Below are 140,410 nucleotides of genomic sequence, written 5' to 3'. Positions count from 1 at the left end.
TCAACTTTCATTAGGGTTTTCCTTTTCCTGAATTTTTTCCTTTTTCGTAATCATATAACTGGTAGAAACAATAAAGATAAAAGTCTCCTTGTATATGTCCTTATTTTATTATTATTTTTTCATTAATGTTATGGAATGTTTTGTTATTAGCTTTCAACTTACTGGGTTGCCATTTTTGGTTCACTTCCATGCTAAAAAACAATGGCAATTTTTTTATCTTTGTTTTAAAAATAGTATCATATTTTTATTGATTAGCTTCAAGCAAGAGTTGGGTCATGCTTTATGACCATATTGTATCTAGTTGTAGATTCACATACTATTAAAATTATGTATCATGTGTGCCTTTATTTGCAAGCTTCAAAGCATGCATGCATGCATTTGTAGTTTCACATGATGTTACTGGTATTATTTATGTTCTACGTTGCATGGTGCACATACACATGTCAGAATCTGAACTGGTAAGAGCATGAGAACTTGGAAGCAATTAGCATTAAAAGACAGTGCAGTATATTTAGTGATCATTATAAAACAACTTTAATTCATAGCATCTTTTAGATTTAGCAACCTTGTGTGTTATGATTCAGATTACATGTAAAATAAGGGTTTAATATTAGCTGTCAATAACTATGATACACGGTAATATGCCTACAATAGAATACATTCTCCATGTTAAGCAATAAGAAGTATCACTCATCCAATGTGTACCCACTAGATTATTTTTAATGGTTGTTGAAAAGAAATTACATTTTATCCTTTTCTTCAGAAAAGTCTGTTATATTATTGTTCAAAGATACTTCAAGGTTAAATATAGGTGACAAAAAGTAGAGAGAGAGAGAGAGAGAGAGAGAGAGAGAGAGAGAGAGCGAGACTTGAGTGATTCTATGTGGAACGGTACACATGCGTTCTTTGAAGGTAGGCACGAAATATTTAGTCTAAGTGTAATTATTGTTTCAAAAAATATGGGGAGGTGTTATTTGAATGAAACATATATCATTTTTATGGTTTTGAAGGCTGATTTTGAGGATAACGATCGATGAAGAATGAAAACTATTTCTTACTACATCAATTTTTCTTATTTTTTTTCTCTTTTTCCCCTCTAGAGGAGATGATGATAGACATGGAACGTTAGAACTCTAAACATGGCACCTAAAAAGACATATGTCAATACTCCATACAAGTATATGGTTATGCTTGTGTGTATGATAATAGCCTTTTTTTGGTGCTGATCTAATTAGGGAATTGCAGCAACTTGGCACTTTTTGGCATAATAGTATTTATTTAGCAGGCCAGTTGGAAGTTGGAACTTGAAATTATGGCTAGAAGTATGGAAAGTCAATTATTGGATTATCATGGATGTATGCATTGAAACATCATACTTTTGTCTAGATGATTTCTTTGAAACTATCCAATGTTTGTATATCAGGATACCAAAGAATAAGTATATTTACCTCATTTAACCTTTAGCATCTTTCATAAAATTGACTGTATATTATCGTATACTTCATTCTTGCTTTACAACTATGCTTTATGCATGTGCACATATTTTTCTTATTTGTTGCTCAATGTGTAAAACAGAAACTCGTGATGCACAATTCAATATGGAACATGGTAATGCAAGAAAACAATACATTGCATGGCATGATATGGAAAAATTGGAAATGATACATGGTGCGATTTACAGGTTTACAATTAATGAGTTTCATGATGTAATATTATTCATTTGGACTGGACTCTTCATATACTTAAGAATATTTTCCACAACTGTGAAAATTAAGGTAAAAAATTATGAAGTTTCAGAAGTGATGGAGTGTTGGCATCCAGCATGTCTGATGTGTAGTTCATGTTCCTGCATTGAGATTTGCACTGTTTATATATATATTGATAGGTTTCAGTGCTCTGTTTATATTGAGCCACATCTCATTGAGGTTTTTCTGATATATATATATATATTTTTCGTTGTAGGATCATCGAAGAAGTCCTCAAAATATGTTCAGGCCACTCTTATCTAGTGTTCCTAGTACCACCTTCTATGCAGGAAAAACAAATTCTGCACATCGTACTTTGATATCAAGGAACTCCTCAGTTACAACTAGCAGTAATGCAAGTTCTGATCAAGGAACGAGCGTTGCACTTGATACAGAAGAGAGTGAGCAAAACCAGGATGATGTGGCAAGTGAAGGGGAGAAGGCGCCATATCCTGATGTTCAGGATGAAGTATTTATTCTAGATAAGGTAGATGTGGTAAATGAAGGCATTGGGCATAAAATCAGTGTTGAATCACATCAAAGCGAGCATACCAACTTTGATCAAGGCCTTGCAGTCGAATCTGACCATGGTGACGCCTATAATCTCAGCTTTCATGACACTGCTATGGCAACCAGTGCAACTTCTGAAGCTTTGCATGTCAAGGGTGTTGTGTTGGAATTTGATAATCTTGAGAATATATTAGTTTGTTCTCAATGCGGCGGCAGATATCATGCCATTGAACCAGTTGAAAGGGAAATTAAACTTTGTCCAGATTGCAGAATGAAAGATGATCTTTTAATTGTTTCTACCCCCGTGACTAAAACGATAGTTTCTGATAACTCCCCTGCACCTTCTACGAAGATTTTGGAAGAATATAAACCATTTGATCAAATGGAGCTCCAAATGGCTGTTTCTGAATTACCAGAAACTACTGATATGGGTGAAACACAGATTTTCCCATGTGAAGAGAATGTTAGGCAAGGGCAAACTAGCCATGGTGTGCAAAGCCAGAGTCACGTGCCAGAAAATTCTCCTGCTAGGTCTCTGGAGGAGGAAGGTGAGCAGAGACTTGGAAACCAGCAAGTGATGGCCCAACCAGATGTTGGTTACTACACGCCAGATGGCAACACTAGCAATCAGCAATTGCGACACTTAAATGACTATCCAAATTTGAAAGTTGATATTTCAGAAGGTGCAGGCATTTCTGTACTGCTGCTGAAGAGGTCAAGCAGTAGCAAGGGGCCTGTTCTTCAAGGAAGGACCTTCACTGCCACGACCATATCTTATGATGATCCGTCTTATGCAAGAGACATCACTAACAGCATGAGAAGTTCTATTGGACATGGCAGTGCTTCTGCATCGTCTTCTGTTGATTTGGGCTCAGCCAAACACATGGAGACTCGTGTGCAACGGCAATTAAGTGGCAGGAAATCTGACATGGAGAATTATAAGTATGATCCAAATACAAAGCCTCAAATCACCAGTTCACCTTTCTCTGCAGTTTCAAGCCATGCTTCCCAAGCTTCAGGCCTTGCAATGAGCACACATGAAGACAATTTTGAAGTGTCTGCTGGCAATAGACAATATGCTGTTGTAGTGGAAAGACCTGTAGCTTCTCAAGGACAAGTTCTAGCTTCAGAAAATGCAGAAGTTAATGATTGGAATTCATCCTTTTCGGGGACATCAGTTCTTGAGGAGGATAATTTTGATTGCAACGAGAGTTGTAGGACAGCGGATGCTTCTACCTCAGAATTATTGAGCCATGCATTAAGCAATCAGGTACAAGACAGTTCAGCAGCATCATTTCCAAGTTGTGAAAATTGTCTCTCGTATGAGAATAGTGAAGACTTTCCAAACAACTCTAGGAGCACCCCAGACATTGAAGAATCAGTTGGGACTACAGAGTCTTGTTTTGGAGAGGAACACACCATATCTAATACTGGTGTTGATGGAGGGCCTCAAGAGGTTCCTACTCACAGCTCTTTGGTTACAGTATCAGAAATAGAAATTGAGAATGGTCATCAAAGTACCCCAGATTCACAAATTGATGCTGTTTATTCAAAGGGCGCCGTGGATGACTTTCAGGAGCCTTCAGTTTCCGCCTCTTTGGATAAAGATTTAACAGCTTTGGTTCCAGAGCCCAACACCTCAGATCATGCACATGGCATGCTAGGTATATATTGTCTTGGGTTTTGATTTGCATTGACCTGTTGTGTCCTCCCCTACCGCTCTCTCTCTCTCACACACATACACACACACACACATTTGATTTACGTCTCCATTCTGAGATTCAACACTGTTTTTATTCATATGATGTGGGATGCTGGACCCTGGTGGGAATATTTACACTAAACCTCTCTAGAAATATTCCCAGTTTTTCCTGAGTTGCTCCAGGAAAAGGGTAAAATGTTCAATATCTACTAAAATAGCATGCTTTCTCATAGTTTTATGTTGCTGTATGGTTTCACTATACACAGAAATATGCAATTGTCCCAATATTTTCAGCCTATTGGGACATTCATCAATGTTTCAGAATCCGTTATAGTAGATTATTTTTTTCTTATTAATAATCACATACTACTTGTAAAGCAAGTTTGAAAACATTTCTGGGAATCATCTTAAGAGAGTTTTCTGCCTACTATTTGTAATTTCTCTGCAACCTTGTTTCTTTTTATGAAACGGATGGGAAACTCTGGTGCATCTTCACATGCTGTAGGCCTGCTCAGCTGGCATCTATTCCATACATGTGACATGCATAGATACATGATAGAAAAGTACATATGTTTATTTCACATCATTGTGAAAATTGCATTAATGATGGAATGAATCTTCTGATTTGTGATTTTCTTCATCTCCTTCTCTAGTCTTTAATCTTATTGACTATAATTCTGCCTTCCATACGTCAGGATGTTGTTCTTTTTTTCTTTTTTTCTTTTTTTTGTTTTATTTTATTTTTTGTGATCATGTGGCTGAACCTGAGGAAGGCTGAGGTTTTCTGAATGGTGAATTAGCATTGATGAGGCCTTTGTAGTCTCCTTTGCTGGCTTTTATTTTTCTCTTTTAATTTTATAAACATTGGCCACTTTTGGTGTGATAATTCACTTCCAGTATGTCTACCTTTTGAACAAGTCCATTGCCTAAACTTATAGTTAATTTAAGTTTGTTTCATTTGAATACTCTTGACAAATTCTCTTTGCCTTCTGATAGAGGAATCGACCATAGTGGTGGAGGGCCATGGAAGAAATAGATCACGAAGCCTAACTCTAGATGAGGCCACGGATACAATACTCTTTTGCAGCTCTATTGTTCACAATTTGGCCTACCAGGCTGCAACCATTGCAATGGAGAAGGAAAATGTTGTACCACTGGAAGGTTCTCGGCCAACAGTCACCTTATTGGGGAAATCCAATTCAGACAGGAAGGAAGCACATGGCAGAAGTGCTGGGAAACGCAGTTCAAAATCCCAAAAATCAAGGCAAAGGCGGGTGGAAACAGACGCAAAACCCCCTTTGACCAACACTGAGAGTGATGAGAAAAATGATGAGTCCCTTCCACGAATTGTTGGGCTTCCAGACAAGGTTGACAGCACAAAACCTCCAAAGCTGGAATCCAAGTGCAATTGCGCAATAATGTGAAAGTTCTCCAGTGAGACAAATCTCCATGCTCCCTCCTCCAATCCTATTTGGAGGAGATGGTGTTGAGTGTTTTGTATGTTAGGGGTTTTATGTTTGATTTCCAATTGATTTGTAAGAAACAGGTGAGGGTGGGGTGTTGGTGACTACATAAAAATCCTTTGTAAAGTTTTAATTTGTGATTAGGGCTGATATTAGTGAGAGGGGGAGAAAGAAAGGCATTGGAGGGGGCTGCGTCTGCTCCAAGGGGCTGTATTCTTGTTAGTTATTGGTATTTGGTGGTTTAAGTCCTCCATTGGAGACAAAAAAAGGTGTGAATGAAAACCCAAAACCCAGTCATTCATGATTCATTTGATGATTGTTACAAAATATACCCTCGTATTTCATTTGCTTCCATACTAGATCCATCATCCATCCCACCATTTTGCTTGTGTTATTGTTTAAAAATGCCAATAAGATCCAACTGGGCTTTTGCTTCCTTTTGTATTTTTGTATGTGAACTTTCTTATCCAAGTTTACTCCTTTTGTTGCTTGTAATTGTAGGCTTGCAGCTGAGGCGAAGGTTAATATATTCAATGTCCAAGGAAAGTTAAAATGCATAGGTATGATCTATCTACATCATGAGAATACTGAGACGGTTTTACTTGCAATATCACTCTTCCTCCCTGCACAGGACCGAGCTTGAGCCCTGATACCAATTATGTTGGATTGTTGTTTAAGCCATGGTAACTAATGAGATTTTGGGAATGAGAAACCTGGGGAAAGATGGAGACTTCAAAGAAGATCCTTTCTTGTATTCATCGACATAGCTTTATCCAAAGTCAACACCATATACTTGTTACTTTTTTCTTGTATTCATCAACATAACTTTATCCAAAGTCAACACCATATACTTCTTACTTTTTGGTTTCTATATAAAGAAGAACTCTTTCAAATTTATCATAGATAATGATTTTAAAAACCGTTTAAAAAAAATTGAGATATTAAAATATTTTTACTACATACGGTATTAAAAACATAGATATTTTAAAGCTTTTTGTTTGTTTCAAAATTTTATTACTTATTGAAAGATAATTTTGTTTTTCTAATGAATACTTTCTTTCATTTATCTTAGGAAAAAAAAAAACCTAGTTTTTTTTCTCTTTAATCTTTTCAACCAGCAAAACTTGGCTTCTAACACAAAATCAAATCAAATTCACTTTTAAAATTGTTTAATAATCTTTTACTGAGAAAGAAATCAAATTACCTAGGGATGACAATGGATTAGTTTGGATGGGTCATTCTCATCTCAACCCTATTCTGTTTAATAATATATATTTTTATCCAGGTATTAAAAGAAAAAAAAAACCAAATTTAAATGGAGTGGAGCCAAACGCATGTAAAAAATTCTCATACCTGCTCCACCCTGCCTCATTTAACCTTTTTATTTTTTTTTTCATTTTTTATTTATAAAATATTAAAATTTATTAAAATAAAATAAAATTTATAAATTAATAAGTATTATAAATATTTATAATTTATTTTTATAAAAATTAATATTTTACATATGTCAAAATTTTGAAAAGTGAAAAAAAAAAAATCATTTTTCATTTAATATTATATATCATGGAGAAAGTTGGTATGAGATAAAATCAAATCCAAATCTGTCCTCTTAGGAGTAGGACAGGGTAGGTGCCCAAAAAAATCGGTTTTCATTCATCCTAATTTTGTATAACAAGTAAATCAATTTACTATAAATTAGTAAATTTGTCATCAAGAAAATTTGAATATACTTAATATAGGTTCTCTTTTTCGCCATTCTCTCTTAAACAAATTTAGATTTAAAATTTTTTGAAGAGTCTTTACACACAAAGAAACCAACAACATAAGTATTAGTTAATTCGGATAGTTTAAAATAAATTCATTATTTTTTATTTTTACTTTTTAAGTTGAAGCTCAAAGACATTGTTATATACACTAATAATGTTCAAAAGCATTGAAAGTCTATAGTTTGAATTCTACCCCATTAGATTTTAAGAATGGGAATGTCAGAATTTGGGTTTAAATTTGGAAATAAATTTAGCTATCAAATTTGATTTGGAAAGTTAAATACGAATATATTCTTAATAATTACTTTATTGTTATTGGGTAATTGTTGACTTAATTTAGTAAGATAAATTGGGTTCATTGGTATTATATTATATTTTTTAAGAGACTGAGTTTTTAAAATTTTAATAAATCAAATTTAATTTTTACAATTAGGCTTGAATTTTCTGAAATTACAAAGTTTGAAACCTGAGTTGAATTTAAATTAAATTAAGATTAAATTTATGTTACACAAATTTAGGAATTTATGCAAAAAGATGAATCGATGAAATGTAAAAATTTTAGAAGTTGATTTAATTGAGATATAATTCATCAATGAAGTAGATTAAATGAATGTGATTAGGAAGGATTAAGAATTTAATGTTTATAAGTTGAATAATTAAATAATATATGATTGATTGATTATTGGGTAAAGTCGAGATATTTAAAAAATAAAGGATTAAACTAGGAATATGATAGAAAATATATTTTTTTGTCATAGGAGATTTAATTAGATTAATAAAAGTGTAGACATATAATATGCTATATATATAAAGAAAAGGAAAGGCAAAAAAAGTCAATGAGGAAAAAAAATAAAAAATAAAAAGTCATGACTACTTAAGGAAGACCAAAAGAAAGGGGGAGAAAGTATTTGTTGTGCATGAAATTTTGAAAGGTTGTTCAATTTTTTGAGGTTGATGCAAGTGCACGATCTGATTTTGAATTCAATGGTTGGATTTATTTTTAGATTTTGATAAATGATATGTGAAGATTTTTAAATGTGGAATTTATTGGGTGTAAGATATTTGTGTTAAATTATTGAGTGTTAGTTATGAGACTATCTGCACTCGTAATTGTATAGAAAAAAAATGATTGTGTGAAATGGAAATGAAAAAAGAAAAGATATTGAACGGGCAATTTTTTTTATGGAAAAGAAAATGAGAAATGAAATAATCGAAGGAGGAAGTAAGATTCTTGGTTTGAAAAATATAAAATTTTGTTAAAAAAAACTTCAAATTGAGAGTGTATTCAAATATAGATACGAATTGATGAAAACTTAACCATAACAACACATTACTTGATTGTGTGTAAGTACGAACATCATATTGACATTTGAATGGATGGTGTATTGTACATGTTTGAATGTATTATTAGATGATGAATCGAGGACTTCATTTTGGCTAAGAAAAGCGAGAATATACAATATGATATCTAATTGTGATAGAAAATTTGGTAATCCAAATTGTTTTCATTTTGTAGGGTTAAGGGCATGCTTAAACGTATTTATTTTTTTGGGTGTAGGCATTATTCCTGAAAGTCACTAATGGAAGAGGGTATGCTCTTAAGTTTTTCTTTTTATAGGTACCTTCACAACCACTCATCTTTAAGTCTGGAAGAACATTTACAATGTCCACTTGCAGCACAAGTCACTCACAGGAATGGCAACGGGGCGGGTTCGGGACGGGTTGCCCCCATCCCAACTCCGCCCCGTTTATTTAAAATAAATCTCATCCCCGTCCCATTTAAAAACTTAAACGGGGCGGGGCAGGTACAATAAATTCCTATACCCGCCCCGCCCGCCCCGTTTAACTTTTTTTTTTTTTGAATTCACCATTGAAATCGGCGAGACAGGGCTTACTGCCGCAGTGCCGCCGCGATAAGGTCTCTGTGGGTAAAGCCAACCACCACCCCTCCTTCGTGTACTGCCGCAGCACCGCCACAATCAAATCTCTATGGGTAACGTTGCCGCCCCTCCTTCGCTTACTGTTGCATTGCCGCCGCGATCAGATCTCCATGGGTAACGCCAGTCACCGCCCCTCCTTCGCGTACTGTCGTAGTGCCGCTGCGATCAGATCTCCGTGGGTAACTCCAGCCGCCGCCCCTCCTTCGCGTACTGCTGCAGTGCCACCGCGATCAGATCTATGATTGTTGAATCTGACGACATCACAACCTGGACTGGCCAGCTTCCCCTTCCGGTTCTTCTCTTCGTGTCCTCTCCGATGAGTCTTGGAAGTGGAGAAGAAGCTCTTTGGTTTCCGGCGACAGGAAGCTGCCATACCCAGAACGGTGGAAGAGTTCAAGGGCAAAAGTGTGATGGAGGATCGGGGCGGGGCGGGGCGGGGTGGGGCAATACCCGCCCCCGCCCCGGGTTTTTTAAACCATTCCCAAACCCGTCCCAAACCCATTTAATAAAATTTAATCTTGTCCCATTAGGGGCGGGGCGGGGCGGGTACCCGAAAAAACCCGCCCCATTGCCATCCCTAGGACTCACTCATGCCCTAAAACAGCCTATTAGAAAAGGTTTGGAAAGGCTAGAGGCAAGAAGATATATCTCTATCTACCAAGAAGAACATGCACATAACAAAGCATTACTAAAGCTTGCCAAGTTAGATTTTAACCTAGCGCAGTCATGGCATAAGGAAGAATTAAGCAATATTTCTAGGTAATTATATTTTATCATTGGCACATGCTTTAAGTCATCAATGGCCTTACAATGCTAATCATATCAATATGCATTCATATTTTAGGTGGTGGAAAGAAAGAACTTGCTTTTGCTATGAAGCTACCCTTTGCTTCAACTATAATTGGTAGGCTCATTGATGATATTATTTCACATAAGGTATGATGAGTATAGTACTTCTCAATTAATAACATGATACTCTTGCATATATATATATATATATATCTTGAAGTTGTGCCGATAGTAAAAACTCAAGGCCCTATTTAGAAACAAAATTATGTTTTTGAGAATAGTTTTTAAAAATAGTTTTTAATTGTTTTGATAAACAAAACTATGTTTTAAACTCAAATTTGAAAAGAGTTTTCCCGATCTATTTTTTCATGAAGGCATTCTACACTTAGGTACAACGCAAAACTTTCCAACCCATTTTTCATGTTTTCATTTACTTTTTAGACCACTCTACAAAAAACACCTAAGAACACATCTAGTTTGTTCTAAAAAATCATCATGTTTTTTAAACAATTTAAAAAAAAAACTATTTTCAATTCAAAATTTGTGGAATGTGATAATTTCCATATACAATCGAATATACCTATTTTTCTAACATTTAATGTTACTACATATGGCAATTTAAGCAAAAGAGAGGTCATGTTGCCTCAAGTGTTGAATGTTACATGAAGCAATATGGTGTCTCTTAACAAGATGTATGTGATAGGTTTATGAAGCTAGTTGCAAACACATGGAAGGATATTAATCAAGAGTTTCTAAGACCTGCAACTACTCCAATGCCCCTCCTAACTTGTGCGCTTAATCTTTCTCGAGTGATAGATGTGGTTTACAAAGGGCAAGATGGATATATTCATGTTGGAAAAACAACGAAGGATTGACCTTGTGCAACTAAGAGAAACGAATTGATTCTATGGTCATTCTATATCAGGTTTGAATGGACTAATAATGAAATTGTTGTGATAATGTGAAATATATGCTAAATATATTATATTGTCTAGTTTATTTCTCGAGGTGGTTTACATTGCAAAGATATGATGTATTTTTATTTAGCTAAATGTAACATTGCATCCATGAAGAATAAATATGAATCAAATAAGAAGCTATATTGATGATGCAATACAACAAGAAAAATGTGAAAAGATGACATTTCGAAGTGTCAAGAAAGATTTAAGATTTTGCACATATTGATGCTTTTAGCAAATGTCATCTTCTTGGAATCTCAACCTTGATGTTCAAAATAAGTGTTATCATTTATTCAAAAGCACCTAAACCGAACCGAACAATAAAGAATAACAATCAATTAGATCATGAAAAAAAAATTAAAGATAAAAAACCCTAATCCTAGATCGAAAATGAAAGATGAGAGGGAGAAGGTCATCATCTAAAGGACAAGATAGAGAGAGTGAGAATTTGGACCCAAATCCATCAAAACCTATAATCGATGCAAACATACAACCATAGGAGAGAGCTATGAAATTGAAGGAATAATGGTTGTGGTGGATCATTGGAACCCATCAGTGGTGGCCATTGGTGCCACCAATGGTCTTTCAAATTTGTTCCTTGTTGATGGTTGATAGAGGAGTTTCCGGTGGTTGCTCATTGGAACCTTCTTTGTTCTTTCTTTGTTCGATTTTTCAATGTGCGTAGGCTTCAAAAAGCAAGTGTTGTGAAGCTTCTTGAGATTGACCATCTAAAAACGATACTAGTGAGAGCTACATGATATGCCATTCACCTCTATTCTCATCCTATTTCTATTCTTTTTCTCCATGTAGTAGACTGGTGGCATTTTTTCATGCTTTATAATCCCTTTTATTAAATAAAAGACAAAGATAAACACCTATAACAACCAAGCACATGGCTTCCCACATGGGACTCAAGAGACGGCCTTATGGTAGTTCGAAGCAATCGTATCTCGTATCAAATCCTAGCCTTGAAATTGCCTTTAGTTTCCATGGATGCTGAATTCGAATATAGAATGTCTTCAAAAGCTTAAGTTGACATCCAACCTTTAATAAAACTTACAATTCAAATAATCATAAAATTGTAGATTCAAAGTATACATTCGCAATCATTGACCTCTATGCTCCATTGTCTATTTTTTTATTAGTCGTTTTTTGGGTGACCAAGAGGCATCAGATACCATCAATTTTGAACAACTCTCGCTAGTGCTTACATACTTCCGCTCAAAACCATTCTACCCACTGGATTAAGAATGCATTTGGGAGTTGACTCTTGAAAGATTAAGAAACGCTTTCTGATATTCCACAGTGAAAAACATTCTATCTCTAGTTGCTACAGATCAATAGACTACCTAATTGTCAAATTCAGATTATTTCACTGCTTTTTCCTGGGCTAATTCTATCTCTAGGCAAACAGTTTTTTCTGTACTTGAATATCCTGTATTTGCTTGAAGATTTTGCATTTAAGAGTCTTTAATTGAGAGAAACCGTAGCAATTTCAATGTTTGATCATATACAAAATTGCAAGTGTTTAAATTAGTGTACTAGTACCAAGTTACTTAGTGAAAAATACATGCATCTCTTCTCTAGTAAGACAGCCAATCTGTCCAATATTACTAAATTGCAAGGAAAGAGAAACAGGTTAGCCAAATAATGGTCAGGTATGCTACAAAATTTGCTTCCCAATTTTGGGAAATACCACTAATGTTCTTGTGATACTCAAAACAAATTACAAAAAAATAAAAGAAGCGAACAACCAAATGCTTATTTGGATACACTTCATGTTTTCTATTTTCAAGGTAAGTTTCAAAAAGTATTTGCATCTTGTATAGGAGTTACTATCATTTTCTGTTTTTAAAAATAAAAAACAAGGAGTGTACCCAAACGAGCACTAAATGGTACCTTTTGACATCAAAAAGTGGGCTTCTATGTTTCTCGCAAAATGCCTTCCAAGGTTGGTTTTAAGTGGCACTCACAACTGCCTTAGCCATGCTGAAAATGTCCAATTTGGCCAGCTCAAACAGTCACTGCATTTCATGTACAAGTGTTCTTCTCATTCTGCTTTGAAGCTTTCTGACAAAACCTGGTAGAAGTGTTTTTGCTGCTTGCCAGAAAACAAGTTAAACAGGAGAGATTATTTGAATTTTTAACCATTCATCATCTCATACCCATGTATGTTTGAATATAGAGTTGAGTAGAGCAACACACACCTTGTTTGAGACAGATGGAGAGATTTTCCCAAGTGCTTGGTCAAAATGTTTTGCATTTATAGTCCATGAAATTGCACCTGAACTGCAATCTGCGAGTTTCTCTTCCAGAGCAGCCATGGCTGCTTCATTCATCTGACAATCATTTTAACAGATTAGATAAAACCCAACCACATCCACACCAACAACAAAGAAGAATCCCCCAATTGCCACAAGCATCTAAACATATAAACATAGAAAAAGGGCCAGTTCAAGCCCAAGGCAAGAGATCTAGGGAGAAGTGGACAAACCAGTGCAGAAAGATCAGCCCCACTTAGATTGTTACAAGCCTCTTTCTGTCCTATGGCAATCAAATCCACACTGGCATCTATAGGCTTCTTCCTAGCAAGAGCTTTTAGGATCAACCCACGCTCATCCGGACTAGGCAAAGGTACATAAAGAAGTTTCCCAAACCTACCAGGCCGTAACACGGCACGGTCCATCACCTCAGGTCTGCCAATAGAAATGCTCAACTTGATGAAAAGAAGAAAATGGTCATCATATATATAAATTGAAGAAAATGAACTAATTGCACCTATTTGTGGCACCAATAACAAAAACACCCCGCCGCTGATCTGCACCATCTAACTCTATCAATAGCTGCAATTAATTCAAAAGATGTACATGAGATCCACATCGAATATAAATTATTAATTCAAAAGATAATATGAATAGGTATGCATAAGTGTATTCATGTATTTCCTTCCTGTATTATTTGACCTGGTTTAGAAGCCGCTCAACAACCCATCCCCCTTCCTTCCCACGCTTTGTTGTCAAAGCATCCACCTACAGATAATGAATAAACAAATCCAAAAGTTACAAAGGACATTAACATTAATAACAACCACATCATAGATCCTTCTAACGAAAATGGGTAGAAATATCTCTACAAATTACAGTATTTGTATCAATTGACACCCACCTATTTTTTGTACAAGTTTTATAGTTCATCTAATCCTTTCGCATTCAAGCAATCTCCTTATACCATCCCACTCCTACTAGTCAACTTGTAACAATGAAAATCAGTGGTTGATGTAAGCCAAAAATATCTAATTATTCAACTAGAAATGGTACTTGATTTAAAACTGTTATTTTCCTCTTGACCAGAGGCTGAGAAAGGACAAATCCATATTTTTAGGAATCCATGACTAAACACTTTTCAGGAACATTTTATTCCTGTTTAAGTAAAATTTTCAACTAAAATCTTCAAACCCCACGTTTAACTACTCTTGCAATAAGGAAGATACATGATTTTATTTCATTTTTCCTTTTTCTTTTTGTTAGGACCTAGAAGTAGAGTTTGGAATAAAAGATCTGAAGCTTTAGAGTGGAGCTATCCATTCCAACATGTAAGTGGACCATGTAATTAAATCAGCCAGCCCATTTCACATAAAGACATTCCCTGAAGTTATAGGAAGATTTGTGAGGGAATTCTAAATTGGAACTGTAGATGGTTCAACATCTACTTTTGAACTCAAGGGACCACTGAGACATCCTGAAAATGAGACAATTGCAATAGTATAAAAGCTAGAATCACCCCAGACTGATATGAAAGTTAGTCTGAAGTGGAGAACAGAATACTCCAATTGCTTATGCAGCACCCTTCTGATGGACCACATGCAGCTGATATGACAGGTGCTGATGTGGTAAGCGTGCATGTGCCAGCTGTGGCAAGTGAGATCTGATTTTCAGTGGCCACCACATCAATATCTGTGCTGATCCAATTGATAATCAGTCGCTAGTGCACAACTCTGCTCTCAAGCTAAGTCAAGAGCTGTGTTCTAGTTCAAGTTATGTTGGGAAATGAACCCTGGAGTTTTGACATTATCATTTTCAATTGGATGCAGTACTTCTATGAGTTAAGTTTCCAAATTGCAAAATGGTAACCATCCAAGTGGTTTGATTTATCTCAAACACATGGATATAGTATGTAACATGTATTCCACCCTTTACATTATTGGGTCACATCTTTAGTGGTTGATTAGTCAATTATTGGGACAGGAGGTAAACAGTAAAATCATGTCTCCTTTCAAGGTTGTCTACCCAAGGGAAGGTCTCTAACAAAATTATGACTCAGCAGAGGTTAATCTCTTTATTCAAATGTGAGGAAAGGTACCTAAAACTTTCACCAAACTAAGTTCCAAAGTACATTTTCTATAAATATTAAATCCAAATGTTTCAACCAGAGGCTGTACACAATTTTTTTAGAAATCCCAATCTGTGTGAAAATCACCAAAATATATATATATATATATATATATATATATATATATATATATATATATCAGAATGCAATCCAATACATCAGAGGCCAAAAGGTCTAGGAATTCAACTGTCCACATTTGTCATCATAACATTTTGTTACATCAAATTGAATAATAACAATTATAACACAATAATAATAGAATCAACAACTGTCAAGTAGTAAGAACCTCATACCTCATCAAAAAATAGTATGCATGGAGAACATGTCCTTGCTCGACTAAATAGCGTCCTAACTGCCAGCTCACTTTCTCCAACATATTTATTCAGAAGTTCAGGGCCCTAACCAGTCAGCAAAATTCATGAACTTAAAGATTTTTAAACTTCAAAATAAGGAAAACATGCACAAGACAAACTTCTTCTATCAAAGAAGGCAAAACCTTAATATGTATGAAATTGGCCCCTGCTTCATTTGCAACAGCCTTGGCAATTAGTGTTTTACCACAGCCAGGAGGCCCATAAAGCAAAAATCCTGTCTCTAAATCCACACCAAATTCCTGAAGACACAAATCAAGTTTCAGAATGTAGAAATTGAAACCCATAGTCAGCCATATAGATTCCATAGCAAAGCATGAAGGAAGAAATCTAACAGAATTTATAAATGATGAAAACATTCATATCTTGAGAGTAAACAAAAGGAAAGGAAGATAAAATTAACGCTAAAGCAGCTAAAATCAACCATGAAGCACAACAAAGAGAAAGCTTTGAGTTATTACAACACACATGAATATCAGAAATGTGGTTTCCTTGTGGTTGAGAAGTATCATACATAAACAATCAGGCACTTAAAATTCATGGTATGGAACCTGTTCCAAATTGTAATTCAAATAAATGAAAACACTGTAGGAGACAAACCATTGACTAAAATCACTTTTATCCAGAGGCAGGACACTACTTGAATCAGGATGAACTTGTTCTATCTATTGTGGGCCAAGGTCTAGGAGGCTTCGGGCTTTCTGAATATGGGAATGAATAGTCAGGTTTTAGCATAAGCTGTTAAGATTTTAAGCCTTCAGGTGTTTGGGTAAAATAGCTTGAAGGAAGATATAGGGGGGTTTGGGGGTGCAGTTGTGAGACATTCAATGCCCGGATGGGACCAAAAAAGAAAAAAGGGCAACCTGTGTGCACAACATGTGGATTGTTAGAAGAAGAAAAATATAGTCCAATGTGCCTTCATTCTTTTTTTACTTCAATAATCAAAGCAAAACACTCAAATTACATCTCAAAACTTTAATCCTATTTGGGCACATGGGACCTTATTATGAACTCTTGAAAACAGACTTCAATAATAAAGGAAAATGAAAGAAGAAACAACTAACCAATATAGAGGGAAAACTGGACTTTAATGTGGTCTCTATAGCCATAATAACAGAATATGCAAGTGTGAGCAAAATTGGGGTCCATTGAACCAAATAGAGATATTCCTGCTATATTTTAAGTATGCAAATCCACTCATCACCTCATAACATAAAAAGTCTCACCTGAAAACCTTAACTGCATTAAAGAAATAGGGCCACTTTAATATTATTACAATAAGAAACAAAATCTGATGGCTGCAATTCATTTATGGAAGTCCACATCATTGGATATTTATGGAGTTAAACTATAAAAAAGGAAAAAAGAAAGAAAAAAAAAACTATGACACTAATTAAGAAGAGTGGAGTTACTTTTATTTAACCTCATTTGCATCTACTTGCTTTCTTTTAGGTCCCAAGAACGAACAACTCTTTGGGACTCAATGCTTCTTCAAATGATTTCCAAATAGCTTGATTAAGTGGCAAAGATTTTTCAAGTTGAAAGCGTACCCTAAGGAATAAATCTACCATGTTTGTTTAGGACTCACTATTATCAGCTCATTCTCATTAGTAACCTTAGCAGAAAACACGTTTCAAACCCTCTACAGCATTTTTTCCACTTCTTTGTTTCATTCCATTTTTAATCTTGTATTGCTTATCCCAAAAGCAACTTTTCCCCTTATAACAGATGTCATTTTGTGCACAAAGACACACAAACAAAGTTTTTAGAAAAATGAAAAAATTACCTCATAATCCTCAGGGTATTTAATACGCCTAACTATGTAACGGTCAAATTCCTGCCTTAAAAAATCAAGCCCTCCAACATCTTCCCACCTTACATTTGGAATGGTAGAGAATCCTTCTCTTCTAGAAGAGGGCTGAACCATTTTAGCTGCTTCCTGCACATAAGGAACAACTTGCATGATCATCGTATTTAAAAAAAGTGTATAATCAATTTTCTAGAACAGAAATCTTCCTGTTGTTGCAAATATTAGACTTTATTCCAACACACAAAAAAAAAGTATATTAAGAGCCCATCTGCTGCAGCTGAAACTTCTAATGAAGTGTTTTTCTGAAAGATCTATGTAAAGAAGTGATTTCAATTTAACAAGGTACAAAAGTTTAAATTTTGAAACTTCTTTCTGATAGATGTTCTACAAAAACATCTCACTCCTAACTTTGCTAGTGAGAACTTTTAGGTCTCATTTTATCAGATTTAGAATACTTCAGTCTACAACAAAACAACCTACAAAGCTCTTTTAAACATTCAAAACAGCTTTCAGACAGACGAAATGTTGCACCTAAAGGTTAAGAAATCATTAAAGAACCACCACATGTGCCTCAACAGCCAATGGTGCAAGTTTAAATCCATGCACAGTTACTTTGAGAGTGAAGAGTCAAAATACCAAAACAAGAACCACATGGTAACCAAACTGGAACTTCAGTTATACAAGGTAAATGGCAGCAACAATGAATATACAAACTTTTCCCTAATTACTGACAAAGATACCAACAGTCAACTATCAAAAAACATCAAAAGTCATCAATTATGGCACTGTACATCATATAAAAATATATGCATGTTTATATGGCAGCCTGTAGATTGGTTAGTGAAGAAAATACCCTACATGAAACCCCAAATTAGACTTGTGGACCTCTCCATGAGATAAGCCAGGTTGGTCTTGATAGAATCAGAGAAGCAACACAGGTATAGCATTTGGCTCATTGGTAACTTAGTTTGAGCATTACCTTTGTTAGTTCATTAAATTAAACTAAGAAAATATCCATGTCATTGTAGCAGGTTATTATATGCTTACAGCATAACAGTACATGTTATTGTAGCAAGTAATTATTGGTAAAGAGCACTCTCTCTAGCCTTCCAATTTACTTTATGTCCTTATTTATCATTCCTCGCAAGGTGAGCCTAAGGTTGGAAAAGATTCAAAGAGATTTCCTCTGGGGGGGAGGAGCTTCTCAAAGTAAGCCGCATTTGGTAAATTGGTCCATTGTTTGCATGGAGAAAAAGGATGGGGGCTTAGGTATCAGAAACCTTTCTAAGTTGAATAAGGCTCTTCTTGGAAAATGGTGTTGGAGATTTGCTTCGGAACAAGACTCTTTATGGAAACAAGTGATTGTAAGGAAATTTGGGGAGGAAGATGGTGGTTGGTGCTCAGGCGATTCAAGGGAGAGTCATGGAGTGGGGCTTTGGAAGGCGATTAGGAAAGGGTGGATGGAGTTTAGCAAAAGGGTGGCTTTTGAGGTGGGGGATGGTAGAAGAGTGCGTTTTTGGAAGGATAGGTGGTGTGGAGAAGATTCTTTGGATGAGGCTTTTCCAAGGTTGTACTATCTTGCCTCCTCCAAGGATGCTTGGGTAGCTCAGTTATGGGATCAGTCCAGGAATTTGGGTTATTGGAACCCTGTTTTCACAAGACTTAACAATGATTGGGAGATGGAAGAGGTGGAAACTTTTTTCAGTAGGTTACATGGTCATGCGCTTAGAAGGGGGATTGAGGATGTCATGTCTTGGAGGGTTTCAAAGAAATATATCTTTACAGTTAAGTCTTTCTTCTCTTCCCTAGCCCCTTGCATTGGTAGAGAGTTCCCTTCAAGCTTAGTTTGGAATCCTTGGGTTCCAAAAAGAGTCAACTTTTTTGCTTAGGAGGCTATCTGGGGAAGAATTCTAACTATGGATCAACTAAAAATGAGGGGTTGGGCCTTACCAAGTAGGTGCTATTTGTGTAAAGCGGATGAAGAATCAACTAATCATGTGCTTATTCATTGTCCTAAGGCAGCTATGATTTGGCACCTTATTTTTGCTCTTTTTGATGTTCATTGGGTTTTGCCCAATTCTATCAAGGATACCATTCTTGGTTGGAACGACACCTTTGTTGGAAAGAAAAGAAAAAAGGTATGGAATGCAACCCCTTTATGCTTATTTTGGACTTTATGGAAGGAAAGAAATAGAAGAATCTTTGAAGATACTGAATTAGCGAATCAAGCTATTTTACAGTCTTTTTTGTACATGTTTTCGGATTGGGTTAGGGTGCATGTAAATTGTGCTTCATGGTCCATTTTCGATTTCATTGATTGGTTGGGTTGTAAGTAAGGGTTTTTTTGTTTTCTCTTTTCATTTGGCCTAGTTGCCTTGTATACTTCGTGTATACTTTCAGGTGTACTTCAGGCTTTCTTTATACAATTGCTTTTACTTATCAAAAAAAAAAAGTAATTATATGCTTAGAGCCTTCATGCACACTACCATAGCAATCAACTACTAAGAATGCTTTAGCTAGTAAGTGTTTTGGTTATGTTCTCATTGCTGTATGTTATTGGGAGCTGCTCTTTCTTCAAGGGCTGGGACTAAGAGAGAAATCGAAGAGAGCCTTTGATGATTCTGAATTGGCGAAGCAAGCTTATGTACATGTTTTTGAATTGGGTCAGGGTGCATGTAAGTCTTAACTCGTAGTCATTATTTGATTTCATTGATTGATCGGGTGGAAGAAGGGTGCGGGTGTTGTTTTTTATATATCCCTATCCCTCTTCTTTTTTGGCCTAGGTGCCTTGTACAAATAGTGTATGCATTTGGGTGCCCTCCTTTAGGCGCTCTTAATACAATTGATTTTACATATCAAAAAAAAGTTGTGAGTAGTTCATTAGTTTATAAAAGCTTAAAAAGGGTTGTGATCATCTCTTTCAAAGTTAGCATTGCATTAAGCATTGGTCTTTAAATCATTGCTTAGAGAGTGTGTATTCAAAGAACTCTTTGCCCTCTTTCTTATCCATTTTATCTTCCTCGAGCCTATACCTATTTGCTATTTGGACAAATAAAGCCCATCAGGGCGGACCAGTTGGTTAAGGTCAAATGTTGGGATGTGTGATCAGCACCCCAAGGTTTGGGTCCCCATGGAGAGTAAGGGCTTGGCCATGAGAGGTTCCTCAGTTATCCAAAAAAAAAGGAAAAAATAAACATATTAAACCATCAAAACAGCCTCCAAACTTTAATCATATTCCAAAAACCCTCTTCCACCGCTGCTTAATCAATCACCCTTCAACCAATCTAAAATGAGACCTAACCTTACTACCAATCAATTAAAACGATGACACATTGATGTCGACAAACAAGACAAAGAATTAAAAATTGGGGCTAAAGGCAATTAGAGACAAAAAGAATCATAAAGCAAACATAAAGTATAAAAGCTATAATATAATTTGAATATATTAGTTCTTTCAAGGTTACCTCAAAATCTGCCATTGTAATGCTAAGTTTTTCCATCTCTTCAGGCAACCATGGCTGCCTCCACCAATCTTCAATATGTTCTTCATCTGTTAGTTCTCTAGACAGCTCAAACTTTCTTCTGTCTATAATTCTCTTCATGGCAAGGTTACCAGCCTTGTTGGCCAGTGCTGCCAAATCAGCTCCAACAAACCCTGGTGTGGACCTAGCTAATTTTGCAAGATCGAAAGAACCCTCAAGTCTAAGATTGCGTGTAATTACTGAAAGAATATCAGCCCTAGCACTTTCATCCGGAACACCTAAAGCAATCTCACGATCAAAACGCCCTGGCCTCCTTAGTGCAGGGTCAACAGCATCAGGCCTATTAGTGGCTCCTATAACAAGTACATAACCAGGTTTGTGATGAGAGATTTCTGATTCTTTATCTCCATCAGCAGGTTGTACAAGTCTGTTGGATTCATCCATGCAAGTCATCAACTGTGTCACAATCCGTCGCTCCATCTCCCTATTTAGGTTTTCTCTTTTTGAGGCAATTGCATCAATTTCATCAATGAAAACAATTGATGGTGCGGTCCTGTATGCTTTTGAGAAAAGCTCCCTAATATTCTCTTCTGATGCACCTGAAATTTTCATCCCATCAAAAACAAATAATATTAGAACTTTTTAGAAGCTTCTCTATCTTAGAGTTGAGCACATGGATGAAGAACAAAATAATAATTCATTTCAAAAAGGTAAAGCACCTAGCAACAATCAACATTTTAGAAGGGGAAAATATCAAAAGAAACAAAATTCAAAATTAAGTTGTGATTGAAGGCAATTTCCTTCGAACAAAGTGCTCTGAAATAAGATTTTGAAGAATGCCAGCTTTAGGTCCCCTACCTCCAAACAATCCCCACCCACACACAGAATGCTTGGCTTTACAATTGAAAAATTAACAGTAAAACAAAAATCACACCCAACAAAAATCAGAGATAACATATACATAGGTGTGTGTAGCTGACAGCCTGACACAAAATGCAGCCACCTTTGTTTTCCTCTTCCCTCTGCTTTCTTTCTATTATCTATTTCTTTCTATAAAAAGAACCAAGATAGTCACTATAATTTTCAAAACAGAACTCAACCAACAACTAAGCACGTAACTTTGCCAAAAATGCAACAGCAATTTTCAGTGTGACGCAAAACAGAGCTCATCAGTGCTTAAAAAAAAAACCAACAAAAAAACCACCAATTGAAAAGAGAAATTAAAACCTGATACACCAGAGACCACCTCAGTCGCTGATATCTTGTAAAATGGAACTTTAGTCTCATTAGCAATGGCATGAGCCAACTTGGTCTTTCCACAACCAGGCGGCCCGTGCAACAAAATTCCCGCCATTGGGCGTACTCCCAACCAACGAGGCAATTCTGGATAATACAGCGGAACAATCACTTCCATCTTCAAGTCCTCCACCACGCTTTTCATCCCTCCAAGGTCACTAAACATCGGTCCATCCTTTCCACTCACCTCAACACCGGTCGAAACAGAACCCTTCACTTCTTTCTTCGAGCCCTTCCCCAATCCCTTCCCAACTCCACCTCCTTCTACCATACCAATCTTACTCTTCTGCTTATCACCGACCTCCAATTCGATATTCTTGTCTTCAATCAGTCTCGGATTTTCATTTTTGGACTCCACATTTTTCGAAGCCGACTTGGCGTACGTCGCTCGCATCATCTCCTTCATCAAATCACACTCCGGCTCCACCTTCTCCTCATAGATGGCATCTGCATTTTCGGACGTCGACACCGCGCCATCTTCGCTATCACAACTGGAACTCGAACTCGAATTCGAATCCGAATCCGAGTCCGAATCCGAAGACGTGGATGGACGTTCCTGATCCCTCTGCATCCTCCGGTAGTGCTCCAATTCCCGACGGACCAATCTCTCTTCGCTCTCATTAATCTTCTTGGGCCTCTTACGAGTGCGGGCGCTGTCACTGAACTCTTGGTTGTCATCATCGAGATTTGAGGTCAAGGGTTCGTTCTTCTTTTTCTTGGTGCTGCGGTGGGGTTGCTGCAATGACTCTAGGGCTTGTTGGACGAGTCTGGTGAAAGGCTGGCGCTTCTTGCGACTGTACTCCGGGTATTTCCTGCAGAGATGGTTGATGATGGCGTCTAGGGTTTGGTAGTTGTCTTTGCAAGACTGGAGACGATGGACAAGGACCCGATCGAATCCTATCATCTTTGGCTATTCGGAGACCAAAATCAGTAATGCTATAGAATCAGAAATGGCCAAAGCTAGGGCTTCTTGCTGGAAACCAAAGGTGTGAATCGTGTGATTGTGTTTCTTATTTCATGTAGGGAAAAGAAAAACGTATTTAAGTTGGGCCGTCTGTCTCTGCTTCGGCGCCCACGGACTTAAGTGTAGAGCCAAGTTAAACCGGGTTCACAGCAGATTGATCAGCATGCCCTCAACAGGGGTAGCGATGCAGCTTGGGCCGCCGTTTCGGGCTATAGAAGGGTAACTGGATCGATACCCTCAAATTCGACCCACTCCAAAGACGACGAAAAAAAATTATGGCTGCAACTTGGACGAATCCAACACTCCACTCCAACTAGGGATGGCAATGGGCGGGTCTACCAGTCCCTAATGGGACGGGGTTTAATTTTAATAAACGGGTTTGAGACGAGTTTGAGATTTTTTTTTTAAAACCTAGAGCAGGGTTCGGGTATTACCCCACCCACCCAGATTATATATAAAATTAAATTTTAAATTAAATTTAATTTAAGATTTAAAATCAATTTAATTTAATTTTATATTTTATTATTTTTAATATATATATATATATATATATAATAATAAAATATTTTTAATAAAATAAGTTATAAAAAATATAATAATTTAATTATTTATAAAATATATTTATTTTAATATAATTAAAAATTTTAAAAGTAATTTAAAAAAAAAAAAAGTTAAACAGGGCGACGGGTATGGGAATTTGTCATACCCGCCCGCCCCGTCCCGTTTAATTTTTTAAATGGGATGGGGATGAGAATTATTTCAAATAAACGGGGCAGGGTTGGGATGGGAGCGACCCGTCCCGAATCCGCCCCGTTGTCATCCCTAACTCCAACCCATGCCTAACTCAAAGTTGAGGTTGAGGTTGAGGTTGATTTGGGCAATGAGCCAACATATGAAGGTGAGGTTTGTGTTAAAAAAATATCAATTACCACTAAACTATTTTCGAAACATAATTTAAATTACAATTTTTGAAAACCAAAATGTTTTTAACATATTTTTAATGATTTAAAATATATTTTTAAAATAGTTTTTAATTTTTATATATAATGTTCTATTTTTAATCATTCTCCACATATATATATATAATTATTTTTTAAAATAATCCTAATAAAAAAGTAAAAATAATTAAAAGTTGTTCTATGAAAATATTTTGTTTTTTATTTTTAAAAACTATAATAAAAAATACTTTTTAGATTATCAAATATTTTTTTCTATTTTTTAACTTTGAATAAATAAAAAATTGTTATTGAAAACCGTTATCAAACAAAACCTAAATTTGCATTGTTTATTTATTTTTATTATTTTATTTAAAATATAAAAATACAAAAATGATAATGAAGGGATTTATTTTACGCAGTTGTCTTCAAATGGTCATATCTTTATCTATCATTTTAATTTTAATTTATACATGGTTTGAAACATTTGACTCCTACCTTCTTAAGCTTCAAAATATATATATATATATATATCTTAGCCCTAAAAGCTTTAAAGAAGTGGTGTAGAATTCAATTCAAAGTCAAGTATATTGTAATTGCTTCCATTTGCATTGAATCTTCATTTGAGCTTGGAAACGTGACATCATATTTTTTTTTTTTTATGGTTTCTTGTTTTTTGACTCTCTTAACAACATTCATTGCTATTGGTTAATGGTCATGACTGCTCATTTCGTCCTTACTTGAACTTTTCATGATTTACAAGTCTCAAGTCTCAAGTCTCTTATTTATACATGCGTGACTTCACTTCTTTCATTTCTGTTGATAATAACTTTTGCACTTAATATAATTTTCATCTTTTAAATTTGAAATTAAACTCAAAATATCATTTATATTCATAATTAGGGTCTTAGCATCTTGTTGAATTAATTAAATGATTTAAACTCTTTATATTTCATAAATCATAGTTCATATGCATCATTGGAGCATGTATTTGAGCTTTAATCAATTACCCTATTGAAACTAAGGCTATGTTTGGTTTCCGGAAAATTTGAGGGAAAATGCTAGGGAAAGAAAATACAAAGGAAAAGTAGAAGGAAAGAAAAAGTGAAGGAAAATAAAAAAATAAATTAAAAGTTGATAAATTATTTTTTTTGTTACTTCAAACTCATTTTATTTATTTTAACTTATCAATATAAAGATTAAATAATTTAAAAATACATAATTTTTTAATTAATTTTAATTATATTTTATTTTCTTTAATATTTTTCATAAGACAACCAAACATGAGAAAATCATTTTCCTTATCATTTTTTTTCTTTCCTTTGTACTTTCCGGGAACCAAACATAGCCTAAATGTATATTTGATGAGCATTTGTTGCCTCTTTATACTTCTCATTGTCAATTTTTATTTTTTTCCTCATACCTCTTCATATATATCTCATATATGATGTACAAATGTATCACCATCTTGGCCGATGCAAAAAAAAACATGGTTTTAAAAATTGGACCAGGCCAATCAGTCTGACCGTCGACTAGTCATAGTTTCGGTCTAATCCGATCAGTTAGACAGAAAATAGGTTGAACCGGGATCGGATTGGTTGAATAAGATGATTTAATTATTATTTTTTTATTTCTTTTACAACATCAAAATGATGTCGTTTTGGAGGCTATAAAAACATCTTCCGAAGGTGTCGCGCCGTTGTAAGCCCTCCTGCCGTTGTAAACCCCCCCAACCCCCTTTCCCCCGTGGCACGCCCTTGAGCAATTGCAAAATTCCCCCATTCCCCCATTCCCCCATTCCCCTCTTCATCTCTCTCAAAATCCCCATCGCCGGAAAGCCTTGTCGTCGGCCACCCCCCTAACCCCTCTTCCCTCGCAGCGTGCCCCCGAGCAGTTGCAAAATTCCCTTATCCCCCTCCTCCCCTCTCCCAAAATCCCCATCGCCAAAAAGCTCTGTCGCCGGCCACCCCCCCTCCGTAGGTTTTGGTTTTATGGCTCGCATATGAATCTCATATGATCAGACAAGCTCCATGGCTAGTTGCAAAATTCCCCCATCCCCCTCTTTTCCTCTCCCAAAATCCCCTAGTTCCTACCGCCTTCCATTTTTTGTTTTTTAAAATTTAATTTTTATGTTTTATATTTAATATCTTAATTTTTTTGTTGATTATAATTGGAATGATATATTTACTATTTAAAATTTTCATTTTTATTTTATTATTGCACATTGAAATTTTAATTTATTGAAATTATTGGGTTAATTGACATCTACAGGTAAAAATGTTGTGAAAAAACTCAATAAATAAAGTAGATATTGTCAAAATTTAGATATAATTTATCATTTTTATTTATTAATTTTAAAAATTTTAATAATATATAAAAATATATATTTATGATGTCACTGGTTCAACCGCAATTCAACCGTTGGTCTGACCAGTGAACCATGAACTAGTAAGTTTTTCGATTCAATGATCGATCCGATTATGAAAATATTTAAAAAAAGTAGGCGATTGTAAAAATCAATAGGTTGTTTAGGCTTCAACCCATCATTTCAAAGGTTGAATACCCAATAGTGCAATTAATAGAGTTGTTGAAAACAAACTCAACTTTTGACAAGGCATTACTCTAATTTCTCAACTAATATTTCACAATGCATCTCAAAAGATTACCAATACTTTAATCAAACAACTTCCGCTTGCCCATCAATTCAATTATAAAAATAATTTGAAATTTTCAAGTTGGTACCTAACTTAACTCATAAGGTTTTCTAAAAACATCTCATAAACTTGACAACATGATAATTAATATTTTATATTGTACCACAGTACTTAAGCCTACTTACACAAACTCTAATCAAGAAAAAATAAACAAAAAATAAACGAAAAATGAAAAAAAAAACAAAAAAGGATGCTTCAACTTTTGTAGTATTCTAGGCATCATTGTCGATGACCGACTTATGAAAATTGTTAATAAATATATAAATTATTTTTTATGAAATATAGTTAAATAAAAGAAATTAAATTGATAATGGTATCAATATTGACTTTTAATTCAAATGATTTAGGTCTAAGGCTGTCCACCATGTAACTTTAGGAATAGAAGCTAAAAAGAATAAAAGGATAGTTTGTGGAATTATTGTTTTTTTTTTGTACATTTGGGGGAAATAAGATGAAATAATTTTATGTTTATAAATTTAATCCTTCATATTTTTTAATCTAAAAAATGATTATTTTTAATTAAAATACACTTTTTTTTTTATTTTGTAAAAATAACATCAATTTTTTTTTTATAAATTTTACATGTAAATAATATTCTTTCTGTAAAGATAATATTTTCTTAGATTAAATTTTGGATCATTCCATCCATTTTCTTGGGATAAGTCTTCGGTAGGCGGATCAAAACGCCTAAAAGCAGTCCCAAATGTTAAAATGTCTTCAAAATTTGAGTTAAAAAACACCATTCTTAAAAAAGGAAAAAAAGAAAAAGAAAAAGAAAATATAAAATATTAGAAAAAACAATTTGGCGGGAAAATGGGAGCATAACGGGTGAAGAGGCGGATCCTGAGTGCGGCCACCCATCTCCATCCATGGAAACCGATTCCGATTCTGACTCCGACGCCTCTCACGTTTCCGCCACTCCACCAAGAGACCGCAGTCCACCACCTCCACAGCAAGCGCCACAGCCACCGCCACCGCCGCCGCCGCCGCCGCCGCCACTCTCCATTCTTCTCTCTTCAATCAAATCCAGAACTAAGGCTAGACCCTCCTCCACTGCAAAACCCAAACCATCTTCCAAGTCTACAAAACCCTGCTTAAACTCTAATTCTAATCCTAACCATAACCATAACCCTAACCCTGACTCCATCCCCCCTCATCACCATCCTTTTTCCTTACCTAACCTTCGTTTTTCCGGTCAAAACCATCCCATTTATGCAGTCAATTCGTTTGAAACCCTTCCCGCCGGCTACTTCTCCAAGGTCGCGTCCTTTTCTAAACTCCAAAAACCTTGCCCCAAACCAGATCCGGTGGAAAATGAGCCGTCTTTAGCTTCTGGGTTGACTCCGAAACAACCCCACGCTTGTGAGGCTGTTAGTACCGGGAGTGCAGTGAAATTTGTGAAGAAACATTGTAATTTGATCGGTTCTGATGTTAATCCCAAACCGGTGAAGCGGCCTAAGTGCGGTAGTGAAGGAAATTTTGTGAGGCTGAACATCAATGGCTATGGGCGAAAGTTTACAAACAAGGGCAAGAGAAAGAGTTACAATGCATCGAGTGGGGCTCGGCGAACATTTAGGAGAACTAAAAGAAAATCGAAAGCAGAAGGTGGAGCTGAAGAGGATGAAGATGGCTTGGTTTTGGAGACCCCCACAATGGAGAAGCAAGGGAGAGTAAAATTTGACGGTGAGTTGATTGAGGCGGCTGCGTTGGAGGTTCAGAATGAGGCGTCTGATGAGAAATTGGTGAAGTTGCTGGGGCTGACACATGGTTATGATTCGTTCCGGGATGGACAGTTGGAGGCAATTAGGATGGTGCTCGAGGGGAAATCAACAATGCTGGTTTTGCCAACGGGTGCTGGAAAATCACTGTGTTATCAGTTACCAGCACTGGTGTTACCAGGGATCACGCTGGTTGTGAGTCCGCTGGTAGCTTTGATGATTGATCAACTTAAACAGCTGCCTCCAATGATTCCGGGTGGTCTTTTGTCTAGCAGTCAGGTATTGATGTTCTCTCTGTGCTTCTATATCCTTATTTGTTTGATGGGTGGTGCGCGTTCAAACATTCTTCTTGTTTTAGTCAGCTGAAGAGACTTCTGAAACACTACGACAGCTTCGAGAAGGAACTATCAAGGTAATAGATCACCAATTTGAATGAAATTTTGGCTCCTTCATTTGTTTTCTTTTTATTTTTGTGCAAGTATACATTTGCAGCACAGTGGTTTTATTCTGATCTTCATGTGATTACTTCCCGTCCTTTTGTTATATAGATAATTTTGATGTATTAATAGAATATTGGTTTTGTCCTTTCCACTTGTGCCAAAGGCTAAGTTGTGCAGTTGATCTTTCAGGTTCTTTTTGTTTCACCTGAGAGGTTTCTAAATGCAGAGTTTTTGTCGATAGTTTCAGCCGGTCCACCTATATCACTTGTAGTGGTGGATGAAGCTCACTGTGTGTCTGAGTGGTGAGTGGTTGGAGTCCTTTTTCCTCCCTACATTTTGTTTTTTAATGACATTTTCCATGTGAAATCCATTCTCCTCCTCCCATCTTCTTCTACTAAAAACTTAAGCAGATTTTAAATATTTTTAACAGGTCACATAATTTTCGGCCTTCATATATGAGGCTGAGGGCATCCTTACTTCATGCTGTGCTTAATGCTAAATGCATTCTTGCAATGACTGCAACTGCAACGAGCAGAACCCTGCATGCTGTTATGCATGCTCTGGAAATTCCAGCAGCCAATCTCATCCAGAAAGCCCAATTAAGGGACAATTTACAGCTATCGGTATCTCTAAGTAAAAATAGGCAAGTTTGGATATGTTTTCTTTCCTATAATATTACTTGAATGTTTAGTCATCTGCTGAAATGATGTGCAATATCTTTGATTTAATAGGATGAAAGATTTGATGATGCTAATCAAGTCTCCTCCCTTTATTGAGGTTCAGAGTATCATTATTTACTGCAAATTTCAGGTATGTGTATACAGTTGTGTTCCATACATACATGTTCCATACACACACACACATATATATTGCTATGGCTTTTATTGTTTCTTTTTTTGATAGACAAAGAGAACCATTAGATTAAAAAAACGCCAGAAAACAGGGGGCGCTCCCTAAGTACACAGGCTGTATACAAAGAAGGCCCAAAACAAGGCAACAAGAGAAAAATAAAGACTAAAAAGGATTAGCTAAACAACAACCCTATCACGCAACAAATTCCGAAAACATTAGATTAAAAAAACGCCAGAAAACAGGGGGCGCTCCCTAAGTACACAGGCTTTTATTGTTTCTTTCTATGGCTTTTAGTGTTTCTTCAAGATTATTCTCTGCATAATTAGACATTTGTATTTAGTTTCCAGTTATGTCATTTGTGCACAGACTCGCTTGTCTTGATCATATATCATGTACCTTTATCTTGTGTGCCATCCCCCTGTTTTAGATCAGTAGACTTTGCACCTTTTGCGGACAGGAACATATATAATTGACCTCCTTGCATGTTGATTTTGCAGTCTGAGACTGATTCAATAAGCAAATACTTATGTGATAACAATATCTCTGCAAAGGTTTGTTTCATACATTTCCCAGTTGCATTGCGTACAATTTCCTGCATGCAACTTGATTCTATTAATTAACATGGGACAATGTCATTTTAAATGGCTCTTTTAGAGTTACCACAGTGGCATACCAGCAAAGGACCGAAGTCGTACACAGGAGTTGTTTTGTTCCAACAAGATAAGAGTGGTGAGTCTTTCATGGATATGTTTTATCTTTTCCACTTTGGTATCACAGTAGAACCTAGCAAATACAACTATTATTTATTTTTTTCTCTTTAGGTTTCACAATGGATCATGTCAGATATAATTTTTGCTTTCAGAATAATTGACTTGCACTCTTTCTTGGTGGAAGGTTGTTGCAACTGTGGCATTTGGCATGGGCCTCAATAAGAGTGATGTTGGAGCTGTAAGAAGAGAAACCATACTCACAATTCTAGTGCTGTTTCTTTATGTCATTTTCACATGCACTATGAACTGATGCCTGATCATTAATTTAAGTAATATATTGGCATTCTTATGATCTGAGTTACACTGAACAGGCACCCTAAATTTATTGATATCATTCTTTATGAATATTTATTTATTGGACTGTATAGTGTCAGGTTCTGATATGTATACATTCCTTGGCATTCTTTTAATTTGTCATGTAGAAAATTAGTACTGAAGCTTCCTAAATGCTTCAATGTCAGGTTATACATTTCAGCTTACCAGAAAGCTTGGAGGAGTATGTTCAGGTGAATCTCTATTTTCCAATTACCAGTGAAATTGTTCTATGTCAGAGTTTGATAAAAGGAATGAGCAACATATTTGCAGGAGATTGGACGGGCTGGACGAGATGGGAATTTGTCTTATTGTCATCTTCTCTTTGATGATATTACATATTTCAAGCTTCGCAGTCTGATGCACAGGTGTTTATATATATATATATATATATAAATACATTTCTCTCTATCTTATTTTATGGATTAGAAAGATGTCTGATTTGACCACAATATTTTTTCTCAGTGATGGAGTGGATGAATATGCGGTAAATAGATTTCTATCCCAGGTTTTCAGCAATGGCATGGGCTCACCTGGGAAAGTTCATTCGATAGTCAAAGAAGCTGCATCTCGTAAATTTGATATGAAAGAAGAGGTCCTTGTCTTGTACTTTTCTTGCATCAATCCAGCAGTTCTGACTTGTTAGAAAGCATTAATCTGGCTAAAATAGCTGGAGTTAGCAACATAAATTTCCTCTCTTCTTTTGAAAAATTTCTGTTGGTTGCATCATAGCGCATATTCAGCAAAAAAATATTTTCTGATGATCAAATTATTGACAATCCTAATAAAATATGTAAATTAATCAATGGCCTGTTCAAATAGAACACATCATGTATTCTCCAGACAACAGGATCATCTCATTGTGCTGGGATTCCTCAAAAGGCTGAGTTTGGAGGAAAACAACAACAATGACAGCAACATGATTCTGTGCATGTATTAGTCCTTCATAATTGAGCCTATTCTTCTGTTAGATTGGCTATATATTAGTTCTGTTCATATTACTTCACCTGTATTGAGAATAATGTTTACCAAGTACAACTTTGTGCTTATTGATACTACATGTTTCCATCTACAATATATATATATATCATGTTCATGGTCGTAATACTAAACTAATTCCGTGAGCCACCCCACAGTGCATTCTCAAATTTGCTCTTGCAGATCTGCAAATATAATGATGCTGTCTTGCTCGTTTTTTTTACTGGCAGGTGATGCTTACAATCTTAACGCACTTGGAGTTGGGTGAAGTACAATACTTGTCTTTACTTCCGCCATTAAATGTAACTTGCAGCTTAAACTTCCATAAGGTGGGTTGCAAATGTATTTTTGAATTTACATAATTTCCCCATGATCCCCATTGCTCTACTCGCATTCCTTGATTAGATATGAGGATAATTAACTGAGGTTATTCGAGCCTTTCAGTGTGCTGTAACAGCACCTTTTGATGCTTTGGACATAAATTAGAGGGCACAAATCACATGAATCTGCTATCCATCTGACTCAACTCTTTCTTCCATCTCTTGTTACAATCAGGAATCTAGTAACGTGAAATTTCTTGTTTAGTAACTTTACTTGCTAGTGAAGTCAGTCCCACAATTTTTAATTGGCTACAAGATACATCATGGAACTCATAATTTGCTTGACTGCAGACTACCCCTGCTTTGCTTGCTGACTGGGATATTGTGGTTGCAGCAATTCTAAAGAAGTGAGTATTTTTTCTGGTTCTAATCACAGAAAGCAATCTAATGGTTTTAGGCTATAAAATTCTCAAAGATTAGGTTTTTGTTTTCAGGTCTGAAACTAAACAAGGGCACTATGTGTTTGACATACCCACTGTGGCAAATAGCATTGGGATTACAACTATTGATATTTTAAATCAGTTGCAGAACCTGAAGGTATGGAAAGTTCCATGCAGTTCATGGTCTCAGTAACTCTTATATCTGAGTTGATTGTTTTATTGTCATCCCCATTTATACCATTATAATATTTTTGCTTCAACATCAAGTCAGCAGCATGGTAATATACAAGATCAGATATAGCTTGCTTAAATTGTTGCATTTTCAAGCTTATCCCATGGAAGGTGCTTGAAATGGATCTCTGCAGGACAAAATGAATGAAGATGACAAAACGGTTTGTTAATTAACAAGTGTTGTTCAGCTAAGAGCTCCCATCTTCTGCAGTTGAACAGTCACAAGATGATACTTTTTCGAGTGGCATAAAGTAAACAATATGGCAAAGAAACTTTATTAGCAAAGGAAAGCTACAAAGTAACTGCCCGTGTTAATCTTTTAGGAATGATCCTCATCTAGAGTGAAGTGCAGATGCTAACTGCACATCATCATGCAGGCAAAATTCATAAAGAATCTGCGCAAAATTTTACAAAAAAGAGTGGTGGGAGCTGAAATTATATGAGTTTAGTGACAATAAAACATTTAAGTTACCAGATTATCTAATCGTGAAGTTGTGGCCACCCAGGTTGTAAGTTGTATGCTTCAGAAGATAATTGGATAATTGCTTTGGAATGAGTTCATGTGGTGCCAAGTGGGCCCTAAGACAACTTTAAGACTGTCATGGTACTTTTAAAAAATGATTATGCATAAACATAAGATATGTGGACCAATTACTTCTCTAGTTCTTATGATTTTGACCATGTTAGATTGTTAGGTTATGCCTCTTTTTAGTTGACTATTTATGAAATTTCCTGTTTCCCCTCCTCTTTGTGAAATGATCTTAGTTGAAAGGAGAAATAACATATGAGATGAAGGATCCAGCCTATTGTTACACAATTGTGGATGTTCCTGGAGATCTTTGTTGCCTGGCAGCACATCTTACAAAATGGTTATCCGAGGTCGAAAGTTGTAAGGTGATTGGCTTTGTTGTTATTAATCCAAAAGTTCTTTCTTTATTCTAGATGAAGACAATTATAAATATAAAAGATATAATTTATCTATGATGGCTATTAGAACAAGAAAATGTTGTCTATTGCACACCATTTTGTGTTCTTTGCATGATATATGTTTATAACCCACCTATAAATCAACCGGTTCAGTTCTGTAGGCAACCTCTTGAATTCCTCAAATCATACTACAGAAAACCTAAGAATTCTCTCCCAACTTCACCTAGTAGGTATAATTGTTTTATCTTGTTTTGTTTGAATCCAAGGTTAAAAATAGTACATATCATCTTGTTATCATACTTCATTATAGCCCACTTAAGAAATCAACAGCGTAAGTGAACCTTACCACACACAAACTCAAGTTTGCATTTCTGGTTTTCATGAACATTCAACAGGCAGTCCTTTGGCCCCTATCATGCATCTTATAGTTTGTAGATATTCTTTGTCTCCTAGAAATTATATGCATTTTGTTTCGAATCAGGTACAAAAATTAGATACGATGTTTAATGCTGCTGTCTCAGCAGTGGAACTATGTGAGAAGAAGTGCGGCTGCCTTGGTGCCCAGCATACACCATGCTTGCAAAGAAAGATTTCAGATTACTTTAGTGGAGATGGTAATGGCGACATTCCTAATAAGATGGATCAAAGCAGGTTGATACAAATTATATGGATTATTATTGTTTTCTTAGATGCATAAGTGAGCCTTACCACACACAAACTCAAGTTTGAATTTCTGGTTCTCGTGAACATTCAACAGGCAGTCCTTTGTCTCCTACAGATTATGTGCATTTTGTTTTAAGTTATCAAAAAAATTATTTTTGAAAAACCATATGTAAATATTACCATGGAGGGCCAAAAATAGTGCAACTCATGACAAATACACAATAGGCTATCCTAAAAGGCGTTTGTTCTCAATATAAGAAAGGAAGGAATTCACCCCTGATTCCTTGGAACAAGAGACCTAGTGGGCCAAGGAAAGGTGAAATTATGTTTGAGATTTTGCTTTGACAACTCTCCCCCAAACCTTCTCTTCCTTTCTTTCCATACAATCCACAGTAAGTGGACAGGAGCAACCCTCCAAATAGCTGTACTGTTCTTCCAGAAAAAATCTTGCCAGCCCCTAGGAGTTCCTTTTTTTATCTTTTGAAAACAGAGTCTCAACTGCCACTACCCAGAACCTAAAATGCACATTTCATTCAGGAAGCCAGTGGTCAAGAGTCTCCTTGAAATTTTTGCTCATATGGAACCATATGGTGAGAACCAGGTCTCATTTGCTTTTAGATGATCAATAATCAGGATTTTAGTTCAGAGTTTGAAACCCTGACTTTGGAAACTTTTTGGCTCACAACCACTGAGCCCAAGAAAGGGGCTGATTCAGCCAAAATGGGAACCTGAAACTTAAATATGCCACCACCCTCAGAAACAATTTTGAGCCTGGAATTTATTCCATCCCCTTCATCGGGCTTCTGACCCTATGAAGATGGTTTCCAATTGCCATATGTCCATGAATTGCTATGAACCATCACAACTTGCATGATTTAGTCAATCCAGGTGAACTGCCTTGCATGTTCATATACATTTTTCCCTCTCCTTTTGGGCAGACCATACAATAGCAACTGCTTTTTAAATGTGGCTTTGGGTCTGTGTATTGCCACTTCATGCAAAAATGATGTGAACCGTTCAGTCACCAGTTCTCACCATGTAGAGAATAGGGAACAGGACTTGCACTGGGCAACGGCCTTGTGTCAAACTGTCGATGTACTGTTAATCATGACACAATCATTTCTTGTGCGCATATGTTATTTCATCATATTGATAGAAGTATTGTTTATATTTGCAGCCCATTTTTGCGAGCAGATATAAAGGTAAGGGCTTCCTTAAGATATTGTACATAACAAAAATTATGTTTGTGATGTTTAAGAATTTCCTCTTTTGTCACAATAGGTATTTCTGCAGAGCAATTCACAGGTCAAGTTTACTCCCAGAGCTGTTGCAAGGATAATGCATGGCATTGCTAGCCCAGCCTATCCTTCTGCAACTTGGTCCAGAACTCATTTCTGGTATCTTTGAACAAACTTCTGTTTTCACTGAAATAACTAGCTTCAGTTCTGTTCCTATTAATATCAACCAACATAATTAAATTGAACTTATTATCAATAGGTTCGGTTTAGTTATGTTGGTTGATATCAACAGATTATTTTTACCTGAATAGAAAAAAGCTTCATATTTTGACTTTTTTTATTCAGCCAAAAAACAAACACCACCTAACGTTTTGGACCATTCATCACTAGTAATTGGTAGAAAACAAATGGACCAAGCAAGTTGAACACTTGGAACAAACCACAACTTAAATATGACATGCATGAACATAACATAAAGAATGAAGCTTGTTGCTCTTTAAGAAATGAGTGAAAAGATATTCTCCCTGCTTCGATTAACTGTAGAGTTAGATCTATTGTATAATGGGTCCTCCTGGTAGATTTCCTGAATGTCATAAATCAATAAACTATAACCATCAAAAGATGTGTTGTGGGATGGTCATGCCTCACTGTGATGGTGAGACCCCACAATAAGCCTTGGGATGAGTAAAAGGTCTCAGGATGGATGTGTTGTGGATGGTTAAGTCCTATCCTAGACCTTCAGATGGTTAAGCCTCTCGATGAGTGTGAATGAGTGTTACCACGAGCCACATAAAGAGGATTAGCTTGACATTACTGATAGCTTATTGGTTTTGAGATGAGATGGCTAATGGCTTGATCCTAACATAAAGGACTTAACTTCAATATCATGCTTACAAAAAAAAAAGCATCATTTTATTTCCACATGGTGTGCTGATGTCCTCAATAATTTGTTCAAATTCACCTAGTACTTCTAATGGTTACGGCCCTTTATAAGTCACTATGCTAGGTCTTGTGTATGGGACAAAGTGTAGTCTAAGGTTGTTTCTTGTGCATAGTAACGGTTCAGGATTCTTCATTATGACCAAGGTAAGGTGCTTATGCGAATACTGGGATGCAGGGGTAGGTACATGCAGATGGACTTCCAAGTGGTAATGAAGGCAGCAAAGGCAGAGCTCATGAATTTTGTTGGAAAGGATGCACTCTAGCCAGAGTTGCATGATGGCATAGTTTCCTCTGAAGTAACTAACTTGGACGAGACCATTCTAGAAAAATAAGGTAAAAAATAGTTGGAATTATTAGTAACTGGTGAAAAATTATGGCACTGTTTGGTAATAGTTTTCTATTCTTTAGAACAAAAAAATAAAAAATTATGTTTGATAATAAGAAAACAGGAAACAATCTTCTGTTTTTAAAAACAAAAAACATGATATTTTCATAAAACATTTTAAAGTTATTTTCAATTGTTTTCACTTGTTTTCTGAGTATTGTTTTAAAAATAATTATAGAAATATGAAGAATGATTGAAAATAAAGTATTATATATAAAATTTATTTTTAAAACATAGAAATTGAGTTAAGAACTTTTTTTTGTTCTACAAAACATTTTGAAGACTGTTCTCTGAAAACTGTTTTTCAAAACTCATTTTGAAAAAGGACCTATGTTTTTAACAAAACAGGTTTTCATTGTTATTCTTATCATTAGTGTCTCTTTCCTTCTTGCAGTTCTTGTGCAGTCTGGACCCCAAGTCAAATCATACAACATAAAGTAGAAAAAAAAAAGGTGGGGGGAAAGCCTGAATGTACCATTGTTGTTGATCTTCCTGCATAAATTATTACACATGTAGTAAGTTATCCAGGCAAGCAGCTCCCAACAACCTCAATTTTTCATTACTTTCTAAAACAAGCGTTGTAACCCTTGTTATACTGCATATTTTTTCTATGTAGATAAAAGCTTGGTCTCCCATAGACCTTATAATTGGAATCAAGACTGCTGTGAAGAAACTGAAAATGAATAGTGTGAGAGGACAGCTTTCCTGTGGTGCCACTCTAATAGACAAGACTGCTGTGAAGATACATTGACAAATGCAGTGTGTATGGGTGTTAAGTTAAAGAATGAGAGAGTTTTGGGGCCTCTCGAGTCTTTGACTGATCATGGCTACTGGTTGGCAAATAAAAAAATGGGGATTATTAGAGATAATGTATTCTCATAAACAGGGTATAACTTATAAATGAGCATAATAGCTAGTTGACCAGGCTCATGTCAATGGAATCATGCCGCACGCAAGAGCCAAGAGGGAGGCGTGCCCAGTTGGTATTACAAGTTCAAGAAGCCTCTGCCTAATTTAATTGATTTACTTATTCTATTCCTTATCTACATGCGGAAGAAGAAACCTAGTCAGCCTTCATAAATGGGCCAGGTCAAAGCATAAAAACCATAACAAATGAAAGTTCATCCATTTTTGTTCAACCCTACAAGTTGGAAATTCAAAGACTTTCCCGCGTGGGAAATGCGTCATTCAATTCTCTTTAGACGTCTTCTTTGATGATCTTATCTCTTCAAACTACTAACCATTACTACCTGTTTGGATCTGATTCTTAAAAACCTTCCCCCAAGGCCAAATCAAATTCATAATTTTTTAAAAATAAATTAGTATTGAAAAAGGTTCATTTAATATAAAAGTTCTTTTGAACAATAGAAACAAAGTTTTTACAAAAAAAATAAAAAATAAAAAATAAAATAATTACTATGATTAAGCATTAATGAGTCTGTTCCTAGGTTGGGTGAGGGGATCCCAAGGACCCCGTGCTAAGAATATTATTTGGGAAAGGGGAGAGGGGTGGTGGGTATATTCTAGAATAATGGGAACAAAGGGGGCATATTCAGTTGAATAGAAGATTAGAGAGAGGCAGAAGAAGGAAGAGTTAGTTCAAAGAAAAAGAGAGGAGACCGAAAACAAACTCCTCTTATTTCTCAAATTTTTTGTCAGACCATCTCTCTATCTATCAATCAATCAATCATTCAATCTCGTCTGCGTCTGGAGGAGCCCTAGCCCCAGGGGAGGAGGATGATGAACCAGGACGCTGAGGCATCTTCTTCCACCACCACCTCTCATTACTCTTCTTCTTCCTCCATCCTCTCTAATTACCCGCTTCTCGCAGCTCTCCTCTCCTTCATTCTTGCTCAAACCATCAAGGTCTTCACCTCCTGGTACTTCTTTCTCTCTTCCGATCTCCTTTTATTTTGTTTTTTTTTTCATTTCTTGAATATGATCCGATCGTGGTTCCTTTTCTCATTCTTCATATTCTATCTTGTTCGTGGAGAGATCTGTCAGGATTTTTCACTCTGCGTCGAAGCTCCTTATAGGGCTATATTTTGATTTTGAACTATGGATCATTGATCAGAAATTTTTTTGCTTTTTGAAATCTTGGTGTTTTTGTGATTCCTTGAGTTTATTGCCATGTAGTTTATCCAAATAGAGGGAACATTCTGTGCAGTGTTTGATAGAATAAGAAGTTGGGACTATGGTGTTAATTTTGTACGACTGAGAACTTCTATTTACTGAAAGATAAGTCATCTTGTGAAGAAAATGAGGGCAAATTTGTGGGTTTGATTTGATAGTCTAGATCATACACTGAAAGCATGTTCAGTGTTCAATCAGTTATCTGGATCCAGCTTATTTTTTCCGTCTAATTTGTAGAGAAAATTACCATTCTGGTGATTACTATAATGGGTTACTGATTGCATTTATTGCTGAAAACTTCAGTGTTCTGAAATGAATTTGGTTACTCTTTGCTTTGATCAGTGAAATGGTCCAGCGAAGTCTTGTATATGGTTTACCCTAAGAGTCTTAAGATTTCAGAGATTTGCAGGTATAGGGATAGACGATGGGATCTCAAGCAACTTGTTGGGTCTGGTGGAATGCCATCGTCCCATTCTGCAACTGTTACAGCTCTTGCTGCAGCCATTGGGTTACAAGAAGGCTTTGGAGGATCAATGTTTGCAATATCATTGGTCATAGCATGCGTTGTATGATCTCTGTCTTCAACTTGAAATGCTTTTCTGAAAGAAATTGCCCATAGTTTAATGCACCTTTTTTCTCTTCAAGTTTGTATATACATGATTACCCTGTTACTTTGCTCAAACGTAGAAGAAAGTGAACAAGATGAAAAGCTAACTATTTCTGAAAAAACGAGCTTCAAATTTTTAATATTATCCATTCAGTTTGTTGTTTGAATGCACTGGAAAATAAAATTCCTTTTTATATGATGTAGGGTGAAATCTTTTGCCTATTTTTTGCTAAGTTACAAGCTATTATGTCTTTCCCCAGAACCTCAACTTGCATCCTGTTTTACCTTCCCCTCATCCTTACAATGCTGTTTACTTGAACAAATCATACCACTGCTTCTTGCTTGTAGTCATTAATCTTTCTTTAGATGATTAAATCACCTCAACTTGAACCATACCTCTCCTCGCTTGTGCAGTCATTGACTTAGGTGCACACAACCCGATCAGCTAAACTGATACTATTTTAGTTTCATTCCAATTTTTCTTATGAAGAAAAAAGGAGGTAGCTAGAAGAGGAGGAGAATACTTCACCCATCATTGGCAGCTTCAATATTCTCTTATAGATTAAAGTCAATTATAACACCAGAACCAGCAGTTGACCACCATGCCTTCACTAGCACCATCTCACCACTTTTTCTGTCACCACTATCACTACTTCTCCCACCTCCACATCAACAATCAAGACCACCTCCATCAGTAAGGCTGTTGTGCAGTATGCACTATGATCACTGCTACACTTGCCCTTCTATCACCACAGCAGAGTCACATTGTGTACAGGCATTCTGTGTGCTCAGTTCACTATTATCTTAAAATGGAAGTTTGTGGTTGTCTTTTATATGCAGCACTTCTATTGATGTTTGAGCCAGCTCTTGCGTCGGGGCTTATCACTGAAGTTATTGTTTGATTAGTTCTTCATCTTATTCATGTTAATGAATATTTGCCCATAGTGTCAATAGCTTGGTGAGTCCTTATGTTCAAGAATTCTGTGGCAGGTTATGTATGACGCATTTGGTGTGAGATTACAGGCTGGACGTCAAGCAGAGGTTTGATGCTCTCTCTCTCTCTCTCTCTCTCTCTCATATGCAGCTGCATGAACATCTTGTGTATATTTTATATGATTTCTTTTTTCAAATTTTGGAACTGGATATTCTTCAGGTTCTGAATCAAATTGTTTATGAGCTCCCTGCTGAGCATCCTCTGGCTGAAAGCATACCACTGCGGGAACTTCTTGGCCACACTCCTCCTCAGGTTTGGTCATTGCACTAGATTACCTTTGCATCTAAATTGATATCCTACATAACATATCAATTATCATTGACAGTAATGATCAAAATATTCTGCAAATGAATCAATAATGATCTTTGTAAGAATTACAAGATGAAATTCAAATCCTGAAATTTACTATAATAGACTGAAACTATTTGTGAACATTAGGTTTTTTCCTAGAAGCATTATGATCAATGAGAAACAGATTTGTGATTAAGAACGAAAGGGGGGAAAAACCCAACAACAACAACAACCTTACATTCACAGTATCCTCCCAAGTAGTAAGTTAGTAACTACTGAAAGTGAATGTTTGTGCTACTTAGCATACATTTAATTTCTCCTCCTAGAGCTTTAGCTTTGAAAAGTTGGAACCTAAGGAATAAAAGAAGAGTTAGTTGGGAACAGGTATGCAAGCCCAAGTTGGAAGGGCAACAGAGAGCGATGCTCTTTGGCACAAGGTAATATTGAGTATCCATGGGACTCATCCCAATGGTTGGTATGCAAACATTGTTGTCAAATGGTCACATCAGTGCCATGGAAAGCAATTGCACAAGGTTTCCAAGAATTCTCATGTCTTACCTAGTTTATTGTGGGGAATGGGGCAGGGATTTGTTTCTGGGAAGACTTGTGGTGAGAGAATCAACCTCTTTGTTTTCAATTTCCAATTCTTTTTAGAGTTGTGATAGTTAGAAATGCCCCAGTGTCATCTATTGTTGGTTCCTCTCTTCCTTTTTCATGAAACCTTAACTTTCACTATAACCGTACCAATTTGGAAATAGAAGACCTAGAAAGACTCATGTCCCTTCTTTTTCATGTATCTCTGAGATTCTTTGTCCCTGATATGAGAGATTAGTTTTCATCTTCTTCAGGCATATTCACTGTAAAATCATTCCTCTCAGCTCTGTCCAATTTGCCAGCTCCATTTCCTTTCTCTCCATCATAACTCATTTGGCAATCTAAAGCCCTATCTAAGGTCAAGGCCTTCACGTGTGGCTAATGGCCAACAGGAAGGTCAATACTAACAACATGCTACAGGTGAGAAGACCTCACAAAAAACTTAGTCCTGAATGTTGTGTTGTGTGTATGAGGAGCGGTGAATTGGTTGATCATCTCTTTTCACACTATGTGACAACTTTGGCGTGATGGCATGTTTTATTCAGCATAGCTAGACTAAGATTGGGTCCCTTCTAGGAGCTTTATGACATGATGACCATTTCCGATATAGGTATTAGGAGTACAAGTAGGGGTAGAACTCTTTGGAAAATTGCATGTCTCATATTGATATGAATAGTGTGGCGGGAAAGAAATGGAAAGATTTTTTGGGATAAGTGGAGAGGTTTAGAGACAATATGGAACTTAGTATATTTTTATTCCTCTTTTGGGGCTTCAACAACTTCAGCTTCAAGGGCACTCCTATGACCTATCATTATTTTTCAATTCAATTGGAATTTCGTGTGTAATAAAGGGTTAAAAGTGCAAATCCTGGAGCAAAGATTCTGCGTTTTTGTAGATGTATTGTTCCCTAAAGAAAGTAGAACCACATTTTCTTTGTGTTGAGGTTATATAGGTAACATTGTATTTATCTATTCTTTTGATAAGAGTTTGTATATATGCAAAGGATTTCTCATCCTTCTCATGTATTACAAATTACCATTCAATGAACTTTATTTTTTTGAAAAGGGAATTAGAATCTAAGGTCCCCCCATAAATCCCAATGCCTTATAACCCAGCAGTTCCAATAATGTCATGTTCCAATATTTTATTTATTTTGTCCCTGTTTTTTCTTCCCTTTTTAAATCCTAAACTATTTCCAAATTCCTCCTATAATTTCTGGATTGGTGCCTTCTCTAATGCTAAATTTTAGAGCATGCTACAGCCTGTAGGTTTAGAATATTTTACAGAAGCTTTTGATTCATGGGATTAGGTGGGATGGAAGATTGAAAAAAGTATATCAAAATATTAAAATGTAGAGAAATGGTGAGTTTTTATTTTTATTATAGTCTGGTCGATGTTTTTGTTGCTGAATTTCCTATTCTGGTGCAGGTTATTGCTGGTGCAGTGCTGGGACTTACCACAGCATCTATTGCCTATTTGATTGTGATGGCTCGAAGTCGAGCTTGACGCCCAGATAGATCAGTAGATATCATGTCTTGGGAGTGAATTGCATCTCGCAAATCTGTCATGAGAAAAAAAAAAAAAAAAAAGGTTCTTAACATGTGAATTTCAACCATTTATCATCTATGATTCAGTTAGCACATTGCATTGAAGTGCCTTCATTTCCATTTGAACTTTAGTACAGGAAAGATGAAGTTTTCTTTAGTTATTGTAATTTTTGATGTAATGAAATTGTTTGATACTATTCTTGGAAAATAAAATTCTTTTTATTGGCTGCACCATTTCTCATGCCCCATGAGTTAAACATTTTCTGTACATGCTTGGGGTATAACCCTGATGCAGCCTTAAAAGTGAAAATGTTCCAGACATAACTCATTAAAATGAATATTTTGCTTTCATAAATGATGAAGTCATATAAATGAATAAATATACTTTACAAAATCACCTGAGAGAGGGAACTGTATAGTGTTTTTACCTACAAGAAACCTCTTAAAACACCACTGCTATAAACTTCAGCATCTGGACTAGTAGTTTAATCAAATTGCTGAATTTATCCTCCTAAAAGAAACCCATCCAAATTGCTAGGACTCTGCAGCTGCTACTACAAATGGAGGGCACATCTAGTGGAAGATGAGTGCTCCCTCCTATCCAGATGGAGGTATTTTAAATATCTGTCTTCTTGAGCATCGACAACTTGTTTCACATATGCGTATGGGGGAGGGGTGCTGTAGAGGACTTCACACACAAAATGGCAGAGAAAACCCGATGCATCTCCAAGATGGGATCCCCAACAATTCCCGTCTTAACACGCCAAGCAATATGCTCGTCAGGCCTCACTAGGATGGCTCCTTTGTCAGTCATCTGACACATATCCCACCACGACAACTTCACTGTCGATGACCTCTTAACTTCCACTTCCACCACATCTACGTAGCTCTCCCAAGGCATCAATGCCCCTGCACTACTTATTTCATCTCCAGTGTCAGTGTTACTAGGCCACATTACACAGACCTTGGCAGAAACTTTAAATTCCTCTGCCACCTTCAATGCGGCATGAGCTAGCTGGTAGGACTCCTTTACTGGAGCTATAATGAGAAGGAACTCTACTTCATCTCCTGATACCAGATCCAGGGTAGAGCAAATCTCCTACAAACAAACACTCATACAGTAAGCTCATGTATTAAAATGAACATGCAACCATCTATCTAAACCAGGGCCTCTATAGAGCCTACAAGCTGTCACTTGGCATCAGAAACCAGTAAATTTATATTATGGCCAAACGAGCAAACCTTAGAAACTAAATCTCCTGGGATATAGGTGATTTACTCCTTTGGTAAAACAAAATAGAATAAATAACCAAAAAAAAAAAAAAGACTATGGTCTAACTGGGACATACCTCACTAGTTAGATTTGACAATAATCTCACATTCATATGGGGTAGCCTTGACCCAGGAGCTCCAGTGGGAATATAGTCCCTCCGACGGCCAGTAGGTGCTTCCAGTGCATCCTGTGCACTGTCACTGTCAGGTACAAGTGCTCCTTTGAGATACCTAACATGAATGGCAATGAACAAAACAGGTATTCAGAAACTCCTCCAACTCATTAACATAAATATCATAATTGACTGATTTTGTCCTGCACCATAAGATTACAGAATTTGCTGGTGGACTTGAAGCTTTTGAATAAGTTTGTGAGGTCGATCATTGGCTTAGATGGACTTCCCATCAGAATAGCCTCAGTGAAGGAATAATCTAGATTAGTCCAAAAACAATACTACAATTATCAAACAGAAGCAAAATCACATACTAGTGATCAATTCATCGATATTTTAAAGGAAAGGACTTATTTCAGTAAGGCTCAGACATCAGTCATTGCTAAATAAAGCAGGGAATTTGACTCGATTAACTCTGAAATTTTCAGCATCAGATTAAAAGCCAGTTGAATATTTTGAAATTGAGTTAGCTGGTATAGATTGAGATTTAAGTAAGAAAATAAATGTGGTACCTGAAACCAAGATCCTCGGCAGGAAACTGGAGTTGAAGACTCTTTCCTTCTTCAAATATACGCCTTAGTTTAGCAAGCCTAAAAGATCCAATTGGGTTTTTTTCATTCAAAAGAGATTCTGAGACCTGTGCACGACCTATAGTGAAAATTCCATCCAAAACTGCCCTCTGTAGTCCAGAAGGTAAAATGGAACCAATGCCATTGGTGATAACTTGATGTACTGCAAAACCACCCAAAAGCAAAGGGAAAAAAGGGGGGAAAAGCAGGATGATAATACATATATGTTATCAACCAGTAAGGAAGCTACTGTGTCTCAGGAATTTGAAAGAAAGATATTTTTTTTTTTTGATAGGTGGGATTTGAAAGAAAGATTGATAAGCAACCTATCAAAAGAAAAGAGAAATAAGATCAAATCAACAAATAACGTTGGTTTTACCTGAGTTTGCAACAGTTGGATTGAGACCAAGTGTAGCAGGCACTGCCATGGCTGCTCTGAAGTTCTGAATACTAAGCTCAGTATTGAAAATGGCAATCTGACAGCAACAAAATAAAACTCATCAAAGTGTCTAAGTTTTAACAAGAACATAATGGGAACAACAGGGAAAAGTATGAAAGACCAATTTCTGGACAGATAAAAAAATAGAAAGTTATGGATAGGAGGATGCTAAGAACCAGGTGCAACCCAAGTACAAGAAAAGAATAAAAGCAATACCGGTCTACGTTCTGTATCATAAGTGTGAAGAATTGAAGATGGTGCAATACCCTTCACAAGAGAAGCTAATTTCCAGGCAAGATTATGAGCATCTTGAATACCGGTATTCATTCCTGCATAAATCATGTGGAAGTGGAATCTATTAGGTGATATTTTTCTTCATATTGACCAAAATAATTAGAAGCAGACCTTTATCAATCCATACAAATGGATCTCAAAGAGCACACTGAGCACACTGAGCACACCATATTGTGCACCACCCAGGAGGCTTCCTCCTAGCTAAAACCCATCCTAATTCATGATATTGATATTTTCCAATGCAGAGTTATTTGCATGAGTTGTACCCCAATAGTTTCCCACATTTTCTTTGAGGGCCTGTCCATATCCTAAGAAATTGAAGCAGGAGTTGTTAATTCCAACTGATTCCTAAGAAACTACAGAAAATAATGGGGTTTGGATATAACACTTCCAAGGATTCAAAAATTCCAAGATACTCCGAATTGTCATCACATACAAGATATCCAACTCTTGCATGGAAAATATTCAATCTATATAAATTTTTGTTTGTTCCAAAAGTGTCTGTTAAATATAATGTATGTATAGTATACTATCTTTCCTTGTTAATATAGGTCACATGTATGGTAGTTAGGACTCCTAGCCTTGTATATATATATCTCTCAATTGTAAGTAGAGATTACAATGAATGAATAAGGTTTTTCTCCTCTCTCTCTCTCTCTCAACATGGTATCAGAGCCAAAGGAGAAAACCTAATTTTTTTTTCGGTTTAGTCGTGTACTCAATTCCGACGAACCGTCCCGTGACTGTGTTTTCACTCCGGTCCCCTCACTCTCTTTCCGAACCACCCCGGACAACCTCATCGCCGTCGGATCTCCATCACGCCGGCAACCTTTTCCGGCGACATTTTCCGGCGACCTTTTTTCCGGGAAAAGACCACATATTCCGAACCGCCGGAGGCTGATCTACACGCCAGTGGAAACCCCACCGGCAACCGGAATCTCACGCGCCCCCACGCGCCGCCCTTCTCCTCCAGCCTGTCACCCACGCGCCGGCGCGTGACGGCGCGTGGCCCACTTTCCGGCCACTTCCGACACCTCTCCAGGCTCGTCCGGCGCCGTCTTGGCCTTCTAGCCCTCCGGCAGTCCTCCCCGAGCCCTGCATCTCCATTTTTTCCCTGGTTTTGGCCTTCTTGCCATTCCGGCCACCTCCGACAGGGCTCCCCCTCCATCCCCGAGGCTTGGGTGCTGCTTCTCTTCCTCTCCAGGCACGTCACGACCTTTTTTCTCCATTGATTGCACCTCTCACAGCCGTGGTTTCACTGTTTTTCTCTCTCCGCCGAAATCTGAACCCATCTTAGGGCTCTCTTCGATCCAAATACGTGAATATGACCACCAAAAATCAGATCTTTACGTCTGTTCTCTCTGGATCTCCTCTGATTACCTCAGAGAAATTGGTTGGCAGTGAGAATTATCTCTCCTGGTCTGCCTCTGTTGAACTTTGGTTTATGGGTCAAGGATATGAGGATCATTTGGTTACCCAGGAGGCAGATATCCCTGAGGTTGACCGCGTACAGTGGAGGAAGATAGATGCACAGTTGTGTAGTGTATTATGGCAATCGGTTGATCCCCGGATTCTTCTTCATCTTCAGGCCTATAAAACTTGTTTTAAATTTTGGACTCAGGCCAAAGGATTATACACGAATGATATCCAGCGTCTTTATAAGGTGGCTTCTGCTATTGTCCATCTCAGCCAACAGGACTTGGATCTATCTACTTATATTGGTCAGATTGCCTCTCTTAAGGAGCAGTTCTTGACTGTGATGCCTCTTACTCCTGATGTTGGGGCTCAACAAACACAGCTTGACAAGTTCTTCATGGTCCTTACTCTTATTGGCCTCCGTCCGGATCTTGAGCCTATTCGTGATCAGATTCTTGGTAGTTCATCAGTTCCGTCCTTGGATGATGTGTTTGCTCGCCTCCTCCGTATCTCGTCCACTCAGACTTTGCCATCTGATAGCGCTTCAGATTCTTCTATGTTAGTTTCTCAAACTACCTCTCGAGGAGGACGCAGTGGTACCCGAGGTAGAGGCCAACGTCCTCATTGCACCTATTGCAATAAACTTGGCCACACTCGCGATCGTTGCTATCAGTTACATGGAAGACCTCCTCGCACTGCCCATATGGCCCAGTCCTCTGATTCTCCGCTGTCTCAGCCTCCGAGCTCCTCCGCATCTCAGACATCTCAGGCTTCTATTGCCTCTGTTGCCCAGCCTGGTAATGCCTCTGCCTGCCTTACCCACACATCTTCTCTTGGACCCTGGATTCTAGATTCTGGAGCATCTGATCACCTATCTGGTAATAAGGATCTTTTCTCCTCTATTACTACTACCTCTGATTTACCTACTGTTATCTTAGCTAATGGTTCTCAAACTGTGGCTAAAGGTATTGGTTTGGCCCTTCCTCTGCCTTCTCTACCTCTCACTTCTGTCCTTTATACTCCTGAATGTCCTTTTAATCTTATTTCCATCAGCAAAATCACTCGTACTCTTAATTGCTCTATTACCTTTTCTGATAAATTTGTGACCTTGCAGGACCGGAGTACGGGGAAGACGATTGGCATAGGACGTGAGTCTCAAGGCCTCTATCACCTCACCTCAGATTCATCTCCTGCAGTTTGCATTTCCACTGATGCTCCTCTCCTCATTCACAATCGTCTGGGCCACCCTAGTCTCTCCAAGTTCCAGAAGATGGTTCCTCGTTTTTCAACTTTGTCGTCGCTTCCGTGTGAGTCATGTCAGCTTGGGAAACATACTCGTGTCTCGTTCCCAAAGCGTTTGAATAATCGGGCAAAGTCTCCTTTTGAGCTTGTCCACACTGATGTTTGGGGTCCTTGTCGGACTGCGTCTACTTTAGGATTTCAGTATTTTGTCACTTTCATTGATGACTATTCTCGATGTACTTGGTTATTTTTAATGAAGAATCGAGCTGAGTTATTCTCTATTTTCCAGAAATTTTATACTGAAATCCAAACCCAGTTCAATATTTCTATTCGTGTGTTACGCAGTGACAATGCCAGGGAATATTTTTCAGCCCAATTTACTTCGTTTATGTCTCATCATGGGATTCTTCATCAGTCTTCTTGTGCTCATACTCCTCAACAAAATGGGGTAGCTGAACGCAAGAATCGACATCTTGTTGAGACAGCTCGTACTCTCCTCCTCCATAGTCATGTTCCTTTTCGCTTTTGGGGGGACGCTGTTCTTACCGCTTGTTATTTGATTAATCGTATGCCCTCCTCTGTCTTACACGATCAGATTCCTCACTCCCTTCTTTTCCCTGACCAACCACTTTATTTCCTTCCTCCTCGTGTCTTTGGTTGTACTTGCTTTGTTCATATTCTCACTCCTGGACAGGACAAGCTTTCCGCCAAAGCCATGAAGTGCCTCTTCTTGGGATATTCCAGACTTCAGAAGGGTTATCGTTGTTATTCCCTTGAGACTCATCGGTACTTTATCTCCGCTGATGTCACCTTCTTTGAGGACTCACCATTCTTTTCCACCAATTCTGAGTCTCTTCCTGTTTCTGAAGTCTTGCCCATTCCCATTGTCTCCCCACCTGATGTTATGCCCCCTCGACCACTTCAGGTTTATCATCGTCGCCCTCGTGTCGTTGCTCCTCTCCCTTTTCCTGAGGCACCTGCTGACTCACTTCCTATCCCTTCGGCTTCACCTGCCCCGGCTCTGCCTTCTCCTAATGACTTACCTATTGCTGTTCGGAAAGGTACTCGCTCTACTCGTAATCCTCATCCTATTTACAATTTTTTGAGTTATCATCGATTATCTTCACCCTATTCTGCTTTTGTTTCTGCTATATCCTCTGTTTCTCTTCCAAAGAGCACCCATGAAGCTCTTTCCCATCCAGGCTGGCGACAGGCAATGGTGGATGAAATGGCTGCTCTGCACTCTAATGGCACTTGGGATCTTGTTGTTTTACCCTCTGGTAAATCTACAGTTGGTTGTCGTTGGGTCTATGCAGTTAAGGTTGGTCCTGATGGTCAGGTTGATCGCCTTAAGGCCCGTTTAGTTGCTAAAGGCTATACTCAAGTTTATGGTTCTGATTATGGTGACACATTCTCTCCTGTTGCCAAGATTGCTTCTGTCCGCTTGCTTCTCTCCATGGCTGCTATGTGTTCTTGGCCTCTTTATCAGTTGGATATTAAAAATGCCTTCCTTCATGGTGATCTTGCCGAGGAAGTTTATATGGAGCAACCTCCTGGTTTTGTTGCTCAGGGGGAGTCTGGTTTAGTGTGCAGGTTACGCCGTTCTCTATATGGCTTGAAACAATCTCCTCGAGCATGGTTTAGCCGTTTTAGTTCTGTTGTTCAAGAGTTTGGCATGCTTCGCAGTACAGCAGACCATTCAGTTTTTTATCATCATAACTCCTTGGGGCAGTGTATTTATCTGGTTGTTTATGTGGACGACATCGTCATTACAGGCAGTGATCAGGATGGTATTCAAAAACTAAAGCAACATCTTTTTACCCACTTTCAGACCAAAGACTTGGGGAAACTCAAGTATTTCTTGGGAATTGAGATAGCTCAATCTAGTTCTGGTGTGGTCCTTTCCCAAAGGAAGTATGCTTTAGACATCCTGGAAGAAACCGGTATGTTAGACTGCAAACCGGTAGACACACCTATGGATCCGAATGTCAAACTTGTACCAGGACAGGGGGAGCCTTTAGGAGACCCCGGGAGATATCGACGGCTCGTAGGTAAATTGAACTATCTCACCATTACTCGTCCAGACATTTCTTTTCCTGTGAGTGTTGTTAGTCAATTCCTACAGTCACCATGTGATAGCCATTGGGATGCCGTAATCCGTATCCTTCGATATATCAAAAGTACACCAGGCCAAGGTGTATTGTACGAGAACAGAGGTCATACTCAAGTTGTTGGTTACACAGATGCAGATTGGGCTGGCTCACCCACAGATAGACGTTCCACTTCAGGGTACTGTGTTTTTATTGGAGGTAATCTAATATCTTGGAAGAGTAAGAAACAAGATGTAGTGGCCAGATCTAGCGCTGAAGCCGAGTATCGAGCTATGGCTTTGGCAACATGTGAACTCATATGGTTGAGACATCTTCTTCAGGAGTTGAGATTTGGAAAGGATGAACAGATGAAACTCATCTGTGATAACCAGGCCGCATTACATATTGCATCCAATCCAGTCTTTCATGAAAGGACCAAGCATATTGAAGTTGACTGTCATTTCATTAGAGAGAAGATCGCATCAGGATGTGTTGCTACAAGTTTTGTCAATTCAAATGATCAACTAGCAGACATCTTCACTAAATCTCTCAGAGGTCCTAGGATTAAATATATTTGTAACAAGCTTGGTGCATATGACGTATATGCTCCAGCTTGAGGGGGAGTGTTAAATATAATGTATGTATAGTATACTATCTTTCCTTGTTAATATAGGTCACATGTATGGTAGTTAGGACTCCTAGCCTTGTATATATATATCTCTCAATTGTAAGTAGAGATTACAATGAATGAATAAGGTTTTTCTCCTCTCTCTCTCTCTCTCAACAGTGTCCTTTTTAGTTCTTAGACTAATTATACACTTATCACCTCTCTTGTCATTTTATTCTTTGGATTCTTTGACTAAATCCAAATAATATATATATATATACACTCTCAATATGTTAAATACTGAACATGCATTTATAGTTGTATACCTATGTTTACATTTTGGGGATTTGTTCTGTTCAATACTCCAGTCCCATTTTTGAATGAAACACTCATGTCCATCAATCTTAAAGGAAATCACCTATATTTCTTTTTCTTTTAGTTATTTGGTGTGAGATCACCTCAAATGTTACTAACTCTTCCCAACTAGATTTTCATCTGGAGAAGGAAACATTTTATGAGAAAAAGCTGCTAGCTTTTCCTCCTTTTCTTGTGTGACTATATAAATTATCTGTTGCCTGTAAATTGCAACAAGCAACAGGGCATGAGATAAATTTTTACCATAAATACACAAGCAGAATTTTCACTTTGTGTGTCTGAGAGAGGTACTCACCAAAACCACCAGCTGGAGGGAAACGATGAGCAGCATCACCAGCAAGTAGTATTCGGTTGTCACAGGATACAAACTTCTCAGCAACTTCAGCATGCATCACCCATGGCTTTATATCGATTACATCTATGTCTACAAGCTCTTGGCCAACCAATTTGAAGATTAACTTCTCACATACCTACAAAGAATTAAATCCTTCAAAGGAACCATTACTTACAATGGAGAATATATCCTTATTTATATTACTTTTAGCTACACCTCCTAAATGTCTGGCATGTCTATCACTAATAGGGCAACAAATAGTGTAATACTGTGATTGGCTCCTGCTTATCCTCTCCACCTGACTCTGGTGCTTATCCTATATGCTATAACCACATAAGGGAATATGCTAAAGAATAGAATAAGATTTTATCCATCCAGAAAAACTATCTTCAAGCAAAGAAAATTACCTCAGGGCTGAAGTCATGAAGGCTTTGCTGAGGTGGATAGAATGGTGTCTACTAGATGACAAGTAAAAATCATATTGTAAGGTACATATTAAATCAATGTTAAATCAATACAATAAGATTCTGAACATTTCAAAACCTGCACTACCTGCAATACAAATTCCCCTTGCTTGAGATCATGAGCAACCAGAACCCCTATTGCCTCAGTATTGAAAATAAAGAATAGCATCCCAGGTCTCTCATTGAGTAGGTATTGTCCAAGCTCCTTGCTCAAAAAATGAATGCTGACTAGCTTTTGCAAGTCTTCTTCACCTTTCATGGTTATTCCTGCAAGTTTTCTCACTGTACTTCCTGCACCATCTGCACCAACAAGGATACTACACTGTATATTTCTCTTCATACACTTCCCCTCCTTGAGAAAAGATGCAGTTACATTAATCCAGTCATCAGTGGCATCCATAGATACACACTCATGCCCCATCAATATCTGCTTTTCCCTGACATGCCCATGATTAAGGCCTTCCCACCCTTCCCAATTATGGACACGGAAACTGAGATTTTCCAGCTGCTTAAGAAGTAATGCGGTAAGTTTGTACTGTGAGAAGTGAGCAACGGAGATGGGGCTGACAACTTGCTTAAAATCTGCAATAAGAAAACATTAGAATGAATCATTTGATGTTTATTATTTACATAAATCATAAAAGCCACAGTGCAAGCAAATACACATTTTCTGTAGTCTTGCTTATAGGACTACGGAAAACAGATCAAAGGGCCCCAAGATCTTACTATAATAATATTTATAAGAAAAACAACCCTCCAAATTTATATAACATGAGAAGGAAACCAAGTGACCTAAAATGTACGATCATATGGTTTAAATACAGGAAAGCTGCCTTTCAAGTGGCATCATCCAAGCAGTATAAATTGCACCTTCAGGTTGCATATGGTCTACTGACCCAAGAACAGAGCCATAGAGTGATGTGCAGTATATGAACTTCCTCCACAAATCCACTGGAGGTTGAGACTTTTGGATCTCATCTGCCAAGCCATCCAATTTTCTGAACACCTGAAAGAGAACACTAGATCAAAAGAGAACTAAACATTTTAATAAGTTTGCATTCTTCTGAATAGTTTAATTCCTTCTTCCAGATAACGAAATCTACCTCCATAGATCGATTGTTGATGAAGTGCGCCTGTGGATGTTTAGAAAAAGTTTTGCTTTTCTCCAAAACTGCGCATTTGACCCCTACAAGAGGTCATCAAGCACTCAATTCGATTCCTAAGATAACTTTTTTTTTTTTTTTTGCAAATTGTAAATATGAAAAAGGAAAAGGATAAATGCATCATAAATTGCAGCAGTGAGGAACTGAATACCGCATTCTTGCGGACAATTTGCAACAACATGAAGTGCAAAAACAAGCAAGGGAAACAAAGCTTTGCAGAGAAAATTATAATTGGACACACCCTTACTTCCCATCACCCGAGAATGTAACTTCCTTTCTAGATGAACTCATGTTGCTAACTCCAAATAATAGGTCCAAGGCATCATCTTTTTAGTTTTTCAGTATCATAGAGTTTCTCAAAATACCAATTTTGACTACCTAAGCTACCAAGTTATTAACATTTCCACTTGTTTGTTCCATCGTGACATCCAAACCCTAGGAATGTGGGAATAGGAATGGAAATGTGATGGGAATGAAGGTGACTCATAATACAATATAGAAGACAGGAATCAAAATCCTAGAGGGAGTGGGATTTGATTTCCATAACAATGAATTTTTTATTCCTTTTCCCATTCTCAATTCCAGCTTTCCAAACACGGCTTAATTTATATGTTATTCAAGAGAGCTTCACAACGGAAGAACAACTAGGATTTCCAACTGCAAATGTAAAACAAAAATCTCGAATTTCTTGCATAACAAATAGGTATAACAAACTGCAATTAGATCGATACGATATGATGTTTCATCAAATCACCAGAATAGCTAACATTTTCCTCTGTCACCGAGAAAAAGATGAAAACAAGGAAACTAGTCACAAGTTTTGATTTTCTATAAAACCAAACAGATAATTAGGGTTTGGTGAATACCAAGTTTGGTGAGAAGGATAGAGAGAGCGAGACCGACGGGTCCGGCGCCGACGATCAGAACCGGGAAGACACCGTTTCTGGAAACCTCTGAAAAACCTCTCTTTTGAGTGTATTGATACGGCATCGTTCTGAACATCCTGACAAACCCTAAAACCTCCATTGCTCAGAAATGGAACTCTCTGCTGACACGAAGGTGAGTAGCCATGGAGGTAGAGGTAGGCATATTTGGGTGGGCTGTGATCGGGCTGACGGTTCGCCCATGCCCAAGACCAAGCCCAACTAGTGTTACTTTGAGCTAAACTAACACTGACTTTTAGAAGCCAATCAAGTAACCCAAGTTCACCTCAGCTCAATTCAAAGGTCCATTTTGGGAGTTCCTCTTAAAGATTTTATTGGGTGTTTTCTTTTTCTTTTTTTTTTTGAGAAAATAAAAAAATGAATAAATTCACAACTTATTTCATGTGCCTTTTTATGGCTTTCACTTCTGCTCAAACAAATACAAAAAATTAGTATCATGACATGAAAGCCCGATTATGTTGGAAATAATTGATCAAGGTACCTGCTCATTTATGAAAATAATCCAAAAAACTTAAAAATCACTTAATAACTTAATTTAAGTTATTAAATAAATTAAATATATTTGATAAAATAATTTAATGATATGACATAAAATCAATAATAACTTTAAGTAATAAATAAAAATAACTAATTTATTATTAAGTCTGTATTTTTGTTTTACTTTTTTTTTCATTTATCGTAATTACTTTCAAAATTTCTTTTATTACTCTGTGATATCTCTTATTATTTGATCTATAACTTATGAAAATAAATATGTCAATTTGATAATTTAGAATAAATTTTCAGTTAATTTTATTAAATAATTTTAATATTTTAAGTAAAAATTAAATAATAAATTTTAAGTGAAAAATTTAAATATAATTTAACTTAAAAATCAATTAAAATAATAAAATAATAAATATTAAATTTTATTGGTATTCTAAATTTTTTTTTTTAAAAGAATCATTGATAGATTAATAATGAACACGTGCACTGTTACATTATTTTCAACACATGGGAGTGCTACGTTATCATCAAATAATAATAATTATTATTATTAATAAGTCAATATGGGAGAAGGCTGAAAAGTCCTGAAAACCCTCATCGCCTCCATGGACAGATATTCCTAAACACTGATTTCCACAAAAGGAGTTCATTATTTCCTTTAGAATTTTTAGCCATCATCATCTGAGAGTCTGAGACTGAGACTGAGGAGTTTAAGACCAAAATAATATATTTATAAAAAAAAATGATAAGAATAGTATCCATTTGAAAATATTTGTCAAAGTAGTCTTCTTTATCCACGTAAGCATCCACATAGATTTTAAGTGTAAAGAACCACCGTTGGTAACTGTGGTTTTAGAACTTACAAAAATTTCCTTAAAACCACAGTTACAAACTGTGGTTTTACAATTTCTCTTAGAACCACAGTTACTAACTGCGGTTTTAAAATAAGTTTCCTTAAAACCACAGTTACAAACTGTGGTTTTACAATTTCCTAACTTTACAATTATTTTTAATTCGTTCCCATTTTAATGGTGTTATAATTTTAATATTATTTTTAAAATATTTTTTTATTAAAACAACCATAAAACCACAGTTATTCAAATTAGTGATGTTATGTTATTCACATGTTTCCTTGATAATTTAAACAAATAAAACTCAAATGCATCCTAAAGTCTAAATGAAATAAATTCTAACTAAATAAATTATTACAACTACTACCTATTTTTCTTTCATATAATTAAAAAATTATACATTTTAACCCAGACATAAGGTCAAATCATACTTAATAATAAATAACCTAAAATCATAATCACTGACATTAATTTTCATATGAAAAGATAAAATTTTAAAATAATATAAACAATTTCTTTAGTTATTTTAAAATTTTAAAATAATATGAATAAATAATTTTCTTTAGTTCATATGTGAAAATATTTGTAAAACAAATAAATATTTTATTTACTATAAATATATAAATTTTTATGGGAATGCATGTAGACCAAATTATTTTCTCAAATTTTCAAGGAAAATATGAAAAAATAAAGATAATATATATATATATATATATATATATATATATATATATATTTTAAAACAGTCGTAACAAAAAAATTTGTGAAAAGCAAAATTCTAAAATCCCATACTTTTTTATACATGAGTCCCCTTAAAAATATTTGTGAAAATTACAACATAATTGTAATTTTGATAAAAAAATATTTTAAAAATAATATTAAAATTACAACACCATTAAAATATATGTAGAATGAAAATAATTGTAAAACCACAGTTACTAACTGTGGTTTTATGGGTATTTTGATAAAAAAAATATTTTAAAAATAATATTAAAATTACAACACCATTAAAATAGATGTGAATTGAAAATAATTGTAAAACCACAGTTACTAACTGTGGTTTTAAGGGAAATTGTAAAACTACAGTTTGTAACTGTGGTTTTAAGGAAACTTCTTTTAAAACCGCAGTTAGTAACTGTGGTTCTAAGAGAAATTATAAAACCACAGTTTGTAACTGTGGTTTTAAGGAAATTTTTATAAGTACTAAAACCACAGTCACCAACGATGGTTCTTTACACTTAAAATCCATGTGGATGCTTACGTGGATAAAGAAGACTACTTTGACAAATATTTTCAAATGGATACTATTCTTATCATTTTTTTTTACAAATATATTATTTTAGTCTTAAACTCGAGACTGAGAGTACCCAAGAACCAGTCAAAAATAAAACAAAGGACAAAATGCATCAGTCAATTAATCCAATTGTACCCCACACCTCCATTTCAATTCCATGATACCCATGTGAAAGTCTCAGAAACCCACATCCCCTTACCTCACTCACTGCCTGTCACCTACATCTCCATCCTCAGCCGTCCACGTACCCCCCCACCCTTAACGGATACTTCCGCTAACCGTTAAAAGGACAACCGTCTTTCAAAATTAATCAATCAAAAACTCTTTTCCCTCGGGAGCATAACTCTTTTCAGTACACTCTTAACATATATATATATTTTTTCCTTTTCTTTTTCTCTCTCTCTCTCTGTTGTCACTGCAACTCTTCCCAAGATTCCAAGTGAGGGTGAGTTGCACCCCACCTGCATTTCTCGGTAATAAAGTCCTCCACCATCTCCCATGTAAAAATTTATGTACTTTTTCACTGCTGTTCAACTCACCATGCAATTTTATTTTATTTAATGCTCAGTGGATCTGAATTTCATCTCTAGCTCTGCACATGCATCTCAAAAATCCATGGTTTTAAGGTTTCTCCTGCCATGCCCATCTGGGGTTGGTGGTTTTTGTTGTTTTGACACTGAACCCACTGTTCATTTGGTGTACTGGGTGTGGAAATTTTCCATGGAAATATAGCATTGCATTGGGCTTTTGGGGTTAATTCCTTTTTAGTGGGTGCATTTTCATATATGGGTTCTTTGCTACAGTGAAGAAGGTTCAAGATATTAAGGGTTTTTTTTGGTTATTATTGATCCTTTTGTCTGATATAGTAAATATATATGGCAAAGAGTATTTAGTTACTTGTAAAAGTAAACCCATATATCTTCTTTACCAATTGGGGTAGTATTTTCTGCTGGGTTCTGTATGCCATGTGCTGAATTTTTGTTTTTCTTGAAGAAGTACTAGAATTTGGGCGAGGGAGTCATCCTGGCCTTTCAGGCTACCTTCAATACATAGAAGTATTTCAAAGTTCTAATTACTAAACCAGAATGAATTAGTGTTTGTGTGGGGATGAAACTAGGGCAGTTTAAAGTGCCTTTTAGAGATCTCAATTAAGGTTGTTGGGCTGGCAGATTTCAAGGGAAGATCTGGGTCATTTCAATCTATTTCGGATACACACTGCAACTTTTATTGGAATTATATTTTGGCTAAGAGTGTGTTGGGAATATATATAGTTGAGTGCACCCACAAGATCTTCCAAGTTCATAGCATTAGATCAGATAGGAAGAGTGGAGATGAGGTCTATAGAGGACAAGGGCTGCTGCAACTATGGACCAACTAAGGATATTTCAAGTAGCAGTGCCATTAGTTTCGAGTTTCCTAAGGGGAATGGAACAAATCGAACCACTCATCATCGAACAGCCTTAGGCAAACCAACCCCATCAAAATGGGACGATGCTCAGAAATGGCTAGTGGGGTTGTCTGGAGGGGGAGAGAAAAATCAGTCCAAAACCAAGCCCAGAAACTCAAATGCGGATGACAGGAGGTTAATAGCTCCAGTCCCACAGAAAGAAAAGGATTATTCAAGCTGTGAGGATGAAGGAGAAGAAGAAGCAAATGGGTGCCCTGGCCCTGCTTCTTCAAATCAGTACCAAGTGGAAACAAAGAAGGTAGACTGTGATGAATCCTTTTGGCAAATCAACAAGGCTTCAGAAGATTCCTCATCAGCTGTTAGATCCATATGCGTGAGGGATATGGGGACTGAGATGACCCCCATTTCTAGCCAAGAGCCCTCAAGAACAGCTACTCCCATTAGAGCAACTACCCCTGTGGCTAGAAGCCCCATATCTTCTGGGTCCTCTACTCCAGGGAGGTGTTATCAGACTGGTTTGAGTTCAACAGAGAGCAGAGGCGAGGCAGCCCCTGTTGGTAGGGGGCATGGTAGGTTTAGCTCGGATGGGGAAGAATCCAATGCTTGCAAGATGCCGGAGAACAAGAATTCAGAACATGCTAGAAAGCCTAATCCTCTGGACACCCGAGCAACGGCCTGGGACGAGGCGGAACGAGCCAAGTATCTTGCAAGGTGATTCACTTGTACTCCTTTTCTCTACCAGTTTCTCTGCTCATCTTCTAATAACATTTACATTAGGTCACCATGAATCTTAGATATATTACCATATGTTCATGTGTTGTGTCGATCTATAGGTATAAGCGTGAAGAAGTGAAGATACAAGCCTGGGAAAATCATGAGAAAAGGAAAGCTGAGATGGAAATGAAAAGAATGGAGGTACTTCTTGATCTGATATGCATCTATTTTCATCCAATTGATTAATGTCATGGAGAATTGTTTCCTGCTCTGCTCCACTCAATATTGGGAAAAGTTGATCCTTGAAATGGTACTGGAAAGCCCTCTATCCCTTGTAATTGGATTCTTAGTAGAATGTGGCATACACTCCCCTCATATGAATTTACAGAAAATATGCATCAGGCATTGTGTATGGTGTCTTTGAATCAATGGAGGAATAATGGCACCTAAAAGGACTAGAAGTTACCATACACTCGGCTCATAGATTGTTAGGGCTACCATTTACTTCTCAAATCAATTTCAGGTGACTATCAAAATGATCATGTAAAAAACAGAGAACAAAATAGGTCACAGGCTTAAGATTCATCTGATTGACGATAATCTTCATTCAATTTTTCACTTTTTTGACTACTTCATGATATGTGTTCTTCTCTTAGGTGAAGGCTGATAAATTGAAAGCTTGGGCGCAAGAGAAATTGGCAAACAAAATTGCTGCAACCAGGAGAATAGCTGAAGAGAAGCGTGCAAGTGCCGAAGCCAAACTGAATGAGAAAGCTGCAAGGACTTCTGAAAGGGCAGATTACATAAGGAGGACTGGTCGTTTGCCCTCTTCTTTCTACTTCAAGTTGCCTTCCCTCTGCTGGTAGCTAGTCTCTCTGCAATGTATTTACATGTAATATTTATCAGTGATTTTTTTTTTTTTTTGTGCCATGTTTCTTTTACAATATCAACTTTTGAATCCACTGCAAGTTATTTGATTATGTCAACTGCCAAAAAAAATTGCATTTACAGGGTTTTTATGCCTTGAATAAATTGCAGAATCCCTTTTTGAGTAAGCTTGATTTCTTACTGATACTGACAACTATTGACCATAAAACTTGGAATCCAGAAGATAAAACTTATGGTTCTTGGTTTTTTCTACAAATCCCAGAAGCAATCTTGTATGAAGTGCTGGTAACATGAAGCAGAGAAGTCTTTTATCTTTTCACAATAAGGAGATTGGTCTCTGTATCTTTTCCTGATGTGATGCTATCTATTGAACTGCTGGTAACTGACAGAGAGATGGATGGCTGGACATGCACCAAGCCCCAGGTCCACCTTAGGCTAATTTAAGGCATCTGATATGGCAAGGGATCAATCAGGCATTTGGCCCACAGGGGGTTGCAAAATCTTGAATTAAGTCTCACTAGTGGGCTTCCATAAGCTGCATTTTTCTCCTTCCGGATCAGATTTCTGGGGAATCCTCTTCCAAAAACAGTTTGAGAGCTTGATTTAGGGTATGTTTTAAGCATTTGGCCCACAAAGGGTTGCAAACTCTTGAATTAAGCCTCACAGGTGGGCTTCCATAAGCTGCATTTTGCTCCTTCTGGATCAGATTTCTGGGGAGTCCTCTTCAAAACAGTTGGAGAGCTTGATTTGCAGCATATTAGCTCTTCTTTACTGCCACAATCAACACTGCTGAATGTGTTATCCTAGAAGCAATCACACTGCCCAGACATGCCATAATTCATAGTTCATTGTCACATCCTGCTTAAAATAATTCCTCTCTTGATCTTTATATAAGTGTAGGAAGCTTAAGTGCATTGCTCCAGCAGGCTTTTGCCCAGGAAAATTCCCCACTGTTGTCTCCTGTAGGAGTCTGGGCTCTGTCTCAGTCCCAGTGTGACTGATCATCCTTTTGGATCAGCTACTGATGATCGTCTTGGTAAGCTATTGCCTCACCAACTAGCCAATCAGACGCGAGCTCCTCCTCGGGCAGATTCCTCCTTTTCCTCCTCAGCCTATGGGGTATTAGCAGCCGTTTCCTACTGTTGTTCCCCTCCCAAGGGCAGGTTCTTATGCAACATTTGAGGTAAGGAAACACCGAAGTGTGGGACGTCATACCCTCTAAGATACGCAGTATAGAGTTGCCCAAACTTACTAAAAGTCCAATTTTGTTAAGGTTCCCTTGTCAGTCGAGGGCAGAAATCCACCATTTAGTATATAGTCGTCAATATACCCCTAATGACCTACCATAATTTTCCAAGTCCTCTACAATTCTGCAGACTATGCTGCTGCTGCTATTGATACTGCAGATTTACTCTCTGCCCAACCCGGCTTCAAACCCGCATTGAGAATGGGATTACTTGCTAAACTATCATGAAAACAACATCATTAAGCTCAAACAAGCTCTCCCTTCAACCAGTTTTTCTTGAAATAATTTTTCAGGGATGTCAAACATTGTGCTTTAGGTGCTGCAGTGAGGTCTCAAAAGCTTGTTTATCCCATTCCATACATAGGCATATATGGTTTTGTAACATGGAGAGCAACTCTCATTTTTCAAATAAACCTTCAATTATCAGGTCGGAGAAAGTTATGTCAAATGACAAATGGGATAAGATAGACTCTTATTAACTTCATAGATGTGTTTTCAAGCTGTGAAGGTTTTGAATTTTATTAAAAAATTATCAAAAAAATTCAAAAGAATTTTAAAAATAGAAAGGAATTTCAATAGAGTTTTTTAATAATTTTATTTATTTATTTTTATTATTTATTTTTACTACAAAGCTTTTAAAAAGATTTAATAAATTCATCAATAAAATTTTAGAAACGTTCAAATGTAATATAAATCACTTGATAGTTGATAGCGATAACATCTTTATTTAAGAGTTGTCCATAATATAATAATATAAATATTCCATCAATTATTAAATGGTTAGAGACTTTTGGGGAAATCTATAATATAAATATTCGACCAATTATTAAATGGTTAGAGACTTTTGGGGGAATCATAGGTCTCTTCAAACAAAATATAAATGATACTGAAAGTAACAATTATTGCTTATAATTCAAAGTATTCTATTAAGTCACATATCCTCCTATATTTTATTAAAATTACACACAAACTCCATGTGAATTGTTACATAAAATTAAAGTTTTAAACAATTAAATAGCATATTATTTAAATAATTATGTAATTAGTTTTAAATAGTAATTACTTAATTAAATTTACAAATTTAAACATAAAAAAAATCTCAAAATCAAACTAAAAACAACCCACTACTAAAAAAATATTTTTAAAAATAGCAAATATAAGATTACAAAAAAAAAATAAAAAGAAAAATAAACAAATATATTATAAAATCTATTTAATAAAAAATTATAATTTTTTTTTTAAATGAACTCTATTTAATCCCAATTTCTCTCACACAAAGTAGTTTTCTTAAAGGATGGCTAATTACATGATGGGCTTGCCTATGAGCTATGTTATTATTTAGAAACATTATGAGAGGATTAAATGATGTTTTGAGAAAACACCAAGGAGGGTGGTTGTGTTCACCTAGTTTTTACCAAGTTATTAATGCATTGAAATATGATTTCATACGACATTAATCACATATGAGCTGCATTACAATTTATGCCACAAATTTATAAGTTTATGTAAGAAAACTTCTTATGTTGTCTTTAATATGTGATTTATAGGTATTTTTATTCCTAATGTATCCTTGATATAAGGCGTCTGCCTAATTAAAAGTTAAAGTTTGAGACTACTAAAAATACTTGTCGACATTACTATGAATTGCCACTAAAAATTGGGTTCGAGTCAAGAGATTCGAAATATAGGATGATATATAATGAGCTTATTTCGACTAAATTGAGAATGTGAATTTGGGTATATACACATCCATTTGATACATCTTACTATTAGTAGGCTTCACATGGTAAATTTCCTTAATCAAATAATGATTGTATTTGAAAATCTTATAATGGTTCAACTTTTTCAAAAAATAATATAACAAAACAAATCGATTCAACTTTTTCAAATAATAATATAACACAACAAATAGACTAATCTAGAATCCTATTGCCTCCCAAATTTTAATGAAATTTTTTATTTTTAAATATCAACTCTTCTAATTGCAAACTCTCTATTAAGACTATTATATCACTTTCTTACCTTTTTCTAACCCTACCTCATTTTTCTCTACTTTCTTCTTAAACTCAAATATCTTGTCCAAACACATATTTGACCTCTTTCATTAATAAAATCCTACATCAAATACTCCTAATGGTAAGAAGAGAAGGAAGCAAAAGACAACATATCACATCTTTGACTTAAAAATGAAGGATATTATGGTCACTTGATATTATCAAGCTCCAAGACCCAACATGTAATTGACATAATATAGACTGAACCATAACTAGTCATTTAAATTGATGAGTGTGAAAGTATCGAAATATAAGCGAAGAATATTAGAATAATTCCTAAATCTAAAAGTAACTAGTTTAAATCTTTTGTTGGTGTTCTACATTTAATAGAAATAAAGTTAATTGATTGGTCATGAAAGACCGACGACAAACTGCTCAATCCTTTAGCGTAACCTAGGACATTCCTTGTCGACATTAAAAATACTTGAAAAAAATTAACATATGTCATTCATTTTATTTGATTTTCTAAACATTTGCTTTAAAAATCTAGGTGATATACTCATGGATAATCTAGGATGGTTTGAGAGCCTTAATTTGATAGTTAGAATTATGGGCTTGCTATACATGTTTAGCTCTTTTTAGTTGACTTGAGGATAAGAGCTAGGTGCATCAATATTTAAAAGATATGACAAGATAAGATGACATATGTGGAGCACATTTTGATAAAATTAAGCGGTAAGTGCAAAGCTCGTCAACATCTATAAGACACGAGTAAGCATCTTGGAATCAGACATGAGAAAGTTGGTTCAACTTTCTTTTGATAACAACGTGACAATACAATGATCAATTTAAGATTATGAGATTTCTTATTGCACTCTCGTAAATTTAATGAGTTTCTCTAAACATTAAGGTTTTTTTTTTTAATAATTTGGAGGTATCCGTATTTTTCGACAAAGAGTGGAGTTCAAAAGATTCGACATATATTTGATGTAATTCATTATGAATTCGACCTTAAATTTAAGGTAAGAGTTATGTACACGACATCCATGAAACACATTTTAATATCAACATATATTTTGCATTCAATTTTCTTTATTCAACTTTTGTCCATAATAATTACAATAATTGATTTAGAATTATGGATTACTTAAGTTTTGAGATTCTTCATTAAATATAGAATCTTTTGTACTTATATTTCAAGTATTTGTAGATGACCATAGTTGCTTCTTTGAGGAATAAGTAAGAACTATGATGTACATCCAAATTATGGGAAATTAAGGAAAAAAAAATTATTTACTCGTCATTGAAAAAGAAATAAACAAAAAGGAAAATCTTAAAATGGAAAGGATACGAAAAGGGTCTGAATGATATTTTGGGAAAGAGTTTTAATAATATTTTAATGGATACATACAGGGGGTCAACGAAACCCCGGGGGGGCTAACGATATTTGACCAAAACTTTCAAAGAAACAAAATATCAGTTCTGGACCCGTGATTTCGCGTAACACAAATCCACATCTAAAGCACTCTGAGCGCTCTCGCGTCGTGGCTCTCTCTCTCTAGAAGCAGCCTCGCCGCCCTTTCTCTCTCCTCTCTCATCGCTTTGCCGCCACGTTTTTCGATTCGCCGATCAATCAACTCGTCGACTTCATCATCGAGAGGGCGAGAAAGTGAGAAAGTTCTTTAATTTTCTGCTGTTTCTATTTTCGTCTCCGTTTCGAATCTAGGGTTTCATTCTCGATCTCAGATTGCCTCTGCGGAAACCGAAGATCGAGGTATGATTTTCTAGTATTCGTCGGTTTTGAGTTTTGTGGTCTATTCAGATCTGTGATTGTTTGGATTTTAAGGTTTCGTGTTGGTTCCTTTGAATTTGGGGAAATTGTTGTGTTGGTTTTGTGATTTCTAGGGTTAGGGTTTTGAAGGGAGGGGATTTTTCGGGGGGGACTTTGATTGGGGGATTAGGGTTTTCTCTGGTGTTTTGCATTAATGGCGGCAGGAAGGCACGGGGGTTATCGTGATAATGAATTTAAGGAGCGGGAGTCTGATTTAGATGTGTCAAGGCGGAATTTTGCTTATTCTAAGGACGAGTATGATCGGAGTAGGAACGGTAACCGTGAGGGTCGGATTAGGGATTCGAGAGAGAGGAATAGGGTTAGACAGAAGGATATTAAGGAGAGGGAATCAATAAATGGTGGATACCGGTCTTCTTCTAGTAGAAGTGATTCTGGAAGTAGTGGTGGTGGTGGTGGTGTGCCTAGACGATGTGTTTTTTCGGTTAGGACTGCTGACCGTGAGCCTGGTGAGTTGTCAAGTGAGAGTGGATCGGATGATGGCATCGAGTCGGAGTCGCAGGCTAATAATGAGTTTTCAAAGGTGGAGAATGGGATTCGGTCGCCTTTGGATAGGAAGAGGAAGTTTTCACCTATTGTGTGGGATAGAGAAGATAAAGAATCGAATAATTCTTCCAAAAGTAGAATTGCCTCAACAGCAACTGCCCTTCCTCCTCCCCCTCCACTGCCTAAGACATACCGCCAGTCACCAAAACTTATTCAAGATGAGGGTATGCGGGTTTCTCCGGCCAAAAATAGCAAGATTCAGCGTTCACAACTGCCACCATCACCAAGCCTCCCTCCGGTGGCACCTTTGTCAGTTACCCTTGATGTGTCTAGTTCTCCCATTGAGTTGAACACTTCTTCACCTCAAGAGCAGCGGTGGAGTAATGAAAAAGAAGCAGACCAAATTGAAGATGAAGATTATGTTCCCACTCGGAACATATCATCATCACGATGGGCAGATGAAGCCAATTCCCCAGTTGATGAGGGTGAAATTTTGGATGATGAGGAAATTCCTAAGAGGAGGAAGAAAATGTTTCTTTCTGAGGGCTTGGAGCCCAGGGTACTCAAGAAATCTGTGAGTCCTGAGCTTGGGGAGCTTAAGAGGGAAGGTTCTGAAGGAGCAAGGGCAAAGTCAACTGACTCTGATGAAAGAGGCAACCGTGGTAGGTCAGGTACTAGGGAAGATTACCCAGATAATAACTCAGACAGGAATGACTATATGGAAATTGAGGACTATCATAACAATGATGCTAGTGCGAGGCAGTCAGATACAGATTCTGAGCATGAAAATGTTTCTCGGGAGACTCCAGAACCTGCACTCCCACCACAAAGAAGTGTAAATATGCTTCAAGGATGTAGAAGTGTTGACGAGTTTGAGAGATTAAATAAGATAGATGAAGGCACTTATGGTGTTGTGTACAGAGCTAAAGATAAGAAGACGGGAGAAATCGTAGCCTTGAAGAAGGTGAAGATGGAGAAAGAAAGAGAAGGTTTTCCTTTGACTTCACTGAGGGAAATAAACATACTTCTTTCCTTTCATCACCCTTCAATTGTTGATGTTAAAGAAGTCGTGGTAGGGAGCAATCTTGACAGTATATTTATGGTTATGGAATACATGGAGCATGATCTTAAGGGGCTGATGGAGACAATGAAGCAGCCATTTAGTCAGAGTGAAGTTAAATGCTTAATGCTCCAGTTATTGGAGGGGATTAAGTATCTCCATGATAACTGGGTTCTTCATCGGGATTTGAAGACATCAAATCTACTTTTGAATAATAGGGGTGAGTTGAAGATTTGTGATTTTGGATTGGCTCGGCAATACGGGAGCCCTTTGAAACCATATACTCATTTGGTGGTTACTCTATGGTACAGGTGAGCTGGACTTGCACTTGATCTCTTTTCCTAGGCATATGGGTGTACACTTTCTTCTCTCATTTAAGTAAAATTAATGCTTGAGATCTGTTCTTCATGCATTCCTTAGCTTTATACTTCATGTTCTTTTAAAATTGCATTCATTTTTTCCGTAGGCAAAGAAGAAAACAGAGCCTATTTGGAAGGTGCTTTATTTTCATAATGTTTGTGTCTATTCACTCATGCACCTGTGTTCAGGTGCAAACATGTGCCACCATTTGCATAGCAGATGCTGCCTTTGTTATAATACTGATCCCTATGTTTTACTGATCATTAAATTTGACAATAGACCATTTATCAGATCATCTCAGCAAAATTTTCTTAGGCCCTTTGTCCCTGGTATTAGTTGTCATGTTTGAATTTTAAGTGTTGTGATGATGTCTATGGGAAGAAATACAACGTGCTTAATGTACTTCTATTTAATTTACAGGGCGCCAGAACTTTTGTTGGGAGCAAAGCAATACTCAACAGCAATTGACATGTGGTCGTTAGGTTGCATAATGGCTGAACTGTTATCAAAGGAACCACTGTTCAATGGGAAAACTGAACTTGATCAGATTGACAAGGTAACTTAACTAGTTAGCTTCTGCTTGTGATACATTACCATTATTGCTGCCCCCCTACTGCCTATATGATTCTACTTGATATATGGTGATTTCCAGTTTAATTCATTCTGTATGAGGAATATCTATGATTGCAGATTTTTAGAACCCTTGGCACACCAAGTGAGACAATTTGGCCTGGGTTTTCCAAATTGCCTGGAGTCAAGGTTAACTTCGTCAAGCATCAGTAAGTATCCATTTGGCGTGTGTATGATGTTTAATATAGTTAATTGTAACATCCTGGTGTTCTTATTCTTGCCACTGTTTTCCCAGGCTCCCAGCTTTGGGTGATTCGGTCTGGCTTTCTGGCCTCCATGGTGACACTTTCAGCACAGCATATATTTCTTGTTTGTATTAACCATTGATGTGTTCCTTTCAGGTATAACCTACTGCGTAAGAAATTTCCTGCCACATCTTTCACTGGATCTCCGGTTCTCTCTGACTCTGGATTTGACTTGTTGAACAAACTTTTAACTTATGACCCTGAGAAGGTGATTTTTTAGTTCAACATCTATAAATGTTTTGAGGAAATGTTTTGTTTTCTAGGTTGGTATTTAGATAATGTTGTTTATTATGGCCTTTATGTTCTATTACAGAGGATTACAGCTGAAGCTGCTCTTAACCATGATTGGTTCCGCGAAGTTCCTCTTCCCAAATCTAAAGATTTCATGCCTACTTTTCCTGCTCAGCATGCCCAGGACAGGTATCTTGACCCTATACATGACTTTAAATGAGAGATGAGTAGGAGTGCAGTTTTTATTTTTTATAGCAATTTCTAAAATAAATTTTGTTCATTTGATTATCAGGCGCGTGCGAAGAATAATGAAGAGTCCAGATCCTTTAGAAGAGCAGCGTAGAAAGGAGTTGCAGCAAGGGGAATTAGGAGCTGGTGGTTTGTTTGGCTAAGAGAAACTAGTGGGTGTGCAGTTGCCCCTTCATGCTTGAGTTTTTCTCAGTACTCATAAGTGAAAATGTTAGAGGTGAGAGACACATGTTGAATGGAAGTTGCGAACATTGTTTGTCAGACGATTATTCATGCTGTTTTTTAGCAGGCATCCCTGATGATTTGGGTGGAGAAATGCATTTTTTTCCTCCTCCCACAAAACCAGATCCGCAGGTTAACTTTGTTCCCCAGACTTGGTCATCAAATAGAAATGCATCTGTGGCAACTGCTTGCATCACAAGGTGTGGCATAGAGGCATTACTTAAGAAATATCAGTTTCAGTTGGAACTCGTGTATGTAACATATTTCATTGGCACATTGTAAACAATTCTCTTAAAATTTGGTTTTGAATACCAGAACAGTATGGATTTACTACCCACTATGCTTTCTATCTTTTTTAATATTCACATTGTGTTTGCAAGAGACGGTTGGTGTAAAGCGGAGGGGAGTTCTTTGCTTTTCATTTGACGAAGAAATTGACAGTAACCGTAGTACTTCGAAGGTAATTAATTGATCTGATATTCTATGTAACATAATTGGGGGACTCGGGTTTGCTTTCCATCCATTGGAATCTTGTCACTAGTGTGGATGTTGTCTGGCAGCATATTAGATATTTAATACTGTAGGTTTTGTTTTTGCTACTATGCGACATTTTTTTCCCTATGACTAACTAATTTTTGGCAGTGTGGAAGAATGTATCAATTTTTATTTGTCTTGAGAATTCATCATCCACAGCTATGTCAAAAATCATTGGCTATGAGAGCAAGTCTTTTTTGTGCATGGTGCACAAAATTTGGTTCTTTTTAAGGCCACCATTCTTATGAATCTACTAATCTCAAGGATTGACCTATTGCATTTTAGAATTCTGCGTGTTAAGTGATGCTTATCTGTTCTTAAGCAAAGAATAGAAAAATGCAGAAAGCAGTTCATCGCTACCAAGTCAGCAGAATTTTTCCTCTAGTTCATACGTTTATTAGTTTAATACACTGAGACTTGTAGTTTTATCTCTTTGCCAAATGCAGCATTCATAGAATTAGTAAAGTACCAATTTCCATGGAGGACTCATTCACTCTAGAGTTTTGAAATGCGAGGAGACCTTTCATTGAATTTTAGTTTCTGTATCTATGTAGCCCATTTGGACTCCTTGTGATATGCCCATCTCCTGCTATTAATGAAATAAAAATCACGCCGTTGGAAGTATCCGAATAAATCAGTTACTGTAAAATTTTATCAGTTTACTGTAAAAATTTGTTGATAGGAACCCGTATATATGTTCAAATCTCTAATTTGCCAATAAAAAAAAAGGGTATTGCAAAAATTTTCCTCATTGATTGAACTACCATTACCCTCGCTGCCTATATGGAGAAGGTTAATCTGGTATGATGGTAAAGTTCTTATTAGGTACAAGACCTTTCACCAATGATACCAACTCACGATCTTTTTTGTTACCTTTTAAGTAGCATTTACTGTTGCAGTTCATACTTTGTTGCTTCAGTGTTGCTGTTAAGAGCATATCCTAGTACTCAAAAGTACTGACACCTTAAAAGAGCATGAAAATAAATGCATGATTTGCTCTGTCACATCGATATTCTGTTTTGTATGGTCTGAGAAGATGCAAGCTTTCATCATGCTAGAACTTTTATGACATTTGTCTGCAAATGTCACTGCAGTATCAAAGCAAAAGCTAGTTGAGGAAATTTTCTGTTGTTCAGGAATTGCTTTGTAACTTCAGGCTCAATTGAGGTACCATACAAACCTTTATTTTTTTTAGTGTTTTTGATTAAATACATGTCTTTGTCCTCATATTTGATTTCTATTAAATTTTGTTGTATCATTGGATAGCTTGAACTAAACAATTGAATTTCCACTGTGTTTTGAAATAATAAATCTTGAAGATGCATTTAGTTAATTTTATAACAAGCTGCATTTTTAGTTGAGGAATCTATTAAGAAGGATAATAAATGACTTGTGTGGATTCCTTTGATAATGAATGTTTCAAGTTGTAGGGTTTGAGTCACTCTATCTGTAGTGTAAGATAAAATCTGGATTGGGTATCAGATGGTGTTTGATGCATTTTCTGCCAATTTGTTTTTTGTTTTTTAAAATTAATGGCGAGGTACATCGAAGTGTAGAAGGATAAATGCTGATCAAGATGCATTTAGTTCTTAATTTTATAACAAGCTGCATTTTTAGTTGAGGAATCTATTAAGAAGGATAATAAATGACTTGTGTGGATTCCTTTGATAATGAATGTTTCAAGTAGTAGTTTGAGTCACTCTATCTGTAGTGTAAGATAACATCTGGATTGGGTATCAAATGATGTTTGATGCATTTTCTACCAATTTGTTTTTTTGTTTTTTTTTATAAATTAATTGGAAGGTACATCAAAGTGTAGAAGGATAAATGCTGATTGGAATGACAATTGTTTTATTCCTAGGAATTGCATTCTCACAACCTAATGTGAAACATAACAGAATCAGGAAACTGTGCTACTTTTTTAACAGTAATTTATTTGTTTTAGTGATTTTGGCATTTGTTGGATGGGGATATGGTATACAAAACTTTTGTTATTTGGATTCTTTTACTTTGGCTAGTCACTTGATTACTGTCACTCATGAATGTTGTATTGAGATTAAAGAGTTTGTCAGAAATTTAAATTTTGTTTTGGATTGTCTGAATTTTGGAGGGCTGATAATTTTCATGTTCTCTATCCAATTTAGTTACACTTTAACCTTCCATAGGCAATGAAAATGTCTTTGGATTTATTAATTACCCAAATTCATGAATGCTACATTGAGATTTGAAAGTATGCTGCAGATGTTTTTAAAAAAAATGGTGTTTTGGATGGGATGGATTTTTTGTCACATTTTCTTTGTTTGATGATTGATCCGACTGTTCTTTTAATAAGTAAATTTCTGCTGTGTTTATGTCTCTATATGTCATTTTCATATTTATTCCAGTTTCTCATCTTATTGTCTTCTAAATTCTGTGGAAATGGCTTCAGTTCTATATTTGTGAATATATCTGGCTGTTGATTTGCACTTGCTGGTGGTGGGACTGAGACTTTTCAAATGCATGGTGCCATGGACATGGGTTTTATTGAGGTTGAGATTTTTTCAAGGAGTATGCTAGAAAGAAGACATCATATGCTCACTGCCATTCTCCTGCTTATCCGTGAATATGTCATTTATTTCAACATGCATACTCAGTTGTGGCGGCCCATGTTTGATTCCTGAGATTATGACTAAAAGATCAACTGCAATTTAGCCTATCAAGAAAAAAAAAAAAGGAAAAAATCAACTGCTTTTTCATAGGTCCCAGTTGCAAAATTATGGCTCTAAAAACTGTCTATATGGATAACAAACAAGGATGGGTATCTGTAGCTCCTGTTCTCTCTTAATCATAACATTTGAGTTTAAACACAAGATTAGTTAGTTTTATTTTCCTTTCTACCTGTTCGCTCTAAATTGGATTTGGAGCTAAATCTTTGCATTTGTGAGTCACATGTACCTTATTTTAGATTTAGACGTGTCTTGAAAATCTGCGAAGTCCTTGAACCAAGTGCTGCTGAACCTTGGGTGGGGTTGGGATTTCTTGACCCAGGACCAATCCAATATGCAAAGAACTGCAGCTCAAGGATTCCAGATTGGGTTTGGGCCGTTTGGCTAAGGTTGGTTGAATCCAACTTACCCAAGTTGAAGCCCTGTTTATAGGTTCTGGCTTGCTACTGTTTGGAGCAAACCTGATAGACCATAGAAGATGTTATAGGACCTCATGTTTGGAACTCTAGTCCTGGGCTAAGAAACTACCATGAGCATTGGAGAATTTAGGATGTGAGATAGAATATATGGGGTCCAAGTTATGCTATTTTCTGTAATTAAATAATATGAATGCAATGATAATGCTTGACCTGCAAGATTGTTGAGTTGGGCAATGGATGGGAATGTAGGTATGCATACAATTTGATGATTTTTTACATTCCAGTATGGGCTGGGTGCTTTTTTCCAACTTGGTGTATTTGGATTGTACTTTCATGTGATTACACATTATATAATCTTTTTTAAAGGACATTTTGGGTCATTAGGGCTTTGGTTCTCTGCTCCTGTTCATTGTTCTTCTTGATTGAATTGTCTTTGGAAAAGTGTTTAATGATGGGTTGGATTTTTTCATTATGTTTTTTTAAAAAAAAAAAACCGAACAGTGCATTCAAGAGCGTGTATTCATGCATTGAGATATCAGCAATCTATTGATTTTTAATAATATTAGATTGTTAACAAAATGATAGAAATGGTAGTTATGATTGTGGCTTTTGGGCAAAGGTCAAGGTAGATGTGTAAGGTTATGACCAAACATTGTACACTTAGAGGGAAGTATAGGCCAAGATTTAGAGGACTGGTGAGCCAGGTCTTGTATAGTTGACCCCCCATGGTGGAGTTTAGTTTGCTCAGGGGCAGGTGTGTTGAGAGAAAGGGGTAATATCAGGTTTTGGGGTCTTTGCAATAGGGGTTGAAATGGATGTTTGAAGTAGTGAGTAAAGGTGCCTGGATAGAGAGGCCTGGTGCAGCAGGTTTTGTGTAGTTTGTGCTCTATGTTGGTACTAGTTTGACTTAGTTTATTTAAGGCAAGGACTACAGAGAAAATAGGGTAGCATGAGGTTTCTAGGCAAAATGGATTAGGCTTCCAAAAAATGTCACCTTTGCTTGTATATATCATTTTGGGCCCTTTTGATTTGCCACCATTTAAACTAGTCATTTATTTTGTCAGTAGTCATTTCTTATTGTCTTGATTTCCATCCTTTCTGCTTGATCCTGCTTGAATTTGATGTAAGTATTGTAAGCATCCCACTCATCAAAAAAAAAATAAAAAAAATAAAAAAAAAATTTGTTGCAAGTATCCCTCACTTGCATGCCACTAGTAGGATATCATTACATTAGATTTTTCTTCTTATGGTGCCTTACAATTTAAGTCTATTGACCTGACACTGCATGGATGAGCTATTATTTTGGATCAGGCTTGACCTGGAAATGAGCAAGGGCTTTTTGGAATGTCAACAGCAGGCATTCAGAAGTGTCCTTAATGTATGAAATTCAGTTGTGTCAAGACTAATATATTCATCTGCTTGTGGTCACTTATGTATGCCATTAACTTTATTATAGGAATATGGCTGGAAGAATGTGTTGCTTTGCAAATGAAAATTGTTATGAAGCACCTGCATGATCCGGTTTATTTAACTATAACATGTAGAGGGAATTCAGGAAGAAGAAAAAATACGAGAGATAAATTGCACAAGCTTTTTATCAAAAGAGTAGTTATGCAGGCACTCTCTGACTTGACCAGAGGCCTTCTTCCTTTGTGGGTATGCGGTAGACAAATCTTGGAAGGTCAGTTTTGAGGATTTTCTTGGTATTTGCTCCTGTTTCTTTTAGATTTGATGTTGTTATCAGATCACCAAAATAATAGTATCTTGTTGATGATGTTATCAGCTGAGCTTTTGACATGGATTTTATAGCTGGAGAGGAGGGAGGCTGTTGATTCTGTTGCTCAGTTCAGGTTTTACGGAGCCAATCTGCCCCATGTTGCCTTGTGCTCCGTGACATCCAGTGAACTCGCGTGCTGCTTGTTTTTCCAGTGTCTTTCTGTTTGTTTGTTTGGGTTTTTATTTATTTATTTATTTGATGATTTGATGATATTGGGGGCCATCAGGTGGGAATACAATCAGATTGCCAGCCTCTCCAGCCTCTCAAGCCATCCAAATTCAATTCAGACTTTTGGGAAGGTAGCAAGCGTGAGATTAAAATTGCCTAGTTATTTTATTTAGGGTTGAAGGGCCAAAATTGTACATGCATACTAATGTTGGACGTTCCTGGTTCTTAACAAAAACATCACTTGTACATATTAAGTCGGGGCATTTGTGGTACTTGCTGTTATCCGCGTCCAAGCAGGACAGCAGCTAACTGGGAGGCGAGGCTCACATATTAACTCGTTAAAATAAAAAATGCGGAGAGGTGAAGGCGGTGCCTTTTGTTCACTTGGAAACGCTTCATATATTATACCTTTTTTTATCTTGAAAATTCTTAAAAACATAAATGCTACAATTAATCTATGCAAACCAAAAAAAAAAAAAAAAAAAGGTGTATATGGATTGTTGGATAATCAATTTCAAGTTGTGATTGGTGCAATATGTGGACAATGAACCGGTTACTTAGACGTATCGATAACGCATCCCGCCTGGGCGGTAAGGTAATGTGGGTATGATATCCCATTTTTCCTTTTTACCCTCAGCATTCTACAATTGGTTTTCTTCATATTTGCCTTCTCTATGGTCATCACAAACATCCTACCCTGAAATCAAACTCTCTGCTCTTTGCTCGCTTCGTACGCCCAGAGCTACTTGCTGCGCTATGTCTCATCGGTCATTGAAGGAAAACTATTGATAGTTGCATGAGAATGAGCAAATTCAACTTAAGTTTAAGACGTTGGAAGGTGAAGAGGTCAAGTCAGAGGTAACGGTTGAACGCTAAGCTATCTAAACAAAATGTCCAAAACGCTTCTCTGTTTTGTCAAGTTGGAGGAAAATCTTGATTTTTCTTTTCCTAATTAATTCCAAGTCACTTCACTCCGAGGTGCATGCGGTTTTTAAAAAGAACGAGTCCAAGCCTTAAGTTTTTCGTTTTTTGAAAGATGAAAGATGTAGGTGGAGTTAGTTGTCTATAAAAGCCCAGAATAACACACAAAAAAAGAAGAAAAAAAGAATAAAAAAGGGGAAAAACCCACTGCAATGCAGTTTGGCTGGCGGAGGTGATTTAATAGAAGGTGGATGCGAATGTATAGTGTACAACATGCACAAATCAAACTCCAAACCCACCAATGGACTCTAGTGAGTAGAAAGAAGGAGATGATGCAACAGAAAGAAAGGAGGTAGGGATGTCACGAAAGTAAGGTTGAGTTTAGCTGTTCAGGAGATTTTTCTTCAAGTAATGATCATCCAAAAACACATTCTATCTTACAACAGAATTCCCTTGTCCGGGGAATTCTTGGTCTGATCTCTTTTCCCCCTTGTCATATACACAGGCATGTAAACCATGGTCATGCCCAAAAGCTGCACAGTTGCACTGCAAATCGGTTCTCTGTTGCAGCCTTCTTCAGTGGCTGTTTTCAGGGGATCAACCGCTAAAGAGCAGAGACCTATTGATTAAATTAAGACTAGCAGCCTAGCAGCACAGCAGCCAAGAAGATCGGAATGCCCAGAAAGTGACCATGATATTCAACTCATAACGGTCCTGAATTCTAGTTGATTTCCTCTCATAGACATGGTGAGAAAATGCCTGTTGAGTAGCCATGAACAAAGCCAACAGAAATTGTCACTGTGAAGAGAAAACTATGGTCTTCCCTAGTACAAAGGTGATCAGTGAGAGTTCAATAAAGAAGATTGTATTGATGAGAGCCCGATCCACTGTCCATCCAAATATAGTAATTCCCCCGGGGTTGTTCTGCAAATACATCACTGCATAGCCAATTAAGATTAATAAAATATGCGATGCATAAGATTTAGAACCTGAATCTTATTCAACCGTTAGCCAGAGCAAAAAATTGCTTGAATGATTCAACCAACTGAAACAATTGAGATAAAGGAGTCAGATTGCAAAGTAAACACAAACTTTGTTAAGGAAGACTAAGTTGAGAATCAAATCCTTGTGACAACATAACTGTAGGTAAGAAACAGCATTCTGAATGAGGACTAAGAAAAATCAAGAGAGTAGAAGCTGTGTTGCATTTTTTTGCATTATTTCATTGATCACATGTAAATTGTTTGATGGCTGCAAGGTTGGGAAGAAATTTTTTACGGTCTAGCTGAACCAGCCTAGTTCTTGTTTCTGATCTATTAATTAATTTGAAAAGATGTAATACATGGCATCAGTGTCTGAAAGGAGTAACTACGAAGTAGTTCTATCAGTGTCTTTTTTCTTCTCACATGATACCATTTTCTTTGTAGATCCACTCTTCAAAATTGGTCTTTGCCTGCCCCCATTATGCATCTCTCTTTCTTGGTGCAAGTTTGACTAGAGAAGGATTTATCAGGAAGCACACACCAAAAGACTAGAACTTGTATTTCTGCCACATCAGAGCAAAGTCCTTGGTAGAAGATGATAAGAAAGGTTTCAATAGTGTGGATCTTAAAGGAAAATTTTCATAACCAACAGAGAAAAATAGGTATCCAAACAAAAGTTTGAGGATCATTGTAATAAAGACAGGCCCCAGACATGGAGTCACAGGAAATTTTAATCGAAGTCCTACCTTTTAGTTAAATTCTAAGAGACCCATGATAAGAAGTATGTATTTTGTAATTATTATTTATTATTACCAAACATAGATGTAGCTATGCACCCACAAACAGAACCAGATCAACCTGGCTAGATCCTTGAGTCCTGTTCAAACTAACACCTTCCATCAGAGCAGGCTCTTTACCTCTCAAGTCCATAAAGATTCAGCACCACCCTTCAGGTTCCCTCTGCTTCTCTCCTCTCAAACTGGCCATAATTTTCACCTCTCTCTACAGTCCACGTTCATTACTCAGCCATTTTCTTCTTTTCCAAACATAGTCAATACTCTGAAGGTCCATATGTAATCCTGTGGTCTATGTATGATCTTCTCCTGGCTTATTTGTATTGTTTCACAGGCATAATCCTAAGAGTGCATAATTGTAAGCACATCACTAGGTCAGAATAATTATAAGAAGTTTGTAATAGATTGAACATAAAAAATGTGACAGATTCCTTAGAAATGTAGCAAGACGAGAGTTAAACTCAAGTACATAGGAGGTTTTAACATATAGTTATGTAGGAAAATGCAAATGCAACTTGTGATCTGTGTAGTGGAATATTCACTGGTGAAGTGGCAAAATTGTTCAACAATCAGATTGTCCAGGCACACCTGATTGTGCTGGTTTTAGGTCTAGAGAATGTTACAGGCAGGTCACTCTTTCTGTAAGCCCAAACTACTTGACACATGATTAAGGATTTCTACCATGGGCTGTATATTTACTCACAATATGGTTACTTTCCCAACTTTGGGGTTTAACTCAAAGGAAAATTATTCAGCAGATATTTAAGCATATATATATATGTATATATTCAACAGGGGTAAATACTAGAAAGAAATGCAACAAGATGTAATACAATAAATAACAAGATAATTTGATTTTCGTACCAAATGCTTGTCTCTTGTGATATGAGGACATATATGAAGCCAATTGTGCACTTGTAGGCATAACGACATAATCCAGTGACTCCAAATCACTTTCAGAGTAGTTTATATGAAGTGAGTTCAGTCTATTGTAAGCCTCTAAATTTCCCGTACTAGTTGAAGTTCTCAATTGAGATGTATCAGTAGAGCTGCATGTTGACATAGCATGCCATTTGCTTGCCAGTGATGCAATGCCTTGGGCCCTATGGGAAATTTTTGTGGCTGCATGCAAGCAAAGAATTATCCCAACAACCTGAACAAGTGAGGAGACCTGAAAAGCCAGGAAAAAATGAAAAAGAGAGAGACACCAAAAATCAAATCTCAGGGAGTAAAGAGAAGAAAAGAAGAGAAATGCTAGGGCTTCAGCAACAGGTCACCAGCTGTGGGTGATATTTTGTGACAACTGCATGTGTGAACAGCTGCATGGGTAGAGGGGGTACACCCAATCAGCTAATCAAGAAGATCCAACCCCAAAAAACAGCTTGAGTGGATAATTTTCATGGTTAGTAATGCAACGTTCTTTTAGGGAGTTTGAGAAAATAAGATTACAATGAATACAAGGTAGAAGTGCTAATCCTCGAGCAGGAGTTTCTCGGATAAATAAGCAAACCATTAAGCAGTATATCTAGCTTTCATGCATGTGAAGCTTTATAGACCATATAAACCATAGCAAACTACAAACATAGATTAGCCAGATAGTATATAAAGAAAGTGTAGCACTGAACTTACTGCAAAATCACCACCATTTATGAAAGTAATTATTCCACTATATCCTGTGGTCTGGAATAGTGTTACAAATTGACTTGCTGTGACAACCAAGAATTCCAGAAGAAGATAGATTCGGAATCTGTGGCTTATCTTAGAGAGGTGATGTCTTAGACGAATGTGCTCTTCCATAAATACCAAAACATCAGATTCACTTTCCAACAGTTTCCCATAATCATCAAAGTGGATAACTTGCAAATTGCAGACCAAATGAAACAAGGTGCAGGCTGTTAGAGAGATCATAGAAACATAAGTCCATGACACAATCAAAGCTAACAAGATAGCAACAGACAGCCACCATGATTCATGTTGTACATATAACATGCGAATGACTTCACGTGCAGTCTTTAGCAAGAAACATGGCAATATCCATGACACAAGCAACCGTAATGAACCCTGTCAAAACAAAATATCCAAAGCAATTCTCTTAGTACGAGCAAAGTTGGAACATCATAGAGAAAACATATGAATGGGTATCTGATCATAAATTTAGAGATCTGAAACATTATAAGAGGTGAGCATGAAATTTTAGAGATCTGAAACATGATAAGAAGTGAGCATTAAATTCTACATGACTGGGTGAAAAATTGCTACATAGATATGTCTTTAGTTTGACAAGTGAGAACTAGATTGCTATGGGACAGAAATCAGAGAAAGAAAAAGAAGCATTGAGAAGCGTGTCACATTACACAATCCTCAGCTCCAAATATGATCACTGGGCTCACAACTTAGCTAAGTAGCAAACTGTTCAAGTTTTTTGTTACAGGCTTGATGACTTTCTTTGTTTTTATTTTTTTGTTTAAGAATGGTAGTACTTCGGACTCTAAAATTTCCAAACAAGTTGCCAAAGTTTTTAAGGGTGAAAGTGTAAGGCAAAGTGTTTTTGTGCACGTGAGATGAGGTGTAAGCCTTTTGGGACCCTAATTTCCAAATATTTAAAATAATTTAAAATGCATACGGAAATAAAAATTAAATAAAATAAACAATAAATTTCATAACAAGTCTATTTTAAGTCACAAAAAATCATGCTAGTTGTTTCATACTTCCATTTAAGTCTTGAAAAGTCACACTTCCATTCAATTCAAATCCTCCTCTCCAATGTCATCTTCATCCTCGTCCAATATATCGATTGTGGGAAAGATTGCACCATTAAATCCCCCTATTTCATCTAGTTCCTCACCTTCATTAATTGGTGCCAAATTGATTTTCTTCTTTTTACCTTTGTCTCCAGATTTACCTAACATAAAGTGCAAATTGGGTGTAAACTATTACAACTTCATGATTAAATTTAATTGAGTTTATAACTTTAATTTTCTCATATTAACTTCCGAACTTATCATGTTTTCTCTTGTAGGAAGGCAAATAACCTATTTTGACCAATGGTGTTGGAATCTCTTTGACCTTTGATGACAAATTCCTAACGACATCAACATTGGATAGTTCATCATCTTCAAGTAACGGAATATCAAGCAATAGGAGGGGAGTCGCTTCTCCATTGTCTATTCATCATTAGAATCAATTTCCTCTACCAAATTAGATCAACATTGTTTTTCCATATACATATGCTAGAGCATTTAACCTTTTATTTTCAAAGTCTATTTCTCCTTCTTGTTAAATCCAAAAATGAATAAAAAAACCTTACAATAGCTAGTCTTGTACTAATAGATTGCACTATGCCCAATCCTCTAAGATCTATTGATTGAGTAGTCTCTAACTTCTGTATTCTTCTTCATTTACTTTCCTTCACTACTCTTTTGAAGTTTGTTTGCCAATGCATGAACTTCTTTTATTTATGAGCAAAAGCGTGCTTTGATCACTTATTCCACACTTATCATATCAATTCAAATCTTGCATTTGCATGCCCTATTATAAACACTAATTGAATGAAACAAGGTCTTTTCTAACACAACAAATTGTGCCATATCTTTTGAAAGACACCTTGAGAACAACTAACCATACATATATATATGTTAAGGTTGAAATATTTAAAGATTTGAATGTTAAATTCAAATTAGCCAATATTAGAATTGAAAGACATGTACTAAAAATTATAAGTAATATCAATTCAAAAGTGCTCCAATTCCTCTCATACGCTGAAGCACTATAAATGGACTCCTAATTTTTTTTTTTTTTGATTAGAAACGAAGAAAAACATATTAAGAAGAAAAGATACAAGAGAAAGAAAAGATACAAAAATGGACTCCTAAATTTTCAAGAATTAATTGCAACATAGATTCCAAATTCATCTCTTGCTTGGCCATACAAGTTTAACTTAATGCCTATTGTTAGACATTCATAATCCAACATTTTGTCCACACATTTAGATAACCCCCGCCTCACCTCATCCACATTAGAGATCTTATCTTCATAATATAGTTGATGATTAAGATAATAGCTGTGGCATGAAAAGATTGACAAAGTTGTGGAGGTTGCATTTATTTATTTTTTCCAAATTGGCCCATATTTGTTATTATTGTCCACACAACTAAATACAATTTTTTCTTTGGCCAAGTCCACCAAATCAACTTTTGTCAAGATACTAACCTATGAGATTGTGGTCTTTATAACAAAAGAAACATGAAGTAAAAAAATGGGATCAAACGACACAATACTTTGCGCTTTGACACCATCGATCTTTATCGTTCACCTTCTTGAGCACCATTTATCAGAGGAGAACATTGCTATAAGAGATTGGTTTTCCTTATAAAGACTTTGGAGAGTAAGAAATATAGTACAACCCATGTAATTGCTGAACAAATAAGTTCATGAGTTTTTATAAATGTTCTCATCAAACTAAGAACCCAAATGTGTCCACATATGAACTTTACCACATGCCTAACTTGTGATAGTGTATTGGCATGAACCTTTAGCTTTCCAATGGCCCCCAACATCAAATTAATACAATGAGTAGCATAAGTAGTCTAGTACAATTATGTCATCTTTTCAATACTTCTCATCTCAACATTCATATAATTTGTGGCATTATTAGTAATTGCACAACATTGTCTTCTTCAATTTCTTCAACTACTTCATCAAGATATTTAAAAGTCAAACTCTCCATTTTTTTCATTGTATCATACACAATAATTGATTTAAAAAATCATGACTACTTATTAGCAAATTGATTAGACACCTACTCTTCTCATATGTCCAACTATTTGATATAATTGAGCATCCATGTTCCTTTCAAGTTTTTTTATATACTCTCATCATGATATTTAGTCATTAACTTCTTCCTTGAGAATCCATGTCCTCAGTTAATTCATAAATGAAGGCTTCAACTTAGGCCCAAAGTTTGCAACAACATCAACAATATAAACCTAATAAGGATCATTAACTGCATCAGATAATAGGCATTTCAAATACATAAAACCTTCAATTTTCCTACCTACGTCTTTTCTTTCTTCATGCTTCCATTTGGAATTCAAAGTACTTTGTTAGGTTTTGAAGTGGTGGATTTATCTATTGGTCTCCAAGGTATGGGTTGCCCACTCACTCCCAATTGCTCTGGAAGAGACACTCTCATAAATTGGATCTGGACTCATGCCAATATTTTAATCAGCTGATTTCGTTTTGATTTTCATTCTCCAAAATTGGCTAATGCGTCTTTACATTCCAACTCTATATCTTCACTAACTTTATATATGCTTTTGCCATGATGGGTTATGGCCAAATGATGTTCGAGTCAATTTACACCCTTGCTACACCTTTGATTACAAAATAATGACTAGTATACTTCTCATCAAAATTTTTAATAACATATTCCTACTCAAAATCTTTTCTCAAACCCTTTAAATCAAACTGACTCATATTGAAAAAACAATGACAATTGAATTCTATAAATGTTTTGCAACTTGAAAGATCCTAAATAATTGCATTGCATCAAATTTTTGCTACATGTAAAAAAAAACAAAAAAAGAAATTGGTGGACTACATAATTAAATAAGCAAATAGATAACAATATAAAAAACAAACAAAATAAATAAATAAAAATCTAACATTAAAAAAAAAAGTGAATGTGGAAAAAAAACTTATTTCATGGAAGGTAGAGAGGAGTGTTAAGTTTTAAATAGAAAATTGAAAATTTAAAAAAGAAAAAAGAAAAAATAAGAAGAATAACTTCAGCATGGAAGGCAGAGCGAGGAGTGGAGTGTTAAGTCTCAAATAGATGAATGAAGAACAAAAAAAACCAAAAAGCAAAGAGATCAAGATGGTGATTATTGACGTGGTGACGGCTGAGAAGTGGGAAGAATGAGAAAGGGAGAAAAGAGAAGTGGGCTTGAAGGTCAATGGAAGAGAAATGAGTTAAGAGATGGAGACTAAGAAGGGAAGAAGAGGTTAAAAGAGAAACAAAAGAGAAGGGGAGAGGGAGTGACATACATGGACATGTAATTGATGAGAGTTTAGGCTGTGAAATAACTTTGACGCCATTGAGCAGGATGGGGGTCTCACCTCTGAATTGTTAGATCAAAGAGCCTTAAGAAAAGGGGAGCTAGAGAAATTAATTTTGAGGGAGGAAATCCATTGGAGACAAAAAGTTAGGGTGAAATGGGTTAAGGAAGGGAATTGCAACTCTAAGTTTTTTCATAAAGTGGCTAATGGCAGGCGAAATAGGAAATATATCAAGGCGTTGGAAAATGATAGGGGCTTAGTGTTGAATAATGCTGAGAGAATCACAGAGGAGATCTTACTTTACTTTGAAAAACTCTACGCGAGTCCTATAGGAGAGTCTTGGAGTATTGAAGGATTAGATTGGTCCCCTATTTCGGAAGAGAGCGCGATAAGGTTGGATGCCCCTTTCACTGAAGAAGAGATTTCTAAGGCCATTTTTCAGATGGATAGGGACAAAGCTCCGAGGCCTGATGGCTTTACTATTGCAGTATTCCAAGACTGTTGGGATGTGATTAAGGAGGATCTAGTGAGAGTGTTCGCAGAATTTCATAGGAGCGGAGTTATCAATCAAAGCACTAATGCCTCTTTCATTGTTCTTTTGCCCAAAAAGAGTACGACAAAGAAAATCTCAGATTTTAGACCCATTAGTTTGATCACTAGTCTCTACAAGATAATAGCCAAAGTGCTCTCAGGGCGTCTAAGAGGGGTTCTGCATGAAACCATCCACTCTACTCAAGACGCTTTTGTTCAAGAGAGACAAATAATGGATGCGGTTCTCATAGCAAATGAGATAGTGGATGAGAGAAGACGATCATGGGAGGAAGGTGTCGTCTTCAAAATTGACTTTGAAAAGGCTTACGATCACGTAAGGTGGGATTTTTTAGATCAAGTGTTCGAGAAGAAGGGGTTCAGTTCTAAATGGAGGAAATGGATGAGTGGATGTTTGTTCTCGGTATCTTATGCAGTATTGGTGAATGGTAGCGCTAAAGGTTGGGTTAAGGCATCGAGAGGATTAAGACAAGGTGACCCTTTATCCCCCTTTTTGTTTACTTTAGTAGCAGATGTATTGAGTAGGATGTTTTTGAGAGCAGATGAGAGAAATATGTTAGAGGGTTTCAGGGTGGGTAGAAATAGAACTAGGGTATCTCATTTGCAATTTGCCGATGACACCATCTTCTTTTCTAATACTAGAGAGGAAGACTTGCAGACTCTCAAGAGTCTTTTGTTAGCATTTGGGCATATTTCTGGGCTTAAGGTCAATCTTGACAAGAGTAATATTTATGGTATCAATTTGGATCAAGCTCATCTTTAAAGATTGGCTGAGACGCTTGAATGCAAGGCTTCTGGATGACCTATAATCTATCTGGGTCTTCCTTTGGGTGGGAACCCCAGGGCAGGTGGATTTTGGGATCTAGTGATTGAGAGAATTTCAAGAAGATTAAATGGATGGCAAAAGGCATACCTATCATTCGGAGGGAGGATAACTCTCATCCAATCTTACCTTACCCATATGCCCTGTTACTTTCTTTCTTTATTTAAGTTACCCGCTTCAGTCGCTGCAAAAATTGAGAGGTTGCAAAGGGATTTTTTATGGTCAGGGATTGGGGAAGGCAAAAGAGATCATTTAGTCAGGTGGGATGTTGTGTGCAAACTGAAGGAAATAGGGGGTTTGGGTTTTGGGAATATTTCTTTGAGGAATCTTGCTCTTTTAGGGAAATGGCTGTGGAGGTACCCTAGAGAGGGTTCAGCTCTATGGCATCAGGTCATACTAAGCATTTATGGTTCACACTCCAATGATTGGGATGCTAACACTTTAGTCAGATGGTCACATCGCTGTCATTGGAAGGCTATTACTCAAGTCTTTCAGGAGTTTTCCTCATTTACTCGGTTTGTGGTAGGAAATGGGGAAAGAATTCGGTTCTGGGAAGATTTGTGGTGGGGGGACCAACCTTTGGGAACCCAATATCCAAGACTATTTAGAGTAGTCTTGGATAAAAACATACTTATTTCTTCAGTTTTCGGTCCTACTCATCCTTTCTCTTGGAATTTAAATTTCCGTCGTAACCTGTCAGATTCTGAGATAGAGGACTTAGAAGGCCTCATGCGGTCTCTCGATGGATTGCATTTATCTCCTTCGGTTCCAGATGCCAGATTTTGACCCTTATCTTCTTCAGGGCTTTTTTCAGTTAAATCCTTCTTTCTAACTTTATCTCAATTTTCTGGATCTCCTCAGGTTTTTCCTTCTAAGTTCGTTTGGAATTCTCAAGTTCCTTTCAAAGTGAAGTCCTTCGTCTGTTTAGTGGCACACAAGAAAGTGAATACTAATGACATGCTACAAGTGAGAAGACCCTACAAAGCTCTTAGTCCTGATATTTATATTCTGTGCATGAAGCATGGGGAATCAGCATATCATATTTTTCTTCATTGCTCCTTGACGATTGGGTTGTGGCATAGGTTATTTCAATTAGCTAAGATGGATTGGGTCCCCCCGAGGAGCATCCTTGACATGATGTCCATCAAATTTAATGGATTTGGTTCTTCTAAGAGGGGGATAGCCTTGTGGCAAGCTGCAAGCATCGCTCTTATTCGGATTGTGTGGTGGGAAAGAAACGTGAGGATTTTTTAGGATAAAGTAAGGAATTCAGAGTATCTTTGGGACTCTATTGTTTTCCTTGCTTCTCTTTGGGCTTATTGTTCCAAGGTTTTTAAGAGGACTCCCCTTAATGTGATACAACTTGATTGGATAGGGGTGTGTATTCCATAAGGAGTGGTCTTTTTAGAGTATTTGCTTGTTTTTCAGTGTATTTTTCTATAGTTTAGCTTTCTTTGGCGGGAGGATTCCTCATCCTTCTTTTGTACTTATTTTCATCTATCAATAAATCTATGTGTCGTTTCCAATAAAAAAAAAAAACATGCTGGCAATGAGAGCTTGCAAATGCCGTGAGGAACACATCCGAGAGGCAATACTAGAGTTAAGGTTTTCCCCCTCAAATCTCAACCTTTTATATTTTATTTTTATTTTATTTCTGGCCAGTTGCATCTCCAAAGCATGAGCCTCACCTATCAGAGCATGGAAGGCACTGCAAAAGCATGCCTCACGTATGCCCCAACCTAGAAGTGTGTGCCTTTGGGGAGTCTTGCTCTTTTAGTTGCACCTTGCGCTGACGCAGGCCTTGGATACACCTCATTCATGCTCTTGAAAACACTACATGCTGCCTTTTTTTTGGGGGGGGAGATTGGGGGTGGGGGGAGAGATTTTCTTTTCATATGCTATGATATAATGATATATTGGATAGACCCCTAAAGGGAAGTACAACCCCAGTATGAAGTAACACCTAACCCTAGAAGAGGGGGGAAATAGAACATGCTTACTGCACACTCAACAATAGCTCAGTCCATAATCAACCCATCAACAAAACTCTTCCATAGAAACTCTCCTCCAAAGATGCACCTGACAGAAAGGCCTTTGACCACTCAAATAAAGATCTCAAAAGAAAATAAAACTAACAACTCTGCCCTCTGCAAGTCCTTTGGTTGTGCTCCTTTCAAAAATTCCAAGCTTACACATAACAGGGTTGACCTCCACATTATGTGTGTCCTCTTACCACTCAAATTACCATGCTAGCTCAGAAAGGTCTCTCCACTAAATGAGCAAGGAACCAGGAAAAATCAAACAATGCAAACAGCGAAGCTACAAATTGCAAGACACGTCACAATGTATGACAACAACTCCTCATTTTGCTTACACATCTTATTCTTGTATCTTGTTTGTGAAATTGAGAAGAATAAATATCTTTATGGATTCTTCTAATTTCTATCCTACCCTTTCCATAAAAATGGTTCAAAATAAAAATCTTCTCCCAAATTGCTTCTAAGAAAAGAACCCAACCATTGCAGGCATAAACGAATTTCAAACCTTCATCATTGGGACAAAGAGAAGGAACCTTGGAGAGAGAGAAGCATAAACATAGAAATAACTGTGCTTTTAAACCTTCCAAGTTGAACAGGAAAGTGCAGAATAGGAAGCCTCACTCTCCTCACTAACCACAATTTCCTAAATGCAGAATAGGAATGAAGCCACTATTTTGAATCATGAAAGTGCCTTGTTAACCTTAGATTCTACCAACAGGCCTTCATCAAATGCCAATTATTAGCTACCATCATTGTTCTATTAATTGCAATGTGAATGAATCCAGAAGCCAATCCTTCTGTGGACATTCAGAGGATACTTCCTATGGCAAACATCAAATCATAACTTCTTATATGATCCATTGCCCATAGAGACACTGACAAAAGAATAGGAGTTATTTCATCCTAGTTTATAGCTTTATTGAGCCCTGAGCTAACAAACCCTCTTTCCTCTTTAGAGTACCAATCCATCTACCTGCTCCCCAAATTTGAGCATAATGATCTTCCCCCACAATCTGTCCATCTCAAGAGCAAACCTCCACAATCACTTGCCTAACAGTGTCTTATTAAGGATAACTGGACTTCTAATTCTTAGACCACCTTTTCTTTTTCAAATACATTTTTCTACATGACCAATTTATGAAATGCATTTTTCTGTCTAAAATCCCTTCTCCATAAACCTCTCTGAAACTTCTCTAATCTATTTTGACCTGACACCATGATAATAAAGGAGGGCATAAAGAAGATTGATAAATAGCACAAAAAGACACATACCTGTCTCTAACCATTTCTGAACCGAAACCCTCACTAACTTAGCCATAAAAGAAGCTTCCAACCACATACCCAAATATTTAGATGGCAAACTCCCTTCTGTATACCCCAGCAATTCCCCAAAGTCCGCCACATTGTTGCATTCCTCACTAAAATAAGCTTTCTTTTCTCTCTGTTAATTTTCAGCCTGGTGACTACCTCACAAAAAAAAAAAAAAAAAGAAAAAGAAAAAAGAAAAAAGAAAAAGAAAAGGAGAATACACCTCTAATTCAGCAATCAATTGCTATTCACTTCATGAAACCATATAATGCTATTGGTAACTAGTACAAAATCTCCCTGTGGAGGCCTTCACTCATCCCCAACCTTAAAACTACTTAGAAAACCACCCTATACAGCTTCAAAATGAAGCACAAGAACCTCCATCACCAATACAAACAAGTATGGGGAAAGCAGATCCCCCTTACATAAGCCTCTCAAACTCTATAAGAATCCTAAGAGAGCTTGTTAACAAACACCAGAATGTAAGCAGAGAGGTCCAGAACCACCCACCCCCCCAAAAACCCATTTCTATAAAATCGTAACCAAAAAGTTCTAAGAGGATGATAGACTATGACTTTAATAACATTAGATATAAGCAAATATAATAGTTCAATTTAGGAAGCACAAATGCAATACTATCACATTTTATATGTTTGTAAAGATTTTGCCAGGTTAAAGTGTACATTTCTATTATCCAATAGACTAGAAATAAACCTTGATTTGATAATTCGCCATTTCCGGAGTGAATACTAAATTTACACTCCTGAGCTCAACAGCATAAGCAATGGGCAAAAAGGTTTCAAATGTCAATTGGAGTAATCCACCAATTGAGAGTTTCTTAAAGTCGGTTCATGACGCAAATTACCTTCCAACACAATAACTAGAAAGTCGATATTCCTTTGAGGACACAAATATTCAATTCCCCACCATCGTTTGTCCATTGGTATATCCAAATATCCACATGATGTAAGCATCTTATATCACTCTCTATTTGCAACATTTATCAGCAGAAGACAACCCCAAGAATTAAACAAAAATTATCACCCAAAATCAATCAAAGCAACAAACTATCTGAAATGGGCAATGCTCACCGTAATTTTCTGCACATACTGGTCCCGAAACCGAACCATCTGGCCACTGAACCGATCAACAAAGAGAAATTTCCGGATACCATACTTTCGAAGATTATGAGAAAGACAAAGCAAAGAAACAGCCGCGAGGCACGTCTGCAAAGCCACAATATCGAGCTCGAAATCCTTGATTTGATACTTGTCACACCCCTCACAATTGGAGAGCTCAAGCACCACAACTGGAAGCAACACGCCAATAACAAAAAACACAGTCCACGAGAGCCCAATACTCAATACAGAGGATTGGTGGAAGCCCAGAACGCATAGAAACGACTCTAACCGTTGAAGGGTCTCATCGAGGTGGGTGTTACACCATTCTTCTTCTACTTCCTCATGGGTTCGATTCACACCAAGAAGTAGGGTTTGGGCTGAAGAATCCTCTTTGGGTTCATGGTTACGAACATCACCCATGTGAATCAGAGCTCAATTGGTAAAGCAAAGATGGTTTTCGAGGCAAAAACGATCAGACCCAGTTGGGATCTTGAGGTGATTCTTCTGGAACGCAGCTTTTCAAAGGAGGAAACCCGATCAAATCCACTTATTAACTTCTGTGGTCCTCTGTGTTCCTCAACAGCTGTGCCAGGGTTTTAACTTTTCACAGCTCAATTGAGACAGAAATTGCAGTCTCTGAACAAAAAGCAATCAAACCCAGTTGAGATCTTGCAGTGACTCTCCTGAAACGCAGCATTCACCGCCCTCTCTGCGTCCTTGTTGTGCCAGAGTTTTCAGACATATTTTATGAAATAGTGGAGCGTATGAGTGAGAACATCGCCCACATTTCAAAATTTTCCAGAGCTGGTTGAATTCTAGCCCTCCGATGATCATTTTTCGAGTTGACCTTTAAACGGTTAGTAGGACTCATGATAGAGATGATGTCCGTTCAACCACCGGATGAATTTGGGCCATGTGATATGGTAGGTCGCTTATGTTCTCACGTATCATTAGCCTCATCATCCTGCCTTGGGAACCAGGAAATTGTTTTTTTTTTTTTTTTTTTGGGTAGTTGAAGATAGAAAAAAGGAGCCTAAGCCCAATATTAGGTGGACCCAGAAATTTGGTCAACGAGGAGTGCCTACTAGTAATCATATGATACCCTCTATTTAATGAAGCTATTATTGTTAATTAGATTTATATTTTAATAATCTTGTTATTCACTATCTTTTTTTTTTCAAAATATTTATTTGATGAAAAATAGAAAATTTGATATTTTATTTGAACATTAAAATTTTTTTTGTTGAAAAGTATCCCAAATTTGAGATGAAGATAAACCAAGAGATTATATGAGATTGATAGAAATGTGAGAAACAACAAGAGATGGTTAGTGAAGTGTAAAGATTTATAATTTAAGGTGTGAATATAAGTAGCAGATAAACATGAGATATTTCCAAAATTCAATAGTATTATTTGGTTGTGTCATTTGTAATATTCTCTATGATATACCAAAAAAATTATAGTATGTATATTTGCTTTATCTTTATATTTTTGAATTAGCATTATTTATATTAAAGCTTCGATTGTTAAAACATTTTTTTCTTTTTTATTATTGTTTCCATTTTTACATTTTTGTTTTAAAGAGCGTAATTTAAAAAACTTATTGAGGGTCTTTATTTTATTTTATTCTTTAAATAATTTAAAAAAAATGTGTAAACAACATATTAAAAAATAAAATTTAGTTTATTGAACATGTATATATATTTTTAGAGAGAGTAGGTTCATTTTTCTTTTAGTCTACTTGGGAAAATTGGAACATTGGAACACCGACTCTCTAAACGCTCTCAATTCTCTTGAAAAGATAAAAAAAAAGAATAAAAAGAAATCTCACTCTCTAAATACCTTCACAACCAAGAAACCCCATCCATAAACTTTTTTTTTTCTTTTAATAAATTAAGAATTCTCCAAATTTTATCTTCTTAAAAATCAATTTAAAAATGGAGTGTGATGATATAAACTAACATATTGACTGCAGACACTGTATGTTCTTGCGCCTTAGATTGTCCTTGTTGCTTGCAATAATAATAATAATAATAATAATTTCATTTAATCATAAGGCTTGAGGATATATTATTATATGCTTCATTGTGTTTAATATTTGATGTGACACATTTAACAGAGCACTGTACAAGCAAATAAAAAGAACAGCAGACTATAGAACTCTTGAGACGAGACCCAACTGTTTCATTTGGCTCTTGGGACAAGCACCATTATTCAACTTCTCAGCCAATCAATCAAATCCATCCTCTTTGCAATGGGAAGATCATCATGAGAACACTTCGAAGGTCTTGGCTTGGAGGATGATCTGCCTCAGGGCACCAATGGGAGCTAAAATCATCAATATCACTCCCAGAATTATACAGATCTGGAATGCACAAATTCAAACGAGAGCCTGTTAGTCTTTCTCAACTTGGCCTGCTAAATATGAAAACAAAGAGAAAAAAAAGAAGAAGAGAGAGGCTAGGCCATAAGATGCAGTGTGGAGTTGACATACCCAATTCGTAATCCACGATAGGCTAAACCTTTTGGGTTTATAAATTGCAAGCCACATGATACAGGGGAGCTGCACCAAAACCAAAATTGGAAGATATAATATTCCATTGTGAAAGATATATGATAGCCTAATACAGGATAGAAATTTGTATCTCGAAGCCTTAGCAGTAAGATGTATGAGGAAGGATTGATTCCTTACAAAGTAGGTCGTTGGTGCAAACACCAATCCTCCCAAGAACCCAAGGAGGCTACCAAAGAAAGGGATCAACATGCCTATGAACATTGTAAAAGCTGCAATCATGGAATATTAGAAGAAAGATTAGTCATGAAAATACTCTGAAACTTTGTCATAACTCATTCAAAGAAAAAAAGAAAAAAGAGCATCAACCACTCACCGACGTATAGAGTGCGGGTAATAAGACGAAGCCTGAAAGATGGTGTGAATTTCAGTTTCTTCACCAGCAATGTTTCCAACATGTCAAACACTGGCATCGCATATATCTGCAGTTCCCACAAGCTTATGAGGAAATGAAGATTCTATATTGAAATAAAAGCATACTATTTGGAGAAGATTTTGAATTTGGAATTGAACCTGGTAGCTTCCAATAACATGGATGACAACAAACAGGTTGGCTGCTGCTATAAGCCAGCGGGGTTTCTCCAGTGTGATAAGGATATTGTCAGCAACGCTGTTCCCAAACATCCAGTATCCAATCAGAGCGACAGGGAAGTAGCACAAGGCAACGACAATATAAGCGAAAATCACTCCTTTCCACATGGGTCTCTTGGAAGGCTTCTCAGGAGTGGAGGGAATTGTTGCTTGGATCTCCAACACCACATTGTGACCAGCATAGGCAAATGCTACGTCACCCAAGGCGCTAAAGAAGTTGAAGACTCTTCCAGTTGTGGTCGAAGCTGTGTATGTATATTGCACATCTGGTTGGACACCCTTATGAACCGAAGCTGTCCAGGCAATAGTTGAGTAACTGCAGATTGAAAATAGACAATCAATATACCACAGGGCATGTAAGAAAACTAATCTTACAAATTAAACTAATCACAAGCTAGATATATGAATATCTACAGCAACTTACGTTAAGGACATGGTTGCAGCAGCAAATGAGACACCAGCAATGGAGTTGAAATTGGGCAAATGGGAGAGAACAAAGTGACAAGAGGCAAAAATCATGATGAAGTAGGTGGTCTTGATTGGCTTGCAGCTGGGACAAACTGTGTTATGGAACTTCTGCAAAGATTTGCCTCCGGTGATCATGTAGGCAATGTCAACACCCACTTCTACAATCACCTGTTGAGGGACCACAATCCAGAGGCCAAGCTTTTCACCAAAGGCGTACTGTCCTAGTTCATGGTATCTATCAAACCGCTTCCCAGGAACCATTTCATGCATCTCAACCATTTGCCATAGAGTGTACAAGGTGACGATCCATGAAAGAATAAGAACAACCACCCCAGGGCCCCTACATATATCAAATAAGGAAATAAACGTTTCAAAAGCTTTGAAATATCTCAAGTAGATGACAAACTTTTCGTCTATTAATATTAACAACTCTAAATCAGCTTTTCTGAATATCTGAAGGGTTGAATTCAGTTGATTCTGAAAAAGTAGATGGCTCAAAAATAGATTTACTGAGAAACAAATCATCAGCACTACAGATTTAATCAATAGTACTTTACATAAATGAACCATCTGTAATATTTACAATTTCCACATCATGGGAAGAAAATCCGGAAAATCCCATATACTGAAAATCCCTAGGAAACCCAAAAAAGTAGGGGAAAAAAAAACTACGTAAATATAATAAAAACCCCATTCTCAGAGCAATCACAACCATATGAGAAAAGCATTTATATTAAAGTAAATGCAGTAGAATCATCAACTTTTTTTTACTTTGTCAGAAGATAAGAGTAAAGGAATGAGAGAAAGATACCATCCAAGCTCTGCCATAGCATAAGGGAGGCTGAGGACACCAGCCCCAACCATGGCAGTCACATTGTGGAATGCCGAGTACCACCATTTTGCATTCCTGGACGATGTGATTGGAAGCCAATCATCAATGGCCTTCTCTCTAGCATCCTTCTCCTGCTGATTATGCTCCATTTTTCTCAACAAATTCAAGGCACTGGCCAGGGATTTTTCAGAACCTGATGCAACCCAAGAACAGAAGGCCTTGGAAGATCAGAATGATGAGTTTTTGCAGTGTGAAACAGCAAAATATATAGAGATTCAAGCAGATCAATACAGGCATAGGATGGGCAAATATAGTATGACAGTAGCTGTAGAAGCAGTTAGGATTCCTTCTAACAACAGAAATTTGAATTTTTTTTGGAAAAAGTTGGTGAATTTGGTTTCTTAAGTTGCCAACGAGGCCCCATTTCTACAATTAGTATTTATAGATTCAACTAATCAACAAGTGTAAACCAGATTTACACATCAACACCTTATGGACATTGAGAAGTGTTGCTTCTTGGAAACATCGAATCACTACTTTACTCAAAGCCCACAAGCTTTATCAAATTTAACCTCGATGTTTCACATTGGAATTACTATGGCCTTCATGACCACATGAAGTTATTAATCAACACCACTGTAAACATTCATAACCAAAATTATGAACCTAATGTATTTACATTTTCCATATCATGTATGTGAGAAGATTAAATGAATAAGGTATGCTTAAAATACAAAATATCATGATTGGAGTCATGAATCTATCAAATTATGTACAAAGTATAATAATTAAAGTTATGTACCTATGCATTTGCCATAAATACTATATATGAAATTGGAAAGATGAATTTATTTTGATTCATTAAACTAGAATTGTGAGATCTTATTTCTTTGATTTTCAAACATCACATCCTTTTGATCAGTGTGAACGAGGGAGATTTGGTGAACACGAGTCCCATTGAAAAGTTGACATGATAAGATGTTGAATTATTTTTAAAATTTTTTATTTTATTTATTTATTTATCATAAGAAGAACCCATTTATATCAATGAAAAACTTTTTTTTTGGAATAAGTCAATAATACATTGAATTAGGAAGCCAATTCGTCAGTTTCGTCTTTCATATTCGTTCGCATTTTCCATTTATATCGTGTATTGATAGACTATCATTTTTCCACCCCTAGACAAGCCCTAAACATTATTATCCAGCTAACTGGTTGAATGATTCGTCTGCTTTTTCTCCATTTTTCCTCAGGTTTCTTGGCAACCAAACAGTGGCGAAATGGTGAACTCACCCGTTTGGATGGTAAACCTCCCAGCTCAAAACCAGACCCGAAGGCCTGAGCTTGTTGTTTGTGCATAACGTGGGACCTGAACATGGAGATGTGAGAGATCTCTAGCATCAGTTTTGAGAAATATGGATGAGATTCAGGAGCAGAAACGGCAAAATTAGAGACTAGAGACTATATCTATATATTTGGAAAGTGATTTTTTTTTTAGAAAAAATTAAAGAAGATAAAATATAATCAAAATTTGTGATACATTTATGTATTTTTCAAATTATTTAATTTTTATATATAAGAGTTAATATAAATAAATGAGTTTGGAGTAGTATATAAAAAAATTTATTAATTAACTTTTAATTTTTTTTTTTAATTTTCTTTTGTTTTTTTTTCTTTCTATGATCTACTTTTCCTTCCTAATTTTTTTCCTTAAAAAGATTTTTTTTGTATTTTTTTTATTATAAAAAAATTGGAAGAGAATAAAATCTAATTAAAACTAATTAATTTTTTTCATTTTTAAATTATTTAGTTTTTATACAGAGGAGAAAAAAAAAGTTACCTTTATATCTATTTGTAATTTTCTTTTATTTTATTTTATTTTTCTCTTTATTTTCACTTTTTTTATTTTATTGCATTTCCCCTTAAATTTCCAAGAACCAAACATCGTGTTAGGGTTTGACAAAAGACTTGACAAGAAAATTTTGCCATGGCATTTTGTCTTGTATTCCCTTCATCCTCTTATCTTTCATGTTTTCCCTTTTTTTATGATTTTTTTTTGACATTACAACATTATGATTAAGGACCCGTATGAGAAGATTTCTTAATTTTTTGCTTTACTTGGAATTTGAAGTTGAAACTAAAATCCAAAATTTTTGAAGGACAATATAAATACCATTTAGGTTTTATTAAATTTGAAACAACTTTTTACATAAATAAAAATAAAACTTTTACAAGAATGCTCTAATTTATCATTTTGATTTTGATCTAGGAGCATTACAAAAGTTTTTTAAAGAGGTTTATTTTGAAGTAGGTTTGCCTTCAAAACTTTTTGACTTTCATATTAACCCTTTTGTTTTGTAAGTTATAAGTTCTTTGAACAAAATTAATTGAATAGACATAAAAGTATTTATTAAGCTTAAAAAAGAGATATTAATTTTTTAGAATTTGATCAAAATAGACTCTAAAAAAGGTTACTAAAAGCCCCATTGATATGGAGATCATTTGTGCAAAAAATTGACCACCTAAAACAAGCTCAATTAAAAATTTGTCCTTTTTAGTGAGACAATCCAATTTTTTTATTTTGTAATTCCTTTTCAATAGTATAAGATTTTCATTGGATTAGGCATCTTAACCTTCTACTGCAACACGCAATTCAATTTACATTTGTATGTTGTTGAGGATATTCTAAAATTGTGTTGCGTGTTGTAGTAGAAGGTTAATATTCTTCATCCATTAATAAAGATCTTAAATGGTTGAAAAGGAATTATAAAAATAACTTGGATTGTCTCACTAAAAAGGGAAAAATTTTAATTGAGTTTGTATTAGGTGGTCCATTTTTTGCACAAATATTCTCCATATGAATAGGGCTCTTAGCTCCCTTTTTAAGTCTATATGGATCAAATTTTGAAAAATTAAAATCTCTTTTCTAAGTTTGATAAAATCTTTTATATATGTTCAATTAATTTTGTTTAAAGAGCACATAGCTTAGAAAACAAAAAAAGTTAATATGAAAGTAAAAAAAAAATCCAAAGTCAAACCTACGTCGAGATAAACTTACGTTGAGATAAACCTCTTTGAAAAACTTTAGTATTAATGCTCTTGGATCATAATCAAAATAATAAATTAGAGCACTCTTGCAAAAGTTTTATTATTGTTTATGCAAGAAGTTATTTCATGTTTAATAAAACTTTTATAATATTTACATCGTCCTTCAAAAATTTTGATTTTGGTTTTAACTTCAAATTCAAATTAAGGCAAAAAAAAAAAAAAAGAAATTATGTCAAACGGGGCCTTAATATTAATTTTCTAATGTAAAAAAAATTAGAAAAAAGGGAAAATACAAAAAAGAAGGGCATAATGGGAATACAAGACAAAATGCCATGGCAAAATTTTCTTGTCAAATCTTCTACCAAACCCTAGTGCAATGTTTGGTTCGGGAAATTTGATGATAAATATGAAGAAGAGAAAATAGGAAAGAAAAAATGAAAACAAAATTAAAAATAGATATAAAATTAATACATATTTTTACACGGTTCTTTAAATTCATTCAAGGTTTTTTTTTATATATTTTATTTTTTATCTTTTATATAAAGATTAAATAATCTAAAAGAGAAATTTTTAAACTATTTTTAATCATATTTGGTATTTTTTTATAATGAAATCGAACACACGAAAAAATTATTTCTTTAATTTTTTTTGTTTTAAAAAATTTGAGGAGAAGAAAAAGTAGATCATAGAAAAAAAATGAAGAAGAATAAAAAAAAAATTTAAAGTCAATAAATTATTTTAATATATTACTCCAAATTCATTTATTTATATTAACTCTTGTATATAAAAATTAATAATTTGAAAATACATAATTTATCACAAATTTTGATTATATTTTTTGTTCTTTAAAATTTTCTATAAAAAAATCATTTTCCTATACGTAGATATAGGTCTCTTTTTTTGCCGGTTCTGCTCCTGAATCTCATCCATATTTCCCAAAACTGATGCTCTCTATCTCTCATATCTCCTTGTTTAGGTCCCACGTTATGCACAAATTACAAGCTCAGGTCCTCGGATCTGGTTTTGGGGTGGGAGGTTCACTATCCAAACGGGCGAGTTCACCATTTCATCACCGTTTGGTTGCCAAGAAACCTGAGGAAAAACGGAGTGTTTTCTTAAATGATCAGAAGAATCATTCAACTAGTTAGCTGAATAATAATGCTTAGGGCTTGTCTAGTAGTGGAAAATGATAGTCTATCAATACATGATATAAATGGAAAATGCGTACGAATATGAAATATGAAACATACCAATTGGCTTCCTAATTCAATATATTATTTACTTATTATAATCAATTGGTTGTTCATTGATATAAATGGGTTCTTTTCATGATAAAAAAAGAAGCAAAAATTCTCTATTATTATTATTATTATTTTACTTTTGAACAATAATTCAATATCTTTTTGTATCGACTTTTCATACATCAAAGTCGGTAGGACTTTTGTTCACCAAATCTCCCCTCCTCCACATTAATAAAATGATGTGATATTGGAAAATCAAATAAATCAGATTCTAATTTAATGAATCAAAATAGATCTACAAAATTGATCATCCTATGTACGTCATTGTGATAAAAATCACATTTCTTGAATTATTTACAATGTTGAGTCATTTGATAGCACTTTATCATTGTATCTTGGTATTGACATCCTTATCTTTCCTCTTCTTTCTTTCTTTCTTTCACTCAGTGTTTGTACAAATGATGGGACACCCCAAAAACTTAAGATGGGTAGAGAGAAGGATCAATCAAGAGCCCTTTTTATATCATTTCATCGTTACCTTCTATCAAGAGTTGCAAATGAACATTTCCTTTTAGATATACACATGAATTCATCTTTTCCAATTCCACATAGTATTTATGGTATATGAAAACATAATGTAGGTACATGACTTTAATTGGCCATTCTACCTTGTACATAATTTAGTAGGTTCATGGCTCTAGTTATGGTACTTCGTATTTTTCATATACATTAATATACATCTAATCTTCCTACATACATTAGATGTATAATAAGAGAAATGTAAATACATTAGGTTCATAACCTTTAGAATAGTGGGAATTAACTTCATGTGTTCAAGAAGGCAGGAATAATTCCTACATGTGAAACATTGAGTTTAAATTTGACAAAGCTTGTCAGCTTTGAGTATAGTGATCGATCCAGGAAGCAACACTTCTCAATGTCCATAAGGAATTGATATGTAAATCAGGTTACACTTGTTGATTAGTTGAATCTATAAATACTAATTGTAGAAAATGGGGTCTTGTTGGTAATTTAAGAAACCAAACTCACCAATTTTTTCCAAAAAAATTCAAATTTCTGTTGTAAGTGCAAGGAATCTTAACAGCTTCTAGAGCTCCTGTCATACTATATTTGCCCATCATATGCCTGTATTGATCTGCTTGAATCTCTATATATTTTTCTGTTTCACACTGCAAAAACTCATCGTTCTGATCTTCCAAGGCCTTCTGTTGTTGGGTTGCATCAGGTTCTGAAAAATCCTCGGTCAGTGCCTTGAACTTGTTGAGAAAAATGGAGCATAATCAGCAGGAGAAGGATGCTAGAGAGCAGGTCATTGATGATTGGCTTCCAATCACATCGTCCCGGAATGCAAAATGGTGGTACTCGGCATTCCACAATGTGACTGCCATGGTTGGGGCTGGTGTCCTCAGCCTCCCTTATGCTATGGCAGAGCTTGGATGGTATCTTTCTCTCATTCCTATACTCTTATCTTCTGACCAAGTAAAAAAAATGATGATTCTACTGCATTTACTTTATTATAAATGCTGTTCTCATATGGTTGTGATTGCTCTGAAAATGGGGTTATTATTATGTTCACAGATTTTTTTCCCCTACTTTTTTGGGCTTTCAAGGGATTTTCAGTATATGGGGTTTCTTCCCATGACGTGAGAATTGTAAATATTACAGATGGTTCATTTATGCACAGTACCATTGATTTAATCAGTAGTACTGATGAATTTGTTTCTCAGTGATTCTATTCCTGAGCCATCTACCTTTTTAGAATCAACTGAATTTAACCCTTCAGATATTCAGAAAAGCTGATCTACAATTGTTAATATTGATATACGAAAAAGTCTTATCTACTTGAGATATTCCAAAGCTTTTGGTAACATTTATTTCCTTTGATATTTAGGGGCCCTGGGGTGGTAATTCTTATTCTTTCATGGATCATCACCTAGTACACTCTATGGCAAATGGTTGAGATGCATGAAATGGTTCCTGGAAAGCGGTTTGATAGATACCGTGAACTAGGACAGAACGCATTTGGTGAAAAGCTTGCCTCTGGATTGTGGTGCCTCAACAGGTGATTGTAGAAGTGGGTGTTAACATTGCCTACATGATCACCGGAGGCAAATCCTTGCAGAAGTTCCATAACACAGTCTGTCCCAGCTGCAAGCTAATCAAGACCGCCTACTTCATCATGATTTTTGCTTCTTGTCACTTTGTTCTATCCCATTTGCCCAATTTCAAATTCATTGCTGGTGTCTCATTTGCTGCTGCAATCATGTCCTTAACGTAAGTTGCTGTAGATATTCATATATCTAGTTTGTGATTAGTTTAATTTGTAAGATTAGTTTTCTTACATACCCTGCGGTATATGGATTGTCCATTTTCAATCTGCAGTTACTCAACTATTGCCTGGACAGCTTCGGTTCATAAAGGTGTCCAACCAGATGTGCAATATACATACACAGCTTCGACCACAACTGGAAGAGTCTTCAACTTCTTTAGCGCCTTGGGTGACGTAGCATTTGCCTATGCTGGTCACAATGTGGTGTTGGAGATCCAAGCAACAATTCCCTCCACTCCTGAGAAGCCTTCCAAGAGACCCATGTGGAAAGGAGTGATTTTCGCTTATATTGTTGTTGCCTTGTGCTACTTCCCTGTCGCTCTGATTGGATACTGGATGTTTGGGAACAGTGTTGCTGACAATATCCTTATCACACTGGAGAAACCCCGCTGGCTTATAGCAGCAGCCAACCTGTTTGTTTTCATCCATGTTATTGGAAGTTACCAGGTGCAATTCTAAATTCAAAATCTTCTCCAAATAATATGTTTTTATTCCAATATTGAATCTTCATTTCCTCGTAAGCTTGTGGGAACTGCAGATATATGCGATGCCAGTGTTTGACATGTTGGAAACATTCTTGGTGAAGAAACTGAAATTCACACCATGTTTCAGGCTTCGTCTTATTACCCGCACTCTATACGTTGGTGAGTGGTTGATGCTCTTCTTTCTTTGAATGAGTTATGACAAAGCTTCAGAGTAGTTTCATGACTAATCTTTCTTATATTCCATGGTTGCAGCTTTTACAATGTTTATAGGCATGTTGATCCCTTTCTTTGGTAGCCTGCTTGGGTTCTTAGGAGGATTGGTGTTTGCACCAACGACCTACTTTGTAAGGAATCAATCCTTCCTCATGCATCTTACTGCTAAGGCTTCGAGATACAAATTTCTATCCAGTATTAGGCTATCATATATCTTTCACAGTGGAATATTATATCTTCGATTTTGGTTTTGGTGCAGCTCCCCTGTATCATGTGGCTTGCAATTTACAAACCCAAAAGGTTTAGCCTAACATGGTTTACAAATTGGGTATGTTAACTCCACACTGCATCTTATGGCCTAGCCTCTCTTAGTTCTTCTTTTTTCTTTTTTCCTATCTTTTCATTTTTGGCAGGGCAAGTTGACAAGGGCTAACAGGCTTTCGTTTGAATTTGTGCATTGCAGATCTGTATAATTCTGGGAGTGGTATTGATGATTCTAGCTCCCATTGGTGCCCTAAGGCAGATCATCCTTCAAGCCAAGACCTTCGAAGTGTTCTTATGATGATCTTCCCACTGCAAAAAGGATTTGATCGATTGTCTGAGAAGTTGAATAATGGTGCTCGTCCGAAGAGCCAAATGAAACAGTTGGTTCTCCTCTTAAAGTCTTATAGTTTTCTGTTCTTTCATTTGCTTGTACACTGCTCTGTTAAATATGTGTCCCAATATTTGGTGAATATATAGTGAATTTTAATTCTCTTCAACAAAGAATTAAATGTCTACAATTACCTCTTAGAGTTTAATTTCATGCATTTTATCGCATTAAAAGAACCCATTAATATCATTGAAAAAAATGTCTTCTTTGATATCCATACTTGGTTTCCATTTACATCATGCACGCTTATATCCACCACCATGTCTTCCAAGTAGGACATGTAACACGTCCATAGAAAAACAAACGTAAATTAAAGGGTGATTATCATTCTCACTGCCAAACAAGCCTTAAACCATAATTATTTAGTGAGCAACTTCTATTTTTCTACTACTTTTTTTTAATAGAATTTCATACATCGAGATATTGTCCAACCTATTTAGGATGGCATTTACCTTTGATGTATAGAGGTTTGCCAAATTTTCAGGTGTGCTATTAGAAGAATGGTTCACTCAATCTGCTACAGATCACTCCTTATTAATAAAATATGAAGGTAATTCATTTCTTGCATTACTAGTATATGTTGATGACATTGTCATCACTAATAAAATGCAAAACTGGTTGAAGATCTCAAAATACTCCTTGATGGTAGATTCAAACCCAAGGATCTTGGACAACTCAAGTATTTTCTCAGCCCTGAGGTTGCTAGGTGGAGTAAAGGGATTTCGGTTAGCCAAAGGCATTATGCTCTTTAGATATTGTTTGACACAGGGTTCTTAGCTTGTAAACATGCAAGCACACCTATGGAAGCTAATATTAAGTTTTCACAAGATGATGGGGAATTTCTTGAAGACCCAAGATTGTATAGATGGCTGATTGGTAAGCTTCTTTACCCCACAAACGCTCGGCTTGATCTCTCATACTCGGTCCATCACCTTAGCCAGTTCCTTATTAATCCAAGATCTAGTCATCTTCAAGTTGCTTATCAAGTTTTGCAATATATCAAAGGATTAGTTGGATAGGGCCTCTTCTTTCTTTCCTCTTCAACAACTCAACTCAAGGCCTTTGCTGATGTAGATTAGGCAACTTGTAAGGATTCAAGACGAACTATTAGTGGGTTTTGCATCTTTCTTGGGAATTCTTTGGTTTCATGGAAATCTAAGAATCAAAATACAGTATCATGATCATCAACTGAGGCTGAATATAGAGCAATGGCAAATGTGACTTGTGACTTGTGAACTTCTTCGAGACTTGTGTGGTTATTATCATTCCTACTTCCATATATCGAACACAACCCTAATATATGCCCCTTTGCTTCTCCTGTAGATTCCTACTAATATCTAACTCTCGGACAAAAAAAGAAAAAGAAAAAGAAAAAATCAATGGAGGGAAGCATAAGCCTATCAATTAGTCCTAAGACTATGAATTTAGAGCAAAATAATATATGCTACTTTTTGAAAACCCTTTTAATGAACCAATAATTAACATCTTATTATCTAAAACCAATCAAGTCAATTAACTTTCTTTATTTCTCAAAAAACTAGATCTAAAACTGATAATGTTACTTCCATAATTTAACTTCTATTGGTTTTTACGTTCACTCCACCTAATGATCAATCTCAATGGATAACTATAAGGAATCAGAAACAAATAACTTAATTAAGATTCATATTTAAGGGGTGTTTAGTAAAACTTAAAACTTATTACTGACTTTAGTTGACTTTAAGTTAAATTATATTTAAGTTGATGACTTAAAACTTATCACTTAATTTTTTACTTTAAATATTAAGGTTATTTGATAAAATTAACTTAAAATTTATTCTAAATCATCACATGAATATATTTATCCTCATAAATATAAATTATAATTATATTTTATCAAACATGCTTAATTTACTTAATGACTTAAATTAAATTATTAAGTCACTTTAAATTATTAAGTAGGTTTATCAAACACCCACTAATTTTTTACCAAGGAACTTACCTTTAACAAATAAAAAACTATAGAATCTAACTAGAAATCTAAGAGCTTTACAAATCAAAATAATAATATGCAAATTTATAACACTCATTTGCTCAATCAACTCAATAACTATAGCACTGTGCCAGAATCACTAAAATGAATTAAAACTTCAAAATGAAAATTAAAACAAACAAAAATAATATAAATATTACTAAAACTAAATGAGACGAGAAAAGAATAGGAAATTCCTATACTTACCCTACCCTGTTTTATTTTCTTTTTTTTTCAATTTTTTGTTTTTAAAATTTAAATTTTATTAAAAATAAATATGATTTGTACATAAAGAAATATTAAAAATATTTATAATTTCTTTTTATGAAAAATAATATTTTATTTATGCCAAAAAAGTTGGTAAACGAAACAAAAATAATTTTTATTTAAAATTATGTATAATTGGAGCGAACAAGGACATGAGAAAGTCATATCTAAACTAGCCCCAACTTCATCCCAGGTTTTTTAAAACTTTCTAATTTCGTCTCAAACTCGTTTATCTTTATTCTAAACCCTTCCGTGAGCACGTCATTGTGGTCCCTACTCAAATCCATTTTAGTACTAATGCATGGTAGAAGCTAGGATCAATAACCCTTTGTACTAAAGGATTGGGAGGATTGAAATTCCAGACATTTTTGCCAAGTTGGAAACATATATTCAATAGAGGTCTCTAAAAGCAAATGAAAACGACAGAGAGAAACTATAAGACCCAGCAAGGAGATTCAAAATTTTGCAGTTGGTTCCTAGAAGAAACATCATGAAATTTGATGTTAAAATGAATAGTTGAAGTCAAAATCATCACCATCTGATATTGAAATTCTTTGCGAGTCAATCCAATCCTTACTGCAGTGGGAAGAAAATCACGAGAACAATTTGTAGGTCTTGGCTTGAAGGATGATCTGCCTTAGTGCACCAATGGGAGCTAAAATCATCAATACTACTCCCAGCACAATGCAGATCTGAAATGCAAAGATTGAAACAGAAAGTCTGTTAATCCTTGAACCCACCCGTCCAAATACCAAAAAATGGAGAAAGGCTAAGCTTTGAGAGGCGGTATCTAGTTAACATACCCAATTTGAACACCATGATAAGCTAAACATCTTGGGCTTGTAAACAGCAAGCCACATGATGCAGGGGAGCTGCAGAAAACCACAATTAAGGATTTATTATTCCGTCATGAAGGGGTAGTCCAGCCCCATGGGTAGAAACTTAAGATGGATGTGGGAGGATTTATTCCTTACAAAGTATGTTGTGGGTGCAAAAGCCAACCCTCCCAAGAACGCCATGAGACTACCAAAGAAAGGGATCATCATAGCAATGAACATCGTAAAAGCTGCAATCAACCAAGATATATAAGAACATGAAAATAGGCTGATGAAGCTTTGTCGACATAACTCGTCCAAAGAAAGAAGAGCATCAACCACTCACCAACATATGAAGTGCGGGTAATAAGACGAAGCCTGAAACATGGTGTGAATTTCAGTTTCTTCACCAGGAGTGTTTCCATCATGTCAAACACCGGAATCGCATATATCTGCAGTTCCCACAAGCTTATGAGGAAATGAAGATTCAATGAAATAAGAACATATTATTTGGAGAAGTTTTCGAATTGAACCTGGTAGCTTCCAACAACGTGGATGACAACAAAAATGTTGGCTGCGGCAATAAGCCAACCGGGTTTCTCGAGTGTGATAAGGATATTGTCAGCAACGCTGTTCCCAAACACCCGATACCCAACTAAAGCAACAGGGAAGTAGCAGATGGCAACAATCATGTAAGCAAACATGACTCCTTTCCACATGGGTCCCTTGGAAGGCTTCTCAGGGGTGGAAGGAATTGTAGCTTGGATCTCCAACACCACATTGTGACCAGCATAGGCAAATGCTACTTCACCCAAGGCATGACAGAAGTGGAAGAATTTTCCAGTTGTGGTCGAATCTTTGTATTTGTAGTCAACATCTGCTACGACACCCTTATGAGCTGAACCTATCCAAGCGATAGTCGAGTAACTGCAGAAAATGGGCAACCGCCGTTACAGCGTGAACATGTCACAAAAATATCACAGGCTATATGTATTAATATGAATAGAAAAAACAGTAATTAACTGACTAACGTTAAGGACATTGCTGCTGCAGAAAATGAGACGCCGCTAATGGAGTTGAAGTTGGGCAAATGGGAGAGGACAAAGTGACAAGAAGCAAATATCATGATGAAGTAGGTGGTCCTGAGCCGTCGGCAGTCAGAACAAACAATATTGTAGAACTTCTGCAAGGATTTGCCTCCGGTGACCATGTACACAATGTCAACACCCACTTCTACAACCAACTGTTGAGGCACCACAACCCAGAGGCCAAGCTTTTCACCGAAGGCATGCTGTCCTAGCTCATGGTATCTATCAAACCGCTTCCCGGGAACCATTTCATGCATCTCAACCATTTGCCATAGAGTGTACAAAGTGATGATCCATGAAAGTATAAGAATAACCACCCCTGGGCCCCTAAATATCAAAGCAAAAAAATGTTACAATTCCAACCCCATTCTCAGAAGATATATAAGAGTATAGGAGTGAGAAAGAAAAATACCATCCAAGCCCTGCCATAGCATAAGGGAGGGCGAGGACACCAGACCCAACCATGGCAGTCACATTGTGGAATGCAGAATACCACCATTTGGCGTCTCGGGACGACGTGATCGGGAGCCAATTGTCAATGTCCTTGCCTCTACTAGCCTTCTGCTCATCCTCCAACATTTTTTTTTCTCAAGGATTTGATTACTCAGACCTCAACTACAACTCAAAGCCTCTGCATTGAGAAACAACTGAAGCAAATACATATACATGTATGGAGGTTCAAATATTTCTAGAAGGGGTGTGACACTGCACTATACGTGTAAAAGTCGTTAGAATTCCTTCCACTTGTAAAGGAAATTTGAATTTGTCTCGAGACAGTTTGGTTGATATTGTTACTGTTTACAGATTCAATCTCCGTTTTTTAGGGATAAACACTAAATTAAGTTTTGCTTATAATTTAATTTTGGATTTCGAATGGATAAGATTCTAGATATATCCATTTGTGTAAATAAACTGATTCCATGTGGTTACCATCAATGATATGATGAGATCACATAGCCCACTCATCAAAATAATTTCCCACCATCACCCTCAACATTTATGTAGACGACCATTACATTCATCTACTGCAAACAAAATTGTCATATTAAGCAACTTTAGTTTAAGCATCAAAGAATTTCAAGATCAGTTTATCCCAATTCAAAAAGGGAAGCAATCAAAATCAAGCACATTAAGGCAAAGCGCTTCCAACCCTAACCCATTCAAACTTTTCCCATGTCACCTCCATCCTTAAATTGGGAAGGGGTTCGGTTGCATCTCTAGCAAGTTCTACTGGCAAAGTTTTACTTAAGAGAGAGTGTTTCTTGATGCTAGGATGTAGATTTGGCCCATTGGCCTGAGACTCGGGCCACTCGAGAACTTGGGGCGGAAGCCCAGCTACGCTTGGAGCCTGAGCCCAACACACTAATGCCCCATAAAAACCATTCAGGCCCGAACATTGAAGCCCAACCCCTACACACTAACGGTCTATAAAACCGCCCAAGTCCGAAAATTGAAGCTCAAACCCCAAATAGAGTTCTACACACATTACAGCACAAGCAAACATCTGCCACTCAGAAATGGAAGTCTTCTGCCCATCAAACAACTGCATGCCTGTAACTCTGGCTGCGAATCGAATTCTCCACGGCTATGCCTTGTGCTCCGAAGCAGAAGTATTGGTTCATCATCTTCTTGTTGAAGGAACTTTGTTTGTTATTCATTTCTCGTTTTCCACCCTTCACCCCCTGATTTGAGGTAGAGGGTCCAGTAGTGCCATTCTCAATAGCTATGCCCTTCTGCTTCTCTGCAGATCTAGGTGATGACACAGGCGATTCTGAAAAAGGAGGTGAAGATGATTCAGCTGGGTCTGCTAATTGGGGCATTGCGCGGATCACACCATGCATTAGGCCTACTGCAAATTTCTTCTTGGTTGAAGGGCTTGGGAGTAAGCTCCTGAAAGAGACTACTCTTTTATTGTTTGGGAGAGATGTGAGTTTTGAGAATCTGTGTCGAAGAGGGGTCGGATCATCTTCTAGATTTCTAGATATCTTGTATGAGTCCAAAGAATCATCTTCTCCCAATGTTTTGCTGTCAGCTTTTCCTTGCTTTCTGGGCCAGTGGAGAAGGATCTTCAAGCGCCTTGCAGCATTATTTACAGAGCCTTTATTATCATCAGCCAAGTTGATATCTGTTGCAGGGTCAAGGTGATCAAGTTCACTGGACCATGAACTGAGCTCTCCACTTGCAGGATCAGGGCTGGCATTGGACGCATTCTCAATACCAGAGTACAACAATATTTCTGCATCTGAGATTCTGAAAGAAGTCCCCGGGCTGCTCCCAATACCCTTCATTTTCAGGTGGGAAACAAGGGCACTTCTTGCCATATAATCCTGACAATTGGCTATCCCTCCAGCTGAAATTAACTCCTTGATTAAGATTTCAGAAGAAGCTGATTGTGGGCGTTGCTTGAGGAGATCTAGAGGAGTCATACCATCAGCATCCCGGATGTTCAAATTAATTGATGGCACTGTCATCAGCAATTCCACCACATCTGACTGAATGTTCCCAATTACAGCCATGTGAAGAGCAGTTCTTCCATCATTGTTCTTGGCATTGATGATGTCTTCCATGTTCACAATCTTCCCACGTAGCAACTGCTTCATGAGCTCAATCTGCCGGTCCAGTCTCCTGAAACCCGGGCTTCGAAAACCAGCCACTGCCATGTGGAGTAAAGTGTCCCCATAATTGTTTGTCAAAAAGATTGAAGAGGGAGATGCAAGAATTAGAACCTCTAGCACAGTTAAGTAACCCCTGTAAGCAGCCACATTCAATGCTGTGTTCCCCTGATTGTCTGTAGAGTTGATAATGTCATAGGATTCCAGTAGGCCCTTAACTATCTGCACAAACAGAATGCTTGATTAAAGAATACAACCGACAAGATCCATAGATACCTTACACTATAGGGGCTAAACAAGAAACCAGAGGTTTAAAGAGTCCACTTAAAAAGAAAATGTAGTCATGGAAACATGAAGAGTTGACAGAGACCAAACACCAGAAGGGGACAATTTCTTCTCCAGTAGTAATTCAATCTACTTGCCCAGATGTAAAATGAAGTATGAAGCTAAAAATCCTGTGACAGAAAAACAGAAAGGAGGACGAGGGAAAGGAAAAACAACCGAATTTTTAGTCTATAACAAACATCCAGATGCCCCCAAGCTTGTCCCAGAAATGTATCACCATGAAGGAAACATCTAAGCAGTTTCAGGCTAACTCTAAAAGGGCGAATCAGACATGACAAGTGATGACTCAATTAATCAAGATGGCGTTTTTGCGCATTACAGGTTGAATTCTTTCTATTATGAAAATCACTCGGGGCTGCTTCTCATCTTTTGACACCTTCAATTTGCACCAACTTAGAAATTCTCCCAGCTAAGGTGACTACATCCACATATATAATGAAGGGAAACAGCCAACAGCATCTTCTTTATTAGCTCGAAACACATAGGATTTCACCTAGCATTTACCTAAATTCTACCTAAAAACAAAAGTAAGCAGACCTATTCCTTCTTCTTGGAATCTTCTCCTAGTTCAAAACCATCTGTCTTGACTTCGTAGAAGACAAAGACCTTCCAAACTAGACATATACACAAATCAATCACCTAAGGTGCTTAATTAAGTGTACAGAAATCTCAACAAGCAGCAACACAATTACTGAAAACTTGAAATAGAGCATTGAGAAATATATGCAATTGTTGTAGCATAAGAATCAATACCTCAACCTGTCCTCTTCCAGAGGCTGTATGTAAGATTGTAGACCCCTGCATATCTCTATAAACCAGAACATCAGTACAATCATGAAGGAGCTCCTTCAGAATCTCCAAATTTCCCCCTCTAGCTGCAGCATGAACAGCCCTATTCCTCATCTCCCACCTAAATTCTGGAGAAACTTCATCCGATTGCTCATCCAATTCCTCTCCACTGCTCCTAAAACACCCCGGTGAGATTGAAAAATCAAGCAGCAGCCTGAAAACCTCAGAGTTCTTGCTCCTGGCCGCAGCATAAAATATGTCAGTGACACCATATTCTCCTTCTCCAAACACAAGCAGAGGGTCTCTCTGGAGCAATTCCTTCACAAAACCCACATCCCCCGCTGAGGCAGCAGTGTACAGAAGCCATCCACCATAGCCTGCTCTAATGAGAGAGTTGTGTCCTCTCTTGGTCTGGCATTCCCGGAGTAACTTCCGGGCAACTTGAGAGCGGCATCTGGCAACATCATCGAACTGTTCTTCATCATCCCACACTGTTTCCAAGCGGCGAATTCGCCTTAGAGAGGTGAGCTTGATGAGGAGGTTGGTGTCGAGGTGGAGAAGCTCCCTCACAAGATCATAGTGGCCGTTTGCAGCTGCCCAATCAATTGGTGAAGCGTACCACCACTGGTCTCCAGTGCTCTCCCACCGAAGAGGGAAATATGAGGGTGGCATTGATCGAATTTCTAATCAAATTTCAAAATTAACAGACACCCAGATGAAGAAAACAGCAAAACACTTCATAAATTTTGAAATTATCACAGCGCAAAAGTACTCACAGCTAGAAAAGTGAAAGCAGAACTGCAAACAAAGCAATTATTTCAGATGGGAAAGGTAGGGAAAAGCTAAAAATGATGAGGAATCTTGGAATCAAGGCACAGAAGAAGAAGCCAAGAACCACAACACACATCACCGTCAACAAAGGGAGAGATGAAACTGAGAAAATAGAGAAAACCCATGAGAGTAGATGTCAAGGAAAGCTGAAAGGACGAGAATTGGGCGGAGAAAAGGAGGCAAAGACAGCCATTATAGCTCAACTGAAGCTCACCAGAGAGAACAAGTGAACAGAACTAGGTGCTTTATGGGAAAGTTACAATGACTCCTGTGATGATGTGATGACACCAACTTTCAACTGTTTGCAAATCATAAACCCCAAAACAAACTCACCACTTGCTTTTAGATTTCCTTAGGGCACCAAACTCCATACAGAGAATTGAAGATGGAATATTTTCCACGGATACTGTTGCTCAAGAAAGATGAAAGGGCAAAGTAATCTTCTTAAAGATATGATTTGATATTTTGCAGCTATTTATCAACAATTTCCGATTGTATTTTGAAAACCAGAAAAAGAAAACAAAGTGGGTTACAATTACAATGAATTTTGGAGCACTACACAACATGGCTTTGATGTAGTTATCATATGGGATTTGGCAACTTGTGAGCATAATAAATGGAAGCGTGAGTCCATTGGTCTCATGTTAAATCATAAATGTGGACTGCCCAAGTAAAGTTTGGCATGTAATGACAAAGATTTTCCGTAATCAGATGCAAAGACTCCAGAATTTGTGTCCTTGAAAGGCAAAAAGGGATGTAAATAAGATCATTATCAAAAGATTTCTGGTTTATTTGATTTGAGAGATTTTAGGGTTGTTGATAGTGTGCAGTAATGTTGCAAAATTTATGGGTATCCTTTTTTTTTTTTTTGCCAATTAAAATTTATAAATATGTTTGTCTCCAACTTAAAAATTTAATTTTAAAAAATTACATTTTTTTTGTGAAATTTTCATCCTAATTTACTTTATATTAATGAAAGTCCGGAACTTCTCCTTATAGAAGTATTATTTTGATTTATATGGAAAGTTATTCAATGTCTAATAAAATTTCTACAATATCAATATTGTCTTTTAAAATTTATGATTTTAACTTCATCTTCAATTAGCTTATGATTTAAAGACAAGCTTAATTTGAAAATCAGGAAAATACTTCTTATAGAAGTTTTATTTTGAATATTTGATTTATACAAGAAGTTATTCAATGTTTAATAAAATATTTACAATACCAATATTATCCTTTAAAATTTATGATTTTGATTTCATCTTCAATTAACTTATGATTTTAAAAAGAGCTTAATATAGAAGTCAGGAAAATATTGCTTTTTATATAAACTTTATCTTGATTTATATAAGAAGTTATTTAATGTCTAATAAAACTTTCACAATTACCAATATTGTCCTTTAAAATTTATGATTTTGACTTCATCTTCAATTCGCTTATGATTTAAAAACGAGTTTAATGTGGAAACCATGAAAATACTTCTTTTAAAAGCTTTATTTTGATTTATACAAGAAGTTATTCAATGGTTTATAAAATATTTACAATACCAATATTGTCCTTTAAAATTTATAATTTTGATTCTATCTTCAATTAACTTATGATTTTAAAAAAAGTTTTAATATAGAAGTCAGAAAAATACTTCTTCTTATAGAAGCTTTATTTTTATTTATACAAGAAGTTATTCAATGTCTAATAAAACTTTTATAATACCGATATTGTTTTTTAAAATTTATGATTTTGATTTCATTTTTAATTAACTCATGATTTAAAAAAGAGCTTAATATGGAAGTCAAGAAATGCCTCTTCTTATAGAAGCTTTATTTTGATTTATACAAAAAGTTATTTAATATTTAATAAAACTTTTATAATACCAATATTGTCTTTTAAAATCTATGATTTTGACTTTATCTTCAATTAGCTTATGATTTAAAAACGAGCTCAATAAGAAAGTCAAGAAAATACTTTTTTTCATAGAAGCTTTATTTGGATCTATACCAGAAATTATTCAATGTCTAATAAAACTTTTACGATACCAATATTGTTCTTTAAAATTTATGATTTTGTTCATCTTCAATTAACTTATGATCTAAAATAAAAGCTTAATATGGAAGTCAGAAAAACACTTCTTTATAGAAGATTTATTTTGATTTATATAAGAAGTTATTCAATGTTTAATAAAATATTTACAATACCAACGTTATCCTTTAAAATTTATGATTTTGATTCCATCTTCAATTAACTTATGATTTAAAGAGTTTAATACAAAAGTTCGGAAAATATTATTTTTAATAAAAGTTTTATTTTGATTTATACAAGAAGTTATTCAATGTTTTATAAAACTTTTATAATGTCAATATTGTCCTTTAAAAATTCATGGTTTTGAATTTCATCTTCAATTTCTAATCAAACTCAAAAATAGGAAAGGTATTATTAAGCTTATAAAAGTTAATTAAAATAAGAGCTTTATTTTGTAATTCATTTTGAATAATAATAGTGATGATAAAATTATTTGACAAATTTTGTAGGTTTAACGAGTTAAGATGCTGTATATCCTAATAAGAAATGTTGGTTGGGAAGTTAAGGAATCTAATCTATTGAGAGCAGGTCCACCCACCACCACACGTGTTGAACAATTTAGTATTGATTGTGGGTGGTGGGAATCAGTGAAAGCTTGCAGGCATTGCGATGGTGGTGCGCTGGTGCTGGTGCTGGTGGTCCATGACTCCATGACCCATCATTTTCTGCCGTTCATATGTTTGGTTTACCCCCACCCCCCCCAACACACCCATTCAAACCATAATTGCCTATTTTGAATGAGGAAGATTCTTAGTTGCCATACCCAAGTCTCCACTAATTACATTGTGGGTTCCATTAATCTTTTGGGATTGAATTCTTCTTACTCTAATCACATTTTTACTTGAGACATGATACCAAAAAAAAGTGTTGTTTGGTACCAAAGCCTAACCCATTGAGTCATTAAAGTCATGTTTTGTGGCTTCTTAATTGCTTGGTTTTTCTTTGCTTGGCCCATAAAATGTGTTGGTGTTATCAGAGGACAAAAAGGTTGAGGGTGGGTGACCTACCAAAATGAAATGTACAGCAGATGCTTGTGTTTTCATTTTCTTGTTTCTATTAGTGTTATGACAAGTAGTTGGGGGACACTCCATGATGCATACCTATCTCTCCTTCTCCATTTGGGTGTCCAAAAACCACAACACAAAGCACAAGGGTCATGCATACTTCAATGAACTCATTGGGCATTATGGTTTCTTCACCTTGCTTGCTAATGGATTAATTAGAAACCTTCTTGTAATTATCTTTACTAATCGGAGAATTCGAGCATTGTCGTCTCTATGAACATAACCCAACACTTAGTATTCTTGATAGTTAATTACTATGTGACAAATATGAAGTTAACCTTATGTAGTAAATCTGCAACATATTCTGCTTTCAAACAGAATCCATTCAGAATATATTCTTATGCAGCCGATTTATCAGAGCAGGAATAAGAACAAATATCATATTACTTAATGCATATGAATATCAATTAAGGCATTAGAAAGAGGTCGTCAAACACATGGCTGACATCAGAATATGGAACAGAGCCGCCTCCTAACTCTACAGCGCTCTTGGATCACGAGATTCATTTCTTTACTTCATCGAATTCAGAAAATCACGAGGCGTTCAATGGATTTGGAGCCCACCATTGATATGCCCCCTAGTGAAACTATCTAATAGCTCTTATTGGGAATCCTAGACTTTAGCTTTACCCACATCATAATCTACTGTGTAATGTCTGTCTGCCCAGGAAAGTTAAAAAGCAGAGAAAGGGAGAGAATGCATAGGGGTTTGGGGAGAACGCAAGTGTGATTGCAGAAAAGGAAGATATATAATGCTTTACAAGCTCTTGGGTGAGGGTGTGTGGATCAGTGGATGGGTGGATGGGTGGTTTGAGAACTAATAAACTTTCCTGATCTTGTAAGATGGGCACAAGCTAAATGGTATTTATCACTCTTCCATGTATTTCTGAAACATTCCAAAACCCTTGGCTCACCTACATATGAGTCCAAAGGGTGACCCTGAGCCTGAGGCTCTTACTTGTCCTATTCAGCTGGTCAGATTCTACTATCCCATCTGATTAGGATGTAGGAAGGCGCAAGATTTTTATCTGTCATCCATCATCAACAAAAGCACAAAATGTCCCGCTAACAGAGATTAGAACAGCATAAAAAGGGGGGAAAGGGGAAAAGGAAAAGAGGAAAAAAAAAAAAAAAGTCCTTTTCCCATGAAAATATCAATGAGATGACCTGAATTTTAATGTTCATTCATTGATTGATTTGATTATCAGTAGCTTTTTCCAGCCAGAACTTTTGAGATAATGTTCTCCTTGATGCCTAAAGAACAAACGTAACACTCACTGATTCAAACAGGACATTTGAGCGGTTTGTCTTAACCCGCAGGGCCATGCTAAGATGGATAAGAATCAAGATTCCTCCAATATAGTAATCCAAAGGGAGGCCGGCCCCATGTGGTTACCAGCTTTGGCTCTTTTGGCCCTCACCCCACCAGGGTTGGCCTCCCATTGAGCTTAGCATAGACTACCACAACCATCACTCGTGCATGCTTCCTCCTTTTACTCCAATCATTCATTTCTCTCCCTTCAAATACCCAAACAAACGTTCCCCTCACATATGATGGAGCAAAAAAAGAGGCATTACTCACCTCTATATTATCCAAGTCTGTACTACGTCCACATCAACAGTAGAAAAGGACAAGTCATATAACAATATCAACCAGAGCCTAACATGCATGGGACAGTCATGGTTACCCACTTTATGAACACTAGTTCTTACTTTTTTCTGGTTAGGTCATCATGTTCTCTAAGCCCATATCTGTAATTCAAACTTCAAGGTTTATAGTTCATGAGAAGCAGAAAAGGGATATAAGTTACTTTTTCTTTCGCATAATATTCTTAGTTCTGAAATGAGGGTCTCAAAATGCTCAAATTCTGAATGTGAAAGACCTAAGCACACATGCCTAAAATACATACCCTCCAGGAAAATAATGAGAAATGGGAAAGCCTGAAAATTTCAGGACGAACAGCAAGTTTTCTTGTATTCCAGTGAGAGTTATGTAGATCCTCCTCTGATATTGAGTCTATTTGGTCAAATTTAGTAGTTTCCCATCATGATTCAACCAACTTCTATCAAATGCTATGTGAAATACAAATAGAATGATTCAATTCATGAGATGTCAAACAGAATCAAAGCAACTGCAACTGAAGAAGAATGACCACATGGCATTCTTTTCATGAAAACTTATGCCTAATCCCCTACCAATATACCAAAAGCTAAAACATAATCCTCTTTTAAGAAATCCCACAGCTATAAACCTTATGTTTGGCCTCATTTTACCATCCATTCAGTTGTTAGCATGCCATTCTTCTACTCACAATAACCTAAATGCTATAAAGAAGGCCTCACCAGACTGTTAGGTAAAGGAACCTTAATACGAACCCATCCAATGACTGGTGGTGAGTCCATCAACAAGCCTATCATACATTCTTGTTTTTTCAGTATCAATTGAAATTATACCAAAATCCTCCCAACAATATCTCTGTGACAGCTGGACCACCAGAAACAACCTGATGCTATCATGTCATCCCAACAGTGGTTCCTCCTACACTAATTTGCTGTGGATTCAAAATTTCTAAACCTCAAACTGATCCAACTGAGTCAAGGCACGTACAGGTGGCTAACATGATGACTATTTTCAATGTCTGGAAACAACCTGATCTCAGTCTTTATAGTTTATCCAGTTGGCCATGTCCCAGACTTGGATCCACACAAGAATATTCTCCCCTAGCCCATGTCTCTGGGTTACACTGAGACACAACCGCCCCTTGTTACAGAATTCGACAAGTTAGATCATCAATCATTAGACAAACCATTCATTTCACTATGTGCTCATTCTTTGAAACAGTTACTTCTTGAGTTATATACCTACATACAAGAATCCAAGAACATATACCAATATACCTGTTACCCCACATTAAACATGTGAATAACAACCTATAAAATCAGGAAATTAAATCACACAAAATCAAGAAGTTGGTTAATTCCTAAAAATCAGAAAAATAAAACAAGAAAGTATACAACTACAAAATTTCAAAAATTGGGGCATTAATTTCCATAAAGCTATACAATCTCATTAATACAGGAATTAATTCCATGGTGTTTTTAATCAGATGTCAATACTCATCCTCAGGTCGATGAGTAGATATTGTTCATTTTCAACTTGCTAGTTACCTTCTGAAATGAGTGAAACAATAGACCCTTTATTAGGATATCAAAAGTTGTCTAACTGTTGAAAGTTGAAAGATAAAGAGTAGATGTCAATACATTGTTTTGCTTTTCTTTAATAAAGCATCAATCCACTCCAACATGTTTTATACAATCATATTGAACTTGATTATGACTAATAATAATTTATAGTCACAATATATTGCTTCATAGTCCCTTTCCACTTCACCCCTTAATCACTAGAAATCATTTTTAGCTAAAATAGTTCACAGATTCCTTGTCTCATATAACTCTAAACTTTGCTTTTGCACTGGACTAGGAAACTACAATTTGTTTTTTACTTCTTCACGTCACCAACTTTCCTCGAAAAATAGTATATACCCAAAGGTTGACTCGTGGTCTATCATTGAACTAGCCCAATCTGCTTTAGTATAAGCATCTAAACTTAATTCCTCATTTTATTATAATTTCTTTTTTTGTGAAAGTACTTTCTTGTCTAGAGTGGATTTCAGGCATCATAGAAGGTAGGCTTGTCTTCCTTATACCAACCTTTGTGTAAAGCCTACAAGTGTTAGAAAATTGCATGAAGTAGCATACTACACTCACTAGATAGGCTATATGCATATATCAGGTTTTGTATAAGATAAATAAATAAGTCTCCCAACTAGCCTTGGCAACTCTTCCTATCTACAACTAGGCCTTCAAATGATTCTCCAAGCTTATGAATTTGTTAATAAGTTTAGATTTGAGGTTCCCGATTTCTTTTGAGAAGATTAAGACTATACTTTTATCGGGAAATAAAAGTATCATTTTTTGAATGAACCAATTTAATTCGTAATAAAAACAATTATTATCTATAGTATTTTATTTTTAATTATTCTCCATATTTATATAATTATTTAACGTAGGACTCATAAACAATTAATATATGTTATAAAAAAAATTACTTTTCGAAAGAATTTCTCAAAAAAAAAAAAAAAACTCTTTTTTGTCAAAAAATTATTAAGAGTGTTTTTGAATTTGGAAAAGAGTTTTCTACTTAATAAGAACAAAAAACTGTCTTTAAAAATATTTCTCAAACATCCTCTAAATTTCTCAACAGAGAGGTCTTGCTTCAATTCAGATTCATTAATGAGACAGATGAATGAATTGACCCCATAATGCAATTCAACCTATGCCTCCTTAACCCAATCATAACAGCTTCTTCGCCAAAGAGATCAAAAGAAATCATACACATAAGAATTTTACCCACGTAAAATCTTTTGGCTCCAATCCTCGGCCAAACTCAGCTAAAGAAATCTCTGATTAAACAACCCCATATGAAAATATTGAACCTTCCAACTTGTATCTCAATAACTTTGACCATTCCATATGCTCTTCTGCAAGGTGTACATGGAGACTAAAGAAAGGAAAATCCCAAGAATGGACACTACACAGAAGTGCTGTCATCAGTAAAAAGAAGAATTCCATCAAATTTTGCTACAGCTGCTTGCAAACAACTAATATGATCGTATAGCACAATCGTGGATCCCAGAATACCAAGAAATCTCGGAAAATGTCCCCATGAAATTTCATCATCAGCCAAGCAAGAGAATGGAAATTGTGTTTTTCAAGGTTTTTCTGCAACATAATTGCCTACTAACAATCATAAAGGAAAATAATTATGTGTGCATCCTTCAGCTGATGAAAAGATACGTTAAAGATTAAATTGGGAAATATAAGAATCAATAAGTAGAAAAATAGTCCTTACACTATTATATCTTCTGCAGCAATTGAGTCATTGTTCTTAGTCTTTATGCAGTTGGCCATCGTGAAATGAATTTAAGATATTCAAAAGGAAGGGTCTCAATGTTCTTCCTTCTCAGTCCATTAATTGCAGGTTCCTCATCAAGCACCCACCAATGCCACTATGGATAGTCAGGCCCAAAGATTTGTTCCCTCATTGAAGTGGCGCATCAACAAATTCAGTGAACTTGACATCTTTGCAGTATTTGCGCCTTTCACTGCTGCAGACCCCTCCCCCCTCAAAACCATTTTACTTTACTGTCATTTGTTGTATACGTTCTCCAGCCACCATCCCAAGTTCCTCCTTAGTGTGCATTGGAATTCCATTTATTTACACCTGCAAGAAGTAATATCTTTGCCTGTTATATATGTGTATAAAAAAGTAATATATAGATTCCCCAGTCAAACTGGTCTGGAATCAATCATGAATATATATATATACATATATATATCAATATCAATATGATGCATTTCAAGAGTTTAATAGGCATCACTGCCTTCTGCATAAACTTATGAATCTGATTCATATAGGTAGCACATAACTAAACAATTGCAGAGCTCCAAGCTACCTTGATTAAGCAAGTGGGTCCCTTGTGACCTCCTTTCTCTAATGTCAACTTCCGCAAATTTATTCTCTACAGCATTTGTAGGTCAACTAATTATATTCTTTTGTTTTTAACTTTTAACAAAGTTTAATAATTTTCCATTATCCCCATCCTCTTCATAGGACAAGGCCTACCTCAGAAAAGGCCCACATTTCATGGAAGAGATTCAAATGCACCTATACATTTTTGAAAAATATATGCCAAAGGTTTTGAGGGTAGACCTGTTCTGAGCAATTCCAATGTCATGGATATTCCTCTGCTCTTCCTCCTTGTGTATTATGTCATGGATATCACCCTGCTCCTCCTCCTATACAGTTTGCAATTTCTAACCTGCTTCAGCATTTTATAGAAAAAATAAATTGGAGTACAGATACACTGGAAAGTTTTTTTTTTTTGATAGATAAACACAGAAAAATTATATTAAAAGAGGGAAGCAAGAAGGCAACCCGAAGCATACAGGAAGTATACACGAGAAGCCCCAAAAACAAAAAGCACAAGGAAGCATACACTCACCAACCCTCAATTAGAGCCCAACCAATCTACAAAGTTAATTAAGGAGCGGGGCTCTCCAACTAAACAAGACTTAGTCCAAGAGAAAAGATTACAAACGAAGGAGGTTTTCAATCTTTGGATTGACAAAGCCTCATTATCAAAAGTTATCCTATTTCTTTCTTTCCACATCGTCCAAAATAAACAAAGGGGGGCTGCCCGCCAAATCTTCCCACGCTTCTTGTCTACAAAGGAATCGGACCAGCCAAGGAGAGTGTCTTTAACCGTGACCTGAAGGACCCAATTAACCCTAAACATCGTAAACATAAGATTCCACAACACCTTCGCCTTGGGGCAATGAATAAGGATGTGGTTAATTGTCTCCTCATCATCACAACATAAGAAGCATCTGTTTGCTAGAGACCAGCCCCTCCTTTTGAGATGATCTTGGGTTAGGACCTTCCCCCAAGAAGCTTCCCAAGCAAAAAAACCCACCTTAGTAGGCACGCAAGGGCTCCATATGATTCTCCATGGAAACGGGACTGCACCACCAGAATCAAGAGTATTGTAAAGGGATTTTACAGAGAAAATCCCATTCTTAGAAGCATTCCACACCACTCTATCCTCCATCCCAACATTGAGCCTCTTTCCTTGAAGGACCCAAAGGAGACTCGCCACCGCCTCCAGCTCCCAATCATTAAAAGATCTAGAAAAACAAGGATACCATCCCCCCGCATCCCCCATAGAATCCCAACAATCCTCTACCCACGCATCTTGGGATACCGCAAAGGCAAACAGAGAAGGAAAGGCCTCACATAGGGGAGTGTTTCCACACCAAATGTCCTTCCAAAATTTCACCCTTCTACCATCCCCTACAGTGAAGGAAGCGTTTTTAAACAACAGAACGCCTTCCTTTCTAATTTCCTTCCACAACCCCACCCCATACCCTTCCCTAACCTCACAAGAGATCCACCCTCCTTCTTCTTCCCCATACTTCGAGCTGATAATAAGTTTCCAAAAAGACTCTTTCAGCCGCAAAGCGCCAACTCCATTTACACAACAGGGCCCTATTGAGGATAGAAAAATTTCTGATCCCCAAGCCACCCTTCATTTTATGAGAGCGAACCACATCCCATTTTACAAGGTGAGGCCTCTTCTCCAACGCACCCCCTCCCCAAAGGAAAGCCCTTTGGATTTTCTCGAGCCTCAATCTAACAACTCTTGGAATACGCATCAAGGACATAAGATAAATCGGCATGCTAGCCAAAGTGCTCCGAATGAGAGTGATTCTCCCCCCCTTAGAAATGAATTGCCTCTTCCACAAAGCGAGTCTCTTCCTCATCCTTTCTTCCACACCATCCCATACAACCACCAATTTGTGAGGAGCACCTAGAGGCAGCCCCAAGTAAGTGGAAGGAAGAGAACCCACTTTGCAGCCCAATTCAGAAGCCAAGACCTCAGCATTCTCAACTCTTCCCACCGGCAGAATTTCGCTCTTTTCCAAGTTGATATTCAGACCAGAAATGGCTTCAAACCACATTAAAAGCCAGCTTAGAACAACCATTTGGTCTTGGGAGTCCTTGCAAAAGACCAACGTATCATCCGCAAATAATAGATGAGATACTTGAATCCCATTTCCACCCCTTCCCCTTAGCCTGCAGCCGGATAGGAAGCCCCCCCTAACCGCTTTATTAATGAGGCAGTTTAAGGCCTCCATTCCTAAGACAAACAAGTAGGGGGAAATGGGGTCCCCTTGCCTTAACCCTCGAGTGCTCTGGAAGAAACCCGCTGGCGAACCGTTAATCAGAACTGAGAAGGAGGCAGTGGAGATGCACCACTTGATCCAACCGGCCCACTTCTCCCCAAAACCCATTTTTTGCATCATTGACATCAGAAAATCCCAGTTAATATGGTCATAAGCCTTCTCTAGGTCCAGTTTGCATAACACACTAGCTTCATCCCCTTTCAGCAACAAGTCTATGGCCTCGTTAGCAATTAACGCTGCGTCAAGGATCTGCCTTCCTTCAACAAAGGCATTTTGGGAAGAAGACACCACCTTACTCACTACTTTCTTCAGCCTATTGGCTAGAACCTTGGCGAGAATCTTGTACAGACCACCCACCAAGCTGATGGGTCTATAGTCACGTAAATCCTCAGCCCCACCTTTCTTGGGGACTAAAACCAGAAACGTGGAGTTAAGACTTTTAATGAATTTCCCCCTCTCAAAAAAATCCTTAAAGAAGCCCATAATTTCGTCTTTGACAAAATCCCAACAAAACTGCTATAAGGCAATGGGAAATCCATTCGGTCCAGGAGCCTTGTCCCCATTTAGCTCCGAAAGGGCCAGATACACCTCTTCCAAGGAGAACATCTCCTCCAGCCTGGCAGCCTCCTCTCTTCCAATTCTATCAAACTCCAAGTTGATCATACTCGGGTGCCAGCCACCAGGATTCGATAACAGATCCTGATAGGCCCTCACCACTCCCCTTTGAATATCTTGATCGTCTGAAAGCCAGATACCTATGACTTTAATCTTTTTCAAACAATTCCTTCTACTGTTAGAGTTCGTCATCTTATGAAAGAATCCCGTGTTCTTATCTCCTTCCTTCAACCATATTTATCTTGATTTCTGCCTCCACGAGATTACCTCCATAATCGCCTACTTTTTAAACTCCTCCTTGGCCTCCTTTCTAGCCTCTAACTCCTGCTCGTTTAACGTTCTCTGCCTCTCCTGATCATCCCAAAAAGAAACTTTGCCCAAAGCCATCCTCAAATTCACCCCCACTTTACCAAAGACTTCCTTATTCCAATTCTTCAGCTTAACTTTTAAGGCCTTTAGTTTTTCTGAGAGGACATAGCTATATGAACCACTGCAATTAAAGCCTTGCCACCAGCCCTTCAGAATCTCCTTAAATCCCTCCTCCTTCAACCACATATTCTCAAAACGGAAAGGAATAGGACCTCTCCTAACTCCACCCCCATCTAACAGGATTGGGGAATGGTCAGACACAGGCCTTGGGAGTGTGCACTAAGACACTCCACTAAAATGGTTTTCCCAATCCTCCGAAATCAGGAAGCGATCCAGTCTCGACCTAGATTGGCCATTTAACCCCCCACTCCACGTATAAGGACCCCCCTGAAGAGGCAAATCTCTTAAAGCCAGCTCATCTAGCACTTCTGAAAACCTTCTCATAGGACCAGATAGTCTTCCTACTCTACTCCGTTCACTGGGAAATCTAATAACATTGAAGTCCCCACCGATGCACCAGGGATCAGACCACAAACCTCGAATTGCACCTAACTCTTCCCAAAAAGGTTCTCTATACCTTTTCATAGTAGGTCTGTAGACCCCTGTGAAGAACCACATAAACCCATCCTCGCAGTTCTTGAATCGACACGAGATTGAGAAGATTCCCACTTCCAGGCCTACTAACTCCAACACTCTCTTATCCTAGAACACCACCACCCCTCCAGCTGCCCCTCTTGCATTCACAGCTCCCCAACCTAAGAATCTTCCCACGCCAAGACTGTGAATAACCCCTTGGGACATATCTTGGATTTTGGTCTCCTGCAAGCACACCAAATCCACCTTTTGCGATCTGATTAGGGCCCTGATAACCTTCCTTTTATTTTTGTCATTAGCCCCTCTGACATTCCAAGATAAAATCTTTAGCTTCATCTAACTGTCGAGATTCTAACCCCTCCTTCTTTGACCACAAAGTTCTCCTTTCTTGCCCCGGTATAATTGATAGACCACTCAAGTTTTTTCAATTCCCTATCAAACTTAGTGGTCCCTGACGTGCCCTTCTTCAAATTTTGCTCTCTTCTTCTCTTAGTCCTTAGGAGCAAATTTAGAATTTTGCCTTCAAAACCATTCGTGGAGAAGCCCAAGAATTTGCTAAACCTCGCCAGGTAACTGTCGTCCCACCGGCACCCATCCAGATCCTGAATCATCCCCTCAAACTCACCTTTCCCCCCCCTCCCGGACCTTCTCCAGCCACTGGCTTCTCTCCCTCAGAGGCTAGCACCCCATTGCTACCATCAGCTAGAATGATACTCAACGGAGTCTGCTCCTCTTTGATGACCTTAGAAACCGAAACACCGATGGACCTCTCATTCAACGTCACCCGTCCAAAAGAAGAAGAAGAAGAAGAAGAGAGACCCCCGACCCCCCAAAGGAATATGACAGAGATCGACGTACCTGGAGGCCTCTTCGCATAGAGCTTCGTCAGTCAAGAGCCCTCGATCCATCATCTGAGAGGACAGCCCGACGAGGGGATCGACTTCTCCTCTTGCGTCTTGACTTGCGCCCCTGGATATGGGAGGCGACTGCAGAAACCGAGCCCTAGGAGGCGAGATTGGGGTCTTGTTTCCATAAAAGGCCCCATCTTTCAAAGCACCAGCTTGAACAGGCCCACAGGCCTCACCCGACACCCCCTCTCTTAAGGCAAGGGGATTGGGCCTTGGAACCCGGCCCAATACCATCCGGCTTTCAAGACAAAAGTCTTGGGCCTCCCCACAGCTTAAAGCTGGAAGGCCACAGCTCCTGCTTGGGCCTGCCAGCCCACTTCCACAGTTGACCATGCTGATGGGAGAGGACTCCCTACCCCCTTCCACTAGGTCGGCTGGACCACTAGCCCATCTCCTCTCATCAGTCCCTTCTGCAGAGGCCTCAACAGAGGGAAAGAGAGTTTTTCCTCCATTACGCACCACGTCTTGTACCTCCACCTGCAACCCCAACTGCTCCACCCCCTTCCTTTGACTCCCATAGCAAGCCACCCGATGAGACCCATCAACTTTTTCACCTGCCCTTAGCCCGCCCTTCCCGGAGGAGCTTCCCGCCGGTACCACCTGCAGATTCCCACCATAGATGAAGGGCAAAGCACCCCGTCCCCAAAACTATATGAACAGAGTTAGGGACCTCCCAATCCACACGCTTCACCAAAATCCTCGCCCATTGCATCTCAGACATGGATTTGGTTCCTTCATCCACTGCTATAAATCCTCCGCACCCCTCTCCAATACTTTTAAACACCTCAAGACTCCAGAGATGGAGTGGGAGCCCGACCACCCTAACCCATGTCTCTACGGCAATGGAGTTCTTGAAGGAACACCCCACCTCAGGATTCCATTTGTCCAAGATAAGCCAATTTTCCTTAATGCTTCTTTTGCCTCTGGCCAAAACACGCTCAGCCTCTTGAGCTTGCTCGAATTCGAACAACATAATACCCCTACCCAACACGGCAATCGACAACTTCCCCTTAACCTCCCAATTATGGCGGGTCCAATTCCTAACGAAATCCAACTCAGGTAGTGGAACTGAGATAGAACCCTACCTCCCTATTAGACAATGTTTCAGATGCTCTAGTCTACCACACACCTCTTTTTCCCCTACCTCTAACCACATTGACTCACCTGCCCTTCTCGGTGTCGATTTAACAGCTTCTGCAAAAGACTTCATTTCCACCCCCTTTTCCTTCCACTGAACCTTCAGGACTCCCTTCGACTTCAACTGAACCTCTGGCACATTGGTGATCTTTAGTCCTTCTGTTGGTGTCACTCCAAGACCTCTCAACCTCATAGCCAAAGAGTTCCATCCACTGGCCTGACCCTTCCCTTCAGGGAAGATAATGTTGTATCTTTTTGCTTCCATATCTCGGACAGAGCATAGGATGAACCTCCCTGCCTTGTTCAACCGTCGCTCCATTCTAAACTTTCTGTTTCCCTCCAACCATTCAATAGCCCATCTTTGATCATCCACCTCTCTACAACAGGTTTCAACGCCTTCCAAAAGACAACGAAGGCTAGCCTCCCCAAATCTAATCCAAGAATCAAAGCCCCTACTTTTCTCCCATATGCATCCTTTCAACTTTCCACCTGACTCCTCAACCTCAATCTCAATCTCAAACAACTTAGACTCCACCACAAACCGACTTCTTCCTCCCCTTAGTCTCATCTCTCCCATAAGCACAGAACTTATCTACTAGGGATTCTCTTTCCCAGGGTCTTGAATTTGTATGGCAATATGTACAGAACAAATCCTGTATGTTGATATTTGAACAGGGAAACTTCTCTGATATTAAAGCCTAATCACCCTCTTCCTTCTGCTGTTCCAGTTTGAAATTTAAATCACTGGAAAGTTCATGAAGCCTTCATATCATGGTCAGAAAATCTTTTCACTTTTGCAAAGGAACTTTGTTCTTCAATTTAGGCACTTAAAGTGTCATATGAAATTGGAGAAAACTTCTCTAGATAGTCTAGATCAACCTAGAGGAATGAGTGAACATCAGTCATGAAGATTTTATGATAACTTTTCTAGATAATCTAGATCAATCTAGGGGAACAAGTGAACATCAATAAACTGATAATTGGAAATATTAATAAACTTTATGGATCAAATTACTAAGCAGGCACTTTCCAGTAAAAGTGCCAAGACATGTAACCAAATACTGTACAGAAAAAATCCGTAATCCTTTATTTTTAGTCATATCTAAAATACATGAAGTCACACATTTCAAAATTACTCCACATAAACACATTTATGACTTCATTTTCAAAAATAATACATGCAGCTTTGCCTCCAGAGCATGTGCTCTACCAACATATACAATGCCAACAGTAATCAATGTTCCCTTGTTCTTCGATCTAGATCCAGATTTCAATTGCGAACCTTAATTAGTGTTCCCTTGTTCTCATAACTAAATGTATATTTTAATACCAATGCACTGCATGTACTTATCACAATTTACATTTATTTAGAGATTGGAGCTGCTTCGACCTTACACATCATATACTTGGCATGCATGAAACAAAATGGTTTGCATGTTGTGCGCACGCAAAATGAAAAAGAAGATATAGTTATCATTTGATAATAGCATAAGCATCAGTAAGCTCACCTTGAAATGTTTGTTACTCGGAGGTTTTCATTTGCTTCATGAAAACTTCAATCCTCTCAGCGGCATCATGCATATTCTTCTGTTTGATTTCATCCAAAAGCAAAGCACATGTCTTATATCTAGGTGTTATTGCTTTACCTACCATCTCCTCAAAGAGGTTATAACCCCACTCACATTTATTTGCTCTACAAAGCCCATGAATTAGAAGAGTGTAGGCCGAGACATCTAGACTGAGATGATGCTTATTAACCATGTCATCCAGAAAATTGCTCAAACTATCAATCTTTCCAGTTTTGAAGCATGACTTAAGCACTGGGTAATAAGTCTGAATATCAGGCTTACAAAAAGTTGAATTTTCAATTTCTCTGAGGAGGTTCAAGGCCTTTTGTTCTTGAGAGTGGTGACAGAACATAGCAATCATTGAATTGTAGGTAGACGTATTTGGAGGAACACCAGTCTTGGGCATCTCCACCTCAAAAACACGAACAGCCTCTCTTAATTGACCAGCTCTCCCAAGTGTATGGATCAACGCATTGTAGAAAAGTGTATCAGGTTTACATCCAACTGATCTCATTCTCTCAGCTATCTGTAAGGCTTCTTCAAACTGCTCCACCTTTGTCAGCGAACACATGATAGTGGTGTAAGTGACAACATTTGGCGCACACCCTTGAGCTTGCATATCATCTAGAAGCTCATACACCTTTCTGAAATTGCTTTGGCGGCAATAGGATTGAATAATTGTTGAGTAGCTAATTACACAAGGGCGGCAACCATGTCCTTTCATCTCTTGGATTGTCCACTCAGCTTCATCTACCCGATTGGCTTTACACCAACCATGAATAAAAATGTTAAATGTGTGGGTGTTGGGGGAAATGTGTGGTTTGAGTTCCAAGAAGATTGCACGGGCCTGCTCAACTTTCCTCTCTTTACAAAGGGTATCAAGCAATAAGTTCATGGATTCTGTGTTCTTCTCCAATTCAAAGTTCCCCAAATCATCAAACACCCTCACCGCATCCTCCCATTCCCCAGCACCCGCCAGCCTTCTCATAGCCTTAGCTACAGTACTAAGCCTAACAAGATTGCCCTGACGCATTTCCTCCATCAGTGCTCTCATCTTATCCACTTGCTTCAATTTCCCCAATATATCAACCATCATATCATATGCTTCAGGTGCATGTTCATACCCCAAACGCGACTCCGCCCATCTAAACAACCCCAATGCAGACTTCCAATCATCTTTAAATCGATGAAGCAACACATCAACAAGGTTTTGAGACATGGGTATAGCATTACAAGCTTCATCATGCACAAGAGACTTAAAAACCTCATCATCACTACTTCCCTCACGAATTCTAGATACAATAATATCGATTTGAGACCGAATACACTCTTCTCCATTACCAATACCAGTTCCCACAAATGGGGACGGCGAACATAAAGAAGAAAAAGCACGCCAGCAATGCCCATAGGCTTTACTGCGAAAGGGGAAATACACCAGTGCCATTGAGGATCATGAAAGATTGAGAAAACTAGAGAAATGGGTTCAATTGATTGATACTGCAAACCCCAAGCACAAAAAACTAAAGAATCATTAGAATTTCGATCCATGTACCTTTGCACTCATGATTTTGATAAATAAATTCTGAAAAACAGACGAAAAAAAAAAAGCATTTTCTTCATGGATGAGATTAAATATGGAAAAGATGAATTGGACATCAAAATTGAAAAGGCAAAAACAAAAATGAAGAAAAAGGAAGAAGGGAGTAAGGGGCTTTTCAAAGATTTACCTGGGCGGCTGAAGCAGAGGGCTTCAGCTGCGCTCAGAGTGGTAGCAGGGCAAAGGAAGAGACCGGCTAATAGTCTATATTTACTGCTGCTCTAAAGGGTAGAAATGCTAAATTCAAGTGAAGGATTTTTTTTTTTTTTTATTTTATAATAAAATGAGCTTTTTTTTTTTTTTTTTTTTTAATAAAATGAGCTTTTTTTTTAATCCAATGGAATCTCTTTTATATATATTAAATATTCAAAAATGATAAAAAATTTTCCCACCATTTCTTTCAAATATTTGGCCCTTAAGACATGTATGGGAGATTTTTAATTTTAAAAAATGTTTGAGTTTATTTAACGGTTTGATTTAAAAATGGTTTTCTTTTTTTAAAAAAAAAATTAACACTATTTGATTGTTATTCTCCGAAATCAATTTTTTAAAAATAAAGTGAAATACATGATAATTTTCAAAAAATAAGTAAGAATTGTTTTCACCAGCTCTTAAATACAAAAGGAAAACATAAATCTATTTTATTATGTTTTCATAAACTTGCTTTTAAAAATATTTTTTATTTAATGCATATGTAAGAAATAGTCGTGTTTATTTTTTGATTGAATAAAAAAAATATTTAATTTTTTTTTCTTTCAACTAGAAGTAATTTGTTAATATCAATTAACATAATTAAAGTAAACTTGTTATTAAGAACTTACTTTTAGCTAAATAAAAAAGACTTTTTCTATTCAGTCAAAAAACAAACATCAACTAGTTATATTAATTTATATTAAGAAGTTATTTTTAACTTAACAAAAAAAAAGGTAAAAAAAACAAAGGCCAGGTTGAGGGGGTATTTGATAAAACTTATTATGTAATGACTTAAGCTGATTTTAAATTAAATTATATTTAAATTGTTAACTTAAAATTTATTACTTAATTATTACTGTAAGTATTAATGTTGTTTGATAAAATTAATTTAAAACATATTTTTAAATCATCAAATTGACATATTTATCTTCATATATATAATTATAGTAAAAGAGGTTGAATAATAATGAAGGTAGGTGAAGACAATTTGAGTAAATGAAGGTAAAATAATAAAATAAAGATGTAAACTTAGAAATAAGATAATTGATTTTACTTATTACTTGAAGTTGTTTTTTACTTTTAAGTCGTACCATTAAGTTATTTTATCAAACATACTTAATTTACTTAATGACTTAAATTAAATTATTAAATCATCTTAAGTTATTAAGTTGATTTACCAAACACCCAAAGATTTTTATAAAAAGTTTAATACTATATTATGATTTTTACTTACTATCTTTTATATATATACATATTTCATCAATTATGGCTTTGGCTTTTAAGGAATTCTAAAAAAATGATTGAATTTCTAAAAAAAAATTATCCTCTCCTACATTTAGTGGGGTTATTTATCTAGTACATGATCCAAAATGCAACTAAAAGGGAAAAAAACTGAGATTTTGTATAATGCATATAGAAATACATGCAAATTGTTGTACCAATTTGCCAAATCCCTGAAAACATAGATGGAAGGAAAATCTCTTCAAGATCCCAGAACAGAACATCCCAAAACAAAAGGCGCCCCCATAACAGGTCTCTTGTTTATTACAGATTAACACAAAGCCTCATACACACCCAAACAAAAAACCTAGACCTAACACTACATTAGACAAAATGAGGATCAAGCTTTGTGTTTGTTTAGCATCAAGCTTTAGCTTAAACAGAAGCCATGTGGCGGATCAAGTCGATTACCCGTGAACTGCAAAGTAAAACATACGAGAAAAAGGATTTCAGCAATCAATCATCAAAGCTTAGAGGGATTAATTAAAGGGCAATGCCAAATGTGATTCATGTCCTCTCTACTCTAAGGCTGCAGAGGCCTCAAATCTATCAATGTATCGAATGATAATCTCGGGTTTATGTAGCTTGATTAATCAAGAGGGCTGAAATTTACCTGTAACCCCATTCGTTGTCATACCACGAGACGAGTTTCAAAAAATTGGCATTCAGGGCAATTCCAGCCTTGGCATCAAAGATGCTTGATCTGCATACACAAAACCATCAGCTATGCCATATGTATAAAGTCTATGGCCTGTTAGAAACAGCTTAAAAGTTAAAACAAAGAGGATCAACAATCTTTCACCTGCTGTCACCAATGAAGTCTGTGGACACCACATCATCTTCAGTGTACCCCAGGATTCCCTTGAGTTTGCCTTCAGACTCCTCCCTGAGTAATGGATCAAAAATCGGATCAAATCAAAGGATGGGCATTAGGGTTATCACTCAGCAATGCAACGCTCCAGCCACTTACTTGATAGCGGCTTTGACCTCGTCATAGGTGGCCGATTTCTCAAGCCTAACAGTAAGGTCCACGACTGAAACATCCACAGTAGGAACTCGGAAAGACATGCCGGTTAACTTCCCATTCAGTGCAGGCAGCACCTTTCCAACAGCCTATATGATCACAAAAAATGGATTGGACTTTGGATGATTTGATGTGCAAACCATCAAAATCATTGAGACCCAATACAAGGAAGATCTAATGGAAATCATAGACCTCTGCTCGATAACTAAGCTAAGTACCTTGGCAGCACCAGTGCTGCTGGGGATGATGTTGAAGGAAGCAGCTCTTCCACCTCTCCAGTCCTTGCTTGATGGCCCATCAACGGTCTTCTGTGTGGCTGAATTACAAATCATAAGGGAGGAAACCAACAATCAATTTTCAATTCATTTCTCTGAATACAGATAAAACTTAAAAGAGAAGTTCAATACTCTACCAGTGATGGCGTGAACAGTGGTCATAAGACCCTCAACAATGCCAAATCTGTCATTAATAACCTGTAAAATTTCACATAGAAAATCTAAGGCAATGAACAACAAACAAGTTGCAATAAAACTTAGATCAAAATACAATGGGTATCGAAGCAACCTTAGCCAGAGGAGCAAGACAGTTGGTAGTGCAGCTAGCATTGGAAACAATGTCGATATCGGGCTTGTATTCCTTCTCATTGACACCCATAACAAACATGGGAGCATCTTTGCTGGGGGCAGAGATGATTACCTTCTTTGCACCACCCTGCTCACCAAAAAATCCCAAATCAGCCCACATAGACCATTAAAATGAACTAAACAATCATCACAAAGAAGCTATAAATCAAACCAATACAGAAAAAGAGTTGGTCGTGGGGGGGAAAATTGGATCTGAAATGAAGTTCTAATTCAAAGGCACCAAACCCATTTGTTTCTTAAAATGTTCTTAACCATAAGAGCCTTTGTAAATCACCAGTTATAGAGCACTATAAATTGCAAACCAAAATCAACATCATTATCAATTTCATAAAGCCACAATCAGAAAATGAGATAATTGGAAACCAGACCTTCAAGTGGGCAGCGGCCTTGTCCTTGTCAGTGAACACTCCAGTAGATTCCACAACATAGTCAGCACCGGTCTCAGCCCATGGGATCTCTTCTGGGTTCCTGAAAATCAACCAAAAAAAGTAGCACATTGAATCCCAAACTCAAATCTCCCACTTCTTCTCCAATCAAACAGCCATACAATTCAAGAAAATTCAAACCCCACCTGACACCAAAAACTGTGACAGACTTCTCACCAAAGAGAAGTGTCTTGGAATCCTTAACCTTAACATCATGATGCTTCCAGTGGCCATGAACACTGTCATACTTGAACATGTAAGTCTGCATTTCCCAATCACAAACCAAAAACAACTTGTCACCCACTTCACCATCGTCAATAAAAACAAAATCCCAGATACAGAAATATATAATGATCACCATACCATGTAATCAGTAGTGATGAATGGATCATTTACAGCCACCAGTTCCACATCATTGCTCTGCAGAGCAACTCTAGCAACCAAACGTCCAATCCTTCCGAACCCTGATATCCCCCAACTCTTTTCAGACTTGCAGACAACAAAAACACAAAAGCAAAAACAAAAACAACAGAAACATCAAATGGGTACCATTGATTCCAATCTTGATCTTCTTGTCAGAGCCTACAAACACCCCAAACCATCACTATCAGTAAAAAGACTAAAACAAACCCAAATCAAAAACCAAAAAAAAAAAAAAAGAAGAAAAGATAAAAACGAGGAGTACCCATGATAGCAATTGAAGAAAGCAAAACAGTTGTGAAGAGAAATATTGAAGAATATGATGAAGAAGAGGCAAACAAGGTGGTATTTAAAGAAGAAAAGGGGGGAACCTGTGTGTGGTGATCACGTAAGCGGTTTCTTGGAGAAAAAGAAAGTGGGTTTAGAGCCGCAGATTATGGTCGAAATCAGCATGAATCACAGTTTGGATTTCACTTTCCATCCGGGAAAGTCTATGGGCTCTAAGAAAAACATCATTTGTCGTTGTGGGATCGGCATATTTTTTTTGGGAATATTCTATCTGGAAAGTGGAAACATCAAATTTGAATTGAGTTTCTTCAGAAAAAGAAAGGAAAAAAATATATCATAAGGAGGGATTGCCAAAATGGAAATGGAACTGATTATTATTAAATTTGTTAGATTTTGGTGTCAAAGTCAAAGAAAATATTTTTGAAAATGAAAATGCTTTGGAAAAAATTGTTTCATTTTTGTAACCAAATAGGACCCGCCTTTGTTAATTCTGAATAACTTTTTTTAAATACTAAAAGTAAATCATAGTAATTAAGTTGAATTTATTGGTTATTTTTTTATTAAAAAAATTAATACTTAATAATACTGAGTACTATTTAATCTTAAATTATGTAACTTTGCTATATACTTATATGACGTTGCAAGTTTTCTTAAGGAAAAAACAATAATTTATGAAAGTAAATTATTAGTTACCAATATAGAATAAAATAATAATTAATTAATTAATTAATTAATTTTATTAAAAATTTAAAAGGAATTCTAATTGGCAAAGGATAATTTTGTTGTAGACATCCATAAATAAAATTTACTATATAAAAATAAAAAGATAAAAAAAATAGAATAAAAATATACATTTGGGAAAAAATAAATAAATGTCTTTTTGGGACATGAAAACACATTTAATAATTTTTTAAAGCATAAAAAAACAAATTGACAACACAAATTCTCAAACTTATTTTTGTTTTAGAAAACATTCAAAGTTATCAAATTTAAAAACTATTTTTTGAAAGTAATGAAAATATTTTATAGTGTCCAGCATTTTTTTCTTTCACATATTTATGATAAGGGCTTTTCCAAATAATTGATTAACACTAACATTAAAAAAAATTAAATAAATAAGGTGGGGGTGTATTTTTTTTACAGTATTTTCTTAATATAGTACATGATTAATTTTTTTTTCAAAAAAAAAAAAAGAAAGGAAAAAAAAAAGAACAACAAGCATACCTATCAAAGTCCCAAATTGTTTACTCTTAAATGGGTTTGTTATTTTCTATTCCATTACCTTGTAAATTCGTCCCACTTTGGTGGATATTTGATCACTTACGTGTTTTCTAGAAGAGAAAAATTGGTCATAAAAATAGACCGACTAACCATATAATGACATAATCTAGAAGATGGCCCCAACAAATTTGAAATTTCTCCCTTTTTATTTTTCTTTATTTTATACGTGGAATATAATAACAATATTAAAGCAAAAGAAATACAAATTTGAAATCAAAGGTGTACGGTAAAACTTATTACTTGTTATTTAATTAATTAAATTGATTTTAAGTTAAATTATATTTAAATTGTTGACTTAAAATTTATTATTTAATTTTAATTTTAACTATTAAGATTGTTTGATAAAATTAACTTAAAACTTATTCTAAATTATCATATTGACATATTTATTTTTATAAATTATAACTAAGGGCAAAAAAGTCAAGTAATAACGAAGGTCATGAAGTAATAAAGAAGATCATGAAAACAATTAGGATCAATGAGAGTAAAAAGGTAAAATGAATATATAAATTTAAAAATAAATTAATTATTTTTACTTATTGCTTAAAATTATTTTTGACTTTAAATTGTATCATTAAGTTATTTCACCAAACATATTTAATTGGGTGTTTATTTGTTTGTTTTGTTTTTTATTTTTTTTTAAAGTAATTTGCTTTTAGATTTTAAATTATTTGTTTTTCTATTTTTTCATGACTTATCATATTTTTTTTTGCTAAAAAAAGTTAAAATAATTGATTTTTTTAAATAAAAAAAATAGTTTTCTTTTTTACTTTTTAATATTTAATAAAAATAAAATATTAAAAAATAAATAATCTAATACTTAATACTATTAAGTATTATTTAGTTTTAAATTCTATTTAGAACTCGTTTGATAGTGATTATAAGAAACGTTTTTAATATTTTTAATATTTAAAATTTTTTATCATTTAAGTGTTAAAAATGTTAAAAACTCTTTTCACAATCACTCAAACACACTCTTAAAATTAAGTAAAAAACAAACACTACCTACTTAATGACTTCAATTAAATTGTTAAGTAAATTTAAGTAATTAAGTCAATAATTCTATACTTCTCCCACCTTATGGCAAAAAAAAAAAAAAAAAGTTAATATGATGTCAAGATGCATGCTGCTATTATAAAAATCCTCCTCCTTGAGTCAAGAGGAACATGAAATAATTATTAATATTAGAGTTGGACACCACTCCTTCTAATTTGAAGGCTTGGAATGTGATGTAATCCTCCATGCTCCTTCAATAAAATGTTTATTTTTTTCTCATTTGTCAACCTTCCATTATCAAAATTTAAATTGTCATTACAACCAAATACTATTCTAATTAACTTGTCAATTTGGCATTGATTAATTATTTCTAGGGTTTGGTGAATTCATTTTAAATCAACTTTATTGTAAATACATAGATATATATATATATATATATATATATAAATTTTGTACTTTAGAATATGCATGCATCGACTTTGTTGTCAACACTGGAGACCTTCAATATGTTAGACCGACATACTCACCAACTACAAATAAACCCCATTTAAAAATAAAATAAAAAAATTTCCAAATCAAAGTAAATATTAATTATTTTAAAATAGACATTTTAGTATCATTTACCCTTCCCTTTTTTTTTTTAGTTTCTTAAAGCTTGTTTGATCGTATGATTTAAAAATAAGTTTTTGTTTTTAAAAATAGAAAACTGCTTTTAAAATTTTGTAACATTGTTTAGTCATTATTCTTTAAAATAATTTTTAAAAATAAAGTCAAATAAAGAACATTTTTTTAGAGAATAAGTAAGAGTTGTTTTTATTAATTTTTAAAAATAAAAGGAAAATATAGATTCATTTAACCATATTTTCTTAAACTTATTTTTAAAAACTATTTTTTATTCTTTAACTTAAAAAAAGTAATTTAAAAAAATATGGTCAATCAAACTCTTAGTTTGAAATCTAATACATGAAGTTAAAAATTTTGAACTTTATCTAAAATTCGAAGTCTCAATGACAATTTTATATCAATTTCCATTCCAATTTCACCAAAAAAAAAAAAAAAAGCGGGCTACCAAGAACTATGAAGAAAAAAATATAGATAGAGAAAACAAAAAAAAGGAATTCTTACAATAGAAAATTAGGAAAATATTGCTTATAATAGAAATTATATTTTAATTAAAACAAGGAATTCTTTATGTTTAATAAAATTTCTATTATATGAATGTTACCCTTTTAACAAATATGGATTTAACCAAAAACAGAATATTATCTCAAATGCTCAGGTTGGTATGACAGTGATTTTAGAAAATGTTTTTGGTCTAAAAAGTGTTTTTAAAAAAAATAAAAAAAAATAAAAAATTAAATATTTGAAAAAATTTAAGAAATACTTTTAAAAATCTAAAAAATTACTTACAATATTGGAAAATCACTTATAATGTTTTTTAAAGAAGCACTTATAAGCAATTATCTTAAAAATACTTTTAGAGAAAACATTTTAAGTAAAAACACAACCAAATACACTCTTACTATTGAAAATTTTAGACTGTTTGAATGTCAAAATAGAAAAAATAAAAAAATTTGAAAAATTTCTTGGTTATTTCTTCAGACTTATCTTTCTTGCTTTCAAATTTTTATACAAAAAAATGGAGAATTTGGAAATAGATACATTTTAAAATAATTCTAATTATATTTTATTTTTCTTCCCACTTTACATAATAAATAAGCAAAAGATCATCAAACTTATTTAGTCATTATTTAGAGGTTTTAATATGTACAATAAATCAAGAAAAATAATCAATAATATAATATAAATTAAAAAATATGCTAATAGCTCAAATTTTAAAATATTTTAATATAATTTTTAAAAGTTTTACTTTCTCTATAAAATTTATATTAAAATATTATATTACAATTTATCATTTATATTTGTATTCCCCTTTTTATGCATTATTTGGTATCGATGCCATAGTAGTCCTAAAGTGTGACATTAAAATATAATTAGCTTTAAACTAAGAAAAAATATATATCAATCTCAATTTTTGTTTTTTGTAAGCTATTTTCAATTTCAAATAGAAAAGAAATAAAATTTTAATATTTTTTTTATTGCTTAATTCATGTTTATTTTAAAATATTTGTAACAACAAAAAAATAAATTATCATTAATTAGAATAGAAATAACTAATCCCATCAATAGGTTTTTGAATAGTAGATGGTTGGATTTTGAAAGGGAAAAGGCTTCCAATTTTTCTACTCAATAAAAGTTTATACTGAATCAAAAAAATTACCCATCTTTATTTTTATTATTGTTATAAATACATTCAATATGATTGTGGATGACCACCACCACCTCTTCCCTTCCCCTCTTTCATTTGCCCTGATTATTACCTTTAACGTTCTATTTATCTTAACTTCATTTATTACATTTAATGAGACCATAAATTAAATAACTATTAATGAAGATTGAGGTATTTTCTTGTTCTAAATAGTTTATTTTTTACCACAAATATTATTTGTTATTAAAAGTAACTTTTAATAATAAATTTTTTATTCATCAGAAAAAAAATTTAGTGATGGAGTTATTGCAACAATCTTGCGACAAATTTTTTTTTTCCAAAAACATATTTACCACAAAAATCCAACTTTTTTGCCATAAAAACGTTTGTTGCAAATCATTATATTTGTTGTAGAATTAGGTGGTCACTTGTTTATCCTTTTTCTATACATAATGTTGCCTTTGTTAGGCTCTTTGTATAAATAATTAGATTAAGAACATAATTCTCAAATTATCCAATCAAGATAATATGTCTTGATAATACTGATGAATTTACTTCTCAAATATTTATTGACTATTACATGTTAGTTGAGATTGATATTGACCATCATATTGCTTATACTCATACCTAAAATGGTTTAACAGAATCCCTCACCAAACGTCTCCATTTAATAGCTCAGTCGTTACTAATGAAAATCAAATTACTTACTACTGCTTGGGGACATGCTATTTGTATCTTGTAGTTTTAATATGTATTCGACCTATAGATTACCATGAATACTCTCCCATTCACAACTCGTACTTGGAAAACAATAAAATGTTTCTCACTTATGAATCTTTGGTTGTGCAATACATGTACCAATTGCACCTATATCACACATTAAAATGGGTCCTCAACGAAGACTTGGGATTATGTTGGTTTGATTTTTCATTTATCGTAAGATATCTTGAATCCTTGATAAAAGATGTTTTTACAGTTTGCTTTATGAATTGTTATTTTAATGAGAGTGTTTTCCTTTTATTATGAGGAGAAAAATCAATTTCAGAATAACGATGATAAATTACTTGAAACACATCTACTTTGTCTCATCTTGATCCCCATACAAATTAATATGAATTAGAAGTTCAAAGATCATTCATTTATAAAATCTTCTAAACCAATTACCAAATGCATTCATTAATACAAAGAAAGTGATAAAGTCACATATTTCAATTGCAATTACTCTAGCATGAATTGATGTCCATGTAGTACACTTAACTAATGAATCTAAGATACGCTTAAAATGTGGACTTATCAGCTGAAATGATGTAATTCCATGGAAAAAAAAAAAGAAAACAAGGAAAATCGACACTTTGAAAAAGGCTATAAATATGATGGATCAATTTAAAATTAATGAACCTGTAACCCCCGAAGAGGTGCAAATAAAGCACACAGTTTCTAAAAAGACATTGAATATAAAAAAAGCCTCTAAAGAGGTACGAATTGAACAAGTAGCCCCTTAAAGAGACATAAGTACTTAAAAATTTTGAAATCTCAATAAGTTACATACACATAAGAGAAAAATGAGATCAAAATAATATTGTTATCAATAATATTATTGTTTTCCAAGTGACCTTTGACATCATAAGAAATGATGAAAATCTAGAACCACAAAGTGTGGAAGAATGCTGATACAAAAATAATTGATCAAAATGGAAATAAGATATGCAAACAATGTTAAACTCATAAACAAAACGACAAGTTTTTTGACCTATAGTTCAAACATCTGAAGACGTAAAACTTATTAAGTACAAATGGGCATTTGGATGAAAGCGTAATGACCATAATGAGATCATAAGACATAAAATGTGATTAATAGCACAAGTTTTCTCATAAAGACCGAGAATTGACTATGAGGAAACATACTATTAGATCTTGGAAAAACAAAATTTTGTTTCAACCTACAAGTCAAGCATTTTTCAAATAGAGTTTTAATATGTCAATCAATATACATTAAAAAAAAAAAATTGAAGTTTTTTCATATGGATAAAGCACATCCTTTAAAAATGGTTGTCTGATCATTGAAAGTAAAAAATGACTTATTTTCATCATCGCAAAAGGGAAAAAAATGAACAGTTATTTGAACCTAAAGTACCATATCTTAGTGTTATTCGTGTACTTATTTATTTTTTAATTGTACACGTCTAGACATTTTATATATATATATATATAAATTTATTAGTAATATATTGTTCCTTTCTAACCTAAAGTTGGAATGATATCAAATATATATTATGTTATCTTCATGGAACTATTGATATGAGTTTATTTTACTAAAGAGAATTAAAACTATAACTATCTGGATATGTAAATGCAAGATATCTTTAAGGTCTACATAAAGTTAGGTTACAAACAAGATATGTGTTTAATTATAATGGTACTCTATTTCATGGAGATTTGTCAAACAAACAATGGGTCACATTGTCAAATCATTTAAAAATATTTGCAATTCACAAAACAAGTCGTGAATGTATATAATTAAAATTTATGATCCAGCATATTCAAGAATCATGTGAACTCTCCTCTATCAAAGTTAACCTAATAATATTATATAAAGATAATGTCACATACATTGCACAAATAAAATGAGATTATATTAAAAGAAATAAAACTAAATACATTTCAGAAAATTCTTTTATACACATAAACTCCAAAAGAGTTGTAAAATTGATGTTATCTCATTTTTAATGAGACCATAAATGAAGTTTCAATTAATGATGGACTTTTGTTTGCCCATAAAAAAACTCTTGGAATGAAAAGAAAATTCATCATTCGAGCAAAAAATTCTCCCTATTCTCTCTCATTCTGTTATCTCCTTATATATTTCTAAGAGTATTATATATTTTCTCTATTCTTCTTTATTGTTTTGCATTTGGTTTATTCTTTAGAGGAAAATTCTAAGGTGTCTCTATCATTAAAAGTATCAATTTGATACCTACTAAACTAGCAATCTCTATTTTTGGAAGTACATGGTGAAGTGTTTGTCATTGCATGAGAGTATAAATATATGAAGGTAGAGTTTTTTTATACATGTACCATAGCTTAAAAAAAATTGATGATATACAATACTTATAAAAAAAATTGTAAGATTATTCTAGTTTTAGGAAAACAAAAAAACAAGAAGAAATTATCATGTAAGAAAACATATTTTTCTTTGACAAAACATTTTTAGTTTTCTATAACGTCTCTTACAAAGATTCAAGCCACCAAAATCGTCTCTTAAAAAAACTATAATTTTTTTCGTTTTTTAAATATATATATATATATATATATATATATATATATATATATATATATATATATATATATATATTATCTTGTCTCTTAAAGAAACATTTTCCTTAATTTTTCTTTTTGAAATCAAAACTACGATCAAATTCTTTTAAACTATCCCACGTTGAATGGGAAAAAAATTCCTTATTTCAAATTTTACACAAACTCCTTTTATCAAAGTAGAAGTGTTGAGAGCAGCCAAAAATTTTCCTAAATTAATTTTTTTTTCGAAATTCAAAATCAAGAGTTTTCTTTTAATTATTATTCAATAATAGTAGTTATTTATATACTAAAAGTTTTTATTTCTTAGCTATAAATGGTAAA

General features: G+C 35.9%; 14 protein-coding genes and 1 pseudogene across 24 annotated transcripts in view; 7 read left to right on the top strand and 8 right to left on the bottom strand.

Annotated features, from left to right (window-relative positions):
• The window catches only part of LOC100244315 (uncharacterized), a 9,224-nt gene extending 3,477 nt beyond the window's left edge, over positions 1 to 5,747 (top strand). The window contains exons 5-6 of the mRNA XM_002266064.4: positions 1,963 to 3,919; positions 4,954 to 5,747. Of these exons, the coding sequence (XP_002266100.1) occupies positions 1,963 to 3,919; positions 4,954 to 5,381 (2,385 nt within the window). The 3' untranslated portion in view covers positions 5,382 to 5,747. The remainder of the gene's footprint in view (positions 1 to 1,962; positions 3,920 to 4,953) is intronic.
• Positions 5,748 to 12,453: 6,706 nt separating this feature from the next.
• On the bottom strand, positions 12,454 to 23,361 carry LOC100261441 (cell division control protein 48 homolog C). Its single transcript, XM_002266149.4, has 10 exons — positions 22,154 to 23,361; positions 20,909 to 21,525; positions 17,421 to 17,573; positions 15,760 to 15,876; positions 15,557 to 15,661; positions 13,838 to 13,903; positions 13,653 to 13,717; positions 13,369 to 13,570; positions 13,082 to 13,213; positions 12,454 to 12,972 (listed from the first exon to the last, which is right to left on the bottom strand). Exons 1-10 carry the CDS (start codon positions 23,124 to 23,126, stop codon positions 12,925 to 12,927), a joined length of 2,478 nt encoding a protein of 825 aa, XP_002266185.1. The 5' UTR covers positions 23,127 to 23,361; the 3' UTR covers positions 12,454 to 12,924.
• A 4,270-nt stretch (positions 23,362 to 27,631) lies between these two features.
• Positions 27,632 to 37,981, top strand: LOC100256355 (ATP-dependent DNA helicase Q-like 5). The gene is made up of 21 exons (XM_002266189.4): positions 27,632 to 28,832; positions 28,912 to 28,965; positions 29,183 to 29,295; positions 29,424 to 29,636; positions 29,725 to 29,803; positions 30,343 to 30,396; positions 30,500 to 30,574; positions 30,740 to 30,793; positions 31,077 to 31,121; positions 31,201 to 31,295; positions 31,393 to 31,522; positions 32,136 to 32,234; positions 32,577 to 32,632; positions 32,720 to 32,822; positions 33,662 to 33,790; positions 34,305 to 34,474; positions 35,664 to 35,688; positions 35,768 to 35,883; positions 36,842 to 36,999; positions 37,446 to 37,566; positions 37,668 to 37,981. Exons 1-19 carry the CDS (start codon positions 27,705 to 27,707, stop codon positions 36,927 to 36,929), a joined length of 2,826 nt encoding a protein of 941 aa, XP_002266225.1. The 5' UTR covers positions 27,632 to 27,704; the 3' UTR covers positions 36,930 to 36,999; positions 37,446 to 37,566; positions 37,668 to 37,981.
• A 515-nt stretch (positions 37,982 to 38,496) lies between these two features.
• LOC100252740 (uncharacterized) lies at positions 38,497 to 43,451 on the top strand. The gene is made up of 5 exons (XM_002269067.4): positions 38,497 to 38,931; positions 39,594 to 39,750; positions 40,782 to 40,832; positions 40,945 to 41,037; positions 43,099 to 43,451. Exons 1-5 carry the CDS (start codon positions 38,789 to 38,791, stop codon positions 43,174 to 43,176), a joined length of 522 nt encoding a protein of 173 aa, XP_002269103.1. The 5' UTR covers positions 38,497 to 38,788; the 3' UTR covers positions 43,177 to 43,451.
• A 94-nt stretch (positions 43,452 to 43,545) lies between these two features.
• On the bottom strand, positions 43,546 to 54,835 carry LOC100251202 (uncharacterized). The gene is made up of 11 exons (XM_002266226.4): positions 54,522 to 54,835; positions 53,596 to 53,678; positions 53,363 to 53,498; positions 52,581 to 53,074; positions 52,436 to 52,483; positions 51,990 to 52,164; positions 45,887 to 45,999; positions 45,611 to 45,707; positions 45,175 to 45,394; positions 44,567 to 44,720; positions 43,546 to 44,316 (listed from the first exon to the last, which is right to left on the bottom strand). The coding sequence occupies exons 1-11, from the start codon at positions 54,679 to 54,681 to the stop codon at positions 43,870 to 43,872; spliced, it is 2,127 nt and encodes a 708-aa protein (XP_002266262.1). The 5' UTR covers positions 54,682 to 54,835; the 3' UTR covers positions 43,546 to 43,869.
• Positions 54,836 to 57,651: 2,816 nt separating this feature from the next.
• On the top strand, positions 57,652 to 60,407 carry LOC100853782 (remorin 1.4). The gene is made up of 3 exons (XM_003631274.4): positions 57,652 to 59,349; positions 59,472 to 59,553; positions 60,009 to 60,407. The coding sequence occupies exons 1-3, from the start codon at positions 58,562 to 58,564 to the stop codon at positions 60,216 to 60,218; spliced, it is 1,080 nt and encodes a 359-aa protein (XP_003631322.1). The 5' UTR covers positions 57,652 to 58,561; the 3' UTR covers positions 60,219 to 60,407.
• Positions 60,408 to 64,970: 4,563 nt separating this feature from the next.
• Positions 64,971 to 74,806, top strand: LOC100246062 (cyclin-dependent kinase G-2). 4 transcript variants are annotated; one of them, XR_009467449.1, is made up of 11 exons: positions 64,973 to 67,186; positions 67,656 to 67,791; positions 67,926 to 68,014; positions 68,207 to 68,318; positions 68,424 to 68,530; positions 68,634 to 68,807; positions 68,880 to 69,012; positions 69,195 to 69,272; positions 70,441 to 70,513; positions 74,015 to 74,151; positions 74,254 to 74,806. XR_009467449.1 is itself a non-coding variant. In XM_059742156.1 (6 exons), exons 1-6 carry the CDS (start codon positions 65,466 to 65,468, stop codon positions 68,731 to 68,733), a joined length of 2,265 nt encoding a protein of 754 aa, XP_059598139.1. In that variant the 5' UTR covers positions 64,972 to 65,465; the 3' UTR covers positions 68,734 to 69,145. The 4 variants fall into 4 exon arrangements, 2 of the variants coding, with proteins under 2 accessions (XP_059598177.1, XP_059598139.1); XR_009467452.1 differs by having other exon boundaries at positions 69,193 to 69,272; positions 73,927 to 74,151; XM_059742156.1 differs by lacking the exons at positions 69,195 to 69,272; positions 70,441 to 70,513; positions 74,015 to 74,151; positions 74,254 to 74,806 and having other exon boundaries at positions 64,972 to 67,186; positions 68,634 to 69,145.
• A 729-nt stretch (positions 74,807 to 75,535) lies between these two features.
• Positions 75,536 to 89,994, bottom strand: LOC100240965 (uncharacterized). Of its 2 annotated transcripts, none has more exons than XM_019221833.2 (4): positions 88,981 to 89,994; positions 78,743 to 79,174; positions 77,978 to 78,284; positions 75,536 to 76,381 (listed from the first exon to the last, which is right to left on the bottom strand). In XM_019221833.2, exons 1-4 carry the CDS (start codon positions 89,428 to 89,430, stop codon positions 76,374 to 76,376), a joined length of 1,197 nt encoding a protein of 398 aa, XP_019077378.1. In that variant the 5' UTR covers positions 89,431 to 89,994; the 3' UTR covers positions 75,536 to 76,373. The 2 variants fall into 2 exon arrangements, with proteins under 2 accessions (XP_019077378.1, XP_002266342.1); XM_002266306.4 differs by having other exon boundaries at positions 75,536 to 76,274; positions 88,981 to 89,987.
• A 1,061-nt stretch (positions 89,995 to 91,055) lies between these two features.
• LOC100247632 (lysine histidine transporter 1) lies at positions 91,056 to 93,718 on the bottom strand. The gene is made up of 7 exons (XM_002270014.4): positions 93,453 to 93,718; positions 92,598 to 92,981; positions 92,096 to 92,489; positions 91,899 to 92,004; positions 91,703 to 91,794; positions 91,505 to 91,573; positions 91,056 to 91,375 (listed from the first exon to the last, which is right to left on the bottom strand). Exons 1-7 carry the CDS (start codon positions 93,620 to 93,622, stop codon positions 91,277 to 91,279), a joined length of 1,314 nt encoding a protein of 437 aa, XP_002270050.1. The 5' UTR covers positions 93,623 to 93,718; the 3' UTR covers positions 91,056 to 91,276.
• A 5,312-nt stretch (positions 93,719 to 99,030) lies between these two features.
• LOC100263229 (lysine histidine transporter 1-like) lies at positions 99,031 to 100,735 on the top strand (annotated as a pseudogene).
• LOC132252595 (lysine histidine transporter-like 2) lies at positions 100,660 to 101,506 on the top strand. Its single transcript, XM_059737002.1, has 4 exons — positions 100,660 to 100,756; positions 100,850 to 100,941; positions 101,070 to 101,138; positions 101,274 to 101,506. Exons 1-4 carry the CDS (start codon positions 100,660 to 100,662, stop codon positions 101,370 to 101,372), a joined length of 357 nt encoding a protein of 118 aa, XP_059592985.1. The 3' UTR covers positions 101,373 to 101,506.
• A 2,312-nt stretch (positions 101,507 to 103,818) lies between these two features.
• LOC100257870 (lysine histidine transporter 1) lies at positions 103,819 to 106,469 on the bottom strand. The gene is made up of 7 exons (XM_002266374.4): positions 106,056 to 106,469; positions 105,587 to 105,970; positions 105,089 to 105,482; positions 104,902 to 105,007; positions 104,715 to 104,806; positions 104,544 to 104,612; positions 103,819 to 104,432 (listed from the first exon to the last, which is right to left on the bottom strand). The coding sequence occupies exons 1-7, from the start codon at positions 106,220 to 106,222 to the stop codon at positions 104,334 to 104,336; spliced, it is 1,311 nt and encodes a 436-aa protein (XP_002266410.1). The 5' UTR covers positions 106,223 to 106,469; the 3' UTR covers positions 103,819 to 104,333.
• Positions 106,470 to 106,666: 197 nt separating this feature from the next.
• On the bottom strand, positions 106,667 to 110,817 carry LOC100242500 (ankyrin-like protein). Of its 3 annotated transcripts, none has more exons than XM_010655635.3 (3): positions 110,166 to 110,817; positions 109,354 to 110,072; positions 106,667 to 108,477 (listed from the first exon to the last, which is right to left on the bottom strand). In XM_010655635.3, exons 2-3 carry the CDS (start codon positions 110,059 to 110,061, stop codon positions 107,179 to 107,181), a joined length of 2,007 nt encoding a protein of 668 aa, XP_010653937.1. In that variant the 5' UTR covers positions 110,062 to 110,072; positions 110,166 to 110,817; the 3' UTR covers positions 106,667 to 107,178. The 3 variants fall into 3 exon arrangements, with proteins under 3 accessions (XP_010653937.1, XP_010653941.1, NP_001267959.1); XM_010655639.3 differs by having other exon boundaries at positions 110,554 to 110,817; NM_001281030.1 differs by lacking the exon at positions 110,166 to 110,817 and having other exon boundaries at positions 107,178 to 108,477; positions 109,354 to 110,061.
• Positions 110,818 to 118,068: 7,251 nt separating this feature from the next.
• Positions 118,069 to 128,182, bottom strand: LOC100264769 (pentatricopeptide repeat-containing protein At3g04130, mitochondrial). 5 transcript variants are annotated; one of them, XR_786664.3, is made up of 4 exons: positions 128,085 to 128,182; positions 126,298 to 127,854; positions 119,134 to 119,242; positions 118,069 to 118,644 (listed from the first exon to the last, which is right to left on the bottom strand). XR_786664.3 is itself a non-coding variant. In XM_059741740.1 (3 exons), the coding sequence occupies exon 2, from the start codon at positions 127,799 to 127,801 to the stop codon at positions 126,311 to 126,313; it is 1,491 nt and encodes a 496-aa protein (XP_059597723.1). In that variant the 5' UTR covers positions 127,802 to 127,854; positions 128,085 to 128,176; the 3' UTR covers positions 118,069 to 118,644; positions 126,298 to 126,310. The 5 variants fall into 5 exon arrangements, 1 of the variants encoding a protein (XP_059597723.1); XR_786665.3 differs by having other exon boundaries at positions 118,069 to 118,160; positions 118,273 to 118,644; positions 126,298 to 128,173; XR_786663.3 differs by having other exon boundaries at positions 126,298 to 128,173.
• Positions 128,183 to 129,523: 1,341 nt separating this feature from the next.
• Positions 129,524 to 132,414, bottom strand: LOC100264789 (glyceraldehyde-3-phosphate dehydrogenase, cytosolic). The gene is made up of 12 exons (XM_002270378.5): positions 132,206 to 132,414; positions 132,070 to 132,102; positions 131,884 to 131,984; positions 131,667 to 131,782; positions 131,464 to 131,563; positions 131,016 to 131,162; positions 130,864 to 130,924; positions 130,670 to 130,767; positions 130,398 to 130,540; positions 130,230 to 130,313; positions 130,041 to 130,130; positions 129,524 to 129,845 (listed from the first exon to the last, which is right to left on the bottom strand). The coding sequence occupies exons 1-12, from the start codon at positions 132,207 to 132,209 to the stop codon at positions 129,803 to 129,805; spliced, it is 1,020 nt and encodes a 339-aa protein (XP_002270414.1). The 5' UTR covers positions 132,210 to 132,414; the 3' UTR covers positions 129,524 to 129,802.
• Positions 132,415 to 140,410: the final 7,996 nt, after the last annotated feature.

This window comes from Vitis vinifera, chromosome 1, assembly GCF_030704535.1.
Source record: "Vitis vinifera cultivar Pinot Noir 40024 chromosome 1, ASM3070453v1".
Taxonomy (NCBI): domain Eukaryota; kingdom Viridiplantae; phylum Streptophyta; class Magnoliopsida; order Vitales; family Vitaceae; genus Vitis; species Vitis vinifera.
The sequence above is the reverse complement of the archived record's forward strand: the minus strand, read 5'-3'. Positions and strand labels throughout refer to the sequence as shown.

What these genes read in the sequence shown, in the direction of transcription:
- LOC100247632 (XM_002270014.4), bottom strand. Translation starts at nt 93,622, where the DNA reads ATGGAGCATAATCAGCAGGAGAAGGATGCTAGAGAGAAGGCCATTGAT. An exon ending in TACCCGCACTCTATACGTCG is followed by an intron (nt 91,795 to 91,898) that starts GTGAGTGGTTGA and finishes CCATGATTGCAG; the next exon opens with CTTTTACAATGTTCATAGGC. An exon ending in TATCGTGGATTACGAATTGG is followed by an intron (nt 91,376 to 91,504) that starts GTATGTCAACTC and finishes TGTGCATTCCAG; the next exon opens with ATCTGTATAATTCTGGGAGT.
- LOC100264789 (XM_002270378.5), bottom strand. An exon ending in GTCACAGTTTTTGGTGTCAG is followed by an intron (nt 131,564 to 131,666) that starts GTGGGGTTTGAA and finishes GTTGATTTTCAG; the next exon opens with GAACCCAGAAGAGATCCCAT. An exon ending in GTCTTGCTCCTCTGGCTAAG is followed by an intron (nt 130,925 to 131,015) that starts GTTGCTTCGATA and finishes GAAATTTTACAG; the next exon opens with GTTATTAATGACAGATTTGG.
- LOC100252740 (XM_002269067.4), top strand. Translation starts at nt 38,789, where the DNA reads ATGATGAACCAGGACGCTGAGGCATCTTCTTCCACCACCACCTCTCAT. An exon ending in CATTGGTCATAGCATGCGTT is followed by an intron (nt 39,751 to 40,781) that starts GTATGATCTCTG and finishes ATTCTGTGGCAG; the next exon opens with GTTATGTATGACGCATTTGG. An exon ending in AGGCTGGACGTCAAGCAGAG is followed by an intron (nt 40,833 to 40,944) that starts GTTTGATGCTCT and finishes GATATTCTTCAG; the next exon opens with GTTCTGAATCAAATTGTTTA.
- LOC100240965 (XM_002266306.4), bottom strand. Translation starts at nt 89,430, where the DNA reads ATGGGTGATGTTCGTAACCATGAACCCAAAGAGGATTCTTCAGCCCAA. An exon ending in AGTATGTGCAGAAAATTACG is followed by an intron (nt 79,175 to 88,980) that starts GTGAGCATTGCC and finishes TTGTTTTGACAG; the next exon opens with GGTTCATTACGGTTGCTTGT. An exon ending in TAAATGGTGGTGATTTTGCA is followed by an intron (nt 78,285 to 78,742) that starts GTAAGTTCAGTG and finishes CTGGCTTTTCAG; the next exon opens with GTCTCCTCACTTGTTCAGGT.
- LOC100257870 (XM_002266374.4), bottom strand. Translation starts at nt 106,222, where the DNA reads ATGTTGGAGGATGAGCAGAAGGCTAGTAGAGGCAAGGACATTGACAAT. An exon ending in ACGTTGTTGGAAGCTACCAG is followed by an intron (nt 105,008 to 105,088) that starts GTTCAATTCGAA and finishes TGGGAACTGCAG; the next exon opens with ATATATGCGATTCCGGTGTT. An exon ending in TACCCGCACTTCATATGTTG is followed by an intron (nt 104,807 to 104,901) that starts GTGAGTGGTTGA and finishes GGTTGATTGCAG; the next exon opens with CTTTTACGATGTTCATTGCT.
- LOC100264769 (XM_059741740.1), bottom strand. Translation starts at nt 127,801, where the DNA reads ATGGCACTGGTGTATTTCCCCTTTCGCAGTAAAGCCTATGGGCATTGC.
- LOC100853782 (XM_003631274.4), top strand. Translation starts at nt 58,562, where the DNA reads ATGAGGTCTATAGAGGACAAGGGCTGCTGCAACTATGGACCAACTAAG. An exon ending in CGAGCCAAGTATCTTGCAAG is followed by an intron (nt 59,350 to 59,471) that starts GTGATTCACTTG and finishes GTCGATCTATAG; the next exon opens with GTATAAGCGTGAAGAAGTGA. An exon ending in TGGAAATGAAAAGAATGGAG is followed by an intron (nt 59,554 to 60,008) that starts GTACTTCTTGAT and finishes TTCTTCTCTTAG; the next exon opens with GTGAAGGCTGATAAATTGAA.
- LOC100251202 (XM_002266226.4), bottom strand. Translation starts at nt 54,681, where the DNA reads ATGGAGGTTTTAGGGTTTGTCAGGATGTTCAGAACGATGCCGTATCAA. An exon ending in AAGGGGAATTTGTATTGCAG is followed by an intron (nt 52,484 to 52,580) that starts GTAGTGCAGGTT and finishes GTCATCTAGTAG; the next exon opens with ACACCATTCTATCCACCTCA. An exon ending in TGTCAAATCTAACTAGTGAG is followed by an intron (nt 44,317 to 44,566) that starts GTATGTCCCAGT and finishes GTTTGTTTGTAG; the next exon opens with GAGATTTGCTCTACCCTGGA.
- LOC100256355 (XM_002266189.4), top strand. Translation starts at nt 27,705, where the DNA reads ATGGAAACCGATTCCGATTCTGACTCCGACGCCTCTCACGTTTCCGCC. An exon ending in GTATCTCTAAGTAAAAATAG is followed by an intron (nt 29,637 to 29,724) that starts GCAAGTTTGGAT and finishes TTGATTTAATAG; the next exon opens with GATGAAAGATTTGATGATGC. An exon ending in AATTTGATATGAAAGAAGAG is followed by an intron (nt 31,523 to 32,135) that starts GTCCTTGTCTTG and finishes TTTTACTGGCAG; the next exon opens with GTGATGCTTACAATCTTAAC.
- LOC100246062 (XM_059742156.1), top strand. Translation starts at nt 65,466, where the DNA reads ATGGCGGCAGGAAGGCACGGGGGTTATCGTGATAATGAATTTAAGGAG. An exon ending in GTGGTTACTCTATGGTACAG is followed by an intron (nt 67,187 to 67,655) that starts GTGAGCTGGACT and finishes TTTAATTTACAG; the next exon opens with GGCGCCAGAACTTTTGTTGG. An exon ending in AACTTGATCAGATTGACAAG is followed by an intron (nt 67,792 to 67,925) that starts GTAACTTAACTA and finishes CTATGATTGCAG; the next exon opens with ATTTTTAGAACCCTTGGCAC.
- LOC100261441 (XM_002266149.4), bottom strand. Translation starts at nt 23,126, where the DNA reads ATGATAGGATTCGATCGGGTCCTTGTCCATCGTCTCCAGTCTTGCAAA. An exon ending in GTTATTGGTGCCACAAATAG is followed by an intron (nt 13,571 to 13,652) that starts GTGCAATTAGTT and finishes TTCTATTGGCAG; the next exon opens with ACCTGAGGTGATGGACCGTG. An exon ending in GGGCTGATCTTTCTGCACTG is followed by an intron (nt 13,214 to 13,368) that starts GTTTGTCCACTT and finishes AATGATTGTCAG; the next exon opens with ATGAATGAAGCAGCCATGGC.
- LOC132252595 (XM_059737002.1), top strand. Translation starts at nt 100,660, where the DNA reads ATGCCAGTGTTTGACATGTTGGAAACATTCTTGGTGAAGAAACTGAAA. An exon ending in TTGCACCAACGACCTACTTT is followed by an intron (nt 100,942 to 101,069) that starts GTAAGGAATCAA and finishes GTTTTGGTGCAG; the next exon opens with CTCCCCTGTATCATGTGGCT. An exon ending in TAACATGGTTTACAAATTGG is followed by an intron (nt 101,139 to 101,273) that starts GTATGTTAACTC and finishes TGTGCATTGCAG; the next exon opens with ATCTGTATAATTCTGGGAGT.
- LOC100242500 (XM_010655635.3), bottom strand. Translation starts at nt 110,061, where the DNA reads ATGCCACCCTCATATTTCCCTCTTCGGTGGGAGAGCACTGGAGACCAG. An exon ending in CTGGAAGAGGACAGGTTGAG is followed by an intron (nt 108,478 to 109,353) that starts GTATTGATTCTT and finishes CTGTTTGTGCAG; the next exon opens with ATAGTTAAGGGCCTACTGGA.